Source organism: Schistocerca nitens, chromosome 1, assembly GCF_023898315.1.
Source record: "Schistocerca nitens isolate TAMUIC-IGC-003100 chromosome 1, iqSchNite1.1, whole genome shotgun sequence".
NCBI lineage: Eukaryota > Metazoa > Arthropoda > Insecta > Orthoptera > Acrididae > Schistocerca > Schistocerca nitens.
The window spans coordinates 1,182,497,585-1,182,641,763 of record NC_064614.1 but is presented as its reverse complement, the minus strand read 5'-3'; the positions used below and the strand labels follow the sequence as shown (position 1 = coordinate 1,182,641,763).

General features: G+C 40.6%; 1 protein-coding gene across 1 annotated transcript; it reads left to right on the top strand.

The window, feature by feature from the left end:
- Nucleotides 1-36,938: 36,938 nt before the first annotated feature.
- LOC126200689 (uncharacterized) lies at nucleotides 36,939-134,362 on the top strand. The gene is made up of 5 exons (XM_049936728.1): nucleotides 36,939-37,196; nucleotides 37,300-38,104; nucleotides 77,785-77,918; nucleotides 114,683-116,709; nucleotides 132,543-134,362. Exons 1-5 carry the CDS (start codon nucleotides 37,105-37,107, stop codon nucleotides 133,067-133,069), a joined length of 3,585 nt encoding a protein of 1,194 aa, XP_049792685.1. The 5' UTR covers nucleotides 36,939-37,104; the 3' UTR covers nucleotides 133,070-134,362.
- Nucleotides 134,363-144,179: the final 9,817 nt, after the last annotated feature.

Here is a 144,179-nt window from a genome sequence, read left to right as displayed (position 1 = left end):
CACAGCAGAAGGTAGGTCCCATTGTATCAGTTATTAGGGTTTCTTCCAGTTCCATTCACGTATTGAGTGCAGTAAGAATGATTGTTTGATTGCCTCTTGCAATCAATAATTATTCAGATCTTATCCTCATGATCTCTATGTGAGAGATGTGGAAGGGGTTGTAGTATGTCCATAGAGTAATCATTTAAAACTGGTTCTTGAAACTTTAGTAACAGACTTTCTTCAGATAGTTTATGTCTATCTTTCAGTTAAGTTCCTTCAGTATCTTTGTGACACTCTCCACAGATTAAATAAACCTGTGACTCTTACTGCTGCCCTTCTCTGTATACATTCAATATTCCCTGTTAGTCCTATCTGGTACAGGTCCCAAACACTTGTGCAATACTCACAAACTGGTTGCATGAGCTGATTAATAAGCAATCTCCTTTGTAGATTGATTGCACTTCCCCAGTATTCTACCAATAAACTGAAGTCTACCACCTGTTTTACCCACGACTAAACCTTTGTGATCATTCAATTTCATATCCCTACAAAGTTTTACACCCAGACATTTGTATGAGTTGGCCGACTCCAGCAGTGATTCATTGATACTAAATTTTGACAATAAGCATCAGGTACTGAGTTAAGTGCTTTTCAGCAACCAATAAATACAGCATCTAGCTGATTGCCTTGATCCAAAGCTTTCAATATGTCATGTGAGAAAAGTAGGGGTTAGGTTTCAAATTATCGATGTTTTCGAAATTCATGCTGACTGGAACTGAAGAGGTCATTCTGTTCAAGATACATTATTACGTTTGAACTCAGAATATGTTCTAAGATTCTACAACAAATCGATGTCAAGGATATTGGACGGTAGTTTTGAGGATCACTTCTGCTACCCTTCCTGTAGAAGGGGGTGACCTGTGCCTTTTTCCAAGAACTGGGCATGGTTTTTCGTTTGAGGGATCTACGATAGATTATAGTTATTAGAGGGGTGAACTCAGCCGAAAATTCAGTGTAGAATCTGACAGGGATTCCATCAGGCCCTGGAGGTTTGTTCAGTTTTACTGATTTTAGGTGTTTCTCAATGCCACTGATACTAATAATTATTTCGTTCATCTTCTCAGTGGTATAAGGATTAAATTAGGGCAATTCTCCTGGGTTTTCCTTTATAAAGTGAGCTTCACTGATTTTCATGAGCCCTTCAAACTTTTGCACTCTGTTACGAATGCTTCAGTAGTTTAACGTTACGTTTTTGAAACTGTCACTGGTGAGAGGCCTTTCTTTCTATCTTACACTGATACTTCTGGATTTCCCACAGCTATCTTTATCTGAATTGGATGGAAAGTCGCCTAATGTAAAAAAAACTCTTGTGTGCACAACACACAAATTCAGCTACCTGTTGAACAGGGTGTTCGTAAACTACCTCCTTATGTTGCAGAGGAGGCTGTGAAGGAGTTATGTCGTATGCTGACTGAAGCACATCCACCCAAGAGAAATATCACAGCGGCTGAGAGGGCTGCTTTATGTCCACTTAGAGTTGATCTGGATATTATTATTTTACCTGCGTACAAGGGCAATATTACCATTGGTTTGGAAAAGCAAGATTACGTTCAAAATATGCAGTGTTTACTGTCTGATTCAGCACAAGGAAGGGGTTGTGCATTGTCCAATTGTGAGTAACATTGGTGCTGTGACACATCGTGTAGCAAAACACTTCGCTACTCTGTTGAGCCCAATGGTAAGTCGATGTGAACACCACATTAAGAACTCGGCTGATATCTTATATCGATTAGAGTGAATGTGTTTGAATGACTCTCATATTCTAGTAAGTTGTGGTGTGGTCTCTCTCTTCACTCGTGCTCCTGTGTCTGAATTAACTGGTGCTGAATTAACGAACCTATTTTGACATGTGCTGGCCTTCACTTACTTTTTATGCAATGACCAGTACTAGGAGCAGACAGATGGAGTTACGTTGGGAACTCCGTTGTCACCTATTATTGTCAATTTGTTTTTCGGAACACTTCCAGGGATGTGCTTTGGAGTCGGCGGTTTTGAAACCTGCGTGTCTTTTCAGATATATGGACGATACTTTTGTTGTTTGGCGTCATGGCAGTGAGAATTAGAACACCTTTTTATCACTCCTGAATTCAATCCACCCGAATATTTGTTTCACGATGAAGATGGAAAAGTATGGCTGGCATCCCTTTCTTGATGTGTTGGTCAGGGGGAAATTTGATGATACGGTGGGACATGCCGTTAGTAGTAGGGCAAAGTTTGTTGTGGCGCATTTGGTTAGTGCGGGTTGCCTAAATCAGGGGCAGGTATGCACTCCAGTGGCAAACCTATTGTCCACCTTTGATTCACAGGTACTTAACCTACTGTTCTACTTCGATTGACAGGTACTTAACCTGTTGTTCTGCTAAAAGGATCCTTCCTTTTGATTGTCAGGCACTTAAAATATTGCTCCCCCACCCCTCCCACTCCCCTCCCCCCTCAGGAAACATCACCCTTCGCTGCTCTTGTTACACTTTTAGATCTGAGTTATTGCAATAATGCCTCTCACTCTTATCAGTTTGGTTGACTACTTAACTAAATCGATCAATTAATTAACCTCTCACCCACTGGTAAACCCCTCCTGCCACCCCTCCACCCTCCTCCACAGAAAATGGCGGGAAGTTCAAGTTCCATCAGGACAATGCAACACACCTAGGATACCTCCACTAACATAAGAAAATTAAATTATCATGTAAAAACAGTCGAGTCTGCTTGGTTCAGTGGTGTAAACTACAATGTAATGATGAAGAAATACATTTGATTATATGTATAATTGCAGCTTACTCCTCTGGAAACAAGATCGTGTAATGCATATTTCATGCATGAGAAGAATATATTTCTTTTGTTGTCTGTTCTTATTATGGCACACACTTTCCTCGACATGTAACAACTTTTTAGGGAGCCTAATGTTTCACATTAGTCTTACTCTTCACTCGACTTTCTAATAACTATAATTATATATGTAATTACTTTTATGTCAAAAGCAGAAGCAGATGCGGCAACAATTGTGGAATTGATTTCTTCTGTGTTGGGAAGCAGTTTTATTCCTTTTATTCTTTTATTATTTTGTCTGTGTGGATTTTTCTTCAGCAACAGTTGTGGTAGCTTGTCAGCAATGTTAAAAATAATGTAGGTATTGCATTCCATACACGTTACCTATATTCCACATCACTGATTTGACTGGATGCATAGCGAAGAAAACTTCACGTCTTTTAGGAGATATACGATGCCTTTTTCCAAAAGGTCAGGTCTTGTGCTGTTTACTAGCGATTTTTTGTTCGTAAAGAATATGACCTTGTCCAGTAAATATCTGTGTGTTACAAGAAAATCGTAAATAAACTATTTGGTAATGTAGCCGTTCATACCTAGGGTTGTTAGAAAACCTAAAAAAATAAAAGACAAACATGGTGTCTTCTTCTTTTTGTTTCTGCAATTTATTTCACTACGGACGCTCTCGTTTGCAAAAACCGTTCTACAGGCGAAGATAAGCAATTACGATTAGCTTTAGTTTTCACAAGATCTCGCCCTATTCAACAGTATAACTTCCTGACCGCTTGGCATGCTCAATCGCTGTGGGTAACAAACAGGAGATAGAGTGTCACAGCTGTTATGTTAGACTGTGGTGTTTACAGAGTGTGTGAATGCTATCTTTCCAGAGTTTCTCTGAGATCTGAGGTTTTGGATTCTGTTGCACAGCACTTACTTGCTGCAGTTTTGCCTTCAAAATGGCATGGTGTGCTTCTATCGAAACATCAGCAGTTTTTGACGACATAACCTGGCTGCATTCCCACAAGTTATTCGTATATTAAGCTTTATATTTCTACAGCAATCCTTCTAGAGCAACTCTGTGTTAAAGCTTTTTCACTTGAGTTCAATGTCATCTACGTGGTCCATAGAATGCAATATACAATATCACGTGAAGTGGGTACTCTAATATCAGCTTTGGAGTGCCTCCTTCCAGCAGCTACTGGTATAATAGTACCTGAGCAACCCTTGCTTCAGTGTTCAGTACACATTTTCATGCAAGCTAGATACAACAGTATCTAGATAATACTGATACAAGAACTTGCTTCAGCATTCAGTACACTGTCTTGCATCGCTTTAGGTACAATAGTAGCTAAATAATAATAATACAAGAACTTGCTTCCATGTACAATACGATAGTGAGATACCACTATTCCGCACATGACCTGGGTGCCCACAATTCATATGTTATGCATCTACACTGGTTTATAACATTTCAGTGTCACCTGGTATGAAGGTTGCATATAATTCAAAATTTAACTCTCGGAAACATTATTATCTTTAGGTTAGCACAATTCCATTTTCATAAGGTAATATAAGCCATTATACTAAACTATCACTTTTTCATGATTTTCAGGAAGTACTGTAACTCTATAGAAAACACGAGTTTACGTACTTTCCATCTTATGTATAACATTGCCTTACAAAAATTACACTTAGTATTATCTGCAAATTATTTTGCACTATCTCAGCAACCAAGTCTTTAAATTATTTTGTAACACAACCCTTTTATAACATGTATTAATGAAAACTAAATGGAAATAAGAGGAGTTTGCGAAACTGAAAGATATATGTGAATAGATAGGCTTAAAATCGGTGTTTGTTCAGAGGAGCAAGAAAAGGAGTAGAGAAGAAAAAACCAGATAGTAGGAAACAAAGAAATGAAAGGTGATAGTCCCAGGAAATAGATATACCATCGCCCTTCCTCCCCTGGATCTTCTCTGCGAATGGGGATTAGCACCATGGGCCAGAGGATAGAGATGTTTCTCGATCTCAGTACTGATAACATGTGTATTCGCTACTGCAGCTCAAAATGTGGTTTCAGTCGCTGTTGTATGTAATTAGGACATAATTAGTGTGTCTGCAACTAATTCAAAATGAGTGCTTGGTTACACATCCAGCACTAGATGTAAGCCTAAGTTTCGTAATAATTTTTATTTATCAAATCTGTTTTTCAAATAACGCTCAGTAAATCTCTAAATTACTGATAATTTTGTCAGAGAAAAATGTTACTATATACTACTAGCCTGTAAAGGAATTGAAAAACAAAAAAGATTTTCATGACTAATATTATACTTTGTACATTATCTTACTGTTTTACTATATATTCCTTTAATGACTGTCATAACATGCTTTACCAGTAACAAGACTTTTTAATGTGGTATCTCACTCTTTATTAGTAGTCTATTATACAGATGAAAAAACGTCCCAGTTTCTTTATTGAATTTTGAACTTCTGGAGTGAACTTTAACCATTGCTAACTCACCAACATAACACACAGGCTCACTAGCTTTATTGTTATTTTTAGATAACCTCTGGTTAGCACTGTGGACCGCACAATCATGCACTAACTTACTTTTAGTATGCATTTGATTAAATTCCAGTAGCAGGCCAAGCTATTAAAGGAAATTGTTGGTTCACCAACTTTTTTTGCCCAGTATTTCCAGAGAGGCTGATCCTGTACTCAAGTGTAGTATTTCATTGAAAATCTTCCTTCAGTCTTTCAACTGACTAATGCAGTAAGTTATAGTGCAGCTGCATTTAAATGTGGACTAATAACATGTGTATTCGCTACCTCTGCCCAAAAATTTGGTTCCTGTCGCTGTTGTTGTATGTAAGTAGTATGTAATTAGTTTCCCTGCAACTAATTCAAAATGTGTGCTTGGTTATACATCCAGCACTAGACGAAAGCCCAATTTTCATAATTTAGCAATGTACCTAAAATCAGCTCATCATTTTTTTCCCTTTAATGCACATTGTGAGAGGCGAAAGAAACAGTAAACTGCAACTAAAAATCCTAAGACTGGCTCGGGGATTGAACCCCAGAGTTTTTAATCTTTAACCTGGAACTTAATAGGAGGGTTACAGCGTTACCATTGACAGCTAAGTGCAGTAAATTATTGCTGACTTTTTCTAGTTAATTTCAGTGAAAAAACTGAAGAAAATACCAGAGGTATCTTCAGAATCTGTAGAATACGTATACATGCAATATAATGTTCAAAACCACAGACAGAAGTTCCAGTTGTAGTTTCAATATTTTTTTATTATAACTTAAAATGTTGTATTAAAAACACAGGACATAGACTATGTATACATTTCGACAACAAGATGGTAACTAATCTTGATTACAGATCAAATAATACACTTTATACTTTTCACAATTAAAGAATTATACAGTCAGCTGAAATTGAACTTCTTTCAGTCTTAAAATCACCAGGTATGTTCATCTAATGGCCAGCGACACATATCATGTTATCTGCATTAGATGAATTTAGTTCATCCTTGCATTTTGTGAACCATGAAACACAGAGAAACTGAAAACAATAAATTCATCCACATGGTTTAAAAATTAGTACCTGTACAAAATAAACATTCTTTGTACTCACTGCCATTTTGCGGAAGTGGTAGAAATAAGGATATTGCAGTTCACATTTGTGACACTATAGTGTTTTGTAATTTCTGCACCTATTTCTACCGTCATTTCACAATGCATGAACACTTTGCATCACTTTTTGATTTTCTTCAATGAGATTATCACAGTCAGTTATCAATAAAAATACCTCTAGTACTAACAATGTGGTCAATTTTTCTCTTATTTTATGAGTGGTTTGCTTTTTATTGCTCTTAACAAATCACTCTTTGGTATACCTTTGTCTTGTATTTGTCTTACTTAAACAGTACTTGCTTAGGTTTCTTCTCCTTACGTTATAAGGTTCAAGGCTGAACACTTGTTTGCAAAGCTTCTTCTGCACACCATTCGACCAGTATTTCGCTCCAGTGTATCATTATTATATGGGCTGCATGTTGGCTGCATTGTCACTTACAAGGTGGAACAGCCCTTCATCTAACTTTGCGTGAATTTTATCTTTGGTATGTGATTCCATCGACAGGGCAGAGTGCTGTGGATACTAGATGAATGTCTTGCTTGCTACATACAAAACTAAGGAGTTGTTTGCAGCCCAACAAATTTGTTTCTCATTTATATGAGGAAAACCTTATCTGAGTCTCCATAATACCTTACACAAGTATTTGCAAATATGAAGACATTTTCCCACTTCACCATGCCACTTGTCTCAGTGCAAAACTGGCTTAATCCTGCTTGTAAGTTATGCACCAAAGATATTCCCTTGTTTGCCATTTAGTTTTGTGTTCTTTCAGTTTCTTATGTATACTGTGGGGTGTATTTTTCATCCTTTTCCTACTGTTCTTTATTTTGTAAGATTTGTGGTGGGTCTTAAACTGGGACTAGCGGGAAGTTGCGTCCCTGACCGATATAACAGGGTAATACTTTGCTGACCTCAATACACCGCCAGATGAAAGGAGTATTACCCTTATCCCGTCTTCTCAGAGTAGTTTTTTTTCTTTTTTGGTGGTCTGGGTTTTTCTGTGTCACCTCTGTGTCTATTCAACTGCGGTAAAGATCCCTGGAATGCTTCCGCAAGTTCTCTCTATTGCGCTACTAAATAAGTAGCCACACATCTCACAAACAGGGAATATTTTGCCCAACATTTTCAATATTACTTTTCACAATGCAGCTAACAATTGTTACAATACTACCACTCCCTTGAGTACATTCAAATGTCCGCACATGCATACTGTAATACAATAGAGAGAAACCAGAAAAACAATTACCACTCTTGAATTGTTCATTATGCCCTTGTTGGTCCATTATTTATTCCATGGCCCTCAGATTCAGGCACTTGGTGCACTATGGCACAAATGACTCCCAGATGACCAGTGCTAGTAATACCATTTTTACTGGTTTCCTTCTCACCAGTTCCACCACTGTTCCACATTCACTGCATACAAGAAAGGAAAACATACAGTTTCCCTTTCCCAGTACATTTATCCTTATTCAATTTACCCATGGGCATCTCTTGTCGAAGGCTTTGCAATGGTGTGTTGGGATGTTTACAAATACTCCGAAACACTACAACTGTTTATTTTTTGCAAGACTTGAGTGTGAAACTCGTTGTGGTTTCCTGTGACGTGTTCCTGAATAACACCTGCCTCTTGTTTGGTTGTCGTGACTTCCAGCACTCTTTGGAGGGACAGATTATCAAACTTTTTGGTCACAAATTGATCTATATATGTGATCAACACCTCCAAATAATCTAAAAATAAATTGAGATATTCTTTCCTATCTTTTCCTTTTGTTCCCTGCCTGTCAAGTTAGTTTTGGATTCGTTGGTTATTTCAGACGCCAAGTTTCTTATGATTCAATTCAACAAATTGCCGATCCTTTTCCAGCCCCATTTTTCAAGTCAGGTGATAATAACTGGTTTTTGTGTTACATAATGTTCAATCACTATCGTATTGTACTTTTCAGACAAACTGACCATTTATTTTGGAACTGCCTCCAGCTTGCTTCACTTTTGGCACATATTTTGCTGATTGTTTCTCGTAATATTGACATATATATTTGTGGACAGATTTTTTGCAATCTATTTATACTCATCACAGCTTGGTTAACATGGGTGACACTCTACCAATCTGCACTAGTTATAAAGGAATTTCAGTATTTTGTTTTTATCCATACTGAATGAGAGGTCGTGGTTGTGAATGTCAATGTTAAAAAATATATTGGCTCAACCACTTGTTTATAGTGTAAAACACTAAGATTGACGCGTTTCAGAAGTTAAGCTTCCATCATCAGAATAATAAAAAGTAAAAGAATCTGTTAAAACTCGCTAAAATGGAACATGCACCAGGCACAATAAAATTGATAATAAAATTAAAACATCGTGGCTACTTCCCTTGTTGCAGTTATGTCTTCCAAGGTGCATCTCCACAGTCGTCAAAATATAAAAAACTTTAAAATGGTGTCGCCTATGGTGTTCAACATCTAACCACATGGCTCTCTCCTCTATCGTCGTAAACTGCCCGTGTGTCTTCATTGATACCACACACCACGTAGCCAAACATGACTGCATCTTTTATTACTGGTTTTGAAAGAGTAATGATAAACTTGCCCAAACCTTGTTAGTCAGAGAGAATTGCAATCGAAATGGGTGAAGGAGATTCAAATAAATGACAGAAATGATGCACCAAGTACGTAAACAGAATACATACATCACCTGATCTATTCCTGCATGTCCTCATACAATAACTTTAGTAAACATTGATTATAGAAATTTAGCAGTATAAATTAGTGGAATCAGTTACACCGCCATCTGTGCTCTTATGACATCACAACAATATTTAAAGGGATTTCTCCCCTTCTTTTTATTCAAGTCATCATTACTGTAATTAAGATGAAATTATATATTAATTAATATGTGGAATATGTATCGTCTAAGTAGCGACTATCATAAATATTTTTCTATGATCACTGTAAAGTAAAAGAAAGAGAAGAAAGCTCCTCAAGTGAACTCTGATATAAAAGGGACAAACAAAGATGCAAACGACCATTCCATTTAGATAGTTATGCAGAACAGTTTCAGTGAAAGAGTTTAATTTTAACATGACATTATCGTTCAGAATTTCATTTCCAGTTCAAAACTGTTATAAAATGTATGATAGCTAAATGTGGAAGCTTTTTGTTTTGGGTATAGTGTTTAATTCCAGTTATCAATTATTGCAGTATTAATTTTCATTCATTAAATATGATAGAACCTGGAATGACTTCTATTTGTTCTGAACTCTGATTGTCTTTTTTAACTTTAATAGTTATACAATTAATGTCAATATTAACATGGAGAATTAAATCAAATAAATTGTTTCCAAGCAGACTGTGGGCCATTGTCATTCTGAATCTAATAGTAAAGAAACCCTGGAGATTTTTCAAAAATTTAACAATTTTATTAACGGCAGAATTCCGGGAATAAGTCAAAGATAATTTTTGAGTCCCAGTTTGTAAGTTTATCGTTACCAGAAGTGAAGTAAATAGCATGCAATGGTATTTTAAGAGCCAATTAAGACCTGAATTAATTAAATCCCAATTGAAGACAGAAAGGACATTTGCATGTTCCCTTAATAGTGGTATTAATATTTGAAGTGAGCTCTCCAACTATGGAAAAAGATATTGATAAATAATGAGTCAATTAGTGAAGATTTATATCGATGACCTAAATGGGAAGATTTATGTAATTAGTGAGGGATACAATTTTTGTAAGTTAAAGCATTGCACAGACGCTTGCCTCTGGATGCTCTACAATAATATTTACCAAACTAAATTACACTAATTTTTGAAATACTGTATATATCATTGTCATAAAAGGTCCCAATCTTGGGTTACGTTCAGCAACAAATGAATTCAGGGATTTTCTTCATGTTGCACTTCTACATCAAACATATTCATGTTCTCTTCCTTTTCTGAACTTGATATGTTCGTTTCTGTACATTATTTTAGAATAGAAAGCTTACAACTTTTTGGATGTCTAACTTTACACATGTTTTGGGAAATCAGAGGGAAATGTAGTAATTGTGAGATAGGGTTTGTTGGTAAACATAAGTATCCGTAACAGCATAAATACTTCTTAAAATACTGTAAAGTACATTGCAGAGTGCTTTTCCTAAAATTATCAGTAACTCTTCTCCCTGTGTCTTTCATGTGTGGTGTAGATAATAATAGAAGTGCCATAACATACAATCAGAGATCAATACTCTTGTTCTTACAATCCTCATTTAAAGTTTTTAGTGGAAGCAGCAGATTTGTTTCATTGCCTTTTTGAATGTATTTCTCTAAATTCGAAAGAATAACATCTGTCGTTTAAGTGATGTGTGGTACAGTAGCCAGGTCATTTCTATATGGTCTAAAGTGACTGGATGTAATCTTAGGGTACATCCTCAAATTCTTTAGATTTTCTTCTTCAGGATGACTTGAGGAGAACTCCAATATTATAGCATCACTCTGCAATATAAGAACAAATTAAACAACTATCTGTCTAGTGCACTTTTTTCTGCCATGATGTGTTATGAGTATTTTTTAAGTGGACCAATGATTTACACATGTTTTTCTTTTCCTGAATGTAGCCAGTCCTCACCTTTCATTTTATTGAAAAACAGTTATTACATAGGTAATTATCATAAAATGGTGCTGTAATCGTTGATTATGAATGGTAACAAAGGTACTTGCAAGGTGTTCTAACCAAAAATTCAATGAAGGTTGCTAGAGAGGCATATTGGAACAACTCAGTATTGCACTTAACACAAAACAAAAACTATCCAGAGATTATACAGGCATAAAAACGTAATATCAAACCTGCCACTCATGGTCGCCAGGGTATCAGGTTTTATTATGGCGAACATTCTTCATGACATAAGAAAGGCAGCTTAATTATTTAGTACAAACTGACAGATGTCTCTGCAGTCTCTGCGATCTGCTCATGGTATTGTGGCCCTTACTGCTAATATTCAGAAGGGATTTTTTAGCGAATTGTTGGTAAGAGTTTGCAAATTTTTTAAATGCATCGTCGCATAAATTAAATAGATCCATGAAGATTCTCATTGAGAATAGAGCATCATTTGTCATGCATCAGTGTTTGCATTTGTTATGAAGAATCATGTTTTTTCGTTGCATGATAAACAGAATGCCTGTGAAATAACTGATGTACCCAGTTTGCAGATGCAAATTAACTCTGTTTTTTCAACTCCAGAATAGTGTCGGCAGCATAAGATTATTATGGAGACTGATATTTGGAAATCAAATCAAAGATCTAGTAAAAAAACTGCATTTCCTGAGGGTGTTACACTTATGGGATACTTCGAACCTTCAACTGGACCAAACTGTGATAGTAAGAGTCTGGTAGGTAAAAGTGTGTAGCATCTTGTAAGGATACAAATTGAACATTATGTATTTCTTGAGGCATACATGCAGCATTTGTTAGTTGTAACTGTATTACTTACAATTACCAGTCTATGTGAAGAAAACTGCTAAAGAATTGCAGAATATTTAATTACACAAATAAAGTCGACAAGGGAACCAATACTGTCTTTCACAGATAAGTGGATATTTTCAGATGTTTTGTATGTTAATGCACTTCCAAGTGAGCAGTAACAGTACAGTTAATTTTGATGTTATGGGAAAGTTGAATCATTATTAAGAGACATCACACACTTTTTTCTTCTTATACTAAAGTGCACGTCATTTATGTTGGCGGCCGAGTTTAGGTTCGTTCTGCGCATCTGACGTCACAAAAAACAGTCAGCCAATGAACAGAGAACGACGTTGCCAGATCTCCACTGCAGAGCAGAGCACGGACGAGTGTCTTCAGTTTTAGAAACGTTCAGTCATAAATAAAGTAATAGAACAAAAAGCAATGTCTTGATAGCAGACTTTCTTGTATAGAAAGTTTGGAAAAAGCATTCTTTATACCAATTGCTTCATATTCTATTAATGAATTAAACCAAACAAGCAATAAGACTCCTAATTCAGGCGATAGCAAGGAAAGGTGTTTGTATCGATCTCATGAGCCGCTTTCTCGCAATAAAGAACAGCAGTAATTGTTTATTTCCTTATTGTACTTCGACCAGGTGTGAGAATTCATAGTCATACCAACAGTGTTTGTCAGTATTTTGCGTGACCTGTTAGAGTCCTCATGTAGTAATATTGTACGACGAGCTACGTTAGCACAACGGTTAAGGCGTTGGGTTGATGAGTAGAAGGCGAACAGTTCAATCCTTGTGTGATGTTTAATATTTTCTTTATTTGAAAAGAATATCGAAGTGTCTTACTTCACGAATTTTATTCGTTTGAATACAATTTTGGGAAATTTCTAGTGCTTTGTCGCTTCATTAACCCTTTCGCTGCTGCAGACATGTGCTCCCCGCATTCCACGCTGTGCTCGATTTTGTCATCACTGCACTGCTCGCCTTTGCAGACACATGGTGTTCCCACTGCTTTGTCACAAAAACTATTTGGCCCAAAAATTTGATTTTTACGTATCTTCTTGACTGATACCTTCCCCCCATAAATGAATTAATTTTGTTTCGATGTTCAACCCAGTTATTGCGCATCATTAAATGTAGTAAACCATTGCACGAAATTTTGAAGAGTTTGCAGAGGTAAAAGTCCATAGCGTATACTTTCCGTATGGTCGATTTTAGTTGTGAAAATGTTGAGAATGAAATGTGGACAAGATACCTAAATTTCATATAAAATTTACTGTATAACAATATCTCATTTAATTTAAGTACCACATAGGTGTCGTATGTAATATTGAGAAATATTCCGTCTTTTGTGACTGTAATAAAAGTTTTATTTACACCAGGGGCGTTTGGCTTTATTTTAAAGCACTTCAATGAATGACAGGTATGGCACATACCCAATGGTACTCATGTTCTCTTTCTTGTTTTTGTTCCACAATCACAGTTTTACCAATGGTGTTGAAAGATATTCCTCTTCTGCAACTGTAATAAGCGACTTATTTAGACCAGGCGCGTTTCTCTCTTTCGAAACATCTTCAGTGGACAGTATTTTGTCTCCTCCATTGCCAAGTCACCTTTCGTAGTTTTGTGCTGCGGTAACGCTATATTCAACGTTTGTGTCGGGTGATCAGTGTTTTAGCAAATACATGCTGTTTGTGTGTGCCACACACAAAAATTATATTTGACATAGCTCAGAGCACTTCACTGATAGACGGTATATTCAAGTCCTAATGTTTTTGTAAGTCCACAGCTTTGTTTAATGTATTTTGTCTACTTCCTTTTGATTGATTGAAGTGCTTTAAAATAAAGCCAAACGTGCCTGGTGTAAATAAAACTTTTGTTACAGTCACGAAAGACGGAATATTTCTCAATACTACATACGACACCTGTGTGATACTTAAATTAAATGAAATATTGTTATACAGTAAATTTTGTATGAAATTTAGGTATATTGTCCACATTTCATTCTCAACATTGTGGCAACTAAAATCAACCATACGGAAAGTATACTCTATGGACTTTTACCTCTGCAAACTCTTCAAAATTTCGTGCAATGGTTTACTATATTTAATGCTGCATAATAACTGTGTTGAACATCGAAACAAAATTAATTCATTTATGGGGGGAAGGTATCAGTCAAGAAGATGTGTAAAAATCTAATTTTTGGGCCAAATAGTTTTTGTGGAATCGAATGATAAGAGTGTCAAAGCAGTCGGAACACCATGTCAGCACAGGCGAGCAGTGCAGTGACAAAATCGCGCACAGCGCGGAATGCGGGGAGCACGTCTCTGTAGCAGCGAAAAGGTTAATGCGGCTGTGGTGGCTTTACTTCATGAACTGCGCGCTCCCCCCTAAACGTAAGCTTGCGAACTATGCTATACTATGGCGCTGCTTCTCTTGGCGCGTGCGTCGTGTGCAACTGGCAACGCAGCAATCTCCCGCGTCTGGGCGGGCATGCGCGAGCCGCCAAGATAAAAGAATTGAACTATAACAACTACTGAAACTTCCTGGCAGATTAAAACTGTGTGCCCGACCGAGACTCGAACTCGGGACCTTTGCCTTTCGCGGGCAAGTGCTCTACCAACTGAGCTACCGAAGCACGACTCACGCCCGGTACCCACAGCTTTACTTCTGCCAGTACCTCGTCTCCTACTGTTTCAGTGCTACTGTAGATGTAGTTAGGTATATAGTTAAGAAATGAAAATATTGTTTCATGGACTCCAGTCTGACAGCTCACATAGCGAGGTAGGTATTCCTGTTGTTCAGAGACAATGGAAAGTACAAATTTCTTTATGTAGTATAAGTCTAGGCTTCATGGAGCTGTAGATATTGCTTGTGTCCATGGATAATGGAGAGTGTAAATTGCATAACAAGCTGTAGGTGAAAACTATATAGAGACTTTCAGTCATATCACTCACTTGAATATATCGCTTACTTTACATTCTTTTTTCGGCCATAGCTCTTATTTTTGACAGCACTGATAGACATCAGACTCAAAACGTTTCATTTTGTGATGCCATAAAATAGCTCAGATATTGGTGAAAAAACAACACATATTCACCTGTAGACTGAAGTATGCATTTTCCAATATTTGTATTGTCTATACACAAAATTGACATGTATACAGTGTATGTCATGAATCAGTGTTAATGTAGTCTAGTAAATACCGGAAAAGACTTGTGATGCTAAACACATTTAACTTTATACATTTGGAGCATTAAACAACAAAATGCTACATTTCACACTCCTACTAATGTAATAAGCTGCGTTCATTTAGGAGCAAACAATTACTGTAAACTTCTGATAGCATATAAAATAAATCAGACAACCAAGACTGGCTGCTGCTTGTTCATATGTAGAAAAGCTATCCTGTAGTTACATACTTAAATGAACTTATGTTTGTGACATCACTTAAAAGAAACTGTGTTATAATCAAAGGGGTCATAAATACATTCAAAGTCCATGTGTAAGTTTTCCACCAATTCAGTTTGCCCACTGTTCACAATAGAGCACTTATGAGATTGTAGGGCCTTGGCTCAGACAGTGCAGCTGTTAAAAAAATGGAAGTCTCTGAAATGAAACGAAAGTATTCAGGCTTTGTACACAAGCATGCTTCAAAAACTATTAACAACATTGTCTGATAATGGGACTGTACATAATTGCCAGAGATGAAACAGGCTACATCCTCACTGACTGACTTACTCATGGACCCATCACCACCTGTCTAAAACCACTAAGAATAAAAAGTTAAAATTTGCAGTTGGTGTTGCTCTTACACTGTAGGCATAGGCGTCGTTTAAGAAGGGATTTTCGATATTCACTTTCTAAGGGGCTGAAACACAGATGAAAGGCTGCTTGAAAAATGTCGCTGTTAAGACAATTTTGAAGCTAGATGTATGAAAAATGGTATTTGGCTGCTTGATGAGAAATAAAAGTATATGCGTTACAGCATTTTTGGAAATTTAAGCCCTATGAGAGTGAAACAGTGGATGAAAGTTTTTTTGAAAATATTTTATTATTAAAAAATACTAAGGTGTTTTAAAAGCTACATGTATGAAAATTGGTTTTTGACTTCTTGATTACAAATAAAAAATATGTCTTCCAGTGTTTGTGGAAATTCAACCAGTAGGGGGTGAAATAGGGGATGAGATACTTTTCGAAAATCTTTCACTAAAAAGGCATTGTGAAAGCTAATACTTTGAATGTTGGTGTTTTCCTTCACAGTTAGAAATGAAAAAATACATGATTCATTGTTTTTGGAAATTCGACACCCAAGAAGGTGAAATAGGCCAGAATGAGTCACTGAATCATCATTGCCCAGCCCACACTGGGCCAGAAACTTGAAATTTGGAGAGGGAGTGGGTCTTATACAATAGGCATCGTTTAAGAAGGGTTTGTTCGAAATTCCATTCATAAGGGGGTGAAAAAGGGGATGAAAGGCTTTTAGTAAGTGTCTCACTATTAAGGCAATTTTTAATTTAGGACTACAAAAACTGATATCACAAATAAATCAAAGTATGTGTGTAGCATTACTGGAAACTCAAAAACTAATGGGGAGCATCAGAGGGTGAAAGAATCTTTTTTTGGAAGTAAGTGATTATTAAAGAACTACTAAGGCGTATTAGAGCTACATCAATAAAAACTGGTCTTTGACATCTCAGTTTCAAATAAAAAAATACATGTGTTAGTATTTTTGGAATTTAATTCCTAAGGGCGTAAAATGAGAGTTTTTAAGAAAATATCCTTTTACATTAAAAAAATTAAAGCTACGTCAGTAAAAACTAGTATTCCAGTTCTCAGTTAGATATAAATACATGTTAAAGGATGAACGTTTCAATGGAAATATCATTGCAAGAACGCAAAAGGCATGATTAACAAAATCTTTGGACTCCAGCTACTGGAATTGCTGTTTGGTCAGAGGTACATTTGGGAAGGCCATACTTATATAACCTTAATTAGAGCGAAAATTTAGGAAGTGTTACAATTTATAAACAATATAAAAGTTTGTTTACAGAAAAACAAAGGAAATCTATACAGGGTATACAGGCTATGAGAACAAAGTAGTGGGAACTAATCTACTAATGTATATATAAGAATTAACAACCGAATACGAAAATTCGTTTGTAATCCGTTTCTGAATGAAAAAAGCAAATCTCGAATACTTATTTTCACCATTTGCAGAATTAAGTGACTACTGTGAAACTACACATCATCATTCACTAATTACTCAATAATACTTGCTTACTCACTAATATCACACTGCAGAAACGTCATATACTTTTCCCATATAAATTAACTATCATGTGCTCATACCTGAAGTGGCGACATTATGTAAGCTGTGGCTTCTGGATACAAACTTGTCAGTAATCGTTGTAAAAACAATAGTAAATGTGATGGGACAGCTATTTTTGTCAAAGATTATTTGAAATTTACAGCAGTAGAAAAGTATCACAACTTGGCAAGATGTAAATACTGTGAACTATGTGTTGCTGATTTAGGAGATCTTAATACCTTTGTTGAAACACTTTATACAGGGCTGAAAACTATTCAAAGCAGATTTTGATAGGCTGCTTAATAATACAAAATATGACAGGAACAAGAAGTTATTTGTGGAGATTTAAACGCAGATTTTTTAAAAGATTCAAGTCATAGAAATGAGATGTTAAATGTAGTCAATTGTTTCGAGTGTATACAAAGAGTCAACTCTCCAACTAGAATTATTACTGAAACTAAATCTGCATTTGAGCAGACTTTTATAAACTATGTTATCTTCATTAAACTGCAACATTATATATATGAACTACAGTGACCATGAAGCTCAGGTTTTGGCAATTAAACTGAATGTTAATACAAAATAGGGATGAAAAACTAACAAAACTGGACACAACGACATCAGTGAAGACAACATCAGAGTATTTAAGTTTATGTTGCTAAGGGATGTGTGGGAAAATATCTTCAGCAAAAGTGAAATAAATAGCATTTCCGACCGTTTACACAATGTATATTTGCATTGTCGTCATATACCATTTACAATGAAAAAAAGTATAACTGAAATAGTTAAAAAAATATTGAATATAATGGGATGTTGTAACTTCCAGTAACAAGAAAGTCACTACTCTTTCATAAAACAAAATAGTCGTACACCAGAATTTAGAAATTGTGTTAAAAAAAGGACCAAGTGTGCAACAAGATAATAAAAGAAACTAAAGGAAGTAATAACGATAACTATGTATTAAATGCAAAATATAAGAGAAAAGTTATCAACAAGATTATCATATCAGAAACTGGCACAGATTAGACACAATAAAAAAATTTCTCTTTCTAAACAGTAAATAGCTGATTAGCTTAATGTGTATCATAGTAATAAACGAAATCAGTTAATACAAAATAGCATGCAGATATACTTTGTCTACCAAATTATGTAAATGCTATTCTGAAGTAAGATGTCACACTGACAGAGGTGAAGCTAATATTGAGTTCGCTTAGAAACCAATATTTGTGTAGGTTGTATGGTGTACCACAGTATGTACAGTCTCTAAAAAATCGTCTGATTGTAGTAATAAAACCAATAATGTACATAGTAAACATATTCCTATGAGCTAGAACTTTCCTCAGTAGCTTCTAAACAGCTAAATTAACTACAGTATTAAAAAAGAGGTGTACTGAATCATATTATTTTTTCGTTCTTTCCTTTTCTTATATATATGCTATATGTAAACTGTATAAGTTATAGACACCACCAAAGGCAGTTTAACGAGTTCTTTTATAGCATGGATAATGTTTTATACGTTGTTAAATATCTGCAAGAAACAAAGTAAGAAACACACTCTTCAATTTGTTAATTAATGTATCTTCACACTTTTGTTTTGGGAAGTGGTAGTGTACAGAGGTGTCCTTGGATCTGTCATACCAGCATTGTTCAATATGTGTATTTTAACCGTTTATTAAAAGAATTATAAAAGTTATTAGAAAAGGAATATTTTGCTTGGTTTTAAGGTCAAATTCTATCTATTCATGTTTTCACTCTCTGTCGAGATCCTGCATAAAGAGGTTCAGTGCATGCAATACTAACTAAAGCGGTGTACGGAGGAGCATACCTACAGCGATATTGTAATACTCAAGACTAAACACAATGGAATTAATGTGGAGGTAAAGACTCAGACTTAATGTTGTTGTTGTGGTCTTCAGTCCTGAGACTGGTTTGATGCAGCTCTCCATGCTACTCTATCCTGTGCAAACATTTTCATCTCCCAGTACCTACTGCAGCCTACATCCTTCTGGATCTGCTTAGTGTATTCATCTCTTGGTCTCGCTCTACGATTTTTACCCTCCACGTTGCCCTCCAATACTAAATCGGTGATCTGTCGATGTCTCAGAACATGTCCTACCAACCAATCCCTTCTTCTAGCCAAGTTGTGCCACAAGCTCCTCTTCTCCCCAATTCTATTCAATACCTCCTCATTAGTTATGTGATCTACCCAGCTGATCTTCAGCATTCTTCTGTAGCACCACATGTCGAAAGCTTCTATTCTGTTCTTGTCTAAATTATCTACCGTCCACATTTCACATCTATACATGGCTACACTCCATACAAATACTTTCAGAAACGACTTCCTGACATTTAAATCTATACTCGATGTTAACAAATTTTTCTTCTTCAGAAACACTTTCCTTGCCATTGCCAGTCTACATTTTATATCCTCTCTACTTCGACCATCATCAGTTATTTTTCTCCCCAAATAGCAAAACTCCTTTACTACTTTAAGTGTCTCATTTCCTAATCTAATTCCCTATGCTTCGCCTGACTTAAAAATATTGTGCTTCCTGTGACAGATCGACAGTTTCAATGGTCGCGGTGATAATCTGGTAGCACACAATACTGGATGCAGCAGAACTTGATGGAAATTATGTTTATTGACTTTGAAGGTAATGATATTAAACGTGTGTTGGTATTTGTATCAGTTATCGTTTCACCCAAGATTGTGCACCGATTCAAAAATTACCTTCAAATTTTTATCAACTATTCCTTCCAATCAGTAATTTCAACTATTCAACATTTATTAATCACTTTCCATTACCATATACTTGTTCAGTGGCGACTGTGTAAAGGATAGCGCCAAGTGAAATATGAACAGACCTTTCAATTGCTGAGATAAAAGATTCATACACTCCTGGAAATTGAAATAAGAACACCGTGAATTCTTTGTCCCAGGAAGGGGAAACTTTATTGACACATTCCTGGGGTCAGATACATCACATGATCACACTGACAGAACCACAGGCACATAGACACAGGCAACAGAGCATGCACAATGTCGGCACTAGTACAGTGTATATCCACCTTTCGCAGCAATGCAGGCTGCTATTCTCCCATGGAGACGATCGTAGAGATGCTGGATGTAGTCCTGTGGAACGGCTTGCCATGCCATTTCCACCTGGCGCCTCAGTTGGACCAGCGTTCGTGCTGGACGTGCAGACCGCATGAGACGACGCTTCATCCAGTCCCAAACATGCTCAATGGGGGACAGATCCGGAGATCTTGCTGGCCAGGGTAGTTGACTTACACCTTCTAGAGCACGTTGGGTGGCACGGGATACATGCGGACGTGCATTGTCCTGTTGGAACAGCAAGTTCCCTTGCCGGTCTAGGAATGATAGAACGATGGGTTCGATGACGGTTTGGATGTACCGTGCACTATTCAGTGTCCCCTCGACGATCACCAGTGGTGTACGGCCAGTGTAGGAGATCGCTCCCCACACCATGATGCTGGGTGTTGGCCCTGTGTGCCTCGGTCGTATGCAGTCCTGATTGTGGCGCTCACCTGCACGGCGCCAAACACGCATACGACCATCATTGGCACCAAGGCAGAAGCGACTCTCATCGCTGAAGACGACACGTCTCCATTCGTCCCTCCATTCACGCCTGTCGCGACACCACTGGAGGCGGGCTGCACGATGTTGGGGCGTGAGCGGAAGACGGCCTAACGGTGTGTGGGACCGTAGCCCAGCTTCATGGAGACGGTTGCGAATGGTCCTCGCCGATACCCCAGGAGCAACAGTGTCCGTAATTTTCTGGGAAGTGGCGGTGCGGTCCCCTACGGCACTGCGTAGTATCCTACGGTCTTGGCGTGCATCCGTGCATCGCTGCGGTCCGGTCCCAGGTCGACGGGCACGTGCACCTTCCGCCGACCACTGGCGACAACATCGATGTACTGTGGAGACCTCACGCCCCACGTGTTGAGCAATTCGGCGGTACGTCCACCCGGCCTCCCGCATGCCCACTATACGCCCTCGCTCAAAGTCCGTCAACTGCACATACGGTTCACGTCCACGCTGTCGCGGCATGCTACCAGTGTTAAAGACTGCGATGGAGCTCCGTATGCCACGGCAAACTGGCTGACACTGACGGCGGCGGTGCACAAATGCTGCGCAGCTAGCGCCATTCGACGGCCAACACCGCGGTTCGTGGTGTGTCCGCTGTGCCGTGCGTGTGATCATTGCTTGTACAGCCCTCTTGCAGTGTCCGGAGCAAGTATGGTGGGTCTGACACACCGGTGTCAATGTGTTCTTTTTTCCATTTCCAGGAGTGTATTATCGTTACAAGGAACTGATGAAAATTGTATTTGTTACATGACCACGAGATTAGAGACTGGGAATCTAGAAACATTGAAAGAGCAAATTAAAATTAAATTTTGCCTATAAACGACACAAGCCAGGAATGCTGATTTCAGTGGAAAAGGTAGGAAGCTGCTACACTCTATGCTTATATGGCTGCACTATGCTCTCCAGTTTGTTAATCCATGTATCTTCACACTTTTGTTTTGTGAAGTGGTAGCATATGGAGGTTTGCTTAGATCCTTCATACCAGCATTGTTAAAAATGTGTATTTTAACTGTTCATTAAAACTATTATAAAAATCATTAGAAAAGGAATATTTACTCACATGGTTATAAGGTTAAATCCTATATGTTCATCATTTCACGCCCAAACCGAGATCCTGCATCAAGAGGTTTGGTGGAAGCAAGAATAATTCATGCCATGTATGGAGAAGTGTTCCTGCATCAACATTGTCATACTCAAGACTAAACACAATGGAATTAATGTGAAGGTAAGACTCAGACTTGACAGGCACCTGTTAAACTTGGTTTACTTATACTACAAATATCGTGCTTCGTATGATAGGCCAACAATTTCAATAGTTGCAGTGATTGTTTGCTACCGCACACTACTGGAAACAGCAGTACATAATGCACATTATGTTTACTGATCTTGGATGTAACGATATTAAAAGTCTGTTGATATTGGTATCAGTTAAAGTTTCACTCAAGATTGTGCACAGATTCATAAATTACCTTGAAAAATTTTTCAACTATTCTTTCCAATCAATTTTTCCAACTATTCAACCAATTACTAATCCATTTCCATTTTCATATTCCTTTTCCAGGGGTACTTTAATCTAAATAACGGTTGTGCAGTGTTGTAACTCAGTGTTTCCTCCAAAATACATGAAACAATGTACAAAGTTACATTACAAAAAATATAATATAATGTGCAAGTCATCTTGGATTTAGCAAATCTGAGTCTGCATTAACAGCTATTTATTAGTATTTAGAAGAACTGGATGGCGTAGAAGATGCCATCAGAGGGATTCGATATCAGTGGAAAAGATCTTGCATAGAAGAAAGGCAGCAAATGGTGATATTAAGGTATGATAACATTGAAGAAAATGACATTACAAAATACACATCTATCTAATAAATTACCAATGAAGTACCACAAGGCCCTGTGCTAGGATCTCTATAGTTCCTTTCAGTGTGTCTGATTACTAGCTAATGTCAAAAAATAACTTAAAAATAAATACAGAAAAAACTAACTTTATCAGTCTCCACTCCTCTTCATTTATACAAGAATTTGATACAATACCATGGATTGGCAATATGTAATTGATATCAGTTCTCAAACTAAAGTTCTATGAATATCGCTGAAAACCAATTTATAATGGTGCTGTCATATGAAAGCTGTTGGAATAAAGCTTTCAACAACTTGTTCTGCTCTTTCTGCGCTAAATCAAGGTGCAGCCAAGTCAGCTGTGATTAACACATATTATGAACACTTTCAATCATTAGTTCAGTAAGGGCTCATCCTCGGGGAAGACACAGCACTCTGTAAAACATCTAGACAACACTTCATTCAGCTGAAAATAAGGGGCCCACAAGACTTTTAGATATTAGTTAGTCGGTTAGTTTCATGAACCATAGATCATTTTGCATGATAAATCAAAATGGGATGGACTATGTCATTTTATATTCACAGAAAAAATTATTTTGAAACTATTGCTACATGCTGAACATTTATATGTTTTTTTAAGTACACAAAGGTGAATTATTAATTCCTGCAACTACCTTTAAGTCATTACAATAACAGAAATTGTTCTAAGGAATAAAAGAAATTGGCACAGAGAAAGTTTTTTGTTTTTAGATTTTATTTTTCTGTCTGACAGACTTTTTATATCACTGATTAGGTGATCAAAACTTTTAATTGCAGCTTTGTGTACCACTTTTTGTGCTGAAGACAACCTTAATGTACAGTAATAAGTATCATTTTTTCTTCTTGTATTGTAATTACATACATCATTGTTCATTTTGAACTGGAGTGAGTTACTTACAACAAACTTCATGAGGTAATAAATAGACTGTAATGCAGTAGTCAGAACATGCAACTATTTTGACAGATGTCTAAAAGAAGATCATATGGGAGCACTGTGTATTATTCTTACAGCTCGATTCTGAAAAATGAAGATTTTGTTGCTTAAATATGAGATAGCCAAGAACATTATTCCACAGGACATTATTGAATGGAATTATGCAGAATATCTCAGCTTACTGATTTGTCACTCCCCAACATTTCAAATGATTCCAAGTGCAAATGTGGCTGAACTAAGTCATTTTAGGAATCTTCAATTTAAATTCTCATAAATAACGACATTTAAGAATTTTGAATTTTCCACTCTATTTATTAATTTCTCACCATGTGTTACACTTTTCATAACTGTGGTACCCCTGGATATAGAGAACAGAATATGTTGCCTTTTAAAATTGAAGATGAGAGCATTCACAGATAACTAGTCAATGTTAATTTTAAGAAATTATTTACTATATCATCTGTTTCTGTATGTATGAGTGTATCTGTTTGTTGATGAATGTCTTTTAAACAGCGCTTGAGACCTATGATAAAATAAAAACATATTTTTCACAACACATTAAACACAATTAATATTCACATATCTCAGCCTGTAACAGTATTAGGTCATTCAAGTGTTTTGCAGATAACAGTTAAATTATGCAGCAGCCCACCTACTGATTTAAAATAGCAGTGACATAAAAATACTTTCAAACATAATTTCTGGGAACAGTATTCTTTCTCTCACTCTCTTTCTCTCTCTCTCTCTGTCTGTCTGTCTTTCTCTATTTTGAAACTTCCTGGCAGATTAAAACTGTGTGCCCGACCGAGACTCGAACTCGGGACCTTTGCCTTTCGCGGGCAAGTGCTCTACCATCTGAGCTACCGAAGCACGACTCACGTCCGGTACTCACAGCTTTACCTGTGCCAGTACCTCGTCTCCTACCTTCCAAACTTTACAGAAGCTCTCCTGCGAACCTTGCAGAACTAGCACTCCTGAAAGAAAGGATATTGCGGAGACATGGCTTAGCCACAGCCTGGGGGATGTTTCCAGAATGAGATTTTCACTCTGCAGCGGAGTGTGCGCTGATATGAAACTTCCTGGCAGATTAAAACTGTGTGCCCGACCGAGACTCGAACTCGGGACCTTTGCCTTTCGTGGGCAAGTGCTCTCTATTTTGCTTGTCCTACATCCAGTGTATAGTTTAAGTATGTACTGGATCAGAGTGCACCAACAAATAATGATGACCTTTAACTGCCAGCAACATTTAATTTATAAAATAAGTAATAGGTTCCTATTAAAATAAATACCATGTTGTCACAGTTCTGGTCATATACAATTTAGAATAAAAATACACACATCATTTTATTGGATAGTGTGGTACACACCTTGAATGATGAGATAACACTCCACCTCATTTTGTTGTCATGCGAGATGTGCACTAACTATACAGCATATCATAAGTAATATTTTGTATTGATGAAGTACAGCACTAACATTTTTGTACAACTTTCACAATCTTTAAAGAAATGCACGGTTTCTTCCTGAACACACATTACAATGCCTGATAAGTTTTAAAAGTGGTATTTATTTTATATACAACCATACATTTCCAGAAACCAATCTTTTGGTCCCTCTTTTGTTGTGTCTATTCATGTAGATACAGCAAATACTTCTTATTTTAGCTTATGTGATATGCAAATCACCCACTCATCATCCACACTTTCGAGCAATACTTGGTCATTAAACTTCTGTGTTGGCAGCACTCGTTTTTGTATTTCCACAAATATGCTCACAATTTAAGAGACTCAGCAATTATTGCTAATGATTTCTTTTTAGGTTTGTTTGGAACTGCAAATCACACACACCAGCAAATTGCAAACAAGAAAACCAAAATACAGAAATGGTGCTTTGAAATTGAAACAAGAACTGACAAATGGAATTTGCTGTTCATTAGTGCAGGAAGGGAAGTTGCATCAGAAAGTGCAAATGGGATGAACATTTTGTGCCATACTCAAATTGCCTTTTGAGTGATGTAATAGAAAACTGAGTTCTCACACACACTGGTTAGTTAGTTTCATGTTCCATGAATCATTTGCACAATAAATCATAAAGATGCGGAACAAGTCACTTTATATTCACATGGCAAATTAATTTGTAGTTTGAAAATATGGCTATATGCTGCACATTTATTACCATTAATATCATTAAATATACAGATGTGAGCTAATAATTATTGCCTATCGCATTTTACACAATTCAATAATAGAAATATTTCTGCGGAATGGAAAGAGTTGTCAAGGAGAAACATTTTCAGCTTGTTTTCAAATTTTACGTTGTGCGGTAAGTTGTAAAACTTTCAGTTGCAGCACTGTGCACTTTTATGTGCTAAAGACAACCTTAATGTTTAGTAAATAATGTCATTTATCTTTCTAATATAGTAATTATGTACAACATTGTTTCTTTTGAACTGCAATGGATTATTTGCAACAAAGTTCCTGAGGAAATAAATATATTGCAAAGCATAAATCGGAATTCTCTACTCCGTAAACATGTCTATAAGATTATCATGAATAGATGGATACAGAACATGTTTATGAGCAACATACATTTTCCTTCTTAAAGATGAGTGACCCGAGAACATTGTTCGATATGACGTTATTGAATGAAAATATGCAAAATAGATCAACTTACTGGTTTGTCTCCCCTGTAGATTTCCGAAGATCGTAAGTTGAAATAAAGCTAAATTAAGTTGTTTTAATTTCCAAAATGTGTTTTTTCTTGTTTAAATTCTTATCAATATGGACACCCACAAATTTTGAGTGTTCCATCCTATTTACAATTTTCTGATCATGTGTTGCACTTATCATTGATGTAGTACCTCTAGACAGGCAAAGCCGAATATGCTGCGTCTTTTTACAATTGAAGGTGATACTGTTCACAGAAAACCTGTCAATGAAACTTATAAGAATCTTGTTTACTTTTTTTGTCTTTCAGAGTGTGTGTTTCTATTTATCATAGTACTACTGTTACCTGCAAAGAGTACTAAATCTGCTTGTTGTATATTAGATGGAAGATCATTTACATACATGTGGAACAATAGCAGACGTAAGATTGAGCCTTGGGGGACCACATACATGATTTCTCCAACGTCAGATTAACGTCCCTAGACTACGTTTGTTGCATTACTAATTACTACTTTATGCTTTCACTTCATTAGATATGACATTATCCATCCCACAAAACTGTAGTTTATCTAGGATAGTACTGTTAATCACACATTCAGTTACCTTAGATAGGACAGAGAAAATATCAACTGGCTCTATTTTGTATTTAACGCACGTAAAATTTGTTGAGTGAACAACTTAATAGCATTCTCAGTAGCAGAACCCTTCTGGAATCCAAACTATGATTTGCTGAGGGTATTATTGTTCCTCAGTTACTATTCTAGAATATATCACCTTCTCAAAAATTTTCTAAAATTAAGTCACTAGCGAAATGGATCGGTAGGTATTGACACTTCTCCTGTCATCCTTCTCAAAGAGGCATTTTACAATGGCATATTCCAGTCTCTCTGGAAAAAGATCCTTGAGTTAGTGATTCATTAGGCTGCGAGCAGGCAGCACACTCGATGACATAACGCAGGCTGATTCTGTAGTGTCCTGGGCAGTGTTGTTGGTAGCACCTTGCCGAGATCAGGCGAACAATAGAATCTGATGCATTGTTATTCAATTTGATAGTGGAAGGAAGTACATTTCTGACAGTACATTTATCCAGTGTAAAGTAAGGTCCAAGCATTCTAGTGAAACAGAGAAATGTTTGGAGAGTTTAATACCATGCATGTGAATTTACGATCAAATCCTGATAAATTCCATAAATGCACTAGAATGTCCACATTTACATTTGATTACGTTTTGAAAGCGATCGATGCAAGCTTGAGAGTACTCTGCATCAATTTCCATTGAACTGTATCGCTCGCATCAGCGCAAGTTAAGTGATTTCAACACTTTTTTTGCTTTTTTGGATATTATTTTCAACGAAAATAGTGTAAACAGCTGCATCTAACATTAATAGTGGCAAAAACTGTGCCTCACTTGTTTGTGAATTACTTTGTCTGAACAGAATAATACAATAAAAATATTTACTTTATGTTAATTTTAAGCTTCATTACTATTTCACAACAAACCTTCCTTCCAATGGACTTTCTTTTATACTGAAAATGGCTAGGCTGTTAAATTTCTGGTCTTTTCTTGTTCCAGTGTGCTAATTTCTTCAAAGGACATTGCTTGCCACTCACTGCGCACTTAAGAAACACAAACTGGTTTCTGTCCCATGTGCACACCCTGCTGCTTGCTGTTACTGCCATCTGCACGTGCCTCCCGAAATACCTGCCTCCAGGACACTTCCATATCGTCAAATAGGTTTGTGTTCTGCACAGTATGGGAGACACCATTCAACACTACTCACTTGGGTCATAACCTTACATATTTCAGATCAGTCACGGCTTATTATATGGGAACAAATCTTTACTTTGCTACTTGAAACACTGTCAAATCCAGATGAACTTTTATTTTTGGGAGTATATGTTATTTTCTTAATTTCAGAAGAATTTGATGAAACATTCATGTGTCTGAAGTTTTTGAGAGTTGTTTCTTCAACATACTACTATGATTTTTCTCTTGAACTGTTAGTCCCTTTAATTTCTTTTGTGTTTATCGAATGATTTTTAAACATATTTGGTGCCTTTCACTTATCATTTATAGCTCTTCCCTTCAGCTCTATAGTGATGTTACCATTTTAGGTGGCTTTGTCTCTAGTTTCACTACATTCCATATATCCTCACATCTGTTGTCAGAGCTACTGGTTTCTGACATTATGTGCATGTTCCTTGATTTTTTAATAACTATTGTTAGTAATTTTGACAAGTATTTGTTGTGTGTAACTACTGCAGAATATCCACCTGTTCTTGCCAACAGATACATTCCTCTTTCCCTTTCACAAGCTACTTCAATCCCTCTAATGATTCATGTTTTTTATGTGGCTGTTTAATGTCTTTTCCGATTAGCTTTTACGAGAGTTGGAAGTACTTTCTTAAATAGTTTATAATTCTAAATAGCTTTTATGTAGACAATGAATAAGACAGATCCAACTATGGAGCCTTGAGGTACTCCTCTTTTTATTGGGAGTGCTAATGATTTATGCGTGTTTACAAATGGATTATGTAACTTATTTCTTTAAATTTAACATTTAATAAGGGTTGAATAAGTGGAGTGATTTATCTTTAATGTCACAGTATTTTTAACTTTGCAACAATTATGTTAAGTGAGACAGAATCAAATAATTTGCTTAAATCAGCAAATGTACCAAAGAAAGTCAGCATTCTATCATACTCTTCATAAATGGTATTAAAGTTTCAATGGCTTTCACAGCTCCTAGATGGCTGAGTTTGCTGAAGAGCAGTGGTAACGATTTGAGAGAAATTACAAGTGTGATAAGAGTGAAATGGTGACATTGTGATCTGTGTGTGTGTGTCTGCATAAAAGTGATGAGTTATTAATTATAATGTAAGTTTTCATTCTACTTGTGCATAGCTGAGATCAACATTCGTTTCCATGTGACACTACTTAAATTAAGTATGTCTTTTCGTAAGTAACTAGTGTTTAGCATGGCACAAAATGATCGAAAGATGCTAAAAGATTATTATTATTATTATTATTATTATTATTATGCTTTTATTAGTATTATATTACCTGTATTTCCAAACACATAACCTATATTGTAATGTGTGTGTTGTACCTTCATGTACGTATATGTTCCTCTGATCTAATAAGAAACCCTCGATGAGACTGCTCATTTCTAGTCATGGGCACTCAGATCAATTTATTTTGCAGGTGTCCAGGTTGTAAAATTTGTCAGTGTTAGTTTACATGCTGTGTGTCACCCTACTACAATTTTTTTTGCCAGTGGCTAAAGTAACTGTTAAATTGTATGGTCTTAATATAATAACAATTATCTTCAATATGTTGCTCAGTAGTCGCATATTTGGTCTCTTCAGTACATGTCCAGCACTTGCAGAATTACGGCGACGAGCAGAAGTCTTTTATTCACAGTACTAGTGGTTGTGTATACAGGGTGGTCCATTGATAGTGACCGAGCCCAAATATCTCACGAAATAAGCATCAAACGAAAAAACAACACAGCACGAAACTCGTCTAGCTTGAAGGGGGAACCAGACGGCGCTATGGTTGGCCTGCTAGATGGCGCTGCCATAGGTCAAACGGATATCAAATGCGTTTTTTTAAATAGGAACCCACATTTTTATTACATATTCGGGTAGTACATAAATAAATTAGTTGGACCACTTATTTCGCTTTTTGATAGATGGCCCTGTAATAGTCACAAACGTATAAGTACGTGGTATCACGTATCATTCCGCCAGTGCAGACGGTATTTGCTTCCTGATACATTACCAGTGTTAAAATGGACTGTTTACCAATTGCGGAAAAGGTCGATATCGTGTTGATGTATGGCTATTGTGATCAAAATGCCCAACGGTCATGTACTATGTTTGCTGCTCTGTATCCTGGACGACATTATCCAAGAGTCCGTACCGTTCGCTGGATAGTTAAGTTATTTAAGGAAACAGGAAGTGTTCATCCGCATGTGAAACGTCAACCACGACCTGCAACAAATGATGATGCCCAAGTAGCTGCTGACACGGCTAATCTGCACTCAGTAGCAGACAAATTGCGCGAGAATCGTGAATCTCTAAAACGTCGGTGTTGAGAATGCTACATCTACATCCGTTTGACCTGTAGCACATTTCTATGCACCAGGAATGGCAAGGCGACGACTTTGAACGTCGTGTACAGGTCTGCCACTGGGCACAAGAGAAATTACGGGACGATGACAGATTTTTTGCGCGCATTCTATTTAGTTACGAAGCGTCATTCACCAACAGCGGTAACGTAAACCGGCATAATATGCACTATTGGGCTACGGAAAATCCACGGTAGCTGCGACAAGTGAAACATCAGCGACCTTGGTGGATTAATGTATGGTGCGGCATTATGGGAGGAAGGATAATTGGTCCCCAATTTATCGACGGCAATCTAAATGGCGCAATGTATGCTGGTTTCCTACGTAATGTTCAAATGGCTCTGAGCAGTATGGGACTTAACATTGGAGTCATCAGTCCCCTAGAACTTAGAACTACTTTAACCTAACTAACCTAAGGACATCACATACATCCATGTCCGAGGCAAGATTCGAAGCTGCGCCCGTAGCATTCGCGCGGTTCCGGACTGACGCACCTAGAACCGCTCGGCCACCGCGGCCGGCCCTACGTAATGTTCTACCGATGTTACTACAAGATGTTTCACTGCATGACAGAATGGCGATGTACATCCAACATGGTGGGTGTCCGGGACATAGCTCGCGTGCTGTTGAAGTGGTATTGAATAGCATATTTCATGACAGGTGAATTGGTCGTCGAAGCACCATACCATGGCCCACACGTTCACCGGATCTGACGTCCCCGGACTTCTTTCTGTGGGGATAGTTGAAGGATGTTTGCTATCGTGATCCACTGACAACGCCTGACAACATGCGTCAGTGCATTGTCAATGCATCTGCGAACATTATGGAAGGCGAACTACTCGCTGTTGAGAGGAATGTCGTTACACGTATTGCCAAATGCACTGAGGTTGATGGACATCATTTTGAGCATTTATTGCAAAATTGGTATTTATAGGTAATCACGCCGTTTCAGCATGCGTTCTCAGAAATGATAAGTTCACAAAGGTACATGTATCAGATTGGAACAACCGAAATAAAATGTTCAAACGTACCTATGTTCTGTATTTTAATTTAAAAAAGCTACCTGTTACCAACTGTTCATCTGAAATTGTGAGCTATATGTTTGTGGCTATTATAGTGTCATTTATCGCAAAGCGAAAAAAGTGGTCCAACTAAAACATTCATATTTCTTTATGTACTACACGAATATGTAATAAAAATGGGGGTTCCTATTTAAAATCAAAACGCAATTGATATCCGTTTGACCTATGGCAGCGCCATCAAGCGGGCCAACCATTGCGCCATCTGGTTTCCCCGTTCAAGCTAGACAAGTTTCGTTATTTGTCGTTTTTTCGTTTGACGCTTATTTCGTGAGATATTTGGCCCGGTTACGGTCAATGGACCACCCTGTGTATGTTTGGTTCAATTTATGTCATTTCACAACGTTACATACAGATGTTTCAAACTTATGGCAAAGGTGAACAACTGATGATATGCTTGAATGATAATGTATTTTTATCCATATTTATAGCATTTTGCTAAACACTCCGCGAAAATTAAATTCATTTATTTCTACTTAGGACATCACACTTTCTTGGAAAAGGTTACCATTGCCCCAGTTTTCTGAAAAGTGCTCGCAACTGATCACTCCACGAGGGATACTTCCAGCCAGTATTTTCTGAAGCAAAAAGATATGGGCTATCGTCCTTATGACGCTGGGCGTTTGTGCAATACTGTCTCTTTTCGGTTATAAACAGGCGACCCTGTGATTCTGTTGATGCGTTTTCTTCTTGAGGTATCATTTGAAGGTATGAGTCACGGGAAAAGCAGTAACAATACTGTTCAGGAGGCCATTAATGAATACTTTTAGATAGTGAGGTCACAAATCATTCAAACAGCTCTCTAGCCAGTTTGGGAGCTTCTCACTCAAGTGCCTCCATCTAGTGGAAATTCTTAACAATAACTAAGATTGAAGAGGAGTTCTTTTTATGGTACTCAGACATTCAGTTAGAAATATTGCATTCTTTACGTGATGTAATTGTCTTCTCTGACACTGACTCACTATATATTATGAAAAATATTTAGTTGCCTGAGGAGATACAGCATACTGATTTGTCCTTCTTACACATGATTGAGGAGGTACATAGTTTCATTTTATACAAATATATCATTGTAATCCTTCCACAGTAGTATATCAAAACTAACATGTCATTTTGTGAACAGTATTTCTTTCTGTTTTTTGGGAAATCTTCTTATTCAATTCTTGTAGAAAAATTTGTGATAGTTCTTATTGCAGATGACAACTGTATTTCTGTTATAGTATTTTTATGTAGAGGTACTCTCGAAAAGAAAAAATGTAGAAGAAGAGAATTACAAGATTAGTAGATTTGGAGAACTATGGTGTGAATTCATGATCTACAGCTTGCTCGAAATATTGAATACCACTGCTACTTAATTTGGTTAAAATCAATGAGAATAATGAGTGCGGAGTTTTCAGAGCCAGTCTGGCTGCCACTGCAAGCAAAAATTCATAAGTATATTATTAACAGTTACAGTAATTGTGGGGGATAGAAAATCTAAGTCACTGATAATATGAACTGTGTAAGAAATGTAATAATATTGCGCCAGTGAAAATAAGCAAGGATGTATTCTATTATAGATATTGAATTTTTTTATTGTGGATCTCACTCTCCGATATTTTACATCATCAAAAGGCTAGAAAATAGTATATTACCTGATAAAAAGAATTATACCCTATCTAACCTCTAGCTGGAACAATACAAGCTCAGGATGGCAACATAGTGTACACAATGTTTCGTTGATGTTTCTTTGGACCATCTAGTATTCAGGGCAGCACTCAATCCATTTTTTTCAGTTGATGATTGATAAGTTTTAGGCAGCTGGAATATTCAGAAAGATAAGACATCTGTCTCATGGATAAGTATTTCTGATGGTAGTTAATTGAGTTAGAAAAGAATTACCTTGCATTGCTCAGCTTTTTTTTTTTTTTTTGCTTTGAACACAAATGGAAATTTGTGATGATATGGTCACTCTGCAGGTCCTCTGCCCGATGGGTTGCTGAAAAATGCATTTCATGTTGTATGACTTCAGTTAGCTGTGATAGCTTGCTAACACATACCTACATTGCTATTAGCCTACTACACTGTCTCTGCATGGAATAAACAGTCCCTACTTCATATTGATTCTGATGTAATAATGTGATAATACGATTTAACTAATTATTTAATCAGTTCATATCAAATGGGTTTTGGTCTGAAGACAACACTGCTGGTGCATGAGATATCTGGTGTAAGCCATTTGTTCACAGAGTATAATGTTACAACTGAATGTATTGTTACAAATTTAATTTGCACAAATGTCAATTTACACCTTATGTTGTACAGTATTTAGTTCACATTATATTATTATATCATTTACACTATTACGCATGAATTCATCCACTTTCTAGAAGGTCTGTATTTTAGCCATGATTCCATCGCCATTTTAATTTTGTTGCAGCAGTTACTTGATACCTTTTGGTATCTTTTTCAGAAACAGCACGCAAATCTGTGCAAAATTATTTTTAATCTAGTTCAGACGACATTTATCACGGTTCCGTTCCTTGTTTTACAAGAACAGACATATATATGCCTTCTCCTTTGGTATTGACAAGAACTTAGAGTATGTACAAGCTGAGACAATAAGATTTTGTATTTTGTGAAGTATTGTTTGCAAGAGATAGTGTTTTATAGACCAAAAATGCATCTTTTTATTTTCTTTTGCCAGAGAAAGACATTTGTAACTCTGACAAAGTACTCCTAGACTATTTTATTTTATTTTGTACGTCGTGTTCCACAGGACCAAATTGAGGAGCAGCTGTCGTTAGTCATGGAACAAGCCAGTAAACGAAATTATAACAAAAGAGTAATAATAGATAAAATGGGACATATATGAATCCTATGTAGATGACAAGCCATAATTTTAAATAAACATAATGAACAATGTAACACAGTAATTAGCTTAGTTTTTGATTTTTCCAGGAGTTCCCTGACAGATTAGAAAGAGTGAATCATGAGGAAATTTTTCAGTTTGGACTTGAAAGTGCGTGGATTACTGCTAAGATTTTTGAATTCATGTGGCAGCTTATTGAAAATGGATACAGCAGAATACTGCATGCCTTTCTGTACAATAGTCAAGGAGCTGCATTCCAATTGCAGATTGGATTTTTACCTTGTATTAAGTGAGTGAAACTTATGTTTTAAACTATATTGTATGATACTGTGTTAGCATCGCTCACAACTTGTTGCACTATCAAGCTGGTATCATCAGCAAGAAGAAATGTTTTAGAATCACCCATAATACTAGAAGGCTTATTATTTACATAAATAAGAAATGATAGCAGGACCAGCACTATTTTGTTTATTAAGATATTATGTGAAACAATTTTGAAGCTCTTACAGCGATCCACTAGAATGAGTGTGGAACATTTACTGGGAAACAGCTCTATCCAAGGCTATAAGTATTTTGTAATAGCCTTGAAGCTACATGATTATACCAACTTTATCTTAGCAACAAAGAAAAATATGTTGGTAACGATGTGAAATTCTAAAAAAGATCCATAAATATTATTATTTTACGCTAAAACGTTTCCGACTTGATTAAAAAAAGGAATAATTTGCTGTTAAGCACATTCTAGCCTCATTAGCACATCATCATTCATCTTTGTCTAAAGTCCATAAACCACTGTAAAGTCCATGGCATTGGACCCTTCTCATTGTACCAATTACTAGGACTTTCTCCCATTCCTTAAACGTACAAAGTGTGGGATAAATGATTGCTTAAACGCTTCTTCGTCTGTCTTCAAGACTCTTCCAATTGCGATGTTCCTCTTTGTATATGTTTAATATCCCTTAGTATTCCTGTTTGATGCGGGTTCCACACTCCACACACTTGTGCAATATTCTAGGATGCTTCGCACGTGTGCTCTGCATGCAGTTTTCTTTGTAGGATAATTATAACTCTTTGATTACGAAACGTGGGTGAGATGAATCGTGCATTATACTGTTATTTTGAATAATAAATATCGAATCCATATCTTGCTTTATACTTCCTGTGTTTTTACTAAACATTTTAGGTGAATGTTCGGTGAATTCCTTAAACGAGACTATTGTCAGTCTTAGCAGCATCGTTTGAAATTAGCTGTTTTCCGTTGATGTCCCTTTGTAGGCCCGATTCTCGACTTTTCAGTGTGATTATTGGCGTTCACTGATCTGCAAGGCATTATGGTATATATTGGAAATGCTCGTATTGATTAGCGTACGAAAAGAAAATACAACAATTTGGCATTGATACTTATTGTATTCTTCGAAGAGTGTCACAGAATAATGGAAAGTCTCATTATGGTGGCTGTCTTCTTATCGAAACTGTGAACTTACATTATGCACAATGCAATCATGTTTCTGTACTGCTCTAGAGACACATCAAGATATGGAAAAACAGTCGTATTAGTATATTGCTTCATTTGGTATTTGCTGGGTTCTAAATTTTGGATCTCTCCTTTCGATGCCGGTGACCTGTCATTGAGCATACTGAATATTGGGCTTTAGGTAACAGCTACTCTCGAAACGTTAATTTCAGTGGTTATTGCTGTAATGATTCGTTCAAATTGATACCAAAATGTCCAGTAAGCTTCAGAGGGCAGCCTCTACATAAGACGGACCACACTGTTCTAGAAGAATTCATGAAATTCGTATTCTCTCTCACGTTTCATTAGAAGACTATTTAAAAGGGAAGTATCTTCACGATATTAAACTGTACCGGTTAGCATTTCTTCTAAATTTTTATGATTTTGCGGAAAGTTATTCATAACTTTTTTGAGTGTGGCTCGTTGTTTGCAATATAGGCTGTTCGCCATTGCTCATATTCAGAGGTGTTCTACCCCGATAAAGTAGCTAAGCAATTTCTGCCTGAGTTTAGCGACATCAGCAATGCTAAGGTGAAGCAAAAGTTACAGAATAATTCATAATCATAAATCAATAATACGTATATATTATATACTGAGTACATGTAAGGAGATATTCTTGTATTACGGAGATGACACTCGAGACGTACTGAATACTCCCTTGGCTAGTGCTAGATAAGTTGGAGCAACTGCAAGTACCAAACAGTAATCATGTTGCACTGTGGACTCATACCTTTATCATTACGGTAGTCAACATATTTGCTATTAATGCACAGTTGTTTGGTAGATAATGTGCTGAAATTTTCGATTTTTTGTAATTAAATGTGTAATATAGAAGAAATGCAATAAACTAGAACTACTCATTGCGTGACTTAACAAATCATTTAGAAAACTGCGTAGGACATGAAATATAGACCTTTAAGAATAAGTGAATGTGTCCACAAATTTTCTTAACTTTTTCATCTGAATCTTATATTGGGATGGCTATGGTAAACATCGATTACTTCACGGAATTTCGCAGCATATTATTTAGCCACTTGATATTAAGCTTTTACGAAACAGCTCTTCCCGCCATGTTGTCTGGCCATTTGTATTAATTTAAGTCAACAATCTTTGGTGGACTTGTAGTTGGCGTGTGTTCGTTTGGCACGAAGTTTGTATATCAATGATTTTATACGACATAGCGCTCGAAATATGAAATAATGAGATTGTAAGATACATGACATAAAAGTTGTGTAATGGGAGGCGTATGTAGAGCTCGTAATTGCTTTCGCACTAAAGATAAGTGTCCTGATCTACCGTTCTTCACTTTTCCTAAAAACCCTATCAGGTATGTTGGTGTTGAAATGTATTTATAAACTTGTTGATGGTTTTCACATCCTAAATACTTGTTATATTATTTCTTTCTTCATGATTTCTTTTGTTTTTAATAGTGCCAAGAAATGGATTACAAACATTGGTGACCCAGAACTGTTGAAGCGGCCACCTAGCGCCTTGAAGAACAATGTTGTTTGTGCCCTTCATTTCGAAGAAAAGTGTTTTGTGAACAAAAAGAAACGCTCGCTTGTGAGGAACGCTGTCCCTACTATATTCAACATTCCTCCATTTAGAACTCAAGAAATCCATAAGAATGATATACATTCGAAATCGGAAAGAACAGACGTTCCTGAGTGTAATAGTGGAGCACTTTTTTCATGCAATGTTGAATCATTTGATAACTGGCATCGTCAGATTGATGCCGTAACAGAGCAGCTGCTGTGTCTACTACCCGAAAATAGCAGCCATACTTCGCAGTTAGAAACGCAAACAGAAAAAAGGTGTGTCGACGCATTTACTCAGTATGAGGATGAAAGTGAAACTCGCGAATTTGAAAACAGATTAAACGATCTGAATAAAGATACCAATGTTGAATCGAGTGATGCAGTTCCGAGAGTGCAGTTGCTGTGCCGTTTGTGTTCAAAGCTTACTCATCGTGAAAGAGTGATGCCAATTTTTAGTTATGAAGCGGAAAAAATACATCTAGATGTTATGATTAATAGCATTATGCCAACGAAAGTAGTGCAGGACGACGGTCTGCCACAGCAGGTTTGCAAGTTGTGTGTACGAAAATTGACATTTTGTCACGATGTAAGAAAAGAGTTTTTAGCCTCAGACAAAAGATTACGGGATCTTTTGGGCATTGCAGCTCCCAAGGATTCGGCTGAAGTAGGCCTACCTTCTACCAAAGAAAACGTCATGGTAAGTAGTAATACATACATTAATATAGGCTACTAATGGAGACAAGCATGCACTTACAAAAGAATAAGCTAAGGTCTCTACCAGTGTTTGCGTTCTAATTTGTTGCCAGTAGACAGACTATGCCGGTTGAGTAAATATAACAGGCCTCGTAAAAATATTTATGTAATCGAAGCTCTTGCTTACAATTCTGACAGTAGAAACACATGAAGCATAGTAGGAAGGTGTCTCAGAAGTCAGAATGGTGCAGTAAACATGCTGGCATTCTTGTCAACAACAGGGATGTAGACAAGATGTTTGAAAGTTAATATTTCATGAGTTCATGTCCAAGGTTATCTGTATGTGTTATTCAGTGTACGCTAATATAGGTTAGCACTTCACAGAAGCAGATTAATCTCAACTCAGTCGGCATCTATTTTTAAAGAAACAGAAAGAAAGAAAAAATGCTTGTGACATGTCAAATTTCAGCAAAAATCCATTGTGTTTATTAATTATTTAATAAAATTTTGTTCAGTCCATTACAATCTTAATGTTAAGAATAGATTAATACATCAGTAAATCATTAAAAATGTATTTTAGTAAAATATATTTCATAAATTGTAAAAAAAATTATGTTAATAAGAGATATAAATACATCTTATAGTGTTTTGTGTCCACACACTGCTGTATGTAGTGGTTGAAGAGTACCATAAGCTGTAGTGCTATAGTGGACATTAAATGTGGCTCCAGTGTGATGGTTTTCCCCTCCACTCCCCACTCTGGGGAAATCAGTCGTGGTCACAGTCATGTGTAAAATACCTTGAAGCCTTGGTTGGTGTAGAGTTGATTGTAAGTTGACATAGCCAGTGAATATGGGTAACAGATTACTCTGTAGTACGGAAATACGGAAGTGTCCGATCCTGCCTGTCTGCTTTGACCCATGACGTCACAAATATGGCGGAAACAAAAACAAACACACACGCTTTCCACAAGAAGCCTAATGACACTAACGGGACAAGCGTGGCAAATGGTGTGTTTTGGGTGGGGGGCAAACTAAATATAAACAAATTTATATGCCTTGCGTAGCCACAACGTGTAAGTGAAGACAGCCATGCATGAATACCCACCCACCTCCCCAGGGGTCGTAACCCCTGCAACGCATAGAAGATAAAGATGCTTCAGTAGCTGATTAGTGTTTTTTGTCTTTTTTAAAAAGAAATCTCACGGGATAGAACGAACAGATCAGAAAGATAAATATAATAAACTAAAACAAAAATTGGAGGAAACAGATAATTAAAATAAGTAATAAGTGATTTTAAATTTTAAAAAAAATCTCACAAGATAGAACAAACAGATCAGAAAAGTAAATAAAATAAGATAAAACAGAACTGGAGACAGCCACACTCAAACCAGACTCCGCACCGTCATGACGTCACACACGACAACACTCTTACGTCACGGGTCAAAGCCGACGCGTGGGATCGGACGCTTCTGTCGACCCTGTAGGTACAGTTGAGACCTAAGTTTGTTGTTGGAAATATTTGCTCCGTATTTAATATGTAATTATGAGACGTGTACTCAGCTTTGCGAATGCATAAGTCATTTCTAATTTTGGGTAGAATCCATCACTACCAACATTTGATCTAATTGTTTCTTTATATATACCTGAAAATGGAAGGCAAATTAAGAAATGTTATACCACTTTATATAGGGATATCCTAGTGTATTTTAGTGCATGTTGTGTCCATATGCAATACATTAATCGTGATAGAAGCAAGTGGGCCATAATGTAGCTTGGAAGTTACTAAGTAAAAGATATGCCTAAATATACTTGTCAGAGATTTCTCCATTATGTAATTATTCTTTCCTCAATTTACTGTTCAATTTCATTTTCCTAACAAAAATTAAAGTGAATATTTTACCTACTAGGTCTCGAGTCAATTCACATTTATTGACTTTGCCATCTGACAGCTTTACCCAAACCTGTGGCTCCACAGTATATCAGTCTGTAACCACAAACAACATTGGAAGGTTGGGGAGTCGGATAAGCCTCTAGGCGTCAACTTTTGCAGTGGAATGCTGTGTTTTCATTGTGCTGAGCTAGGGCTGTTTGTTCTAGAACAAATGACGAAATAATTAAGGTCCATCATGTAGGCCCTAGGACTGATCTGGGAAGAAATGTTATTGTCCACGTTGACTGCTGAAATTTGCTGCAGAGCATTTGTGAAATGGCAGAATTGTAGGGGGACGGTGAAATTTCCTCCTTCCATGCAGCTCCTCTTAGTGCAGCAGTCTGTGTATAGAGTGGAGTGATTTCATTTTACCTCCCACCCTGCTATTAAAGCCCAAGAAAAAGTTTGAAGACCACTACCACGAGTGAGTTAAGTTCTTCCATTGTGTTGTTTGATTTGCAACCAAAGTTAGAAATGAAATTTGGAATGAGGCACTACCTTTAATATACTTTGCATTTCATTTTCTGCGGTAATTTATTTCAAAGCTCGTCAGATGCTTGATAGAGGTATGTCCATATTTTTTTTCCGGGCCATGAGACTGTATCCAAGAAATAATCCCATAATGCAACATCAACTTACGGGGCATCTGATACCACCATCTATTGGCTTTAACCAATATCATACCAAGCCTTAGGATGCAATGTACAAGAATGTGATTTCAAGATGGTGATCAATAACCTTAGACGTTTACATGGTGTGAAAATGTAAACATCAAATACAAAATTGTACTAATTATTTATAATAAATATTGAAGCTAACAAAACTACCACGGGAAAGTGGATGTTTTTGGTGGGATCAAACTAAAATCTGATGCAGCAGGAGCAAAATCACATAAAGAGTAAAATATACAAAACACAATAGTGGCAAAAACACGATATGGCATAAAATCAATACAGAAATCCTAAAAGAAATTGTACTATACACTTAGTAAAACTCACAGAAACTAACAAAATGCAGTATCAACATCCAGAGTTGAGCTGTATAGCTCAACTTGAAAAGCTGAGACCACTACAAAAATCCTATAATTGATCATACTATGTAATGCATAAGAAAAGGATCGATACACATAGTGAAAAACTGTGAATACTAGTGAAAGACATTATTGATACCGTACAGCAAAACCAATACTCGCTCATATGGTGAATATTGAAATCATTGCTGCACCAATGTAAGTAAAACAAAGTGTGATTCCTGTCACCCACAACCTAATATAAGTACTAACAACACAACCAGCAAATTCAAATGAAGCTGGAATAAGACACACTTTGATATCCAAGAACCACACTGTTATGTGCAGGTGAGATATAGATCTAGCAACAGCTAGTGTTAGCTGAAAGAACGTCATCCACACGAGCTCTTGAATAGCAAGCTTAGAATTCCCAAACCTGGAATCCCTCTACATAGAATGCCATATGTTGTTCTGCTGACAATGTCACATATGCTGGTCACTTGGCCGAGATGCAGCAACTTTGGTTAGGCTCACATTTTCTCCTCAATCATAACACTTCACGTTATCTGCAATTAAATCACTCAATTGTAGGAATTTAACTGTGCTCAACATGTCATCCCCCTCATTGAGAAAGGCAGGGACCTACTTGTGAACTTGTCACATCCATAATTAATAAAAAATGAAACATACAATTAAATCTACAACCATAAACAATACCTACACTAATGCTTCTCAACCTAGAAATGACTATATTGCTCATAACTGTTAGACTCAAAATAACTAACAGACTGCCATGAATTATTCTAGTAGTACATCATTAACACCACTCACAAATGTAAACATCCTACATTAGTGTGTGCCACTACACACTCCAATACACCATTTGCAAACATTATAAATGTGCCACATGAACATGACATCCCCAACACAACGCAGTTATGCCGCAAGTCAAAGCAGATGAGTGGTATTGAATGCCCGAGTTCACCCAAAAAGTTTAATTAATGGAAGTTGCAATCACTGTGCACACACATTAGGCAAAATCATGAGAAATGGAGTAGAATATGTCTGGATTTCGAAGAAAAGCTTTCATGTAGTTTCTTACTTGATTGCTTCCATATGTTCCTTTATGCTGTGTTGAGATTTCTGCATAACTTGAGTTAATAGCTGTGTTCAGTAGTATCTTTTACTCTTTACTGCAGAAACATAAGAAGACTATATAGTTTTTTGCATACCGTACTTTTTTCTTTTTACACTTTTGTTAACTATTCATTTGGGCACCTTTTGTAAGCAACTTATATTATACTAAAAAAATAGGGGACTTTTGATTTTGTATTGCTTTACATTTAATCGCTTAGTATGTTGGTTTATTTTATACCCTAATATTTTACTTGCGCCTGGCTTTTCATCCAATAACTTATCTACATGATAGGTTTTAATACGCTAAGTATCAGATGGTTTACAGAAGCTTTCATGACAGCATGCTTACTACACTGATGGGAAAAAAATCACACCATCAAAAAATGATTACCATAGAGTAAAGAAACTTCATGAAAGAATTTATCAAGGCAACATATTTAAGTGATTAATGTTACAAGATCACAAGTTAATCAAAGCACAAGATAAGCCATTGTAAGTGTGAAATGTTGGTACATTGATAATCCGATGTAACCGCCAGAATGTTGAATGCAAACATGCATGTATTGTGTAGAAAAAGTGCCGGACATCAGTTTGTGGGATGGGGTTCCATGCCTGTTCACTACAGGGATGGTTAATGCCATTTGTGAATGATGCTGCAGTTGTCATCCGATGATGCCCACATGTGCTCAATTAGAGGCATATCTGGTGATTGAGCACGTCAAGCCGTCATGTCAACACTGTAGAGCTTATTAGGTGACGACAGCAGTATATGGATGGGCGTTTCCTGTTGGAAAACCCTCACTGGAATGCTTTTCACAGATGGAAGCACAACAGATCAAATCACCAGATTGAAGTACAGATTTGCAGTCAGGTTGCATGAGATAATCACGAGAGTGCTACTGCTATCATATGAAATTGTACTGCAGGCTGTAACTTCAGGTGTAGGCCCAGTGTGTCTAGACCATGAACAGATTTGTTGCAGGTGCTCACCTGTCCTCCTCCTTACCAACACATGGCCATCACTGCACTGTGGCAGAACCAGGTTTCATTAGAAAACACAGCAGACATCCACCCTGCCCTCCAATGAGCTACCGCTTGACACCACTGAAGTCGCAAATGGTGTTGGTTTGGGGTCACTGGAATTCATGCTACTGCGCCTCTGGCTCAGAGCTATCCTTGAAGTAACCATTTTGTAACAGTTTGTTGTGTCACTGTGGCGCCATCTGTTTCTCAGATTGCTGCTGCAGATGCAGTGCAATGCACCAGGGCCGAACATTGAACATGGTGGTCTTTCCTTTTGGTAGTGCCACACAGCTGTCTGAATGCCAGCCATCTAGTGACCGTACATTCTGGTGACCATCACTGCTAGCAGTTGTGGAAAGCAGCTATATTCCTACCAAGTCTTTCCACAATATCGCAGAAGGAACATCCAGCTTCTCGTAGCCCTATTACACGACATCTTTCAAACTGAATGAGGTGTTGATAATGGTGTCTTTGTCACCTTAAAGGCATTCTCAACCAACATCAACTCACCATGTCCAATCTCAAAGGTAACTAATGTTGATAACCGTTACAGCTTGTATTTAAACCAAACCAGATTTGCATTCTCATAGTCGCACTACTAGCACCACTCTTATGCAACTGGTGTGAAATTTGAATAGACATCATCTTTCATATGCATAAACACGCCTTCTAACTTTTGTTTATGTTGCATATCTCCTTTGTGTTGTGATTTTTTTCCCACCTATGGATATTTGTAGTTTTATCAAATGTAGTTATGAAAATAATTGCTTTATCGAAGGGGTAGGGTCGAGACCGAGGGCTGTGCTGTCACTTGAATGTTTAGTGCAGCAAAGTTAGTACTACACATTGTGAGGTATGAAGTTGGAAGTTAGTGCATGGCTAATGACAGAGCAATGAACAGAGTTCAGCTGAAGATGTGTGGAAGCCAATGCTTAAACCCCGATAGTATAAAAGCACAATTCCTAGTGACAAAAAAGTCAGTGAAATTGCAGTATTAAATAATGACAGTGCAACGTAGTATGATATGTATTTCATAAGTGTCATCGCTTCTGAGTAACTATTTGCTACTTTAATTGTTTGGTAAATGCAGCTAAGCTTTGTATCATAAAACAACATACATTGGCTTATCGAAGTCACGTCTAAACTACCACATCTCAACTTAATCTAGAACTCTGGGAAACACTGCTGCATCACATTCATTGACTTTTCCAACTTACCAGTCAAACAGTCACTTGATATTGCACTACAGACCTGTCTCTCATAACAAGCAGCATTCTAAATAAGAAGTGAAAGACTGTTAAAATAATGACACCAATATTTAAGTCAGCCACAAATAATGCCCAAAGGACATCACCGACATTGGAGTCCTCTGAACACTTTTGTAATTTCACATTGATTACCTAAAACCGTCCTTCAGTTGGAAGTCTAAAATTGACTTGTAGCAAACCCACGTGCTGTAAAAGAAAAGCTCCTTGGCTGGCACTGCACCTGTTCTAGACTTTAGATGATAAGAAGACATACTGCACGAAAGTTAAACATAAGCTAGCTATATTATCTCCAGTATACAAGTGACATATTTTCAGTAATTCCACTCTACATGGCTCCCCTTAAGAATGTATAATTTTTTCATCAGTTTAATAATTCATTAACAGATGAAGCACATTTTATTAGTGCATTGTTCTACAATGTGTATTTACTGTGTGTGATCAACAGACACACCAGTGTGACACGACGGTGACATATGCTTGAGGGATATTTTGCCACTCCACGCTTACTGCAATCTTAAGGTCCAGAACCCTTCAGGAACGTGCGGGAATAATTGCTTCTTGTAAGTGGATCCCAGAACTGTTCAATTAGATCCGTGATCAGCGATCATGTTGCTCACATAGAGTAAAAGTCTCTCTCTGTTGCATGTTGTCCACCAACTAAACTCTGCGAGGAAAAGCATTATCTGTAAAAAACAAATAATTTTCAATTGCTCCAGCATACATTTAAATATGGAATTCAGCAGGATGCATCCTCTACTTCAAAAGTTTATTTAGAACTGATTCAGATGACATGGAGAACATTTACCAACGCTGGTTCTGGGTGAGACTGTCAGCCAGTAAGATGCACAAAAATAGAGCTATAAAATGTTACCTGCTCATCCGAAATGTGTGTCAGTTTTTGGTATCAACTAAATCAGGACTTAAAAAATGCAGCTCCATTTGTTATGAACCATCCGTGGTGGTACCGACGCATTATCTTAATTGCTGTTTGAAGGGTTCTCGGGTGTCCAGCCAGATACGATCATTGAATGCCCATGATATTTTGGCGAATAACCGTTCCGCCATCATCAGGTGGTGTTGATGCATTCGACGACACCCGAGAACCCTTCAGACATCATATATGCTGAGAAAGTGTCCGATCACATATCCTTATTGTTATTTGAATGTATTTAAGTGTGTGATATAAAAAAAGGAAACTTTCAGAAATCAGAATGCACAGAATTTGAATTGCTCCTTTCTTTGGGCTATATGTTGGTGCAAAAGGACAAGGAGGCAAATTGTACAGAAAATACGTCAACAGGGTATGGGAAAGACCTCTTACAGTCTGAGAGATCTGCTCCCAATCCTAACCAGCCCCCCCCCCCCTCCTCTTTTCCTTATTGAAGAAGGAATGTGAAGTGCTGATAGTGAACAGTATTGCTTTCTGTTTCACGTTTTTCTATCGCCAGTACTAGGTAGTAATTGGTCAGCCTTGCTATCTCTTTGTAATTTCAAAACCAAATGGTCAATTTTGTACAGTAAACCACAAAAATACTGTGACAGTTGTGAGCAACACAATAATACAAATAAGTTTCAATCTATGTTCAATTAGAAAAATGTTGAGGATATGGCAACAGGCGACAGGTTAAAGATATGTAAGTGGAAGATTTGGAGGAGGAGGAAAAGGAGATCAATGTTAAACATCCTGTCGACAACAAGGTCATTAGAGGCTGAGCGCAAGCTTGGGTTAGGAAAGGATGGGGAAGGAAATCATCTGCGCTCTTTCAAGGGAACCATCCCGGAATTTGCCTAAAGTGATTTAAGGAAATCACGGAAAACCTAAATATGGATGACCGGTTGGGGTTTGAACCGTTGTCCTCCCCCTCCCCCCGAACGTGAGTCCAGTGTGCTAATGACTGCTCCACCTCACTTGGTTAATTTGGAAGGGAGTGGTGTGGAATCATTACTACTCTGTGTGTGTGTGTGGGGGGGGGGGGGGGGGGGGCACATGAGCATTGATTAGTTGTCATCCTAACATAGAATGGAGAATGGTGTTCATCAATTGCACCACAGCTAGTGTATAACATAGTTGCTGTCACACAACACTATCCTGGATAAAAGGGTATACCTGTGACTGGAATGTGGGAGGAAGTGGTGAAAAAATTTGTAGGTGGAGCCTTGCACCTATGGTATCTGCAGGGAATTACCTCTGTGGTGCAGGATTGGCTGTAGGGTATAATAATCCTGATTTAATAAACATCGAGAGGTAGTAAAGGCTCTGATAAAGAATGTGTTTTGAAACTTTTTAGACCTGTGGGTATTAAGTAATTACAGGGTTAATGTTCAGTGACTAGTTCACATTAGGTAGAGTGTTTGATGGTGTCACAAGAAGACATGACATAGACTGGGTATTGCTGCAAGCTGTGCTGCTTGTGTAAAGTCGTTTAGAGGATAGTTTCGCTGGCTGGTGTGCTGCAGTTTACCAGTTCAAAAACGACTAAGAGCAATTACTTGTTATTTAGTATTAATAATTTTTGCAACGTTCTTTTAATTCCTTATTTTTGTTATATTTGCTTATTCTGGAAAATGTCAGCAGTTCATTTCTGTTCTCTCTGGTACTCACATTTGGGAAGATGACAGTCAAATCTGTATCCCACCATCCTGAGTTAGGTTTGCTGTTATTTACTCCAGGCAATTGTTGAAAAGGGCAGTACTAGTTTTCTTTCCTTGTAATACCCTTCTGTCATCACCGTGCACTTAATTTTTTGTATTAGAGAGGTCAGTTACAAACTTTCCCTTACCCCACATTCAACAAGAGTTACTGATTTGCTGGCCTGTAATTATTTTATTTTTGCTGACATAATTTTTCACTCTGGGAATGTCTCGTACTTAAGAGTAACTGTATCAACAGTCGCAAGAATTATCATTCCTTTTCTTTTTTGATGAAATTCTTAAGCAATTTACATCTGAACAACATCTATCAAAAGTTTTTCTTATTTTTTTATCAGTTTATATTGATGCGGAAAATCTTGACAAATTTTAGTGCTGTTCGTTTCTTTGTTACATACACACGACTGAAAGCAAACATATGCACCAAGATGTGACCTGTAACAACTCTTTTCAGGAGAGCTAGTTTGTTCCCAAAAGATATAGTTTTAGCTGATGCATTCTTTTGTGTATATATAACATATATAGTACCTTAAATCAAACATTGGAAAATTCAGTCCAATGGAATGTTAACAATATTATGAGAAGGATAGTTGCTACTCACCATATAGCAGAAGTGCTGAGTCGCAGATAGGCACAACTAAAAGACTGTCACAGATTAAGCTTTCGGCCAACAAGGCCTTTGTAACCGAGCGAGGTGGCGCAGTGGTTAGCACACTGGACTCGCATTCGGGAGGTTGACGGTTCAATCCCGCATCCGGCCATCCTGATTTAGGTTTTCCGTGATTTCCCTAAATCGCTCCAGGCAAATGCTGGGATGGTTCCTTTGAAAGGGCATGGCCGACTTCCTTCCCTAATCGAATGAGACACACACAAACACGACATGACTGCCATCTCTGGCAGCTGAAGGCACACTTACTTTGCAACAGTCTTTTTGTTGTGCTTGTCTGTGACTTGGCATCTCCACTATAATGGTGAATAGTAACTATGCTTTTCATAATATTGATATATAGTTCCTTACTTCTTTCCTCCTTTCAGCATATGCATGTACCAGGAAGCACAAAAAATTGTTTCTTCAAACTTAAAACTGTGAAAACTCATGAACAGACTTCAGTGCCTATTGGGTGATAACTAACCAATGGGGATTTCTCTCTCTCTCTCTCTCTCTCTCTCTCTCTCTCTCTCTCTCTCTCTCTCTCTCTCCAGTTATTGGCTCTGGATAGTCTAACTTCTCCCACTGCCATTTAGATACAAATATTTTGGAATTTCAGTTTGGATAGCAAAGGAATAAAATTGCTACACCCACGTGTTCAATGATTCTATATCTTCCAGATGTTCAATGATTCTGTATCTTCAAGAAGTTAGATACGTTGAACATCAAATTTCTGTGGAAAGAATTTCTGTCATCCTCTCAAATATTTACTCCTCCAGACTTACCTTGAATTTCCCCATATAAGGACTGTGTTAATTGGCAACTAAAAGTCTCCAATAGACCAGAATTTTTATCGTGGTCTTGTCTGACCAAAAGAACTCCTTGACAGTGACTCACTCTTTGTGTATCAGAATTCTCTTCCAGATCAGACTCACTATCAGAAATTTAAATATGTTTGCGTTTAGTGTCAATAATACACATCTATACCACATCCAACATTCCAGAAATAATTACAGAACCATTTATAAACAACCTCAGAAGTATTTCCATCCTTTCTCTTCAGTGTTTAGGTTCTTGACAAACCCTACAAGTTTATAATTCCTTCTTCACCAATCAGTTTATTCCTTTGAAATGGTAAAATTTTTGAAAGTATGCAATATATTTCTTTGTTATACATTGTGAATATAATGAATGCATTTTGTTGCATCCATCTTGGTAATCCTTTCTTAACCACATTGAATAAAATCTTGTTATGAATATTTCATACTGTCTGCCAGTCGTCATCGTCATCATCATCACCATTATTATTATTATTATTATTATTATTATTATTATTTCCCTTTAGTTGCAACATCACTTTGTTGAAATAGTGATCCCTTTTCTGCTCCTCGACTATATGCTGCTTCATAAATTTGGGATCTTTCTCTTCTTCTAACATATTTGCCTTAAAAATCTTAAGCTCCTTTCCTACCTCAACACAATTGACACCCAATTCCATGCTTGATGGTATTGTGGATAACACATCTGGGACTTTATTTTCTTCGCTGTTAATATGTGGAATCTTTGAGTCGTACTTTTGCAAAAATAAAGCCCATTGAATGAGTCTTCCACGCAGTAACTTAATCACCATTAAAAATATTTCAGTATATACGATAATTTTATGTTCATAAACCAAATATGTAAATTTCTTTACTGTCCATAATATGGCCAAAGTCTTTTTTTCTATTGTAGAAAAATTTTTCTCACACATAGTTAACATTCTGCTCCCAAAAAGTGGTAGTATTATGACTTTTCTCCCTTGTGCCATTCTTGGAACACTACACACCCTACTCTGGACCCTGAAGAATCTGCTGATAGGAAGATATCTGGATCAAAATTCAGTTAGGCCTACACCAATATTTCATTGTTACTAATTACTTCCGTTAGCTGATTGAATTCCCTTTAACATTCTTCACTCTGCTGCCATGAAGCTTTCAACTTTTGTAAAGCTTTGATATTTTGGGTTGTTCATGGTGACACTTGGTATAGAACACCTGTAAAATCCTATTGTTTCCAAAAATGACATTTATTTCTCGGTGTTGGAAAATTTGTAATAGCTATTATTTTTCCTGAGTATAGCAAAAAGCTCTTAAGCGTATGACGCAAGAATTTAATTTCAGTACATCGGAAATTGACTTTGACAAATTTTACAGTAATTCCCTTTTGTATCAACCTTATTAATAGTTGCCTAATGGATAGATGGTCGTTCCAATTCGTAGATGTAACCACTGCGTCTCTGACTTACAAAAGTACTTCATCCAAAATTACTTCTCCTAAGACATGGTCTGAGACACGAATACCTTCAGCCACAGACTCATTCAGTTAGAAAGGTGGTTGTTGTTGTGGTCTTCAGTCCTGAGACTGGTTTGATGCAGCTCTCCGTGTTACTCTATCCTGTGCAAGCTTCTTCATCTCCCAGTACCTACTGCAGTCTACATCCTTCTGAATCTGCTTAGTGTATTCACCTCTTGGTCTCCCTCTACGATTTTTACCCTCCACGCTGCCCTCCAGTACTAAATTGGTGATCCCTTGATGCCTCAGAACATGTCCTACCAACCAATCCCTTCTTCTAGTCAAGTTGTGCCACAAACTCCTCCCCAATTCTATTCAATACCTCCTCATTAGTTATGTGATCTACCCATCTAATCTTCAGCATTCTTCTATAGCACCACATTTCGAAAGCTTCTATTCTCTTCTTGTCCAAACTATTTACCGTCCATGTTTCACTTCCATACATGGCTACACTCCATACAAATACTTTCAGAAACGACTTCCTGACACTTAAATCAACACTCGGACAAATACTTTCAGAAACGACCTGACACTTAAATCAACACTTGATGTTAACAAATTTCTCTTCTTCAGAAACGCTTTCCTTGCCATTGCCAGTCTACATTTTATACCCTCTCTACTTCGACCATCATCAGTTATTTTGCTCCCCAAATAGCAAAACCGCTTTACTACTTTAAGTGTCTCATTTCCTAATCTAATTCCCTCAGCATCACCCGACTTAATTCGACTACATTCCGTTATCCTCATTTTGCTTTTGATGATGTTCATCTTATACCCTCTTTTCAAGACACTGTCCATTCCGTTCAGCTGCTCTTCCAAGTCCTTTGCTGTCTCTTGACAGAATTACAATGTCATCGGCGAACCTCAAAGTTTTTATTTCTTCTCCATGGATTTTAATACCTACTCCGAACTTTTCTTTTGTTTCCTTTACTGCTTGCTCAATATACAGATTGAATAACATCGGGGAGAGGCTACAACCCTGTCTCACTCCCTTCCCAACCACTGCTTCCCTTTCATGTCCCTCGACTCTTATAACTGCCATCTGCTTTCTGTACAAATTGTAAATAGCCTTTCGCTCCCTGTATTTTACCCCTGCCACCTTCAGAATTTGAAAGAGAGTATTCCAGTCAACATTGTCAAAAGCTTTCTCTAAGTCGACAAATGCTAGAAACGTAGGTTTGCCTTTCCTTAATCTTTCTTCTAAGATAAGTCGTAGGGTCAGTACTGCCTCATGTGTTCCAACATTTCTACGGAATCCAAACTGATCTTCTCCGAGGTCAGCTTCTACCAGTTTTTCCATTTGTCTGTAAAGAATTCGCGTTAGTATTTTGCAGCTGTGACTTATTAAACTGATAGTTTGGTAATTTTCACATCTGTCAATACCTGCTTTCTTTGGGATTGGAATTATTATATTCTTCTTGAAGTCTGAGGGTATTTCGCCTGTCTCAAACATCTTGCTCACCAGATGGTAGAGTTTTGTCAGGACTGGCTCACGGAAGGCTGTCAGTTGTTCTAATGGAATGTTGTCTACTCCTGGTGCCTTGTTTCGATTTAGGTCTTTCAGTGCTCTGTCAAACTCTTCACGCAGCATCGTATCTCCCATTTCATCTTCATCTATCTGCTCTTCCATTTCCATAATATTGTCCTCAAGTACATCGCCCTTGTATAGGCCCTCTATATACTCCTTCCACCTTTCTGCTTTCCCTTCGTTGCTTAGAACTGGGTTTCCATCTGACTTCTTGATATTCATACAAGTGGTTCTCTTTTCTCCAAAGGTCTCTTTAATTTTCCTGTTGGCAGTATCTATCTTACCCCTCGTGCGATAAGCCTCTACATCCTTACATTTGTCCTCTAGCCATCCCTGCTTAGCCATTTTGCACTTCCTGTCGATCTCATTTTTGAGACGTTTGTATTCCTTTTGCCTGCTTCACTGACTGCATTTTTGTATTTTCTCCTTTCATCAATTAAATTCAGTATCTCTCCTGTTACCCAAGGATTTCTACCAGCCCTCGTCTTTTTACCTACTTGATGCTTTGCTGCCTTCACTATTTCATTCCTCAAAGCTAGAAAGGTGAAAACTTAAAAATGATAACATTGTCCTTATAATAAGAAAGCTGTGTACTTTCTAGATTCTGTGGTTGTGCAGAAACTGAGACTATCGGAAAAGTTAGTAAAACTTTACTTTGTACCGTATCATGTCTTTTGTCACTTGTTTGATATTACATATGAAGTCAAGGAATGTCATAGGTTACCAAGAAGAATAAAAATATAGAGACGTTGTTAACGTCCACAGTATAAAGTAAACTGAAGACCCATTCGACAATCACTAAGCTTCAATGGGAGTGGTTCCTTTAGTGCTTCATCATAATGAAGAAGAATTTACAATGTGAACAGAACGTGAGGATGTATCAACACTGCCATGAAGAGGACCAGTGATAAGGTCTAGATCCAGAGTGCTGGAATTGGCTCCTATGAGATCTTCTGAAACAGCCACTCGCTGTTCCTCCAGGGGAAGCATAAGTGCCACAAGCTGTGCTGCGTGTAGTGTTGCACAGTGGTTGACGTGCTGCAGATCAACTGTTGAAACCCCGCCACCAGTAGTTAATTAATATTTATCATTTCTAAAAGACTCTCGAAATTTCTTTTCTGTTGTAATGTTTGTATATTTTGGAATATTCTATGCTCATATAAGTAACAGCCCATCCAACCCGGAATTCAGTTTTGCTTTGCCTGTACATAGGTGTTCGTAATATATATGCTTCCGCAGCTCATGGTCTTGCGGTAGTGTTCTCACTTCCTGCACACGAGGTCCAGGCTTCGATTATTTGACTGGGTGTTGTTGTGTCGTCTTCATCATCATTCATCCCCATTATGGTCGGAGGAAGGCAATACAAACCACCTCTGCTAGGACCTTGCCTAATACAGCGGTGTGGGTTTCCCATATCATCCCATACGCTCCTTGGAGTATGGGACCTCATCATCATCAGTGGAAAATGTTGTATGTCATCCTACTGTAGGATTTTGACTTGATTGCAGTTACAGTATGACAGTATTGCCCATCTGTAAAGGCTCCTGCAAGATTATTGATATATTTGACAAACTCCTGCGACTCACAGACAAGTAGATGTCCCCAGCAGAGCTATTGACTTTTTGAAACCACCTATTTTGTGGTGTAGGTTGGGGTCTCAACAATGCACCCACAATCTTCACCCTGTTGAGTCTTCGTTTCTGAGTAATCGATAAAAAAGGACTTAAAATTTTCTTGTGATCCACTAGAGTTTTTAATATAGCGCTGATTTCAAAATGGCAGAATCTCCTAGCTCCTACTTGTTATTTGACTGATATGCTGAAAATTGTGGCTTTGGTCCTGCCGGCTGCAGTCTACTTTCTAACCTATGAACTTCTTATTGCTAACATTTTTATTTACTTTTATTATTTTTTCAGTGCGAGTCTCTGAACTTATGACACTAAAAATTTTCATGTATTTAATTTGTTTCTTTTCTCCTTTTTATATTTTCAACCTTGTTTTATTTTTACTTTTATATTTTTACTTATTTTGCTTGTATTTAATTTTATTTATAAAACCTTTTATTAAATTTACCCTTGGTGCAGGAAGAATTCAAGTTTTAAATGTTTATATAACAATTACCATAAAAAATTACATCTCCTAACAAAAATAAATTTTGGACACCATTGCACAACCAATATTAAATATTTGTCTTTTGTTTTTTATTCAGCTGATTGGTAGGCCTATTTTGAAACATTTAAATAGTTCACTGGATAAAGTTTCAAATGGACATGTGCAGGGATGATGAGGCTTCACACTGAAGACCACAGCAACAAAAATAAGATGCAAGGCTAACAGTCATGTAATGCAGCATTGTAAATGTGAATTCTTATTAATAATTTCCTTTAGTGTCTTCAAAGATGTTCTCACTGGTGGTGACTTTGCAAAGCTTTGTCATGAATTGAAGATTTCTAGGTGGTCTGTATTTAATGAGTGTAAGCATGGGACACGGTATCTGTCTTTAGATCATTTGATCATATTGCACCATGGGATACTAATATCTTGTCGGACCTTCTTTTGTCCGGTGTAGTGCAGCAACTTGACATGGCATGGACGCCACAAGTTATTGGACGTCTCGAAGTCCACTGGAGAAATATTGAGCCATGCTACCTCTACAGCCGTCCATAATTGCGAAGCCGTCCATAATTGCAAAAATGTTACTGGTGCATGATTTTGTGCGTGAACTGATGTTTTGATTATGTCTCATAAATGTTTAATGGGATTCATGTTGGGCAATCTGGGTGATCAAATTGTTCGTTTGAATTGTCTGCAATGTTCTTCAAACCAATTTTAAACAATTGTGGCCTGGTGACATGGCGTACTGTCATCCATAAAAATTTCATTATTGTTTGGTAACATGATCTTGTGTATGGCTGCAAATGGTCTCCAAGTAGCCGATCATAACGATTTACAGTCAATGATTGGTTTAGTTGAACCAAAGGGCCCAGTCCATTCTGTGTAAGCACAGCCCACACCATTGTGGAGCTGCCACCAGCTTGCACAGTGCCTTGTTAACAACTTCGTGAGGCCTGTGTCACACTCGAACCCTACCATCTGCTCTTACCTACTAAAATTGGGGCTCTTGTGACCAGGCCACAGTTTTCCAGTCATCTAGGGTCCAATTAATATGGTCACTAGCCCAGGAGAGGTGCTGCAGGTGATGATATATTTTGTTAGCAAAGCGTCTTGCAATAGTCATCTGCTGTAATAGCCCAGTAATGCCAAATTTTGCCACACTGTCCTGGCAGATATGTTTGTCGCATGTCCCACATTGATTTCTGTAGTTATTTCATGCTTTGTTGCTTGTCTGTTAACACTAACAGTTCTAAGCAATCATTATGTGAAGGCCGTTGGCTGTTGTGAGAGATAATGCCTGAAATCTGGTACTGTTGGCACACTATTGGCACTGTGGATCTCAGAATATTGAATTCCGTAATAATTTTTGGAATGGAATGTCCCATGTGTCTAGCTCCAAATACCATTCCGTATTCTAAGTCTGTTAATTTGTGTTGTGCAGCCATAATCATGTCGGACATCTTTTCACATGAATCACCTGAGTACAAATGACAGCTTCGTTGATGCACTGCCCTTTTTCACCGCTGTCTGCATATTGCTATCCCATGGCTTTTGTCACCTCGGTACAGTGGAACCTCATGTAATCAGCATAATTCATTTCAGAACCTTACTTGTAGTGTGAAACACTTGTTAAGCAAAACAATTTATCCCATATAAATTAATGTAAAATCGATAATGTGTTCCACGCAGAAAAAAATATTAAAAGTTTTCTCGTATTCATGCCATTTATTCAAAGAAAATTGCACACATCGTATTATGTACTTTATTTTTCATGATACATAACAATTCTTTTTTACTGGGAAACTATCTATAGTCATTTGTTTCTGCCGATACTTCAACGCTTGGTGAAAATGCAACACAGCATTATCGTCAAATATATTTGTAGCGTGCGTAGCCACTGCTTTATTGGGGTGACAATTTTCAATGTACAAGCAGCCAATTCGCTTGCTTTCAGTATTTATTTTATTGTACCAGAAGATTGCTGTTTTGCTGTTACTGCCTCCTCCTCCTCTGAACTCCTCTCCACAATTTCCTGCTGTGAAACACACTACAACTCCATAAGCTCTTCGGTGTTCAGTTCTTGGCTGTGATCTTCCACAAACTTGTTAATATCATTGTTATCCACTTCTAATCCAATGCCCTTGGCCAAAGACACAACCTCATTGACGACAGGCTCCACAGGCACCGACTCCAATGCCTCAGAGTCACATTCAACCACGCACTCCGGTCAAAGCTGCTTCCAAGCAGAAGTCAGAGTTCTCTTGGTAACCCCCTTCCCACAACTTTTTGATCTTTTGATGAAGGCAACGATGTTGAAATGATATTTCCAAAACTGTGTGAGAGTGAGATTGGTCACTTCAGTCAACTCAAGTCTACGCTCAAAGAGTGCTTTAATATAGAGCTTCTTAAAGTTGGAAATAATCTGCTGGTCCATAGGCCGGAGTAACAGAGTGGTGTTAGGAGGCAGAAATAGGATCTTGATGAATTGATATTCTTCATGGAGGTGGTTTTGTAGGCCTGGAGAATGGGCAGGAGCATTGTCCATAACAAGCAAGACATGGAGTGGCAGATTGATCTTAAGCAAATATTTTCTCACCTGGGGACCAAACTCTTCCTGATCCAATCTCAAAAAGGATCACTTGTCACCCAAGCCGTGTTGTTGGACCTCCACGTGACATTTAACCTGCTATTCTGGACTTCAAGCTTCTTGAAGGCTTGTGGAGTTTCTGAATGGTAAATTTTCAAATCACCACATGCATTGGCACAGAGTGGCAGTGTGAGACCGTCTTTAATTGGCTTGTGACCGGGCAATGCATTCTCCTCTGCTGTTATGAAGGTATGCTTCGGCATTTTTTTCCAGAATAAACCCTCTTGTCACTATTAAAAACCTGTTGCAGCAAATAACCTCAGAATCTGCTAGCATCTTGAAGTTGTTGATGAAGTTCTCTGCTGCCTTTGTGTCTGAGCTGGCTGCTTTGCCTTGCAACACAACGCTGTGGATGCCAGTTCTGTCAAACTTCTCAAACCTCCCACGACTTCCCTTAAACCCTTCTTTCACCACCGATGATCCTGGCATCATCTTAACGAGGTCAGTGAAAATCGTTCTCGCCTTCTCACAAATAATGTTCTTGTTAATAGTGTTGGCTTGCAGTTGCTTTTCATTTATCCATATAACGGCAACCTTCTGACATCATCCATAATATGAAAACCGTTGTTTAGATACTCTTCTCACTCCCTTTGAAGCACCTATCTCTTTAATTTTGTCCTTGTTCTTGAGGAGAGTGCAAATAGCTGATGTAGACCAATTTTATTTGCGTGCAAAATCAGCAATGCTCACACCACATTCATATTTTTTCAATGATTTTACGTTTCATTTATAAGATCATTTCTTTCTCTTATGGTTGTCTTCTTGCGGTCTTATTTTCAGGGCCATTTCTATGATGGTTATTAAAATTTTCACACAAAAGAACACTGTGTGAACATAAGTTTAGAAAAACATGTGTGATCACAAGCTGCTCTAAGATGGTAGCAGAGAGGAGTGCTAAACACAGACTGCGGTATGTCCTAAAGACATTGTTCATATGCCGCTGCTGATGATTAAAGGTGTTCATATTGTTGAACGTTTCCCCCTCTGCGTGTGAGTGGCTGGTGATGTCACTCTAAATCGTCGTTACTCACTAGGAGAAACATCGCCCGTTAGGCAAATCATTTCTTTTACAATTTGTTTTGCTCGTTACCTGAATTGTGTGTTATGGGAGGTACTCGTTAAGCAATGTTCCACTATATGTAGTTTTTTAGTTTGTGAAACTGAATTTCATGTGAATGGCCTTCTAAAGTGACACTGTTTCCATTACTGTGTGATAGACAATCTGAGTGGTCCCCTAGTGACGACTGCATTCCAAGGGATAATGCTCTTGAGGTCTGTAGCACATAAGTTACATGTGTCTCCTCCAACATGTCATGGGTGAGCACCTCAGCTTTCAGCAATTGAATTTGGCAAGCATGGGTCTACTATGCAAGGGGTCGATCAGTGTTGCTTTGCTTCTACTACCATAACCTATCTACACACTTCAGTGACTCCATTTGATCTGATGGAAGAATTTTGTGTGTCATAAGTGATAGAAATCTTAGCTCCATGTACCATGAGAATGATTCAGACTTCTATTACAGTCCTACAACTTTAAAGTGTGTGTGCTCCATTTGAGTGGATGGCAAAGGTTGTTAGTGGGTAACTAAGAGCACACACACACCACATCCAAGTTGTATAAATTTACTCAGCCAAGCTGAATGGACATATACTTTTCTAGCCTCCTATAGAAATTATGTGCTTTCTACTAATTCTAAAACCGACACATTGGTTTAAATGTGGCATCAGGTAGTGCCAGTGTCCAACCTGCAAAGATAGTTTGGCTGGCTACCTCTGAAGTAATTTTAGGAAGTGAAGGTATTAAGGTAACAACCAAAGTCATAATTGCCATTGTTCTAAAAACAAACAGTTGTTTGACTTCTGATGAAATGTTGCTATTCTGTGGATGCAAGTGACTGTAGATGATGGGCATTTGAAATCTTGTCATGTTTGGTGATGCAAATACTTTACAAAGAACGATAAACCGGGGGATTACTAAATAACTAATGTTTTTACATCATGAACTTAGGTATTGATGTTGTCTTGTGCAAGGACCTCATGAATGTAGGGAGAGTAGAATTGCAGGAAGAGTCGGAAATGGAAGGGCTATGCAGTATTCAAAATTCTGTGAAGAGGGGTGATGTTGCTGGAAAAGAGGGTAACATAAACATTAACATTTACACTGACATTTTATCAGTTTACAATATTAGAGAAGGAAAGTTACTACTCACTATACAGCAGAGATGCTGAGTCACAGATAGGTGCAACAAAAAGATTCACATAATTATAGCTTTCAGCCAGTAAGGCCTTTGTCAACAATAGACACACATACACAAACGCGCGCACACACACAGTCTGGCAATTGCAACTTGCACACACGACTGCAGTCTCAGGCAACTGAAGCCACACTGCAAGCAGCAGCACTAGTGTATGATGGGAGTGGCAACTGGGTAGGAGTAAGGAGAGGCCAGGGCAGGGAGGGGGAGGGATAGTATGGTGTGGGTGGCGGACAGTGAAGTGCTGCAGGTTAGATGGATGGCAGGAGAGAGGTGGGGAGGGGGGGGGGGGAGTAGCAGAAAGTAGAGAAATAAAAAGACTGGGTGTGGTGGTGAAATGACGGCTGTGTAGTGCTGGAGTAGGAACAGGGAGGGGGCTGGATGGGTGAGGACAGTGACTAACGAAGGTTGAGGCCAGCAGGGTTACAGGAATGTAGGATGTACTGCAGAGAAAGTTCCCACCTACGCAATTCAGAAAAGCTGGTGTTGGTGGGAAGGATCCATATTGCACAGGCTGTGAAGCAGTCATTTAAATGAGGGCTATCATGTTTGGCAGCGTATTCAGCAACACGCTGGTCCACTTGTTTCTTGGCCACAGTTTGTTGGAGGCCATTCATGTGGACAGACAGCTTGTTGGTTGTCATGCCTACATAGAATGTGGCACGGTGATTGCAGCTTAGCTTGGTTTCACAGGTATCCCTGTCTTTGATGGGATAGGTGATGTTAGTGACCGGACTGGAGTAGGTGGTGGTATGAGGATGTATGGGACAGGTCTTCCATCTAGGTCCATTACATGGGTATGAACCATGAGGTAAGGGATTGGGAGCGGGCTTTGTGTAAGGATGGAGGAGTATATGGTGTAGGTTCGTTGGATGGTGGAATACCACTGTCGGAGGGGTGGGAAGGATAGTGGTCAGGACATTTCTCATTTCAGGACACGACGAGAGGTATCAAAATCCTGGTGGAGAATATAATTCAATTGCTCCAGTCCTGGGTGGTACTGAGCTACAAGGGGAATGATTCTCTGTGGCCGCTCTGTGGGGCTTTGGGTGGTGGTGGGAGGCTGGGAAGAAAGGGGGAGATTTGTTTTTCTAGGAGGATAATTATGGTCAGTGAAGGCTTCAGTGAAACCCACCATATATTCTGAGAGGGACTGCTCGTCACTGCAGATGCGACGACCACGGGTGGCTAGGCTGTATGGATGGGACTTCTTGGTATGGAATGGGTGGCAGCTGTCGAAGTGGAGGTATTGCTGGTGGTAAGTTGGTTTGATATGGATGGAGGTACTGATGTAGCCATCAACCAGGTGAGGGGTTTAGGATTCTAGGTTTTTAGGAAGGATTGCTCTAAATGGCCCATGAATAGGTTGGCATAGGATCGTCCCCTGTGGGTACCCATAGCTGTACCCTGGATTTGTTTGTAGGTAAAGCCTTCAAAGGAGAAGTAATTGTGGGTGAGGATATAGTTGGTCATGGCAGCTAGGAAGGAGGTCATTGATGTGGAAACCATAGGGCGTTGTTGCTGATGATCAAACACCAACAGTCTCTAAGCGTTCCAAGTCTCAGTACAACACAAGTAAGTACGACCCTAAATCATTCCCCTCCCTAGCCACACCATGGGAGGAACGCCAGGCTAAGGGTGGCAGTGAACCTTATTCACCCTGGTACCTCGTATGTATGAGAACTGATGGGGACTCGATTGTTTCTATGAAGCCACAGTTGTTTGTAGAGCATTTAGAGGACAAGTTCGGGGAGGTGGAGGGCTTGTCCAAAATGTGATCGGGTCAGTCTTGATAAAAACAGAATCCTCTGCCCAGTCACAGACCTTACTAACTTGTAACAATTAGAGGGATGTTTCTGTTACCATCATTCCATATAAGAGCTTAAGTATGGTCCAGGGTATTATCTTCCACAGGGACCTTCTTTTGCAGACTGATGACGAGCTGTGTGCCAATTTAGAGCAGCAAGGTGTTCATTTCATCCAGCGCGTCCATCAGGGTCCGAGGGATAATCAGGTTGCCACCGATGCCTTCCTCTTCACCTTTGAGGGTGACACCTTACCCGAGAAGGTCAAGGTGATGGTCTACCGCTGTGATGTGAAGCCGATGCGGTGCTTTGAAGTGCTGGGAATTTGGCCATATATCTTCCCATTGTATTTCCAGTGTCACATGTCAAGATTGTAGATGTCCATCACATCCCAATAATCCATGTGCCCTGCCTCCTATCTGTGTTAACTGTGGAGAGCATTATTCACCTTGCTCGCCAGACTGCAGGATTTTACAGAAAGAGGGGAAATTCATGGAATACAAGACCTTGGACCAACTGACCTACACTGAGGACAAGAGGAAATTTGAGCGCCTATATCCTGTCTCTATGATCTCCTCTTATGCCGCCGTATGAGAACAGTTGTCGCCCCATCAGTTCCTTGCATTCCTGTTGCCTCTCAGAACCAGAATACTACACCTGCCCCTTGACGGTGGGGGGGACTTCCATCCATGTTGCTCCCACACCACCTACTTCAGGAGCAACACCCCCCCCCCCTGTTCCCCCCCCCCCCACCCACCCACTTCTGAGCCGGAAAAGCGTAAGTCTTTTTCATCATAGGAAGGCGTCTCTTCCCAGGTTTCTGCTAGGGGAAAAGATGACACCCGCCAATGGCTGAAGAGCCCAAAAGCAGCTGGTCGTAGGGCTTCAAACTCATCCTCAGTTCCGGAGACTGAATCAGTGCAGTCCTCCCAGCCAGGGAAACCTAAGGAGCAGCACAAGAAATCCAAAACAAAGGTCCCCGAGACCAAGGGAATTACGGTGGCACCCACACCACCACTACCTACAAGCTTTGCATCTGTGGATGAGGTGGAGATTCTGGTGTCTGCCGAGGACCTAGATCTCGCTGGACCCTCATACACAATGGATATAGACTGCTCAGGCAAAACATTAGTGGCAGCAGGTGACCCTGAGGCATAAACTTCCTCCTTGAATGTTTCATGCCTTCCCCGTCTCACGATGACGTCATCCTCCAGTGGAATTGCGGCAGTTTTTTCCACCGCCTGGCTGAGCTACGGCAACTGTTCAGCTTTATACTGGCTTTCTGCATTGCTCTCCAGGAAACGTGGTTCCTGGCAATGTGGACCCGTGCCCTCCGCAGCTATAAGCGATATCACAGGAACCGTAATGACTATAATTGAGTTTCAGGTGAAGTTTGTATATATGTCCGAAACTCAGTCTGTAGTGAAACTGAGCCCCTTCAAACCCGTCTTGAAGCTGTGGCTGTCAAAATAAGGATGACGCAGGAAATAACTGTCTGCAATGTATATCTTCCTCTAGATGGTGCAGTATCCCTGAACGTATTAACTGCACTGATTGATCAATTCCCTAAACCTTTCCTACTTTTGGGAGATTTTAACACACACAACCCCCTTGTGTGGTGGCACCGTGCTTACTGGCAGAGGCAGAGATATCAAAACTTTACTGTCTCAGTTCGACCTCTGCCTCTTAAATACTGGGGCCACCACACATTCAGTGATTTATCAATTTGCAGCCCAGGACTTCTCCCATCTATCCACTGGAGAGCACATGACGATTTGTGTGGTAATGACCACTTTCCCATCCTCCTGTCAGTGCCCCGACATCAGGCCCACGGGCACCTGCCTAGATGGGCTTGAAACAAGGTGGACTGGGAAACTTTCACCTCTGCTGTCACCATTGAATCTCTCCCACATGGGAACATCGATGTGATGGTTGAGCTGGTGACTACAACAATCGTTTCTGTGGCAGAAAACACGATTCCTCCTTCTTTATGGTGCCCCCTGCGAAAGGCAGTCCCTTGGTGGTCACCGGAAGTTGCTGAAGCAATTAAGGAGCATCAGCAAGCTCTACAGTGGCATAAGCATCACCCTTCCCTGGAGCACCTCAAAGCCTTTAAACGGCTCTGTGCCCGTGTTCGCCAACTTATCAAAGAATGCAAGCTGGAGTGTTGGGAGAGGTAAGCCTCAACCATTGGGTGCCATACGTCACTCCCAAGTCTGGGCAAAAATCAAACGTGTTTTCGGGTACCAAACCCCAACTGGTGTACCCGGTGTTAACATAAATGGTGTGTTATCTACCAATGCAAATGCGATTGCTGAGCACTGTGCTCAAGCCTCCGCGTCTCAGAATTACCCCCTAGCCTTTCACACTCTCAAAAGGCAGCTGGAAGGGAAAGTCCTCTCGTTCACTATATGCCACAGTGAATTCTATAATGCATTTACAGAGTGGAAGCTCCTCAGCACCCTTGCTCATTGCCCCAACACAACTCCTGGGCCAGATCGGATCTACAGTCAGATGATTAAACGTCTCTCATCTGTCTTCAAGTGACATCTCCTCTTCAGTCTCTCATCTGTCTTCAAGTGACATCTCCTCTTCATCTTCAACCGGATCTGGTGCAATGGCGTCTTTCCATCACAATGGTGGGAGAGCACCAGAATTCCGGTGCTCGAACCTGGTAAAAACCCGCTTGATGTGGAGAGCTATCAGCTTCACCAATGTTCTTTGTAAGCTGCTAGAACGTATGGTGTGTCGGCGGTTGGGTTGGGTCCTGGAATCACGTGGCCTACTGGCTCCATGTCAGGGCGGCTTCCGCCAGGGTTGCTCTACCACTGATAATCTTGTGTCCCTCAAGACTGCCATCCGAACAGCCTTTTCCAGGTGCCAACACCTGGTTGCCGTCTCTTTTGATTTACGAAAAGCGTATGACACCAACTGGCAACAACATATCCTTGCAACATTACTTTTTTGTCCAAGTTTGTGCCTCCCATAGTTCCCCCCCCCCCCCCCCCCCCCCTCCCATTTCCAGTAGAATGGGGTCCAGCAGGGCTCTGTATTGAGCATCTCTCTATTTTTAGTGGCTGTTAATGGTCTAGCAGCAGCTGTAGGGCCATCAGTCTCACCTTTTCTGTATGCAGACGACTTCTGCATTTCGTACTGCTCCACCAGTAGTGGTGTTGCTGAGCGGTGTCTACAGGGAGCCATCCACAAGGCGCAGTCATGGGCTCTAGCCCATGGTTTACAGTTTTCAACCGCAAAGTCGTGTGTTATGCACTTCTGCGGGCGTCGTACCATTCATGCGGAACCAGAACTTCACCTTAATGAAGATCCACTCACTGTAGTGGAGACAGATCGATTCTTAGGACTGGTTTTCGATGGCTGATTGACTTGGCTTCCTCACCTTCGTCAGCTTAAGCGGAAGTGCTGGCAGGACCTTAGTGCCGTCCGCTGTCTGAGCAACACTAACTGGGGTGCAGATCGCTCTACACTGCTGCAGCTCTACAGAGCCCTTGTTCAATCCCACCTTGACTATGGGAGTCTGATTTATGGTTCGGCGACGCCCTCAGCATTGCGTTTACTCGACCCAGTGCTCGACTGTGGCGTTTTCTAGCGACAGGAGCTTTTAGGACAAGTCCGGTAACCAGCGTCCTTGTGGAGGCCAGAGTCCCTCCATTACAGGTTAGGCTTGCGCATCTGCTTGCTAGTTACATTGCACATGTTCGTAGTTCTCCTGCGCATCCGAATCACTGTCTCCTTTTCCCACCTGCAGCGGTTCATCTCCTGCATCAGTGGCCCAGGTCAGGGCTTACGATTTCGGTTCGTGTTCGATCCCTTCTTTCCCAACTGGAGTCCTTGCCTTTACCACCTATACTTGAGGTCCGTTCACATACACCTCCATGATGTACACCTAGGCCGTGGTTTCGCCTGGATCTTTCACATGGCCCTAAGGACTCAGTTAACTCCGTAGCTCTCCGCTGCCACTTCCTCTCGTTTCTCGACTTGTACCAAGGCCACGAAGTGGTTTACACCGACGGCTTGATGGTTGATGGTTACGTTGGCTTCACGTATGTCCGTGGAGGACATATTGAACAGCATTCCTTGCTTGATGGTTGTAGTGTTTTCACTGCCAAGCTGGTGGCTATATCTCGTGCTCTTGAGCACATCTGCTCATGCCCAGGCGAGTCATTTCTCCTGTGTACTGACTCCTTGAGCAGCCTACAAGCTATCAACCAGTGCTGCCGTCATCATCCTTCGGTAGCGACAATCCAGGAGTCCATCTATGCCCTGGATCGGTCCGGTCGTTCATTGGTGTTTGTCTGGACCCCAGGTCACTTTGGAATCCCAGGCAACGAACTTCACGACAGGCTGTCCAAACATGATATGCGGAAACCGCTTATGGAGATCGGTTACCCTCCAACTGACCTGCATTCAGTACTAAGCCACATGGTTTTTTGCCTTTGGGAGATGAAATGACATAACCTGAGCACACACAACAAGCTGTATGCCATTAAGGAGACTACGAATGTGTGACAGTCCTCCATGTGGGCCTCTCGCAGGGACTCTGTGGTTTTCTGTCGGCTCCGCATTGGCTACGCTTGGGTGACACACGGCTACCTCCTGCACCATGATGACCCACCTCAGTGTCGGTGCAGCGCCTGGCTGACAGTGGCCCATATCTTGGTGAGCTGGTGAGCTGTCCTTTGGCTGCCCTGCAATGGACTCTTCAGTCACCGGACTCATTGCCATTAATTTTAACTGGAAACACCTCATCGGCTAATTTAGTTCTACGTTTTATACGTGAAGGTGGGTTTTATCATTGTATATAAGTTTTAGCACATGTCTTTTGTCCCTTTGTGTTCTCCACTCAAATGCTTTTAGGGTGGATGTTTTAATGTGTCGCAGTGTGGCTGGCTTTTCCTTTTTATTCTCGTGGTCGGCCATCTGTGTTCGTCTGCTCTCTTGTTTTTACCCTTTCTACCTGTTTCTTGCTTCTCTCTGTGGTTTTCTTTCCTGTTTCGTCCATAGCAGTGTTTGTTGTCCTCCTGTCATTCTTCTAGTTCTTCCTTTCTCCTTATATTGTGCTGTATGCCTCCTTTCTTTTCTTCTTTCCCTCGTGTAATTATTTTACTGGGAACAAGGGACCGAGGACCTCGTGGTTTGGTCCCTTCTCCCCTCCTCCCCCCCCTCCCACCACCCTTTTTTTAAACCAAACAACCAACCAACCTCCCCGTGTTCTGGAAGCATGCGCTAGTGCATTTAGCAGTCCAGGCAGGTTATGAGTTTGTAACACTTGATGAGAGTCCAGGAATAGCTGGTAGTATACTGATCTTTGATGATTAAAGTTTTGTATCACTTGGTGCACTAGAACCAACCTTTCTTACTGAATTTCTGTCACAATTAAATAAATTAAAATCTGTAGGAATCAAAATTTTTGTTTAGATGTTTGAGATTTCCTATTTTACCATACCACACACACCAATTGGAAATTATGATGTATGATGCGTCAAAATCATTTCCAAAGATGATGGACTGCATACATGATAAAATATGTAACCTTAACATTATATAATAAGTAATGATTAGATAAATGGCAGCGAATTGTGTAAAATTAATTTTTGTGAGTCTTTGCGTGTGAGTAAAGAAATGGCAAAACCCAATAGCTACACTTGTACTCCTGTTGACATCTGTTTTCTTCACTCCATAAGTCATCAGACAAATCTGAAGATGTGGGACAAACATCTCATGCACACAAATGTAACAGCTTGCTGGTAGCTATATGTCACTACCAGGTAATGATACCCAGTGGTAAAGTCTGGTAGTTATTTGTCAGTGATGTGGCATGGCATGATTCTTGAATCATACTTAAAATTGGAGTATTTACACTTAAATTACCAGTTTTCCCTAATTGAATATGGATTGTTCTCTCTCTCTCTCTCTCTCTCTCTCTCTCTCTCTCTCTCTCTCTCTCTCTCTCTCACACACACACACACACACACACACACACACACACATTATCATTGTTTTTGGAGGTAATGCAGGTAAAGTTAATAAGCTGTTTATTGTGCTAATGTTGGCAATAGCAGTATTGTGCAAAGCTCTTGGTAACCATCTGCTACATTTACATCGCCTAATGGTATTCAGGGTTAAGAAAAATCAATTTCAGATGGCTTTGCTGCTTCTTTGGAATTCAGAAAGGGAATATGTGTTCTAGTGCAAGCTTTCTGCTGTCTCAAGTGGGCTGTCAGGGCATTTATCATTAACATGTAGTGACAGAAGCAGTACATTGTTTTTACACTATACCTGTATTGGCATAGGTGTTAGTTTCAAACCTCTGTCTGTCCAACTTACTTTTCTTTGTTTGCTGTAAATGACAAGTGAAAGCTCGGATGGTTCCTAACAAGACAGTAGAATATTCAGTTTCCCCTCCTCCCCCCTTTAAAAGAAAACCTTCTGTTTGCTTGAGATCCTTTGGGTGGGATGTTAAACTTCAGCCTTCCTTCCTTTCACAGAATGCCACAAAAGCTTCACTCTGCCACTGCCATTCAGTAATCAGAGTTAGGCAGTTTTTAAGATATATACACATTCTTCATAGTCAATGGCTTTCATCATGAGTAGGAGTTTTTTGTCTCTTTAAAGCCGACAACAGCTGTGTGTGAGCAGAGCAGTTTTTGTACTCCGTTTATGTGAACCTGCTGGCTGCTGTGACTTTTTAGAGTCAGATCGACTAGCTGCTTGGATACTTATTCCATTTTATACATGGATAACTTGACATTTGGCATAAATTTTTCAGTCATGGTTATTGACCTGAATTTTAAGAACGAAAGCTTAAAAGGAACTAAATCGGGTGTTTGACTTTTGACTTGCTTCCATCAGCAGTAGTTCTTCAGATAAAGCTGGTAGTGTAGCAGTCCAGTTCACATAGTTTTGGCGAACTACTGAAGGGGTGCGCAATGACTGTCTCATAAACAAAATTCTTTTAATTTGTCACCTTCCTGTTACATGAGTGGTATTGTCACCAATTTTGACTTATTAAAAATTCGTTATCAGATGACAGCTGAACACATTACATATTTATTCATGCCACCAGGGGGCTTGCTGTTCTTTGACAGGTTCATGCTTGGCTACCAAGGGACCCCAGCCTTTGCAGTGTCTTGTACCTTCCATGCTGCATGTCTATCCTCTTGCTATCCTTTTTCTCCTCCGGTGGGGAACATGTCTTGGGTGCTTTTGGGAATGGTCTGAATTTTCCGTAGCTGTCATAAGAACAATCTCACCACTGTTTTTCATTTCTTCATTCACCTTCTCCTATTCTTCCTCTGCTTTGGCGTTTCGATGCCCCTCATTTTCTTCTTCCATCCTGTGCACTCCTGAAGGTTGGCCCACATGTCTGACACGTAACAGGTGACTGGAAAATGCGTAATTCCCAGTCCTGGGTCAACAAGTAGGATTTGCATGTATCCCCAGGTACAGGCCAGGCCCAGGGAGGGGTGATTGCCTGAGCTGCTACTTTCCCAAATTGCCGATTGGCTCCTCTGTCAGGTGTTCGGCAGTTGTTACCAGAGGTGTGAACAATCGCCTACGGCGGCTGAGCCCCCCTCTGAGGGGGGGGGGGGGGCAGTTGGAAGGGGTTTGCCATTGGAGATGTTGGTAATCGTTGGAGATTTTCTCGCAATGAGCCAGTCATTATCTTTGCAGTCACATCTACCAAATGTAAATGGAATGAAGTTCCCAATTCAAGGACCCTCCCAGCTGCACCACAGTTCCCTGTGATTTCACATACTGAAGACTGTCATTCCTTTGCGCTGGTAAATTTTTTTGTAATTTAGAAAGGTGTTAATGCATTTGCTGGCCCTGTGAAATCCTGCTCTTGTTTACGCAGTGGCACTTTATGTTTGGAGACTACTTCTGATTCTCAAGCACAACTGCTTACCGCACCGCTTCCCCCCGACTACCCTGTTCCTGCTGAGGCCCATACAACTGTGAATTCTTTGGACGATAAATAGTTTGTACAAGAAGAGAATAGAAGCTTTCAAAATGTGGTGCTACAGAAGAATGCTGAAGATTAGATGGGTAGATTACATAACTAATGAGGAGGTACTGAATAGGATTGGGGAGAAGAGGAGTTTGTGGCACAATTTGACCAGAAGAAGGGATCAGTTGGTAGGACATGTTCTGAGGCATCAAGGAATCACAAATTTAGCATTGGAGGGCAGTGTGGAGGGTAAAAATCATAGAGGGAGACCAAGAGATGAATACACTAAGCAGATTCAGAAGGATGTAGGTTGCAGTAAGTGCTGGGAGATGAAGAAGCTTGCACAGGATAGAGTAGCATGGAAAGCTGCATCAAACCAGTCTCAGGACTGAAGACCACAACAACAACAACAACAACAACAGGCTGCCTGACGGTCTAACCAAGGCAGAAATCCGAATGTACCTCTATGATTAGGCTGTCATTGCCCTCCATTTGATGATGAAAAACATAGATGCATCCTTAGTGCCCACACGCACTCTTTTTTGTCACGTTTGATAGAGTGGTGCTTCCGTCAAATATTAAAGTGGATTATGAAGTTATCACAGTCCATCCGTACTTTCCCAACCTGATGCGCTGCTACCAACGTCATTGTTTCAACAGCACTCGAATGTCTTGTCTCCATTGAGCCAAATGTGTAACTTGTTGTTGAGATACACACGAAGGCAATTGTCCACCTCCTCCTCCCCACGGTATCAACTGCAGTGGTGAGCATGCTGCCTTCTCTTGAGATTGTCCCAAGTATCTTGATGAGCTGGCTGTCCAGGAGATCTAGATAAAGGAAAAAGTGCATTACCTGGTCGCTCACAAGTTATTGGCTAGTCGTGAACACTTTGTTCTACCATCTGGTACTTACAGTACTGTTCTTGCTACATCTTGCACCATGAAGGACATGACCACGCAGACATGTGACCTCACATTCAGCACTAAAGTTGTGAAATCGCTCAGTGTCATGGTAACATCACCGCCTCCTTGTCCAGCACTGCAACAAGCCACCAGACATTCGCCTCTGGAGCGAAGTCACCTGGTACCCAACCAGTAGGGCAGAAAGAATAGATGAAATACTCCCACAAAGTCTTCCTACATCCTTCCAGCCAACAAACATCTGAGACTTCCTTCGCCAGCTGGAAAGGCTCCAAAAAGGCAAACAGCTTTCTCCTTTCCTAAGGAGATCCTCTTCAATGATGTCGCCACACGAAACCCTTGCCTGGCCGACCTCTGTGTCGCCAGTTTGCACTGCCAACTGTTTTTCTGTCCTGGACTCCGCAGATCAACAGAGGGTGAGTGCCACCGCCTCTGTAGATCTCGTGGAGCAGGATCGTCCAGTCTCTACACCCTGTAGCAGTGAGTCTTTGAAGGCTGGCACTCGGCAGCTGCCAAGATGACATACTTTTACTTTTGTCTTCCTCTTCTTTCCTTGTTACGGCTCTCCTTCAGTGGAACGTTCGTGGCCTCCCATCAACCAAAGAGGACATGTGGCTGCTCTTAGAATCACAGTGTCTGCTTGTTATATGCTTCCAGGAAACAAAATTGCATCTTCTCAACTGCTTTGAGCTTTTGCCCTTCTTCACAGTCCATTTTGACCTTCCTCCCAAGAATGGCGTTCCATCTCGTGGGGTAGTCATGTTGCTCACCTGAGATGATGTTCATAGTGAACCAATCTTCCTGACTTCTCATCTTCAAGCTCTTGCAGTTTGCCTTTTTCTTCTTCACTTGAACTTTTCCCTTTGTACCGTTTACATCCCTCTGCCATTCAGTCACCAGGGTAGACTTCCTCCAGCTTATTGGGCAGCTACCTCACCCCTGTCTGCAGCTCGATGACTTAAATGCGCACCATCCCCTTTGGGGTTCTCCAGATCCTGCCAGAGAGATGCCCTCTTGGCTGAATTTCTCAGTCAACTTAACCTCATCTGCCTTCACATGGAGCACCAGCGTTTCTAACAGACTCCTTGCACACCTATTCCCATTTGGACCTATCCTTCTGCACTGTCCAGCTTACCCACCATCTCGAGTGGTCCATTCTCACTGATGCATACTCAAGCGACCATTTCCTGTATGATATCCTTCTGCTGACTCCTAACCCACCTACATGTAAACCCAAATGGCAGCTTACTAAGGCCGACTTGGGGCTTTACTCCTCCCTGGTGACTTTCGACGAACAACATTTTCCCAGTTCGATGAGCAGGTGGAATATCTTACAAATGTTATCCTTACTGCCACAGAATGTTCCATTCCTCGCACTTCCTCTTGACATCGCAGTGTCCCGGTCCCTTGGTGGATTGAGACGTTTCGTGACGCAATTCGCATGCGGAGATGTGCTCTCTTCATTTTTAACCATCATCCTATGATGGCTAACTCCATTCATTATAAACTGTTGTGTGCAGAGTGTCGCCGTGTGCTTTGGGGTAGCAAAAAAGCAAGCTGGATTTGACTCACTAGTTCTTTTAACAGTTCCACCCCCTCTTCTGTCACGTGGGCCAGCCTCTGGCGGCTCTGAACTGACAGTAACAGACAATGTCACAGTGGACCCTGTTGCTGTCTCCAACACCTTGGGCTGCCATTTTGCGGAGTGTTTGAGCTCCTCCTGCTATCACCCTGCCTTCATCCATCGGAAACAAGTGGAGAAGGCTCGAGCGATACCATTCTCCTCTCAGGAATATGAGTGCTACAGTGCCACCTTTACTGTGAGGGAGCTAGATCATGCTTTCACTTCATCCCGATCCTTCGCCCCAGGGCCATGAGATGTTCACATTCAGATGTTGCAGCACCTCTCTTTTGCGGTCAGGCAGTTTTTGCTTCGTACATACAACTGCATCTGGGCAGAGGGCACGTTTCCCAGCTGCTGGTGTGAAGCCACTGTCATACCCATAACTAAGCCAGGTTGTCGTACACATAACTAAGCCTGGTAAGGACAAACACCTTCCTTGTAGCTAGTACCCCATTTCTCTCACCAGCTGTGTTTGCAAGGTTATGGAACATATGATTCATGCCTGGCTGGTACGGTGACTTGAATCTCGCAATTTACTTACCACTGCACAGTGTGGATTTTGAGCACGCTGTTCAGCAGTTGACCCTCTCATCACATTATCCATCCATGACATGAATGGTTTTCTATGGAAATCCCAGACTGTGAATGTTTATTTTTCAATTTGGAGAAAACCTACAACATCTGCTGGAGGACTGGTATCCTCTGTAAGTGCTGCACGTGGGGCTTCCATGGCCACCTGTCCCATTTCTTTCAGGAATTTTTAAAAGACCGAGTTTTTAAGGTATGTGAGGACTCTGCCTTGTCAGGCACCTTTAGCCAGGAAAACAGTGTGCCTCAGGGTTACATCTGGAGCATTGTTCTCTCTGCTATTGCCATTAACCCTATAATGGCCTGTCTCCCACCATTTGTTGACAATTTTACCATCTATTGTCATTGTCCGTGGAGCTGTCTGATTGAGCGGCGTCTTCAGCGATGTCTCGATTGTCTCTCTCCTGGAGCATTGACAATGGCTTTCACTTTTCCACTGACAAAACCACTTGTATGAATTTCTGGCTTTGCAGTTGTTTTCTTCCACTGCCTTTATGTCTTGGGCCTGTTGCTCTTCTGTTCGTTGAAACTAAGGAATTCCTGAGCTCATGCTTGATAGCAAACTTGGTTGGTCCTTCCACGTCCTAACCTGGCAGCCTGCTGTATGCAGTCCCTCAGTGTCCTGCATGTCCTCAGTGGTGCTTTTTGGGGAGCAGATCGTACCACCTTCCTCCATTTGTACCGGTCTCTTGTCTATTCAAAACTAGACCATAGGTGTTTCGTTTACGCATCTTCACGTCCAGCCCTCTTAATGCAGTCTTAATACCATCCACCATTGTGGCATCCGTTGGCCACTGGCTCCTTTTACACTAGCGCGATCGGGAGTGTGTATGCCAAAGCTGTTGAACTACCACTGTCCTACCACTTTGACTTTCTCCTCAGCATATGTTCATGCCATTTGTCTACCATGCGTGGCCACCGATCTTACACCTCCTCCTTCGATGACTCCTCTGATCGCCAGTATGAGGCGTGTCCCTTTATGTTACCTCCTGGAGTTCACTTTCGGCTCTTGCTCCGGCATCTTAACTTCATGCTACCTGCCACTTTCCCGGTGTGTGTGAAGCCTTCACCACCTTGTCTTCGTGTGGCAGCCTGTGTTCACCATGGCCTTCATTCAATTCCAAAGGACACTACTCCAGCCATGCTCTATCGCCTTCAGTTTCACAACCTTCACACGGGACTTCACGATAGTACCTTTATGTACACTATTGCTCTTGGACTGAAAGTGGTGTCAGGTGTGCCTACGTCATTGGTACCAACGTTCTTCGGTATCAGGTTCCGGAACTCCACTTAGAATTTACAGCTGAGGTTTTTGCCCTGTATCAGGCCATGCAGTACATATGGCAATGTAGGCTTATCAATTGCGCCATCTGCTCTGACTCTCTCAGTGCCCTTCAGAGCCTCAGTAGGCTGTTCATCATCCTTCCCTTAGTGCAATGGGTCCAGGAAATCTGTCACTTCCTCACTCTTGATGGAACCAGTGTGATTTTCTTGGGTTCCTGGTCACATCAGCCTGACAGGAGACGAGGCTGCTGACGCTGCTGCCAAGGCTGCAGTCCTCAAGCCCACTATTCCTTCCATTCCCTCTACCGAGCGAGGTGGCGCAGTGGTTAGACACTGGACTCGCATTCGGGAGGACGACTGTTCAATCCCGCGTCCGGCCATCCTGATTTAGGTTTTCCGTGATTTCCCTAAATCATTCCAGGCAAATGCCGGGATGGTTCCTCTGAAAGGGCACGGCCGACTTCCTTCCCTAATCCGATGAGACCGATGACCACATTGTCTGGTCTCCTTCCCCAAACAACCAACCAACCAACCATTCCCTCTGATGATCTCTGTGCTGCCATCTGTCAGCAAGAGATGTCCCTGTGGCAGCACCATGGGTTCTCCTTCACAGGAACAATTATTAAGCCTCTCCCAGTGGCTGGGATGATCTCCTCTCGGCCCTCTTGTCACGAGGAGATCATATTAGCTAGGTAGCGTGTCGGGCTTTGTCTTTTCTCTCGGCCCTCTTGCCATGAGGAGATCGATTGGTTTGTCCTGTGTGTAGGTAACACTCATAACTATACAAAATGTTGTCCATATGGCTGATATTCACTGTATTATTGTGGTTTCCTTGGTCTGCATTGCTATTGCTAGTGGCTCAGTTTCCTTCCGTTGTACTTTTATTATATCCTTACATCTATCTTAATATCTATTAATTTATATCTAAAATTAGATATTCCAATTGGAGGTTGCACGTCAGGCTTTGTCTTTTTAGCCATTTCCGTGTGTTAAGTGGTCCCCCATTCGGATCTCCGGGCGGGGACTACTCAAGAGGATGTCGTTATCAGGAGAAAGAAAACTGGCGTTCTACGGATCGGAGCGTGGAATGTCAGATCCCTTAATCGGGCAGGTAGGTTAGAAAATTTAGAAAGGGAAATGGATAGGTTGAAGTTAGATATAGTGGGAATTGGTGAAGTTCGGTGGCAGGAGGAACAAGACTTCTGGTCAGGTGACTACAGGGTTATAAACACAAAGTCAAATAGGGGTAATGCAGGAGTAGGTTTAATAATGAATAGGAAAATAGGAACGCGGGTAAGCTACTACAAACAGCTTAGTGAACGCATTATTGTGGCCAAGATAGATACGAAGCCCATGCCTACTACAGTAGTACAAGTTTATATGCCAACTAGATCTGCAGATGATGAAGAAATTGAAGAAATGTATGATGAAATAAAAGAAATTATTCAGATAGTGAAGGGAGACGAAAATTTAATAGTCATGGGTGACTGGAATTCGAGTGTAGGAAAAGGGAGAGAAGGAAACGTAGTAGGTGAATATGGATTGGGGCTAAGAAATGAATGAGGAAGCCGCCTGGTAGAATTTTGCACAGAGCACAACTTAATCATAGCTAACACTTGGTTTAAGAATCATGATAGAAGGTTGTATACATGGAAGAACCCTGGAGATACTAAAAGGTATCAGATAGATTATATAATGGTAAGACAAGAGATTTAGGAACCAGGTTTTAAATTGTAAGACATTTCCAGGGGCAGATGTGGACTCTGACCACAATCTATTGGTTATGACCTGTAGATTAAAACTGAAGAAACTGCAAAAAGGTGGGAATTTAAGGAGATGGGACCTGGATAAACTGAAAGAACCAGAGGTTGTACAGAGTTTCAGGGAGAGCATAAGGGAACAATTGACAGGAATGGGGGAAAGAAATACAGTAGAAGAAGAATGGGTAGCTTTGAGGGATGAAGTAGTGAAGGCAGCAGAGGATCAAGTAGGTAAAAAGACGAGGGCTAGTAGAAATCCTTGGGTAACAGAAGAAATATTGAATTTAATTGATGAAAGGAGAAAATATAAAAATGCAGTAAATGAAGCAGGCAAAAAGGAATACAAACGTCTCAAAAATGAGATCAACAGGAAGTGCAAAATGGCTAAGCAGGGATGGCTAGAGGACAAATGTAAGGCTGTAGAGGCTTTTCTTACTAGGGGTAAGATAGATACTGCCTACAGGAAAATTAGAGAGACCTTTGGAGATAAGAGAACCACTTGTATGAACATCAAGAGCTCAGATGGAAACCCAGTTCTAAGCAAAGAAGGGAAAGCAGAAAGGTGGAAGGAGTATATAGAGGGTCTATACAAGGGCGATGTACTTGAGGGCAATATTATGGAAATGGAAGAGGATGTAGATGAAGATGAAATGGGAGATACGATACTGCGTGAAGAGTTTGACAGAGCACTGAAAGACCTGAGTTGAAGCAAGGCCCCCGGAGCAGACAACATTCCATTGGAACTACTGGCGGCCTTGGGAGAGCCAGTCCTGACAAAACTCTACCATTTGGTGAGCAAGATGTATGAAACAGGCGAAATACCCTCAGACTTCAAGAAGAATATAATAATTCCAATCCCAAAGGAAGCAGGTGTTGACAGGTGTGAGAATTACCGAACAATCAGTTTAATAAGCCACAGCTGCAAAATACTGACACGAATTCTTTACAGACGAATGGAAAAACTAGTAGAAGCCGACCTCGGGGAATATCAGTTTGGATTCCGTAGAAATACTGGAACACGTGAGGCAATACTGACCTTACGACTTATCTTAGAAGAAAGATTAAGGAAAGGCAAACCTACGTTTCTAGCATTTGTAGACTTAGAGAAAGCTTTTGACAATGTTGACTGGAAGGGAGTGAGACAGGGTTGTAGTCTCTCCCCGATGTTATTCAATCTGTATATTGAGCAAGCAGTAAAGGAAACAAAAGAAAAATTCCGAGTAGGTATTAAAATCCGTGGAGAAGAAATAAAAACTTTGAGGTTCGCCGATGACATTGTAATTCTGTCAGAGACAGCAAAGGACTTGGAAGAGCAGTTGAACGGAATGGATGGTGTCTTGAAGGGAGGATATAAGATGAACATCAACAAAAGCAAAACGAGGATAATGGAATGTAGTCGAGTTAAGTCGGGTGATGTTGAGGGTATTAGATTAGGAAATGAGACACTTAAAGTAGTAAAGGAGTTTTGCTATTTGGGGAGCAAAATAACTGATGATGGTCGAAGTAGAGAGGATATAAAATGTAGACTGGCAATGGCAAGGAAAGCATTTCTGAAGAAGAGAAATTTGTTAACATCGAGTATAGATTTAAGTGTCAGGAAGTCATTTCTGAAAGTATTTGTATGGAGTGTAGCCATGTATGGAAGTGAAACATGGACGGTAAATAGTTTGGACAAGAAGAGAATAGAAGCTTTCGAAATGTGGTGCTACAGAAGAATGCTGAAGATTAGATGGGTAGATCACATAACTAATGAGGAGGTACTGAATAGGATTGGGGAGAAGAAGAGTTTGTGGCACAACTTGACCAGAAGAAGGGATCGGTTGGTAGGACATGTTCTGAGGCATCAAGGGATCACCAATTTAGTACTGGAGGGCAGCGTGGAGGGTAAAAATCGTAGGGGGAGACCAAGAAATGAATACACTAAGCAGATTCAGAAGGATGTAGGTTGCAGTAGGTACTGGGAGATGAAGCAGCTTGCACAGGATAGAGTAGCATGGAGAGCTGCATCAAACCAGTCTCAGGACTGAAGACCACAACAACAACAACATCAAGTGGTGCTCCTCACCACTTTGTACTCACTGTGCTCAACCTTTGATGGTGCGCCGTTTCCTGATGTAATGCCCTCTTTTTAACCACGTACGTTCTCGTTTGTGTTTGCTGTCTGGGTTGTTGGCTGATGCGTGGGTTATTTACGGCGTTTCACTTTTTATCTGTCATAGCAATATGGCGAAGGCCATTTAATCTTTAGTTCAGGATGTCTGTTTCTCTATGGCGTATTTTATAGACCTTTCTACAAGTCCCTGTTTTTAGATATCTTCTCTTCAATCATTTGAGATAAATGGGTAGTTGTTGTTAACTCCTCTCTTTGTGTTCTACTGTTCTGACATGGGAGCATATGACCCTAGTTGTTTTACGCCCTAAAACAAAACAAAACAAACAAACAGTATTTATTCGTCAATACTGTGAGCACCTCAGCTGACCTGTTCAGTTGTACAGTGATGAATTATTATGCATTGTGTTGAAGTATCATCATCTGATGATGATGATGATGATGATGGCTTTGTAAGGAGTCATAACAGATTATGATGCCAGCTGTGTGATCCAGGGCTGAAGAATAAAATAACTTTTATTCTATTTTTTATCATAAGCTGATTTAATATTCAGTTCCAGATAACAGTTTGAATACTTTCTTTGTCTGACTGAACCTTGTTTAAATGAACAAGGTTTTTGCGGATTCAGATTTTGTCTCCAAAATAGGTTTTCATTAAAGACAAGTTATAGGTACATCACTGAACCCCAGGTTGGAATGACACACAATCATTTCCTGTTGTTCAAGAGAAAAGCCTCCAACATCTAAATTACCAAAGTAAAGTTGGGCAGGCCTTCTTCACTATATGAATCCACCAGTTTTCCAAAGGAACAATACGAAAAGTCGTATGAGGGAAAAAATGGTTAAATTTTATATCAGTTGATTATTTTTTATGATGTTTCCCTAGATTGATTAGTAGACCTTCACACAAAATTAGAACAAAATCTGACTTTACTCAGTGGGGCACATCTCTAAAACTAGACCATTCGACATGGAGTCGCCCATTGACAATTGGAAACATGTTGTAGAAGATATAAGATTGATTGACTTGAGAATATAGTGAAACGTTAACTTATGAGATGTTTTAATTTTCTTTCGAAGGAACGATCAACTGTTCTGGAAAGCACATCTGCCAAAGTCATCACACCTCCAGCTGAAGATATAATAAAAGTACAACGGAAGGAAAATGAGCCACCATCAATAGCACTGCAGACCGAGGAAACCACAATAATACAGTGAGTATCAGCCATATGGACAACATTATGTATAGTTATGATTGTTACGTACAGGCAGGTGAAAATATGACTTTTCCTGAAGAAGACACAGTTTCTGTGACACATCGGCATCACTCCTGAAAATACTGAGTTACAAAGAAAAAGCTTACAAATGAACTTTATAACAAATGTCTCTTTACAGCATTCACACACATTTAGTTCTTAATAAGACACTAGCTCTATTGGAGCTGTATGGATGTTTTTTGACATTCTAAACATTTTTGGTAACATAGTTATTTTGGTTTTTGTGCTGATAAGTGCTGTTGTTTCTTTTGTGAAGAAGGCTTTGGCTGAAAGCTAAGTGGGTACCACTCTTTTCATTGTACCCGTGTGTGTCTCAACATGTCATCATTATGGAGAGTAACAATCTATCCTTCTCCTGATGTTTTGGACTTGTGCCATAAATGGATAAGGGGTTGCCCATCATCAGCGACTTTTAATTTAAAGATGATCTGCAGTATATTTGTTTAATACGAACAGTTCACTGCTTCAAACGACTGAATGCTTTAAATTAATTGAAATAATAGTAATATCTCTTTGGATTATATTGACATGTTGCTTCGCCTAAATGCATCCTTCTTCTTGAGGTGTTTCTTTTTCTTTTTATAGATTGTTATTGCAACTCAAATTTTGAACTTGGTGTAGCAGAGAAATACTGTATATTCACTCAAGAAAGAAATTTTATGGTCCATTGTATGAGAAATGGGAACAGAGTGAAGTTTAAAACTTTCCTAGCACATAGACTGTTCTGTAAAAACTTCTGCCACAGTATTTCAGCACAGTGTTCTCAGGTGCATACACCTGAAGATGGTCAGAGAAGTCTCCACCAAAAATTGTAGCAGCAAGCAACTGCCATCCATCAGTCTGCCTGAAATTTTAAGGAACAATGGAAACAATGTCAAGCCTACAGTGGACAACTTCTTCCATGCTAACTCTTTGTTGTATTTCAGTTTAGCTTCTCACCAATTGTGTGACCAACACAGTGGAGGATTGCTGTCTTATGTATCAAGCCCATCAATCACCTTCACATCTATGCCTGCCATCCCACACACTGCACTGGATTTGCTGCAACATTCTGTGTCACCTCTCACCACTGGTGGAAGAGTAGCAGCAGCTGGAATAGGGAATTACCGCTTCATGTAAAGGCTGCTGTTAACGTCATAATACAAATGGCTGATGTCATAGCATTGAAGGATCTTTTCGGTAGCACTTCGTAGTCCAAGACACTCTGCAATTGAATGTCTTTTAGTTGAGATTTTCTACTCAGTCCATATGTTACATAATGTACTACACCCATAAATAAATTTCTACTCATTGTTTATTAATAATTCTGAAGTTATGTGTGTATACTGCTGAGTCAGAATTACCTTTTATGTCTTCATTAATATAGACTTCGCCTCCTTCTACTACTTTTTCTGAGAGGGAAGCTGAAAAGGTCTCTCAGTCTCCCAAGAAATGATGTTGAGGCCTTCTTCTTTAACAGCTGTGTATTGACCGATTCACTACGGTACTCAAACACCTTGTACACTACCTTCTGACAAATTAACTGTATCAGTTACAATTTCATTTGGTATTAGTTGACATTCGTTCTCTTTCGAATGACAGCAGAAACTACTTATGCTGTTCTTGTGATGCATTGCGATTGTCGTGGTAGTTCTTCTTTGGTGCGCAACATATCTCCAAGGCAGGATCTGATGACACGAAATAAACCGCCCAAACAGCAGGTACCGTAAAACATAGTAAGAGTGCTATTGTCTCCTAGCTTGCAAATTTTCTGCTCCACCCACTTCAGAATACATGCAGATAAAGGAAAGGAACTTCCGAACAGCATACTTTTTTTAAGAAATATGAATTTGGCCAGCTGTGGAAGCGCATACAAGTTGAGACTTACGGTGTTTCTGTTTCTTCATTTCTTCCCAGTTCTTCATTTTCTCTCCAACTGCCCGTCTCTGATCATCTGTCCACTATCTGTGGTCAAGGTTTGGCTTATCTTCTTCATACGTTGCCCTTTCTATCACTAGCCTGAAGTGATTCTTGTCACATATGATTTCTTCTGATAACAACTGTTTTGGGACAGCAACCAGCCACAAATTTACTTTCAGTTCCTTTATTCAAAGGGTACCGTTACTGGTTTTGAATTTTATGATTATGTCATCAGACAGTTTACATGCTTTCCTTATAATATGGGGTGCATTTTTTACAGATTAATTGTTGTGAGATGTCAGTTTCGAGTGTTGGTTTTCATAACATTCGTCCAACAAATGTGAATACATTCCTACTGCATTCTTAGTGTTACACACACAAATTTTTCTCACTGAACACTTTAGATTTGTCACTGAAAAGATTTCTACCACACACTACATGTTTAGATACATAAAGAACTCACAAACATATGAGTATCAAAGATGCTGTGATATATTGTAACATAATGTACTGTTTTACCTATACAGTACAAAAAAAGAAGGAACAACTTTATAATTAATATAACAGTATCCACTCATAAATAAATGTCTCTGTATTAGTGTAAAAGGTGTTTATATAGGACCTCTTCAAATGTTTTGATATATCATAGCATCTTTGATACTCATATGTTTGTAAGCTCTTTGTATGTATCACAACATGTGGTGCATGGTAGAAATCTTTTCAGTGACAAATCTAAAGTGTTCAGTGAGAAAAATTTGTGTGTGCAACAGTAAGAATGCAGTAGGAATGTATTCATATCTGTTGGACGAATGTTATGAAAACAAACGCTCCAAACTGACATTTCACGACAATCTGTAAAAGATGCACCACATGATATAAGGAAAGCATGTAAATCGTCTGAAGATGAATCATAAAATTCAAAACCAGTAACGATACCCTTTGGGTAAAGGAACTGAAAGTAAATTTGTGGGTGGTTGCTGTCCCAACACCATCAACATTTGTCTTCAAATAACAGTCACGGTCTCCAGCCGTGTCATCATATGACAAAATTGCAACAACTGTTTTGATTGCATTTTACTTTTCTGCTTCTATCCATCCTACAGTTCTCTTTAGTTTATTGACATAATGAAAAATGTCAAAACTTTTCTTTGAAATCCGTGTTTCTTCTATTCTTTTTAAATGTCCGTACAATTTTAGCTATCTGATCCTCATGGTGTGTGTGATGTTTTTTTTCTGTATTTTTATACAAATCTTTAATTTCTCCTTTGAATCCCTATGTTTTCATTGTTTTTTCTCAAGACTTTTAGAATTTTTCTTAGTATTTTTCCCTCTCTTTTTTTTTCTAGTTCTCTTAATTTGCCTTTCTTATTCAGTGTTAGTCACTCTTCTGAACGCATACTATACATACACTAACTCATTACTTAAAAAAACTTTTAGGATGGCAATCATGATTCATCTGTTCAGTAGAATCTATGCAACACATCACTTCACCTAAGTGATATATTACATTATGCTGTTTTCTCGTTGGCAGAAAAATTGGTAGGAGACTGCTTCCTTAATGACTCAGAAGTAGAGTTCCAATATCAGTCATTTCACTAATGCAATTACCACACTTCTACAACACATTCAGTTAAGACCTTCCATGCTTAAAAGATCTCTTAGCTCTACTGTATAACAAGAATTACATATTGACCTATGAGAAGATAATGTAGTTAAGTAGAAATGCATATTGGAGGGTGCCTGAGAAATATTTCAGTTTGAGATAAATAGATAAATGAAGAATTAGGAAATTTTTGGAAAAAAGAAGAAATTCAGAGGTAGTTGATTGTTCACTACAAATCTTAACAAATTTTCATGAAAAGTCTTGCAAATGTTGAACAATGTGCATGTATTACCACTAAAATTTTGGACAAAATGATGGGAAAGGTAAGGTATTCAAACAGTACCTATCTGAAGGTGACAAAAAATGAAAGGTTAGAGGTCCCGTCTAGTTTTCTTTTTACATTTCAGTACTGAAGATGAGAAGTTTGACCTTTTCCAAAGCTGTATTAGTACAGGCAGAAGCTCTCACATCTCACTGGTTGTTTATCATTCACTGCTAGAAACTGCTGTTTCATACAAGCTCATCTTTATTACAGTTTCTGATGCCCCCACTTTCAGATATAAATCTTTTTCAATTATGTATCCTGTTCAACCCCCTCCCCCTTTCCAGTAATTCAGGTCTTGGATACATGTCTCCAGTGATGATGATGATGATGATGATGATGATGATGATGATGATGGTATAACATTTACTAAATGTTAATCTATCTTAAATTGTGCAGCAATTTATTTGGACTCTCTATGGCCCCTCTTTTTGTGATTTTCTTTGTGTGCATGTACGTGTGTGTGTGTGTGTGTGTGTGTGTGTGTGTGTGTGTGTGTGTGTGTGTGTGTGTGAGAGAGAGAGAGAGAGAGAGAGAGAGAGAGAGAAATTAAGGCATTTCCATAAATGTAATAACTAGGTGAGAACCTGGTGTTGCCCAGGTATATATTTATTCCAATTCTAGTGGACCATCTCCTACTCCCTCCTCTCTGTTTATCTCCTCTGCCCCCATCTCTGTCCATCTCCTTCACTCCCCCACACTCTGTCCTCCTCTTCCACCCCTTACTCTCTGTCCATCTCCTCCTGCTCTGCCCTCCCCCACCTCTCGTTAGTTTGGTGATATTGATTGATCAGTAATGATTTTTAAGGTTTGTCCGAAGTTTTCAACTTTCATTTGTAATTGTCCTGAATTTCTGTTTCCTGAAAACTTTTCCAGGACCATAGCAGAAAAGAATTACACGTATCCATCATTTGAAATGTGACTTGTGGTCTTGAGTTCCTACAAAAATACCATAGAAAAAAAAGCGCTTTCAGGTTTTCCCAAATTGTACAATTTTCCAGATAACTTTTCCAATTCTACCAGCCTTAAAAATCTTATTCAGACTATTATTAACAAAAAAAAAAAAAAAAACCAAATCAGTTCAGTCATTCTCAGTTAACATGCAAAGCAGCAGATGGGCATTTAATTTTTATTTACATAGATAATTGTGGATGGAATAGTGAGATTTTAATGCTAAATTTTAAAATAAAGGTGTTACAAAAGTGGCCATTTTCAGTACATGAGACTTCAGGAAATGTAAACATTACTAAAGCAGGAATAGTTCATGATGTTGAATAAACTGCAACTATTAAAATATTTGGTACCTTTGATTGATACTGGACAGAAAGAAAGATTGCAGCTTTGTAGGAATCCAGAGAATGACAATATCACAGTAAAAACAAAACCTCAATAAAATACACAATTCTGAAACATCCTGCTAAAACAAATCACCGAAAGTGAAAAATAAAATAATGAAGGAGCATACAGATACATAAAAGCTTAACATGACTGAAAGAATGTCAAAGTACATCGATGTGCAAAACTTAAGGACAGAAGTAATTTTCGCCTTATTTCATTGGCAAGGAACATAGTTGGATGTATCTTAGATTATACATGGAAAGAACTTCTACAGTATAGAACAGAAGACAACAGAAATGACACTTTCCTTCAAAGACAATAATTACAATGAAGTCACCTGGACTTTACAAAAGGTGGGACATGGGTGTTTATTATTATTATTATTATTATATACAGTTTGTGATCACCATGGATGACAGTGCATGGTCTGCAACTTGCTTCCAAGCTGACTACCAAGTTGGCAAGGAGTCCTGGTGATAGGGTGTCTATTCCTCTAACAGCATGGTTGACAGCTGCTGGATATTCATTGGTGCCTGTGTACATGCTGCAGTACATCTTCCCAAAGCATCCCACATACGCTTGATGCGATTTAAGTCAGGAGGATGGGCAGGCAAGTTTATCTGCTGAATTTCCTCTCATACCGAGACCTGCTTCATGTGTGGTGTTCGATGAAATCATGCATTGTCATCCATAAAAATTAAGTTGTGGCTTATTGCACCCCTGGAAAAAGGCCCTTGCTGTAGGAGTACTGTGTCACTATGACATTGACCGATGAGTGTACCACATTCAGAGATTTGGAGGTCTGTATGCGAATGCAGCATTATGCTTCCCTACACCATAACAACTGGACAGCCAAAATGATCATGTGTGACCATATTCCTAGATGGATTTTATGTTACCACCTCTTGTCATTTAGGCTGCATCCAGAATAACTACTCAGACAGAATGTGCTCTCATCTGAGAAGACTGGACCATGTTGTAATGAAGTCCACAACCACAATCCACTATGACTGCACCCTGACTGACACACAGTCTTTTTCACTTACTGTCAACTGCTTTTGTTGCCGGTCCAGCAACACTTAGCACTATTGTCGCACTGACCTGATGCCGTATTACATCGAGCTTTCTGTGCATAACTGGGAGACCTCTGACAACATATTCCCGAACATCCATTCATTTCCATAGAGTTGTTAATGTTATAAAATGAGGCATCTCGAACACAATGACCTCCTCCATGCCAACCAGCATGGATTCTGAGAACATCGATCATGTAAACCTGAACTTGCACTTTTCAGCTAACATACTGGAAGCATTGGATCAAGGCAGTCAGATAGATGCAGTATTTCTTGATTTCCAAAAAACATGTGACTCAATAACACACCTAGACCTTTTTTATCCCCAGGGGGCTTGCCGCTGTTTGACAAGTTCGTGCTTGGCTACCACAGGGTCCCAGCCTTAGCAACATCTTTTCCTCTTGCTGTCCTTTTTCCTCTCTCTTGGGGAACATGTCTGGGATGTCTTTGGAAATGTGTTCTGTATTTTCAGTAGCCCGACACTGGAACAGTCTCTCTACTGCTTTTCGTTCCTCTTTTCTTTCTTCGTTCCCCTTCTCCTATATTCCGTCTGTTTCAACATTTGAAGTTCCTGTTTTCCTTCTTCCTCCCAGTGCGCTCTTGAAGGCCGGCCACAACTTCTGATGTGTAACAGGCAACTGGGTAACGCGTAATTCTCAGCACTGGGTCGACAGGTATGGTTTGCACATGTCACTGGTACAGGCCAGGCCCAGGGAGCTGTTACCTTCCCAAATTGCCAATTGGTCCCTCTGTCAGGTGTTCTGGAGATTTGATCTGAGGTGTGAACATTCACCTAAGGCGAGTGTGCACCCTTCTGAGAGGGGCCCCAAGTCGGAAGGAGCACATCGGAGACGCTCACAATCATGTGGGATTTTCTCGCAGTGAGCCAATCGTCTTCTTCACAGTCAACATCTACCAAATGTAAATGGAAAGAGACTAACGATTCAAAGACCTTCCCAGGTGCACCACAGTTCCTCCTGCTTTCACGTACTGAAGACGGTCAGTCCTTTGCTATGGTAAATCTGTTTATTATTCAGAAAGATGTTGATGCAATTACTGGCCCTGCGAAATCCTGCTCTCGTTTATGAAATAGGACTTTGGCTTTGGAGACTAAGGTGTCATTGCAGTCCATCAGATGATGAAAAAGGTAGATGTAGCCTTTGTGCTCACATGCACTCTTTTTCTCACCTTTGATAGAGTGGTGCCTCCAACAAAGATCAAAGCAAGCTATGAAGTTATCACTGTCCAACCGTACATTTCGAACTCGATGCTCTGCTACCAGTGTTATCATTACAACCACACTCGAATGTTCTGTTGACACACGGCCATATGTGTAACCGGTAGTAGGGATGCTCACAAGGGCAATTGTTCGCCTCCATCTTCCCACTGTATCAACTGCAACTGCAGTGTTGACCATGCCACCACCTCCGGAGTGGTCCCATGTATCTCAATGAGCGGGCTGTCCCTGAGATCTGGATAAAGGCAAAAGTGCCTTACCTGGTCACTTACAAGTTATTGGCTAGTCGCAAACTCTGTGTCCTACCATCTGGCACTTACAGTACTGATTTACAGTACTGCTCTTGCTACATCTTGCTCCACGAAGGACACGGCCACGCAGACATGCAACCTCAAGTTCAGCACCGTGGTTGTAAAATCTCCCAGTGTCATGTTAGCAAGCTCATCTCTTTCTCTAACTGTGCAACAAGCCACGAAACTTTCCCTCACGGGGAGAAGACACCTGTTACCCAACTGGTGGGCCAGAAAGGACAGAAGGAATACTCCTGCGAAGACTTCCTATGTCCCTCCAGCCAACAAACATCTGAGTCTTCCTGTGCCAACTGGAACGGCTCCAAAAAGGCAAACGGTCTTCTCCTTCGCTGACAAGGAGATCCTCTTTGGCGATGGCGCCACGCGAATCCCTTGCCCGGCCGACCTCCGTGTCACCGGTTAGCACTGCCAACCATTTTTCTGTCCTGGAATCCGCAGATCGACTGAGGGAAAGTGCCTACACTTCTGTAGACCTCATGGAACAGGATCCTCCAGTTTTTGTGCCCTGTACCTGTGAGTTTTCGAAGGCTGGCACTCATCAGCTGCCGAGATGACGCACCTCATTTTTCCCTCCTCCCCTTTACTCATTATGACTCTCCTCTGATGGAACATTCCCGCCTTCAATCTGACAGAGGACTTACGGCTGCTCTTTAAATTGCAGCATCTGCTTATTATCTGCCTCCAGGAAACAAAATTGCATCTCCACGCTGGTCTGTTGTGACGTTTTCCCTGAGTACAGCATTCCATCTCATGAGGTAGTGATGATGTTGCTCATCCAAGATGATGTTAATAGTCAACAAGTCTCCCTGGCTACTCAGCTTCAAGCTGTTGCAGTGCACATTTTCCTTCCTCACTTGACCTTTTCCCTTTGTACCGTTTGCGTCCTTCTATCATTCAGTGTCACCAGAGCAGACTTCCTTCAGCTTATGGGCAACTCTCTCGCCCCTTTCTGCAGCTTGGTGACTTTAATGCACACCACCCCTTTGGAGCTCGCCCGGAACCTGTCCGAGAGGTGCCATCTTGGCTGACCTCAATCATTTTGACCTCACCTACCTTAACACAGGAGCACCAGCGTTCCTTTCAGACTCCACTCACACCTATTCCCTTTTGGACCTATCCTTCTGCACTGATCAGCTTGCCCATCATCTCAAGTGGTCTGTTTACTCTGTCACATACTCGAGCGACAATTTCCTGTGTGCTATTCGATTGCTGACTCCTACGCCACCTACGTTCACACCCAAATGGCAGCTTTCTAAGGCTGACTGGAGCTTTTACTCCTCCCTGGTGACCTTCGACGAACATTATTTCCCAGTGGCGAAGACCAGATTGAATATCTTACAAACATTATCCTTACTGCTGCGGAAAGTTCTAGTCTTAGCACTTCCTCTTTACTGCGCCATGTCCTGGTCCCTTGATGGAGTGAGGCGTGCCGCAACACAATTCGCGTGTGGAGACATGCTATCTGCATTTTTAACCATCATCATACGGTGGCTAAATCTTACAAACAGTTGCATGCACATCGTTGTTGCGTTCTTCAGGATAGCAAAAAAGCTAGCTGGATTTCATTCACTAGTTCTTTTGACAGTTCCACTCCCTCTTCTGCCCTGTGGGCCAACATCTGACAGCTCTCTGGGACTGAGATCCATTTTCCAATTTCCGACCTGACAGTAGCAGACAATGTCGTAGTGGACCCAGTTCATATCTCCAATGCCTTGGGCCGCTGTTTTGCAGAGATTATGAGCTGCACCCACTATCACCCTGCCTTTCTCCATCGGAAACGACTGTGGAAGGCTTGTAAGGTACCTTTCTCTTCTCAGAATTGTGAGTACGACAATGTTGCCTTTACTACAACTTTCTCTTTTCAGAATCGTGTGTGCGGCAATGTTGCCTTTACTATGAGGTAGCTAGATCATGCTACACTTCATTCCTATCCTCAGCCTCAGAGCCGGACAGTGTTCACATTGAGATGTTGCAGCACCTTTCTATTGCAGGGGGAGGGGGAGAGGGGGGGAGCAGTTTTGCTCCTTACGTAAAACCGTGTCTGGGTAGAGGGCACGTTTCCCAGATGCTGGCGTGAAGCCAGTGTCATACCCATACCTAACCCCGGTAAGGACAAGCACCTTCCTTCTAGCTACCACCCCATATCTCTCATCAGCTGTGTTTGCAAGGTGATGGAATGTGTGATTCATGCCCAGCTGGTATAGTGGCTCGAGTCTCGCAGCTTACTAACCACTGCACAGGTGTGGGTTTCAAGTGCCCCATTCTGCGGTTGACCATCTCGTCACTTTGTCAACTCATGTCATGCAAGGTTTTCTGTGGAAATATCATACTGTGGTCATTTTTCGATTTGGAGAAAGCCTAAGTCATCTGCTGGGGGACTGGTATTCTCCACACTCTCTGCACATGAGGCTTCCATGGCCGCATGCACTGTTTCCTTCAGCAATCCTTAAAAGACTGAGTTTTCAAGGTATGTGTGGGTTCTGCCTTGTCAGGCACCTTTATCCAGGAAAACAGTATGCTTTAGAGTTCCATCCTGAGCGTCATTCTTCTTACTATTGCCATTAGTCCTGTGATGACTCCCCCTGCGGGTTCGGGGGTAAGAATAGGCTCGTGGTAATCCTGCCTGTTGTAAGAGGTGACTGAGAGGAGTCTTACACCTTTTAGCCTTTACGTGATGGTCCCCTGTAGGGTTTGACCTCCATACTTCCAAATTTTTCCGAAGAGCAAGCCAGTTGGGGAAGGGCGCCTTACATGGTGCATCGTGTCCATCGTGCATTGAGATCTTTAGCCCACTTTCTCGTCATCGCATTGCAGTCCCGCTCACTCTCCATCTCTTGGGTGGGGATACATTCCTGTATGCAGTTTCCGCCATCCATTATGTCGTGTCACTTTATACGCTGATGACGACCGTGGACTTCTTTGCGCCTGATATCCACATGGTAGCCAATCCATTGTGTTGGGGCCACCATGTACGATGTTGGTTGTAGCCCCCTGACAACACAGGGATCGCTTTGCTGATGCCTACGCCATTAACTCCCCACGTATCACGTATGCCAAGGAGTAGATGCCTCTGGGGCATTGGGACTCCCAGCAATGGCCATCCTGCGGCTGGGTGGCACCCATGGGGAGGGCCCTTGGTCAGTGTGGGTGGCATCAGAGCGGATGACACACAATGAAAAGTGGTACATCTTCTCTTGCTGGTGGCCAGCCGCTAGCAGTCTCTAAGCATTTGAGGGCTCACTTAAATGTGCAGAAGTATGACCCCAAATCGTTCCCCACCCTCGCCACATCTTGGGAGGAACGTAGGGCTTCAGAGTGACTGGGTCCTTACTCGCCACGTTACTTAGTTTGCAGCGGAACTGATGGGTACTCCTTTCTCAACACGAAGCCTCTATTTTTTGTTGAGCACCTGGAAGATATGTTTGAAGAAGTGACAGTGCTATACAAAATGCGCAGTGGGTTGATTTTGATTCAGATGGTATCCCCAACCCAGTCCTGGAGGTTACTCGCCTGTGACAAGCTGGGTGATATCCCTGTTTGGGTCAATCCCCACACAAGCCTCAGTATGGTCAAGGGAATATTTTTCGTCGTGACCTTCTATTACAGTCGGATGAGGAGCTACATGCCAATTTAGAACGGCGGGGTGTTCATTTCGTCCGGCATGTTTACAGGGGACCCAAAGACAATAGGGTTGCCACTGGTGCTTTCACCTTGGCCTTTAAAGGCGATTCATTACCTGAAAGGTTCAAGGTTATGGTTTACCAATGTGACGTCAAACTCTATGTTCCTCCCCCTATGCGGTGCTTTAAATGTTGGAAACTCAGGCACATGTCCTCCCAGTACCCTTCCAGTGCCACATGTAGAGACTTTGGCCGTTCGCTGCATCTGAATACTCCATGTGCGTCTCCTCCCACCTGAGTGAACTGTGGACAGCATCACTCCCCCTGCTCGCCGGACTGTCCGGTACTCCAAAAGGTGCGCAAAACTATGGAGTAAAAGACCCTGGACAGGCTATCTTATCGCGAAGCTAAATTAAAATATGAATGACTAAACCCTGTTCCCATGCTATCTTCATATGCTGCTGCCGCGACTGTGTCGCCATCGATGCCGTTACGCCCCTCCTCTAAGGTTGCTCCAGTGGGCACTCCGGGCCACTCATCTTTCTCCTCTGTGCAGTTGGCTGGGGGTGCATCTTCTTTGCTGTTCCCAGAGCTTCTACTTTGGGAGCATCGCCCCCCCCCCCCCCAAAAATGCCCAGGACATTGGTCCCCTCCCCTCAGTCGGAGAAGCAACGGCCTCCTACGGCTCCTCTTATGCGGTAGGGGTCGCTTGGGATGCTACCTTTCATGGTCCCTCCTGTGGACACCAGCCAGTGGTTGAAAGAGCCACTGGCTGCTGGCTTAATGGTCTTCCTCTGTCCCTGAAGCTACTTCTGAGAACTCGTCCCAGCAAGACCGTAAGGAACAGCGAGAGGGCAAATCTTCAAAGAAAAAGTCCCCCAAGAAACGGGAGCCTCCAGTTCCTCCTACACCAGCACTCCCCCACGGCTCTGTGTCCGAAGATGAGGTGGAGATTCTGCCATCCCATGAGGATCTATCTCTCGCTGATGCCTCAGATGCCATGGTACTGGATGTGGACACACTACCGGTGGCGACAGATGCTGCTTAGGCGTAATTTGCCTCCTTGGTCACTCCATACCACCCAAGACGACAGACACCGTCATTCTCCAGTGGAACTACGGCGGTTTTTTCTCCCACCTGGCTAGTTACATCAACGTTTAAGCAGTACACCTGCTTTTAGCATTGTCCTTCAAGAAACATGGTTTCCTGCAACGCGGACCCCTGCCCTTCATGGCTACTGGGGGTACTACAAAAACCGTCCTGCCTGTGACAGTCAGGTGGAGTATGTATTTTTGTCCTTACTGCTGTCTGTAGTGAACCTGTGCCCCTTCAAACACATTCAGAAGCTGTAGCTGTCAGAGTGAGGACAACACAGGAAATTACCATCTGTAATGTCTACCTCCCTCCAGATGGTGAAACACCACCCTACGTTTTGGCAGCTCTCATTTCGCATCTCCCCCCACCTTTCCTCCTCCTGGGTGATTTTAACCCCATAACCCTTTGTTGGGTGGAGCCAAGGTTAATGGCTGTGGGGAAAGATGTTCAGGACCTTCTAACAAACGTCGACCTTCGCCTCTTACATACAGGAGCACCCACACATTTCAGTGTGGCACATGGAAGATATTAGACCATTGATCCCTCAGTTTGCAGTCCTGGCCTTCTCCCATCCATCCACTGGAGAGCACATGATGACTTGTGTGGTAGTGACCACTTTCCACTTTCCCTGTCCCTGCCGCAGCGTCCCTCATCACGATGGATGCCCAGGTGGGTTCTTCCTGAGACTGACTGGAACACTTTCACATCCGCTACCAACATAGAATATCCGTTGCACGCCACCATCAATGAAGTGATCCATGTTGCCACAAATACCATTGTTGACGCTGCTGAATCAGCAGTCCCTCATTCTTCCGGGTGTCCCCGGCGGAATTCAGTGCCTTGGTGGTCGCCTGAAATCGCTGCAGCCATTAGAGACGTTAGGCGGGCACTCCAACGCCATAAGCCACACCTTTACCTGGAGAACCTTATTGCCTTCAAACGGCTTCGAGCGCAGGCTCGCTTACTCATCAAACAAAGGAAGCAGGAGTGTTGGGATCGCTGTGTGTCCACCGTTGGAACAGGAACCTCCCCCTTCCAGGTTTGGACCAAGCTCCGCCAACTTTATGGCTACCAGAACCCAGCAGGTGTACCTGGAATTTCCAAAAATGGAGTGTATCCGCCGATCCCGACGTAATTGCAGAGCATCTTGCTGAACATTATGCTCGCATCTCTGCGTCGGAGAATTACCACCCCACCTTTTGTCACCTCAAACAGAGGGTGGAACGACAACACCTCTCTTTTGATCCACGGCACCCTGAGCCTTATAACGCTCCATTCAGTGGGTAGGAAATCCTCGGTGTCCTTGCCAACTGTCCTGACACGTCCCCTGGCTCAGATCGCATCCATTTGCAAGTGCTGAAACATCTGTCAGTGGAATCCCAATGCCGCCTCCTTGCTGTCTTCAACCACATTTGGAGCGATGGTGAATTCCCATCGCAGTGGCGGGAAAGTGTCATCATTCCAGTGCTAAAGCGTGGGAAGAACCAACTAGATGTTGACAGTTTTGTCCCATTAGCCTCACCAGTGTTCTGTGCAAGCTGCTTGAATGTATGGTGAACCAGCGGTTGTGTTGGCTAGTAGAGTCTCGGGACCTTCTGGCTCCGTCCAAGGCAGTTATCGCCAAGGATGCTCCACCATCGACAACTCAGTGTACCTGGAGTATGCCATTCAATCAGCTTTTTTCTGGCGACAACACCTCATTGCCATAGATTTCGATATCATGAATGCCTATGATACGACTTGGCAACACCACATCCTCGCTACTCTGCATGGGTGGGGCCTCCGCACTTGCTGAGTTCGCAACAGTGCTTCCCATAGTATACCCCATATGCAAGAGAATGGAGGGTTCTGTCCTGAGTGTCTCACTCTTTATAATTGCCGTCAATGGGCTTGCATTAGCAGTAGGATCATCAGTATCTCCTCTCCTATACACTGCCGATTTTTGTATTTCGTTCTGCTCTGCTTCTACTGTTGCAGCTGAACACCATCTGCAGGGAGCTATACTGAAGGCGCAATCGTGGGCCTTCACTCACGGCTTTCAATTTTCGGCCACCAAAACTTGTGTGATGCACTTTATTTGTGACAGTCTTTTTGTTGTACCTATCTGTGACTCAGCATCTCCACTATGGTGAATTGCAACTTTCCTTTTCATAATATTGTTGCATTCCACCCTGGATTTTCCATTGAATGATCACATAGGTTCAGTCGTGGGTATAGCAGGTGGTAGACTTTGGTTTATTGGTAGAATACTGGGGAAGTGCAATCAGTCTACAAAGGAGAATCCGTACAAATCTGTTGTGCAGCTGGTTCTAGAATATTGCTTAAGTATGTGGGACACATGCCAGATTTGACTAACAGGAGATATTGAACGTATACGGAAAAGGTCACCACAAATAGTCACAGGTTTGTTTGATTCATGGGAAAGAGTCATAGAGATGCCGGAGAAAGTGAACTGGCAGACTCGTGATAGACTTCAACTTTCCCGAGAAAGTCTGCTAACAAAGTTTCAAGAATTGATATTAAATGATGACTATAGGAATATCTACAACCCCCTACAAATTGGTCACATATGAATCATGAGGATAGGATTAGAATAAATCAGCAAGCACAAAGCCATTCAAAGAATCATTCTTCCCGTGCTCTGTATGTGAATGGAATGGGAAGAAACCCTAATAACTGATAGAAAGAGATGTATCCTTTGCCATGCACTTCACAATGGTTTGCAGAGTATAGATGAAGATGTAGATGTACCTTTATCAGCCGTTGTTGGTGAAGCACCAGGAAACTAGCAAGTAGCGTATTTAGCTTCTGTGTTTGTGCTCACAGTTTAATTCTTAAATTATATCTATGTTTTTGTGTACTTGCAAAGTTTAATTCTTTAACTCATTGCAAATCTTGTATTTGAATGGTATAGTAAAGCTTCCTAGTGATGATAATGTGTGCATTCGGCAGTCTGTAGCACAGTTTTGATTTCATTCTTGGTTTGTGGGCAGCCAGTAACTGCTGGCTGAAGCTTAATCAGCGGTCTGCCTTCATTGGTGGAGCACCAAGAGACTAGGGAGTCATGTATTTAGCTTTTTCTGTTTGTCTTCATATTTAATTGTCAAGTTAGTAATAGTGACTGTAAGGACAGGATGTGTGCGTGCCATGTGCGGACGCAGGAGGAGTTGGCTGTGATTTGCAAACAGCAGGAGATGCTTATGACAACGGTCAGCTGTCTTCAGGCTGTCGCCTTGGGGTGTGGCAGCAGTGGAGAAATGGCACGTCGCATGGTGGGACACCTCATGTGTCTCGTGTTTCGCCCACAGGCTCTGCTGTCAAGGTACCTTCCAGCATATCTGACAGAGGATCTGCACTCTCTGTAGGTTGAATGGTGGGTTGTTATGTGGTCACATCATTTGAGGCAGTATGTTGTAGAGACTGACTGTCTGTCCTCGCCCATTCACTCTGTGAGTACTTAGGTGGCTGCTCCTTCAGCAGGTCCGAGCAAGCACAAGGGAGGAAGGGTTTACTAGTTATCGGGAGCACCAGTGTTAAGCACCTTATGGAACTCCTTAAGAAAATAATGTTCACGGCAGGAAAGATTCCAATGTGCACTTGGTGTGTGGAGAAGGCCCCACCTGTTGTGAACTGGGTTGCAGGGTGCTCTAGTCTGCACCAGGCTATGCACTTACGATGCCTTGAGTTCTGAGGACATCCTCTGTTCCTACTGGGGCTGGTGGAAATGGTGAAGACTGCTGGTCTCCCTTGCAGGGTGCAAGCAGAGCTCACAATTTGCAGCATTATGCCCAAATTAGATAGACGTCCTGGTTTGTAGAAAAGTAGCGGCTCTTTGCCAGAGGCTATGTTGACTCCGTGATGGTCATGGCTGCAGATTTCTGGACCTGTGTTATAGGGTGCAGAGTTATAGCACTCCCCTTGATACGTCAGCGGTGCACTATCAGGTAGTGTAGTTCTTGTGGAGTGCATAAGGGTTCTTTATAGGCTAGGTGGTAACGTAGAGAGTGAAATCAGATTGTCTAGAAAATGGAGATGGTTTGACTGTCTACATTTTCACAGTAAAGTATCTAAGTATCCATAACACAGTTCCAAAATTTACTGCCTTCCAGGAAATTTCTTGCACTCAAATTATTCTTGGGACTGAGAGCTGTCTGAAACCTTAACTCCGAAATGTTTAGTGAGTCGTGGAGTGTATATCGCAAAGACAGATTAGTCACCATAGGAGGGGAAATATTCATTGCAGTTGCCAAAAGTGCTGTAGCTGTTGATGTTGAATTTGAATCAAACAATGAAAATTCTAGGATGGAACGTAACTATATTAGAGAACTATTGATGCCACCTCCCTGTACACTAACATTCCTAGTGCCCAAGGCCTTACAGTTATTGAACACTACCTTCCCCAACACCCGACGGATTCCAAACCAACCACCTCCTAGTCTCCATGACCAACTACATCCTCACGCAAAATTATTTCTTCTATGAAGGCAATACCTGCAAACAAATCCCAGGTACGGCTGTGGGCAACCTATTTATGAGCCATCTACAGGAACCCTTCCTAAAAACCCAGAATCCTAAATTACCTCACCTCATTCAGATTCATTGATGACATAATTTGCTATCTGGATCAAAGGTGAGGACACCCTATTAACATTCCTCCAGAACCTCAACAACTTCTCCCCCAATTGCTTCACTTGGTCCTACTCAACCGAACAAGCCACCTCCCTAGATGTTGACCTCCACCTCGAGATGGGTACATCAGTACCTCCGTCCATATCAAACCTACTAACTACCAGCAATACCTCCACTTCAACAGCTGCCACCCCTTCTGTACAGCCAAGCCATCTGTAGTTGTCGCATATGCAGTTACAAGCAGTCCCTCTCAATATATACCGAGTGTCTCTCCGAGGCCTTCGCTGAGCGTAATTATCCTCCCAACCTCATACAAAAACAATTCTTCCGTGCCTTATCTTTCCAGTCTCCCATCACCTCTCAAAGTTCCAATGTCCGGCCACAGAGGAGCATTCTCCTTGTAATACAGTACCACCCAGGACTGGAGCAACTGAATTATTTTCTCCGCCAGAATTTCAATTACATCTCTTCGTGCCCTTCAATGAGAAATCTCCTGCTCACTATTCTTCCCACCCCTCCCACAGTGGTATTCAGCCATCCACCGAACCTACACAATATACTCGTCCATCCTTACACAAACCCTGCTCCCAATCCCTTACCTTATGGCTCATACCCCCTGTAATAGACCTAGATGGAAGACCAGTCCCATACATCCTTCCACCACTACCTATTCCAGTCTGTTCATTAACATCACCTATCCCATCAAAGGCAGGGCTACCTGTGAAACCAGTCGTGTGGTCTACAAGCTAAGCTGCAATCACTGTGCCGCATTCTATGTAGGCATGACAACCAACAAGCTGTCTGTCCGCGTGAATGGCCACTGACAAACTGTGGCCAAGAAACAAGTGGACCACTGTGTTGCTGACATGCTGCCAAACATGATATCCTTCATTTCAATGACTGCTTCACAGCCTGTTCCATATGGATCCTTCCCACCAACACCAGTTTTTCTGAATTGGACTGCTTCACAGCCTGTGCCATATGGATCCTTCCCACCAACACCAGTTTTTCTGAATTGCACAGCTGGGAACTTCCCTGCAATACATCCTACGTTCCCGTAATCCTCCTGGCCGCAACCTTCGTTAGTCGCTGTCCTCACTCATCCAGCCCCTTCCCTGCTCCCATTCCAGCACTTCACAGATGCCATTCCACTACCACACCTAGTCTTTTTATTTTTATTTATTTATTTATTTTTTTAATTTATTTCTCTCCTTTTCCGCTACTTCCACCCCCCCCCCCTCCCACCTCACTCCCCTCATCTCTCCCCTGCCACCGCCTAACCTGCAGCACTTCACTGTCCGCTGTCCCCACCGTACACCGCATGCGAGTGCGCGCCGTTGTGTGTGTGTGTGTGTGTGTGTGTGTGTGTATTGTTGACGAATGCTATTGGCCGAAAGCTTTAAGTGTGAAAGTCTTTTTATTGTGCCTATCTGCATCTCAGCATCTCCGCCGTATGATGTTGACTTTGAGTGTGACAGTGAAATTACCTGGACGTATATAACAGATCTGCGTGAAATATGCGTAATTGTTGGATGTTTTTACCTGTTACCCAATTCTGCTGTGACAGTTGCAGAGTCATGCATGGAAAGTTTATGGTCAGTAGCGCGGATATGTGCAGGTCAAGCAGTATTACTTGGAGGCGACTTTAACCTACCCAGTATAGACTGGGACGTCCTTTTATTCACTGCAGGAGGTATGGACAGACAGTCTTGTGGAGTACATCTGGACTTGTTTTCTGAAATACACCATGAATAACTAGTTAGACGGCCCACATGCAATGGAAATATTTTCGACCTTTTAGGTACAAAAATGCACGGCCTTATCAACAGTGTCAGTATAGAGGCAGGGATTAGTGATCATGACGTCGTCATAGCGACAGTGGTTACTTAAGCTAGTAAATCCATCGAAAAAGTCAAGAGAATTTTTATGCTAGAAAAAGCAGATATACAGTTGTTAGCATTCCAATTAGACAGTAAATGGACATTGTTTTTAACTCCACTATGATGAATGTATAGGGATTAAGGGCAAAGTTTAAGCCGATACTAAGTCGCACTCTTGAGTGTGCCGAGTGGCTTAAAGACTGAAAGGGCCCTCTGTGGCTTCATACTAAAATTTGGAAGAATTCTGAGGAAACAGATTCAAATAAGAATTAGCTATATTGTTTCCCCAGTGTTTGCTCAGTATAATATTTGAGTAGTGTTCCACATTTTTAAAAATCAAATTGGTCAAAACATAACTTTCGATTGTTATACTCTTCAGGATCCAAGCATTGCATGGCATTAATTTTGCATTGTGGTGGCATAATATAATCTTTCCTCACTAGATGGCGTTCATAGGATGTCAGCAAACCCGTAAATGTGGTTAGAGGTAAGAAAGGGGCATTTCGTTATGCACGAGATATCAGAGAGTGAAGTGTGCTCAGTGTAAGCATCGATAATGGGATGAAGAAAGGAGCTGTAGACAGAAAAATGTTCTGCAGTTGTGTCCTTATGTGCAGCCAGTCTTACTATTTGACAAATAGCATAGCAAGAACATATTTCCTTGGGATGTGTCCATTGCACATAGCAGGCACATTTGGAGATACTGGCCAGGATATGGATCAACCTTGAAAGGGTAGGCAAAAAATCACATCAAAAAGTGATGACAAATATATAGTAGTCACAAGTAAACATAATTATGTCAAATTTAGCTACAGAACTCAACCGTAATAGGGAAAAGCTGATGAGTGTAAGTACTGTGAAAAGATGTCTTCGGGCAATGAACCCAGTGGGCGTGTGGCAGCTAAGAAGCCAGTACTGATGGCTGTTAATAGGCAGAAGAGGCTTCATTGGGCAATACAACATGAAAATTGGCCGATAAATAAGTGGAAAAGTATACTTCGCAAATCAGTGGAAAAAAATACTTTTCTCTGACAAATCCAAATTTGAAGCAGAGGATAAAATCAGAGAGATTAGAGCCCACACAGAAGCATACTGACAATCCTCCTTTCCACGAACAATACGAGACTGGAACAGAAGGGAGAACCGGTAGAGGTACTCAAGGTACCCTCCGCCATACACCGTCGGGTGGCTTGCGGAGTATGGATGTAGATGTAGATGTGAAGTCTGTGGCACAAAGTGATGCAAGTTTGTTTGCCGGTTGCCAGGTGAACGACTGTTATACCAGTTTGTGTGTCCAACATTAAAGCATGGAAGGGATTCCTACATGATCTGGGGTTGTTTTGGAGGTGATAAGATTTGAGACCTTGTACAAATAAACGGAACAGTGAAGAAAGAGGATTACCATTGCATTCTGCAGTATCATGCAAAGCCATGTGGAAGACGTTTGATTGGCAAGGGATTTGTCCTACAGCTAGATAATGACCCTAAACTTACTTCAGAACTGTGTAAAGCATATTTGGCAAATTAAGAAAAAAGAAGGAGCTGAAAATTATGATCTGGCTGCTCCAATCGCCCCCGACTGTAATCCTATTGAACTGCTTTGGGATCACTTGGATAGAGCAGCTACATCAAGGCCTATTACTAATGTTCATCACCTCTGAACCAGACTGCAAGAGGAATGATGGCATATCACCAAGGAAACCCTGATGAAGCTGACAGCAAGAATGTTTTGCGTATGCAGAGCAGTGATTAAAGCCAAAGGAGGCTTCTTTGAGGAGAGTAAAATTTGAGTGCATGTATTTAGTATTAATAAAAGATTATTCTGAATCTGACTTATGAGTATTTCTAACATTTCTGGTTTCAATTTGCATTTTTTCCTCCAAATCACTAATGTTCAAAAACTGTTGAATGATAGTGTGTATCTACAATGCGTTTTGAAGGTGAGGGTAACCCCAAAATTGAAACACAACACACACATATACCATACTAACATGTGTAAATCCACCTGATGAAGGAGGTTTGAATTTTCAAAATGTTTGGTGGATATAAGTTAACAGTGACTGGTAACAGAAAACTTGTTGTTTCATTCGAAATAAATAACAGTCATGATAAGGCCTAACCTAAAATGTTTGCATTTTAAATTTCTTGTTTAAGAAATCATTCACGCAGGGGGGGATTGCACAAACATACTGTCATTTGACTATCATACAGACTCCCGCATGGAGAATGTAGAAATTGGAACCCATGGCATAGTGCAGCAACTGAAAAAAGAATTGAAAACAAAGTAGTCTCCAGATCCAGATGAAATTCCAATTCAGTTTTACAGAGAGTGGTCTGTGACATTGAACCTTTAAATAGGGTGCATTTATTGCAAATCTCTTGTGCAGCAAAAAGTCTCAAATGACTAGAAAAAAGTACAAGCAAATGCTGTATATGAAAGATAAAAGAACTGTCCCGCATAATTACAGACCAATATCCTGAACATCGACGTGCCACAGAATTCTTAAACACATTATGAGTTCGAATATAAAAAATTTCCTTGAGAGGCAAAAGCTTCTGTCTATTAACCAGCACAGCATCAGAAAGTGCCACTAGTGCGAAACTCAGCTTGCCTGTTGCTCGCATTATATCTTGCAAACTTATGATAAAAGGCAACAGGCAGATTCCATATTCCTAGATTTCCAGAGAGCATTTGACATGGTGTCCCACTGCAGACTGTTGATGTCTGAGCATACGGTTTAGGTTCCCAGGTACATGTGGGTTGAAGATTTTTGGAGTAAAAGAACCCAGTACTTCACCCTTGACAGCAAATGTTCATCGGAGACAAGGGCATCATCAGCAGTGCCCCAGAGAAGTGTGATAAGATCACTTGTATTCTCTATATACATAAATGTCTTGATGGACAGAGTGAGCAGCAATTCACTGATGATTGCTAATGATGCTGTGGTGTACAGGAAGGTGTCGTTTAGCGACTGTAGGAGTATACAAGATGACTTAGGCAAAATTTCTAGTTGGTGTAAGGAGTGACAGCTTGCTCTAAATGTGGAAAGGTGTAAGTTAATGTGGTTGAGCAGGAGAAAAGTCCTGCGACATTCGGATTCAGTATTAAGAGAGTGCAGCTTACACATCAATTAAATATCTGGGCATAATGTTGCAAAGTAACATGAAATGGAATGAGCATGTCAGTTTGATAGAAGGGATAGCAAATGCTTGACTTCGTTTAATTTGGGAGAATTTTGGAAAAGGGCAGCTAATGCAGAAAGGAGACATTATGTAGAAAGCTAGTGCCGCACATTGTTGAGTACTGTTAAGAGTGTTTGGGATCCCCACGAGGTCGGATTAAAGGAAGAAAGCATTTCAGAGGCAGGCTGCTAGATTTGTTACCATTAGGTTTGATCAGCAAGACAAGTATTAGAGCGGTGCTTTGTAAACTCAAATGGAAATCCGTGGAGGGAAGACTATGCTCTTTTCACAAGAATTCCACTATTGTGAAAATTTACAGAACCTCCATTTGGGGCCAACTGCAGAACAATTCTGCTGCTGCCAAAGTACATTTCATGTAAGGATCATGAGGATAACACACTGAAGTGCCAAAGAAACTGGCATAGGCATGCATATTCAAATACAGAGAGATGTGAACAGGAAGAATATGGTGCTGCGGGTGGCAACGTCTATATAAGACAACATGTGTCTGGCACAGTTGTTAGATCATTTACTACTGCTATATGGCAGGTTATTAAGACTTAAGTGAGTTTGAACGTGGTGACAGTGCATAAGTGATGAGACACTGCAACTCTGAGGTAGTGATGAAGTTTGGATTTTCCTATACGACCAGTTCACGAGTGTACTGTGAATATGAGGAATCCGGTAAATTATCAAATCTCTGACACCGGTGCGGTTAGAAAAAGATCTGCAACAGCGGGACCAACGATGATTGAAGAGAATCGTTCAATATGACAGAAAAGCAACCCTTCTGCAAATTGCTGCAGATGTCAGTGCTGGGCCATTAACAAGTGTCAGCATGCAGACCATTCAACAAAACATAATTTCTATGGGCTTTCAGAGCCAAAGGCCCATTCATGTACCCTTGATGACTGCATGACACAAAGCTTTACACCTCACCTGGGCCCGTCAACACCGATATTGGACTGTTGGTGACTGGGATCATGTTGCCTGATTGGACGAGTCTCGTTTCAAATTGTATCGAGCGAATGGACGTGTACGGGTATGGAGACAACCTCATGGACCAGTGGACCTTGCATTTCAGCAGGGAATTCAAGCTCGTGGAGGCTCTGTAATGGTGTGTGCCGTGTGTAGTTGGAGTGATTAGGGATCTCTGATACATCGAGATATGACACTGACAAGTGACACATATGTAACCATCTTATCTGATCATGTGCACCCATTCATGACCATAGTGGATTCTGACAGACTTGGGCTATTCCAGCAGGACAATGCGACACCCCACATGTCCAGAATTGCTACAGAATGGCTCCAGGAACACACTTTTGAGTTTAAACACCTCTGCTGGCCACCAAACTCCCCATACATTAACATTATTGCGCATATCTGGAATGCCTTGAAACGTACTATTCAGAAGAGATCTGCACCTCCACCTATTCTTCCGGATTTATGCGCACCCTGCATGATTCATCATGTCAATTCCTTACAGCACCACTTCAGACATTAGTCAAGTCCATGCCACGTCCTGTTGCAGCACTTTTGCGTGCTCGCGTGGGTCCAACATGATATTAGTCAGGTGTACCAGTTTCTTTGGCTCTTCAGTGTATATGGGAGATTAGGTCTCGTATGGAGACTTCGTGCAGTTGTTTCCCCCTCACTGTATTTGCTAATGTAACAGGAAAGGAAGTGACTAGTAGTGGTAGAAGGTACCTTCCATCATGCACAGAACAGTGATTTGCAAAGTGTAGATGTAGATATCTATATCCATATCTATGTCTATATCTATCTCTACCTCTGTCTCTATCTCAGCCTTAAGTTTAGCAGACTATATATCAGACTCTGTGTATCTAATGACAGAACTGATAAATAGCCATAATCAGAGAACTGAGAACCAAGTGAGTAATCAAGAGTATGCAGCTGTACATTGTATAAATTGTGTAAAGAAAAGAATGATAAAATGGGTTTCTGAACAAAATCCCAATAGAGTGGAAAACTTGAAAGGTAATAAACATACACTCCTGGAAATTGAAATAAGAACACCGTGAATTCATTGTCCCAGGAAGGGGAAACTTTATTGACACATTCCTGGGGTCAGATACATCACATGATCACACTGACAGAACCACAGGCACATAGACACAGGCAACAGAGCATGCACAATGTCGGCACTAGTACAGTGTATATCCACCTTTCGCAGCAATGCAGGCTGCTATTCTCCCATGGAGACGATCATAGAGATGCTGGATGTAGTCCTGTGGAACGGCTTGCCATGCCATTTCCACCTGGCGCCTCAGTTGGACCAGCGTTCGTGCTGGACGTGCAGACCCCGTGAGACGACGCTTCATCCAGTCCCAAACATGCTCAATGGGGGACAGATCCGGAGATCTTGCTGGCCAGGGTAGTTGACTTACATCTTCTAGAGCACGTTGGGTGGCACGGGATACATGCGAACGTGCATTGTCCTGTTGGAACAGCAAGTTCCCTTGCCGATCTACGAATGGTAGAACGATGGGTTCGATGACGGTTTGGATGTACCGTGCACTATTCAGTGTCCCCTCAACGATCACCAGTGGTGTACGGCCAGTGTAGGAGATCGCTCCCCACACCATGATGCTGGGTGTTGGCCCTGTGTGCCTCGGTCGTATGCAGTCCTGATTGTGGCGCTCACCTGCACGGCGCCAAACACGCATACGACCATCATTGGCACCAAGGCAGAAGCGACTCTCACCGCTGAAGACGACACGTCTCCATTCGTCCCTCCATTCACGCCTGTCGCGACACCACTGGAGGCGGGCTGCACGATGTTGGGGCGTGAGCGGAAGACGGCCTAACGGTGTGCGGGACCGTAGCCCAGCTTCATGGAGACGGTTGCGAATGGTCCTCGCCGCTACCCCAGGAGCAACAGTGTCCCTAATTTGCTGGGAAGTGGCGGTGCGGTCCCCTACGGCACCGCGTAGGATCCTACGGTCTTGGCGTGCGTCCGTGCGTCGCTACGGTCCGGTCCCAGGTCGACGGGCACGTGCACCTTCCGCCGACCACTGGCGACAACATCGATGTACTGTGGAGACCTCACGCCCCACGTGTTGAGCAATTCGGCGGTACGTCCACCCGGCCTCCCGCATGCCCACTATACGCCCTCGCTCAAAGTCCGTCAACTGCACATACGGTTCACGTCCACGCTGTCGCGGCATGCTACCAGTGTTAAAGACTGCGATGGAGCTCCGTATGCCACGGCAAACTGGCTGACACTGACGGCGGCGGTGCACAAATGCTGCGCAGCTAGCGCCATTCGACGGCCAACACCGCGGTTCCTGGTGTGTCCGCTGTGCCGTGCGTGTGATCATTGCTTGTACAGCCCTCTCGCAGTGTCCGGAGCAAGTATGGTGGGTCTGACACACTGGTGTCAATGTGTTCTTTTTTCCATTTCCAGGAGTGTATTTGATGAGTGTCATAAATGTGAGAAGACAATTAATTGATTTTGGTTAACATTACAATGTGTCTTAAGATGAGAATTCTGTGATTACTTTTGGGACAGTTTAATGAGACTGCTACATTCATCATCTGGATACCACTGCAACATAATTATCTAATTCATGACATAAAAGGTGACAGGCACATGGAATTAAATCAGTCCAACAATCTTGATACAGCTTCTGCAAGTCACTTCAGGTTAATACCAGGATACTCATAAAAGAAGACTGGCAATAACTACTTCTCCATCCTTGTTCAGCCTGTGTGACCTGTCATCTGTTCATTGACTGCCTGAGTCAATCTCTAATCTCTCACCTGCTCTGGCCCAGGGAACCCATGATGGTCCTTGTTCAGTGGTCTGGCCTGGCCTCTACCTTCCCACCTTTTTATTCTCCCGATTATTTTATATTTGCTGTTTTTAATGTTTCATCTTTCCTGAAATTTTATCATCTTGTCTGTGCTGCTTGTTTTCTTGGGGTAATGGTCTGTGAAGTGATGCTGGTGGGATGCAGAGGTGCATCTCCCACTGAATCTCTGGATAAAGTGATGTTGTAAAAATACAATTAATTTGGTGTGTGTGTGTGTGAGAGAGAGAGAGAGAGAGAGAGAGAGAGAGGTGGGGAGGGAGGGAGGGAGGTAGGTAGGTAGGTAGGTAGGTATGATGATAACACAATAATCAACAGCTCCTGTTGAAAGTTTCTTCTTTTACACAAGCACTGTGTGGGACATGCTGATATGAATAATTAACTTCAGGAGTTTTCTACTATTAATGATAATTACCTCTTCTCTCTCATAGTACAACAATGCCGATGACGATGAGATGGTCATCATCTTGAAGATTAATCCTGTGCATCTGAAGATTTGACAAATGGTTCATGATGTGCATAGAGAACAGATGTACTTGAAGCTTGTAGAAATAAAATACCTTTTTCCCACTATCTAGCCACTTGTTATTTGTTAGTCACATACAAGATACATCCGTACATCATGGTGGACAAGAACAGAAGAGCTATGTCACAAGCATTAAAACAAGAGAGATGGTGAAACTTCCTGGCAGATTAAAACTTTGTGCCAGACCGAGACTCGAACTTGGGATCTTTGCCTTTCGCAGGCAAGTGTTCTACCATCTGAGCTACCCAAGCATGACTCACAACCAGTCGTCACAGCTTCAATTCTGTCAGTATCTCGTCTCCCACCTTCCAGACTTCACAGAAGCTCTTCTGCGAAGAGGATGAATATTACTTATAATTCTGCACTGAAGACAGTAAAAGTCTTGAGCCAGCCGGATATTGAGAACACAATCAGGGAAAATATCAGAGGAACCAACCGAGTCCCCCTGTTTAGGCACATTGGTAAAAACAGCTACAAACTTGTCATGCTCACTTAAAATGCCATAAAACTAGCATCACCAGGTCACCTGCATGCTTAAATCTACCAACTCCCAAGGCTCCTTGGTTCACAGTTCACACTTGGGTGCCTCCTGCATCTGACCTAATGCTAGGCCGCCACCTGCCCAGCATGGATGCACACTGGTGACTGACACTGCACTCTTCACTGAGGTCCTGGGTTTTGAGCACTGTGCACTTCGCATTAAGTTGCTACCTGGTGCTACGGGCCACACTCACCAGTGCCTGTCATGTCCAGTGCTGACCCAGCTGTGTTGCATCAGCTCCTGAGGCCGTGCCACTGAAACATACACAAGGCCACTGCACCACAATGCTATGTTTTAATGAGAAGAGCTATTACCCCTGCCACTGCACACTGCTGAGTCCTTTGCTGGGACCAGCTCTGCAGCCCATTGTCAACAGTGCTGCCACTAAACTAGCCACTGCAGCTGTATGAATTCTGCTGTATAAAATATGTTGTTGACACCACTGCTCTCAAGATTACACAACAGCCGAGGAACTGGTTCTTTGCACTTACCTCCCAGCCAACAATCCTGAGACGTTGTCGATAATTCACAGAATATTCTGGCATCACAGTAACTGGTGTTACGGCTGAGTTACTAGTTGGTCAGATGAACACTTGTTACAAATGACCAAATTACGTTTAATAGGAGATGCAAAATCACGTGTAATGTACCACGAGGACCTGAGTATTTGCAAACATGTTAAGTCTTCAGGAAATTCTTAGTACAATGCTAGATAAGATGACTAGTTGTAGGTACTACCGTGAGCAGTTTAATGGGGTATCACAGAGACAAGGAAAAACAGTCAAAAGTTTTGTGGATAGAATAAGAAAACGCAATGTTAATGCTTATGAATTAATGGACAGCGATGACACGAATAGGGTCCTTCTGCAAGAAGCAGAGCAGAGAGTTTGACACTTTTTTATGGTGATGATCACGAAGTGTGTCAAGGAAAGAACATGCAGAATTTCTTAAGGATTTATTTGGAGCCATAGACACAACAACAGCTTTGGAAAAAATAGATGTGGTAACTCCATGATAGAAGAGTATTTTTTCCACTTGTGTGGATTGTGGATCTTAGGGTCGCATACGGTGAGACTGGACAGATATAATGTAGGAAATGTGGGAAGACTGGTCATCAAGAAAGGGACTTCACGCGAAATAAAGGAAATGGGAATTACCACCTGTTAAACGGCAACTGGAGCCCCCACAGCAACCAAATGGCACTTCCAGTGAATTTTACCACAAATGAAACAGTGCACAAGTGGAATTCTGCTTGACTGGCACGGTAGATGGAAGGGAACACAAGCTTTTACTAGACATAGGTGTTTACCTATCTGCAGCAGCTTTTGGACTGAATAGGAAAGACGCAGTTAAACCATCCACAATATATGTTATGCGGAGTATGTGGTAATGACGTGCGTTCATTGGGTTCAGTGATATTAAGTTTCCAGGTGGAGCAAACCATTCCCAGCAGTATATGGAAGATTTGCCTTGTATATATTTCAGTTATGGTGCAGTCCTAGGGTTAGATTTGCTATATATGCATCATTCTAAAATTGACCTTGGACAACATACAGTAGAACTCGGAGTATCGTTCCATTTGGTGAAAACTGTAGTCAATGACATATTGCCACGTGGTTCGTCTTTCCGGAAAGATGAACCACAGGATCTATGTAAGATGAAGTCAAACCTTAGCCAAAAGCTAGCTGCCACCAGTGTAACTGCATTATGTGAGAAGAAAGTAAAGCATGTAAAAGGACTGGTAGAAGTAGCAATGGTAGAATTATTAGTATCTGAGGACCTGCTTAATCCTTGTGGGTCCTTACCAGTGACCCCAGTGACACAACACAGAGTCCAAAGTAGGTCTTAATCAGCAGTGTATCTTAAGACATATCAGGTACTCCCTCACCTACAGCTAAGGATGGAAGAGTTTATTAACCAGCAATTACGGGAAGGGTATTATTGAGGGAAGGTCCAACTTGGGGGATGCACCTGTGATGATTGTGCCAAAGAAGAGCTTGGAAGGTACACAGAAATATTGGTTTTGCAGCGATTACAGGTACATCAATTGTCATACCATCGCAGATGCTTATCTAACATTGTGGCATTTGTGGATTTGTATAGACAGCTACTATTTCCACCCATAGCCATTTGCACTTCGCAGTTGAAAGCTGGCAACAGCACTGCCAGCTGTCAGGAATCATTTTATGCGAACTCAACTATAGACTGTTTGAATGCCGAACAATGTTTTCTAACTCCTCAAACAGGAAAGGAGTTGCAGTCATTTTTAGGGTTAGCGAATTACCGTAGGAAACTTGTCCCAAATTTTCAGAAATAATGTCTCTTCTCATGCACGTATTAAAAAAAGATGTAAGGTTACACTGGACATTGGAATACGAAGGTGTGTGTGAAAAGCTGAAAGAGTTATTGACAGCACAGCTAGTCCAGTCCTTGTCTGTTCAGACACTGTGAGTGTCCTTCACTCTCTCCAACACTTGTACCCAGCACGAGTATCCAGGATGCCCTCCTTCATCTACAAAGGCTGGGTAGGAAGTGTGCCTCTGCTGGGTGCCAGGGCATGTAGGTATTAAGGAAAACAAAATGACGGATGTAGCAGCCAAGTTGGTATGCAGTTATCCTCGGGTACTTCAGTGTGTCACCCTTGTACATGCTATCGCCTTGCAGTTGGGGTACAGAGTAATGTGTCGATGGGAAGAAGAATGGCTGGAAGTGACGGACAATAAGCTGCATCTGGTAAACTCCACAATGTGCCAGTGGCATACCTTCTTACAACTGCAGATGGGATGACATCTTTCTTAATCTGTCTTTGCAGAGAACACAGACCTATGACGCATGGCTACTTGCATGGTGAGAGGACCTTTCCAGGTGTGGTGCATATGGCACACAGGATCTGCGTGCCACAGTTTAGTGGGCTGTATTTTGTATTCAGACAGGTGGGCAGCAGTCATTTGTGAACTGATCGCCCTTTATTTTAAATGACAATGACACAAGTGTGGTTTGTCTTTTTAAGTTTTGCACAATGTCCGACTTGTTCCCTAATATATTAAGGCGACAGTTAATGTTATGTCAGTCTGGATGGTTTATCAGTCTTTTTTGTAAATGATAAATCAGCCATGTATTCCTGTGAATCCATTTTAGTTTTCTTCTTCTTTTACTTGTATTTTTGGAACAAATGACCAATTTCAACACTCCTTTACATGATGTGAGCTAGTGTGACTGTGTGGCTGATCAAGGGTGAGACTGGAAGAGAGTGAGTGCAGTATTATCTCAAATTGCTTTTTGTATCTCATTTGTTTCTACTAATCTTCATACAGGCACTGATAACGTCATCATTGATTCCCCCTCCCCCTGCCACCCCCCCCCCCCCACACACACACACGAGCGCATGCAACAGTTCAAGCTCTGATGGCATCGGTTCTAGGCTCAGCTCATGGACCAGCAGCTAGATGAGATTGGATGACTCACATCGGGTTGACAGCTGGTGTGGAATAGTTCTTGGTGTTGGCAGCAGTCAATGACATATAGTATTATGCCTGTATGGCAAGTATTTATACTTGATTGGCATGGTGGTGTTATGAAAAGACACAGATTCTTATCTCATAGAGGGGCCCAGGCAGTGCGGATGAGGTAACAGCGCTCCACTGTGCTGGGATGGTGGCTTGCATCATGTCGCATCAGCAGTATTGTGACTCTGCCAGTGGAATTTCGAAGTCAGCATGCTGGTACACATGGCTATAGTTTGTGGGATCTGCTGGAGAAGGAGCTGGTGTAACAACCTTAACAGTTAAGGATTTCTGCTTGTCAACAAAATGCTGCAGCTGTTGCGCATGAAAACTGTTCACTGGAATCCAACGTAAACGTAGAACTTAACCATTCAAGGACAGTGCTTAAAGCAGATACACTATCCAGGTTTTACCATATATTTTGCTGTGTACACACTGAGTTTGCAAAGTGTTTTTAATTATGCTTGCAACAATGTTTCTGCTTACTAACGGGTCACTGATGTGCAAAGATGTTTGAAAAAACTGAAATGGTTAGCAATAGCAGTGTCAGTCCAAGTCAAAGGAAACAGTGCTTCTGACTGGCCATCACATATCACTGCTGCATGGCAGTAACTTATGTTTACTTTTTGACTTGTGGCTTTGTCTTTAGGTATAGTGTTTGCTTTGTAAATAATTGTAGAGATGATATTGCTGTATCAACCAGAGGGGTGTATACGGAACATAATAAGCAAATACCCAATAAAAACAACTTTCTGCAGGGAAAAAGGAATGAAAAAACCACTAGCAGCCGTGTAGAGCAAAAAAAAATTTTGCCAGTTGTTGTACGATACCAACAGAAGAGAATGGTGGAGCACCGCCTGAGATTGGACAGTGGTGTAGACATTCTGTTCAAGAAAAGATGGTTTGGAGATAAGTGCTTGTGATTTTGTGACAGCACTTAGGAACCCAAAGAAACCATAGATTCCTTGTACAAAGAGGTGCACAGGTTTATACTTGATTTCCCATATTTATATTCATCCATAGTTATTTTGCCACGGTACACTTACTTGCGGGCTAAAATAGAGATTTACAAACCTGTTACAAATATGAGTTTGAAGCTTTTCACTGTATAAACTAGGTCACTGTAATAATAGCCGCTCTGTTACCTCATCTTTATGTGCATGGGTCCCCTCATCCACCTCTAAATCATAAGATTCTGAGTATCCTTGTAGAGTGTATTTATTCCTTGCTTCAGCATTTTATGCCAAGAAATTATGGCAACACACTGCTGAAGACTCAAAATTTTTTAGTCACTGGCATATGAAACACATTTGATTTTGTATTTGGAAGACTTGACAGTAAGAAGTGGCAACGCAAAAAAGTTACTGGAACTTCGATGGATGAGAAGCGAGGGAAATGAAACAGCATAAGGTGGTCCTTTTCTGCTCCTGGAAAGGAAGTACAGAAGTGGGACAATAGAGTATTAGATGAGATCACATCATCTGTAACATACATCTCATGTAGTTTGTGATAACTGGCACCATAGCAGAAATTTAAACACAAATTAAATGAGGTGCTATGTTTGGCAAAGAGAGGCTTTTACAAAAAATTGGGACCTTCAGTGTGTGTGTGTGTGTGTGTGTGTGTGTGTGTGTGTGTGTGTGTGTGTGTGGATGGGACCTCAACAAACACTGATTCCCCTTTAACATTCACAGCATGCAGTAGTGAGTGACAACACTATTGAAGCAGTCATATTGTGTGCTGGTCTGCGCAAGTATTGTGTGACTAATAAAAATTAGATTAAGTATACACTATGTTTATTTCATTTAGTTATCTTTACCCTTACATAATCAAACAGGACTTCCACAAGTTTTGGGTACTATTTCAGATATTGCTTGCTTTGAAAGGTGAAATGAATATGCAATCCTCTGGAATGAAGATCGTGTAAAAATGTTGTAGTTTTGGCAGCATTTCTAATCTGAGGATGACATCCCAATGAAGGTACATAAAACAGCACAGTCGCCTGTATTCAGCTCTTGCAGCAAGTTTTTTGAAGACCACGTCTTTCTCTCATTTGTATATATGTTCAAGTGTTAATACGGCAGCACCACATATCAATATGTTGTCACCAACACTAGACACAAAGTAGTGTATGATACAAATACCCTGCTAGAAATAATGGTGCAGGCAATGAAAATACATTATGAGACAGAAGGATGTACCCAATAATGAATGATTGTCAGGAGAGAGCAGCTGCCCCCCTCCCCTCCACGCACCCTCCCCCAGAAAAAAATTTGTCACACACGAAACTATCATCCTGCTCCACCAAACAGACAAAAATGTTAACTCAGTGGTTGTTAGAAGCAAGACAGAACATGTAATGGTTTTTAACTAATAGCAAGTATATGAAGAGCCATATGTCTTGAAATAAAAAAGTATTCCATCATTCACTGTGAAAGTAACATGAAATCCCCCTACTCAGCTCAGATTCTCAGTACGCTCTTGAGAAAGTTTGTCACCAGTGTGTTGAGATTTTAACAACAAATGAAGTTTTCAACATAAACATTTTTACAGCGGCATTGTGTATACTTAATTAGAATTGTAGCATAAAGCTACTGCTAAAGTGAAGCAATGAGTAGGCCCCATGAAGCACATTCTTAAAGCTATTTGATATAAGAATGTCCCTTGAAAGGCAAAGCTCTTGAGTGCAGTGCTGATGGTCTCTCTGTTGACCCCGCTACGCATGTCGCGCTCCAATCTCTTTTCCTCAGAAGAAACATTTAAATTGATGAGTATTCCTTAATATTTTATTTCTAGATTTTAGCATCTGTCCTGTTGTAGATGTTTTCAAAATTTCAGGTATCTGTTGAGTCACACTCAAATATTTTGGGTGTCGAGTATGTGGTAATTTCTTGTGGAAGATTACATTCAGTACTCTGTTTGCCATTCTGTTGGTTAAGTGGAATGAGCGGACTTCTGTTTTATTAGAGTTCGGGCAAAATCTCCACTATAAGTAATACTGGTTGAGTTTTCTAATGCAAATACCTTAAGGACTACAGCACAAGTACTTGTGTATCCTGTCGCTGAAGGCTGTTCTCCTGTTTGGAATAGAGGTATCCGTGTCAGCAAAATGGATACCCATCAGAATGACGTGAAGAGGATCGTGACAGGAAGCCCTAAATCCACACCAATACCATGGTTGACAGTACTTGCCAATATTGCAGCTCCAAATCTCTGACAACAAGCAGTAAAACATGAATGGATGAGAAACTTACCAATTCATGAAACATTGAACAACTTACCATGCACCCATTTAAAAATCTAGGGAACCAATCTTGGTAAACAGTGGTCACTTTGCCCCAGAAAGCTACAGTCTTAAACAGATGAATGGAGAGTCAGCGGACATCCTTCCATGGTCACAAGAAGTTAGGTAGAATAGATCTGATCATCCAACGCTATGAAAAAAACTAACCAAGAAAAATATGGAGCTCCCTCAATCATGTCAGAACTGGCCCTGCCATGACCAAAGCATTGCTACACAAGTGGGGACTGACCAGTGTAATTGCAGAACATTGGAACAAACATTAGAGCACATTTTGAACAACTGTCCAAAAAGAAAATTTATAGATACCTGGAAAGACATTGTAGATGTAACATTGGCAGCAGTTACCTTGCTGGAGTCTTTGCGTACAAAATTATGGTGGAAAATGGATTTCACAACTTCCTTTAGCAAGTGCCAGTTCTCCAGCTTTCATTATTACCTATACATGCATATATACAGGGTGAACATTAATAAAAACGACAAATTGCAGGGTTGGATCCCCGATTGGAAATGGAGGAAAAAAGGTCATATGAACTTGTGTGGAAATGGACGGTGTCCATGCAATGACAGAAAATCATTCCAGAACACTACAGAGCTGTATCGCATCCCCATCACAACAGATGTTCAAAGTGGCCTCCATCGGATTGCAGGTGATAGGGATAGTAGCAGTTGTCATGCAGGATACACATAATCGTTCAAATGTGTGTGAATTCCTAAGGGACCAAACTGCTGAGGTTATTGGTCCCTAGACTTACATACTACTTATACTAACAACAACACACCACACCCATGCCCGAGGTAGGACTCGAACCTCCGGCCGGAGGGGCCGTACAATCCGTGACATGTCGCCTCAGACCACGAGGCCGTATAATCGTACTTTGGCTTACACTATGTTGGTGGGCCACTTGCCTGGAGCTTGTACTAGGGTTTGTCTCAGTATCCTGCAGAAACCGTTCCTCCAGATTTGGTGTACGCACAGTCTGCCGCCTCACTGCATGTTCATCTGTCTGAAAGAAGCATGATCAATCAGATGCCCAAAAAGGGCTTGAAATGTTGGGTGATGTGGTTGATAGCTGTGGGGGTACTTGTTTTGGTACAGTTCTGCTGTCTCTTGACCCCTTCTGTCTGCTTGGCCACCTTGACTTCTTCCCGACATAAATACTGGACCATTTTGCTGGTTACAGTGTGCTGCATCAATCACACAGCCTCCAACACAAACTAACACTTGGCAAGTGGTCAGATAAATTGTAGTCTGTAAGTGCCATCTACTGTGGCAGTGATGCACTTCCGGACACATGTTCACATTTTCACACGTTCGTAGGACCTCCTATTATCCAGTTCCAGTCAGAAATCTGTCCACACAGTTTGTCACTTTTGTTTATGTTCACACTGCGTATATAGATGTATCTGCTTGTGCTGATTCATATCATTTTATCTTTCATCAACTTAACTGTAAAATATAAATCTGTAAGCCATTTGCTAAATAAATAAATCTAAACTTGTCGCTGCTAGAGAGGAATAACCAGATTCCACCAGGTGGCGCTACACACACCACCAGATGATCGCGAATTTGCATTACCTTGCTGCTTGTAGTTGTTACTGGTCCACACGTCTCTTTAAGCCACCATACTCAGAGCTTCGCCTCAGATTATCATCACTCTCTGAACACACAAAGCATACAGACGACCATGCAGTGAGAGCTTCTGAATGTACTATGAAGCGAACTTCATTAACCTAGCAGTGCTTCTGCAACTGCTAGTGAGTATTGTAAGCCCAGTGGTAATGGAACAGAGAGAGAGAGGGAGAGAGAGAGAGAGAGAGACTCAAGGAAACAAAAGTTATTTGTGGTTTATATTGAATATATTGTAAATAAATAAATTTGTGTTGTAACCCTTCTGTAGTGTTAGATGTGTTTTAGGGTGTTCAGCCACCTTGTTGCACTGAAGGACACAATTCTGGGTTGAATTCCAGATGTGGCAAAGTGTTTTAATTTGTCAGGAAGTTACTTATCACGACATTCCAAGCAATACTGCATATCCTTCCCCCCCCCCCCTCCCCCTCTTCTGTCTATTTTCCCTCCAATTGTTAATGAACCTATAACATCAAGACTAGCATGACTATAGAATATAGTGAAGAGTCCATCTTCTAGGTCTTCTCAGTGATATTTTGTTTTTCCTGTTTGTTTCAAAGTTTCTAGGCAATTTTGAGTTCAGAATTTCAGTAACAGATACACCTATCCTTGAGGTGCACCAATCGGTGGTCTACAAGCTGCCTCACCTCCATTCATTCTCAGAGATATTGATGGTGCCTTGTTTCTGTATACGTGTCGGCTCCTGGCACCAGCTTCATTCGTCGATGTACATTTCTTTTCCCTTGCCCCAAATGTCAATCTGAGAAACAGCCTTATCCTATCCAAGATAGAACCTTTTTCCCTTATTATAAGGTTTTGTAACATTTTTATTTCTATAGACTCCTTAATGACAGTGTCCCATAGTTGTAGTTGTTGAAAATACTCTGCAAGTGTTCCAGAGTGTCAGTATTATGTAATCCAATTCTACTATTTTCATCTTTGAACAAATACATAGTACTTGGTACCTTTAATTTAAGGTTGAAGGTCTGATATAAATATCTGGACTCGCTTTATATGAAATTTTCATGCATTTCAACAAGTTATTTTTCAAACTAACTTTTGATTTTCTTTATTAACCTTGCTATTTCTACTCTTTGTTGTTTAACTTGTGTGTTGTGGTACATACAGAGCAGTTCCGTATAAATCATTTATTCATACTCCTCTTTGTCTGCAGGTCTGAAACTGTGAAAAGGGGTCCCAGGAAAAGAAAGAGAGTTATGACTGCAGTTAAAACTAAGAATACTAGGAAAAAGGATGATAAAATCCCAAAATTAACAAAATCCCGTTCTCAGGGGAAAAAAACCACAGCTGAAGATACACCAAAATTAATAAAGTCAACTCCTCAGCGAAAAAAGACCATAGCTGAAGATGTATCAAAATTAGTAAAGTCAGTACATGGAAAAAAAGTTGCAGCTGAAGAAAGTCCAAATTTAATAAAGCCAGCTCCTCTTGGAACAAAAGCCACAGTTGAGGAAAGTTCAAAATTAATCAAGTCAGCTCCTCATGGGAAAAAAGCTGCAATTGAAGAAAGCCCAAAATTAATAAAGTCAGGTTCTCACACAAAAAAATCTGCAGTTGAAGAAAGCCCAAAATTAATAAAGCCAGCTCCTCATGGAAAAAAAGCTGCAGTTGAAGAAAGCCCAAAATTAATAAAGTCAGCACCTTATGGAAGAAAAGCTGCAGTTGAAGAAAGCCCAAAATTAATAAAGTCAGCTCCTCATGGAAAAGAAGCCACATCTGAAGAAAACCCTAAATCAATAAAGGCTGGACCTCGTGGGAAAAAGCCCACAGGTGAAGAAATCTCAAAATTAGTAGAGACCGGTCCTCATATAACAAAGGCTACAGCTGAAGAAATCTCAAAATTGGTGAAGACTGACCCCCATGAAAGAACGACCACAGTTGAAGAAATCCAAAAATTAGTACAATCTGATCCTCATGGGATAATGGCTACAGTTGGAGAAATACCAAATTTAGTAAAGATTGGTCCTCACGAAAAAAAGACCACAGCTGAAGAGAGTGATTTTGAAAACGATAGCAACTATGAAATCCATTGGTATGATGAAGCGTATGACGATAGTATCTCAGAAGATATGGGCCCTAATGATAGTATTCTGAATAACAAAAAAATGTTAGTGAAAAACGCAAAGAAGCAGCTTACATGTGAGGCTACAAAGTTGGTGACAGAGCCTGTTGCAGACGAAGAAATGAAAAATATTAAAGAGAATAATATAACAACATTAAACCACAAAAAGTTGAATGAAAGTAAATTGGATGATACCATGGTGAAAGATATTCACATGAGTGACACTAAAGCGAATGACACTAAAGGGAATGAGAGTAAAGGGAATGAGAGTAAAGGGAATGACAGTAAAGGGAATGACAGTAAAGTGAATGAGAGCAAAGTTGATGAGAGTAATGTAAATAAGAGCAAAGTGGACACTGGTATGACTGTTCCAATAACAAACAGCTGTTCCTCTTCTAAAGAAAGCGTTCCTAGCAGTGGCTCTGTTAGACAAAAAATTGGATCTGGTAGTGTTAAAGTGCGACTGATGACAGAGAGACAAAAACTGTTAAAGCTGAAAATGAAAACTCAGAATAAACTCTTAAAACAAGGTAGCAAAAAGAAAGTGTTACCTGCAAAAAATTCATGTTCAGAATGTAATAAAAGCTTCTCATCTAAACTAAAGCTAGAGCGCCACATACTTATGCATAGTAAATATGAGTGTGCTGTGTGCAGCACCATATTTAACACTGGTGAAGAATTGTCAAATCACAGTAGAGAGAATTGTCTTTCAAAGTTGAAGGCTGTCACGGATGCGGCAGCCACAGGTCATGAATGTGAAATTTGCAGACGCACATTTAAGACTCGCCAGCGCTTATTGCTTCATTCAAAAACACATTCAACAATCATAACGCATTCAACAACCATACCTTATACGTGCAAGGTCTGCCCAAAAGCATTCCCAACAAGAATTCGACTGAAACAACATCTCAAGATTCATAAACCAGAAAAGTCTAAAAATAATAAAGCTTTATTTAGACAGCGTGTTCAACATACTGAAAGTGCTCTAACTCTAAAGTGTGAGATATGTAGTACATTTTTCACCAGTGTGAAAGAATATGAGAAACATAGAGAAGAGCATGCTTCCAGTAGTTCGACCATTCATATGAACAGTACATCAAAAGCTGCAATAACTTCAGGTAAATTATATTTTTTGTTTCTTATGTATTCTTATGCATCTTTTCCCTAGTAATTACTAGTTGTGTATTAGAAGAAGACACGGGTTTAAAAGTAAGTAAGTTTATTGACTCTGCACTGTCCAGTTCCACTTTTAGTATAAGGATAAACGTAAAGGCTTAAAGAGGCACTAAAGCATTAATGTCACAACAGTCAATAAACGTGAATAGTAGTGTTGAAATTTCAGTGATAATGTTCTGTATTAATGTAGAGGACAAACAAGAGTTTTTAGAAAAATAGTACAGCAGTATTGTCTGCAGACACCATCTGCTTATTTCTTTACTACCTGTTTTGTTACTAGTTTACAGCTGTTTTGTATCACTTTTTGGAATTGTTCACATAAAATGTCATCATATGAATCAGTTGCTGTTATTTTCTATAGGGGTGCATTGTTGGGGTATTGTTGTTGGTAAAATGGCATTCGCTCCTTTGATTTGAACTCCTATTATCCATTTCATAACGACTGACCCCTGACTTGGAGCTCATATTCTGGTCACACTGCATTACGAACATTGATGTGTTATACATTGTCAGAATTGTGAAAAACATCTATTTTTGTTTAGTGTACAAATATTATATTTTAGTTGAAATGGGGGCAACATACGTGGTAATATTTAAGAGAAACCATGCTTTTTCTAGCTTTTTTCAGATAGTGTCAACTTCAAGGATGCATAAAAATCAGACTGTAATGTAGGAGAAAAATTTCCTTACCACAGTTTAAAGATCAGTCTGTTCTATTTACATATGGATTTCCATTATTTTCTGATCGCTATAATGTCAAACGCGGGGTGCTACACTTCAGCTTACCATTGTAGCTATTGTCATGGAAAAGCCACTGTTAGGCTTGAAATTCTATTGGTTACATCATATGTCTTTACTAATGAATACTCCTTATGTGTATAGTTAAGAGTTTGTAAACCAATTGTGTTAGTGGCTGCAATATATATGAGGCTATAGTAGAGGATAGTTGTCGCACCAGTTTGCCGCCGCTGTTGGAATGCACCATAAGCACCTGTTCGTCAGCAAAGAATGGCAATTTCATGGTCACATTCTAGTAAAACATTGTCAAGTTCAGTTTTTGTTGCGAGTAGAAGGAAATAATGTGGGAAATTGCAAATAAATGCTCGATATGCAAGCGGCTGACAATAAATGAGCATTTGTATAGCACATTTCAACAGTAAATGGAAAAATTGATTAGCTCAAATTCATTTTTCAGTAAAGAATGAGGACTGAAATTAAACATACCTTAATCGCTTTTACTTCTGGCTGAGGTCTCGCTGCTGCCATTGCAGTCTTCTACTTGGATCAGCAATGGTTCTGTTGCTATGTCAAGACAGTGGGCTCTTTGTGCATAACTGTTTGTGTATGTGACTCACTGAATTCCTCCAGACACTTTGGGGACACAGCTGTAAAGTATCATTTATTTTCAAATTCTTGTTCTTCTTTGCTACTTTATTCTTCACAAATGCCTAAATAACCTCAGTGGTGTTCAGTTCGCAGTACACTACAGGCAACCACAGAAGTTAAATTTCCTTCTCCATTGATCACAATTTTTTTCCCAAGAGGTTCCTGTGTCCTGAAGTGCGGTCGTGGGTGTTCCAGTAGGCCAGCTTTGGTAAATTCCTCATATGATTGGCATTAGATGGAAGCTCTACATTATTGCTTTCCATCCATTCAGTAATAGAATCCTTTCCCCATTTTGTAGATATATTTTGTGATACTGGATTCATCATTGTGCGATATGGAGTCTGATCTAAAACAATTGCAGTTCTGTTTGGTAATTTTCAAGAACGCTCGTCAACCACTCTTCATAGTGTCTGGCATTCATTTCAGAATGATAATCTGCTCCTCCTTTCTGCCCAAGAAAATGTAAGCCAGCATTTAGCATGAACCCATCTTTGTTCCCAACATATCACATCATAATCCTTTCTCCAGAACCGGACGTTGTTTGAATTCCTTCTCTTCAGCCTTTCCACACTTTAACACTTCCTCTGCGATAATCATATACATTTTCTGATGCATAAGGCATCTTTTACTCCTGCCAACCAAACTTTCTAGAAAGACTTGCACCACATCAACTCTCATCAGTGTTCTGTAAGTGTTTTGTTTCCCACTAGAACTGATCTCTTTTTCCTGCTACTTAGTTATTTTCCATAGCAAGTTTTTTGTTTTGAACGTATTTTATCTGAAGCCCAATTTTCGAATGGTATGCCAAATGGTTGTTTCACTCACCAGGAAACTTCAACTTCAGTCTTCAACTTCTCCAGAATGGCTGCCACTGTTGGAAACTACTTTTCCACATAGAAGTCGTGGACTTTTCTTCTTATGACTCCCCTGTAAATTCATCCAGTACAAACTTGTGCCGTCTGCCAGAACTGCAGTTGCCTTAGACTGCAGTCGTGTGTGTGTGTGTGTGTGTGTGTGTGTGTGTGTGTGTGTGTGTGTGGTTTATTTTTGATGAAGGCCTTATGGGCCAAAAGCTTTATTTGTAACAGTCTTTTTATTGGGGCTATCTGCGACTCAGCATCTCCGCTATATAGTGAGTAGCAACTTTCCTTCTCGTAATATTGTTACAGAACTCTCATTTGGTGATACAAGACGTGAAGTTCCTCTACATTCTATTGAAATTAACTTGACTGTACTTTCACTAATACTGAGACATTCAGAAGTTCTCTTTACTGGCTGTGACACGTAACTGATCATGCCCTATTCTTTTTCAGCCTCAAATTAAGCACAATTACCATAGATTTCTCACAATTGTGTAAATGATGCGTAGTTTCACACAAGTGCAAGGCAACTGATTATGTTATGAGCAATGTCTCACACATATACACAACAACAAATGGGAGCACAATTGTTTCCTATCTGACGGGAAGCACAATGTAAACACGGCAACAGTGAACAGTGAAGTGGAAATACTGTTCTGAGGTCCGGCAACACAGCAATCGTGAGCACGCAGCCCATAGAAATGCAAAATCAAATAAATTAAAGATGTTATATTAGTGCTTTATGTAGATTTACATGCGTAAAAAGCTGTGAAAAGCAACAACATAGCTTGCATTTACTCTTTTTGTCTTGTTAATATGTATCACCATTAGTTGTATTGCAACAATCTACACTCACCATTATTAGGAAAAAATGACTAATTGGAAAGCAACGATGATTTGATTGGAAATTGAGTATGGTTGCATCTTTAAACTACGCAAAGGAAATTTTTCTCCTTATTACGTTTCTCTTAAATATTGCTGCAAATGTTGCCCCCTTTTCAACTAAGATGTAATATTCATACAAAAAAATAAAAGTAGACATTTCCACAATTTCGGCAAGGTATAACATACCGATGGTTGTAATGCAATATGACCAGAATATGAGCTCAAAATCAGTGGTCAATCGTTATGGCATGGCTAGTAGTAGCTGGATACTGAAGAAAATGAGATGTTGCAACCATCAGGAGCATGTAGAAGAACAGTTTCTTTCACTAGTTTAGCTATGTTTCCTCAGTAATGGGTAGTAAGAAATCATCTAGTCATTCCTGTTGTCTCCTGTATTATATACTTATGCTCAAAAATTGCAAGAGACCTGGATTTTGCTATAGCACCATTCTTTGTTCTAACAGGAACTCTATAGCTTGTCATTTTGTGTACAGAGTACAGGTATTACACATGTCAAGTCTCTTCCCACAGTAGGATTATTCCTTCTCTTTGACACAGACTCTTGTGTTCCTAATTTCTTTGAATAATTCTTTCTAATTTTACTTACGCATGTTTATGTGTAATTACCTCTGGGGCTTCAGAAGACAACTGTGCAAAAACTGAAAGATGTACTGAATATACACACATATCAGTAAAGAAAACATTTCCCCAATTTTGTAACTCAAGTTACAGGCCACCAGTTGTGACATGCAAACATCAATATGATAACCAGTACATGTTCCAACACGTCATGGTCATTATTGGTGACCACATTAATTCTCCTTCCATGCAATTCTTCCCAATTAAGTGACATTGGAGGCAGTAACACACGATCAGTGACATAACACCATCATGGATTTAAGTCTGGTGACAATGGGGTCCCTGAAGATGAGGAGAGCCATAAAGGGAAGCACATCCAATCCAACTGTAAGGCAGTTCACTAATGTTGTAAACAAAATGTGGTGGAGTACCATCTTGTTGCAAAATAAAGCCTCCGTTGCCTTGCTGTAATTGTGGCATAAGCCATTGCTGCAGCATGTCCATGAGATGATAACTCAGTTGTCTCCTAAAAGAAAGGTGAACGATAAACATTTGAACAGGACAGGGCAGGGGAAAACAAAGAAAAGAAAAAACCATTAACTTCAGGTGAATCATGAATGTGAATGGGAACCACACTACGCGCGCGCACACACACACACACACACACACACACACACACACACACACACACACACACACACGTGCGTGCACCCACCCACCCATTACGACACTTCACCATTCCATACAAGTGAAACATGGGTTTGTCACTGAAAACCAACTTTTGGGGAAAAAAAAATAATAATAATAATCTTCCTGCAGTAGCCACTGTGAGTCATTGCAAAAGTCAGAACAGAGCTTATTGTCCCAAGTAGTCAGAGCGTGTAAATTGCAACTGGTATGGTTTGACACTTAGACATTTGTGTAAAATGCTCCAAGCAGTTGACTGTGGTGTCTGTTGTTCTTTCCTTGCAAGACTCATTGATTTCTTTGGACTCCTGACAAATGACCCCCACACAGGCACCACCTGCTATGATGATTGCCCCCACCAGCAGCTTTTCTACACACCACAAAAGCAGCTAGTGTCACATATCATGTTGTGCCACACATGGATTGTTCTGACTGTTGTAGCTTTTACTTGGTATTTGGTATGAAATCACCACTGAACCATCACAATTAACTCACATTTAACAAATTCAAGGACACATAACATGCATCGCTCTGTTATATGCCCCATTCTAACGTGCCTACCCCTGCTGGTGTTCCTACCAGGGGGCTCACCACTCATTGGTGGGTTCGTGCTTGCAGTACTGCTTCCTTGTCTGTGCTGCATGTCTATCCTCCTGTTATTCTTTTTCCCCTCCTTTGGGGAACATGCTTGGGATATTCTCAGGAATGCTTGTTGCAGTTTTGATAGCCACCATCAGAACAGTCCCTTATATGTTTTTCTTTCTTTCTTCCTTCATCCTCCATCTCCGCTTCGGCATTTGTTCTTTTTCTTTGTTTCTTCTTCCTTCTTGTGGGCTCCTGAAGGCTAGCCCACACATTTGATGCATAAGAGGTGACTGGGTAACATATAATTCTCAGCCACGGGTCGACAGGGTTTGCATGTACCCCCTGGTACAGGCCAGACCCAGGGAGAGGTGATTGCTCGAGCTGTCACCTTCCCAACTGCCAATTGGCCCCTATGTCAGGAGTTCAGGAGGTTCAGCCTGAGGTATGAACAGTCACGTAAGGAGGGTGAGCCCCCCTCTGAAGGGGCGCACCATGGGAGATGATGTCAATCATAGGAATTTTTTCGCAGTGAACCAATCACCATCGCACTCTATATCTACTAAATGTAAATGGAATGAAACAAAGATTCAAAGACTTTCCCAGCCGCACGTGGATTCCTCATGGTATCACGTACCGAAGGCAGTCAGTCCTTTGTGACAGTTAATTCGTTTATTATTCAGAAAGGTGTTGATGCAGTTGCAGGCCTTATGAAAACATACTCTCACTTACGTAATGGGACTTCACTTCTGGACATAAGCTGTGATTTTCAAGCACAACAACTGCTTACTGCTTCACTCCTCCACAACTATCCTGTTCGTTTTGAGGCCTGTCAAATGCTGAAATCTTTGCATGGTGTTATTTACACCCATCTGCTTGATGGTCTGACCAAAGGAGAAATCCAAACTTACTTCTCTGATCAGGGCATCACTGCGGTCCATAGGGTAATGAAAACTCTCTTTCTCATGTTTGATCAAGTAGTGCTTTCATAGAAGATCAAGGCAGTCTATGAAGTCATCACGGTCCGACGGTACATTCCGAACCTGGTGCATTGCTACCTGTGTCAACGTAGCAACCACACTCACATGCCCTGTCAAAACAAGGTCATATGTGTCAATTGAATTGTGGTAAGGATGCTCATGAGGATGATTGGCCACCCCCTTCTCCCCGCTGAATGAATTGCGATGGTGACAATACCGCTTCTTCCCATGAATGTACCATGTATCTAGATGAGCAGGCTGTCCAGGAGATCTGGATGATGGAAAAAGTACCTTGCCTCGTTGCTTGCAAGTTTTTGGCGTGCATGTTACCATCCAGCAGCCACAGTACCGTTCTTGCTACTCCTCTCTCTCCACGAAGAACATGGCTACTCAAACTTGTGAGCTTCAGTTCAGCATTGCAGTTGTAAAATCACCCAGTATCATGGTAGCATCTTCCTGTCCTTCTCCTACAGCTGTGCAACAAGGCACCAAATCTTCACCTCAGTGGCGAAATCACCTGCTACACAACCAGCAGGCCGGAAAGAGCAAAAGGAATACTCCCACGAAGACTTTATGTCCCTCCAGTAACAGCTGTCTGAGTATTCGTCTGCCAGTCGTAAAGCCTCTAAGAAACCAAATAAAGGCAAATGGTCTTCTCCTTCTCTGGCTCAGAGATCGTCTTCAAAGGTTTCGCCATGTGATACCCTTATCCGAAAGAATTCAGTTTTACTGGTGTGAACTGCCTGCCATTCTTCTGCCCTGGGATCTGCAGACTGATCCAGGGAGTATGCCAACACCTCTGTAAATTTTGTCTTTGAAAGCTGACACTCAGCATCCGCTGATGTGACTGCCCTTCATTTGTTCCCACCTCCCTATTCTGTATTGTGATTCTTTTCCAACATAATGTTCATGGCATAAAGTCCAGAAAGGAGGAATTGGCTGCTCTTGGAATTGCAGCATCCTATTATTTTCTGGCTCGAACAAACAAAATTGTAACTGCTTTGACCTCTCAAATTCCTTTCAGACTCAACCTACACCTAGTCCCATTTGAACTTCTCATTCTGCACTGCTCATCTTGCTCATCATCTCAAGTGCTCCATTTTCTTTGACACATATCAGAGCGACTATTTTCTGTGTGCTATCCATTTGCTGACTCCTACCCCACCTACATCTAAACTGAATTGCCAGCTGTCACAGCCTGATTGGGAGCCTTGCTCTTCCCTGACGACTTTAGATGAACAACATTTCCCCAGTTTTGATCAGGTAGAGTACCTTACGAATGTTATCCTTACTGCCAGAGAATGTTCCACACTTCATTTTTTCCACACTGTTTTCAAGTCCCCTGGTGAATTGAGGTGTGCTGCAACGCGATTCGTGTGCAGTGACATGCTCTCCATATTTTATCATCATCCTACGATGGTGTACCGTATTCATTATAAACAGTTGCATGTGCAGTGTCATCGCAGTCTTCGGGATAACAAAAAAAGGTAGTTGGACTTCATTTACTATTTCTTGTAACAGTTTCACTTCCTTGTCCATCTTGTGGGGCAACCTCTGCGTGCTCTCTGGGATGAAGGTCCATTCCCCAGTTTTCACCCTGACCATAGCAGATGGTGTTATTGTGGACCATGTTGCTATCTCCAGCACCTTAGGCCACTGTTTTGCAGAAATTTTGAGCTCCACCTACTATCACTCTGCCTTCCTGCCTCGGAAATAACTGGAGGAGGCTTGGGTCATACCCCTCTACTCTTAGGCTCATGAATGCTACAATGTAGCCTTTACTATGAGGGAACCAGACCTTGCTTTCTCTTCATCCCGATCTTCCGCCCCAGGATCAGGATGGGACATTGTTAACATTCAGATGGTGCAGCATCTCTATCTTGTGGGCAATCACTTTCTCCTTCCTACATACTATCGCATCAGCAGTGTTCACAAGGTGATGGAACATATGATTCATGGCTGGCTGGTATGGTGGCTTGAGTCTCACAGTCTACTAATCCCTGCACAATGTGGACTTTGAGTTTGCCGTTCTGTAGTTGACTGGCACGTCACTTTGTTAGCCCATGTCATGAATAGTTTCCTGTGGAAATACCAGACACTGGCTGTGTTTTTTAATTTGGAGAAAGCCTACAATACCTGCTGGAGGACTGGTTACCTTCCGTTCTCTATACATGCAGGGCTTCCAAGGCCACCTTCCCAGTTTTCAACAGGGATTTTTAAAAGACCAAGTTTTCAAGGTACATGTGGGTTCTGTCTTGTCGGACACCTGCATCTAGGAGAATATCCGGAGCATCGTCCTCTTTGGTACAGCCATTAATCCTATTATGGCCTGTCTCCCACCAGGCATTTCCAGCTCTGTTTTCGGCGACAGCTTTGTGATCTATTAAAGTTCTTTACAGATTTGTCTCCTTGAGGAGCGTCTTCAGCAGTGCTTCGGTCATCTTTACTCATGGACCATTGACAATGGCATTCGCTTTTTCACTGATTAAACTGTTTGTATGCATTTCTGGTGGCACAATGGGTTTTTCCCACCATCTTTACATCTTGGGCCTGTGATTTCTGTTCACAGAAACTATGAAATTCCTTGGGCTTTTGCTTGACAGGAATCTTTCGTGGTCCTCCCCTGTCTTACGTGGGCACATGTTGTTCCCAGTCCCTCAGTGTCCTACGTGGTACTTCCTGGGGAGCATATCGAACCACCCTCTTCCATTTGGGCCAATCCCTTGTCCAATCAAAAAGACTAAAGGTTTTTTGTTTATTCATCTGCATGTTCATCCATTGTATGCCGTTTTAACACAATCCACTATTGTGGAATACATTTGGCCACAGGTGCATTTTACACTAGCTCGGTTGAGAGTCTCTATGCAGAAGACGCTGAACTACCACTGTCATACTGGCGTGGTGGATACACGTGCCGTTTGTCTGCCATGCCCAGCCACACATCCTGTGCCCTCTGTTTCGGTGACTCCCTTGGCCGCCAGTATGGGGCGCACCCTCCCAGTGTTTGCTTTTGGCTGCTTAACTTCATGCTACCTGCCATGTTCCAGATTGGTGTGAACCCTTCACCATCTTGGCTTCATACGGCAGCCAATGTTCATCTTCGACATCATTTGTTTCGCAGGGACTCTACTCCGGATTTGGTCTATTGCTGTAAGTTTCTCGACCTTTGCACACAACCTAGCGATAACACCTTCTTGTGTGCTGATGGCACTAGGACTGACCATGGTGTCGGGTGTAGCTTCGCCATTTGCACATAACATATTCGGTATCTGCTTCCAGAACGCTGTTCAATTTTTATAGTAGAGCTCTTCTCCCTCTTATCAGGCTGCCCAGTACATCTGGCGACACAGGCTGTTTAATTGAGTCATGTGCCCTGATTCTCTGTGCCCCGCTGTGGCTCTACACAGTCTTTCCTTTAGTGCTGCGGCTCCAAGAAAGCTTCCACTAGCTCTCCGTTGAGAGAGCCACTGTGATGTTCTTGTGATTCCTGGTCACCTCAGTCTGATGGGAAATGATTCTGCTGAAAAGGCCTCCTACCTTGGCCTATTAGCTCTTCCATCCCTTTGGATGCTCTCTATGTTGCTATCTGTAGGCAGATGGTATCACTTTGCCATCACCACTGGTCTTTTCTTCATGGGAACAAGCCCTGGGGAATTAAACCTCTGCCAGCCGCATGACTGACCACCTCTCGGCCCTCTCACCACTAGATAATTTTAGCTAGGTTGTGTATTGAACATTGTCTTTTTAGCCATTGCCATTTGTTAAGTGGTGATCCCTCACCACTTGGTACTCATTGTCATCAGCCTTTGACGGTTCTACATTTCCTGACCGAACGCCCTTTCTTTAAACACTTACGTTCCAGTGTATGTTTGCCATCTATGTTATCGACCACTTTAGTGAATGACGTGAGGGCTGTCAACCACGTTCTACTTTTCATCCAACGTTCAATATGGCGGAAGATGTTTAATCTTTAGGTCGAGACCTTTGCTGTCTTTACGGCATACTTTGTGGACCTTTCTCCAAGATGACGTCCTTGTTATTAGTTCTCTTTCCTTCCATCAGTTGGGCTTAACATGTAGTCGTTTTTAACTTCTTTTTCTTATCAGTGTTCTAAGGTTGTGACCTCAGTTGTTTGTCAGCACACAGTCTGCAGCACAGTGAAAATTTCATTTGGGTTCTGAATAGCTGTGTATGTTCTCACAGTTTTCGTGTTATTTCACTGTAGGTAATAGCTTTAACTATGGCTGTAGTAGACAGATGAAAGGAAACTGATATCATGGTATACACAGAACAATTAAATGGAATTTGAAAGAGAAAACATGATATTAACTCAACTTAATTTTTGTAAAATAATATCTCTGCCGGTAACTTCGTATGGAAGTGAAACGTGGATCTAGTTTCAGTGACAAAATAAAATATGAAAGAAGTGTATAAATACAATGAAAAGAAGCACACTGATGGAAATTGCTCATGACTGCAAGCTAGTGAGTTGAAGGATCATTAGAAGGCATAGAAAGAAGTGGGAATGATTGGAATCAGAATGTGTCGTATGGGATAAAATTCCTTGAAAGGAAGAAGAACCAGCAGCAAACCTAGTTACAAAATAAAATTTTTTCTAAGCTAAAAGCATGGAATTGTGCTGCAATCCTTCTCCAGTGTTATACGTAAAAATACTGGAATTATTACAAGGTGTACAACTTTGCATCTGCCGTTTTTTTTTCCCCCACATTTGAGGCTTTAATGAAACAAATTGGTTACACGTGTATCATTCAAAGTATTTTCCATCACTGGCCACTACTTTCTCCCATCTTTCGGGCAGTGTATGAATCCCGTGTCGAAAAAATTGATCATCTTTTGAAGTGATCCATGAATCAATACAATTTGTGACTTCTTAATGAGATCGGAAGTGTAGTCAGCCAGGCCATTGATCTAAACAGGTGATAGAGGGAGCAATGTCTGGAGAATACGGCAGGTGGGGCAGGACTTCCATTTTAACATTTCTGAGTATGTTTTGACCTCTTTTGCAATGTGGGGTCGAGCGCTGTCATGCTGCAAAATCGCTTTATCGTGCCTCTTGCTGTATTGTGGCCATTTGTCTTTTAATGCTCTGCTCAAATGCATTAATTGTGTTCGATAACGAGCACCTGTGATTGTTTCACTTGATTTTAACACCTCGTAGTACACGACGCCGAGCTGGTCCAACCAAATACAGAGCATGATCTTGGACCCGGGACCCCAGTGCCTTCTTTCTAAATCATGCCCCCCAGCCTTGAGACGTTTTGAAATAGCTTGCTGTGTCACTCCCACGAATCATGCCAATTCTTCTCGAGGTTGGCACGAGTCTTCACTCAGCAATGTCTCCAGTTCTGCATCTTTGAAAACTTTCTCTCTTCCACCACTATGCCGGTCTATGACACTAAAATCACCATTCTTGAAGAGTTGAAACCACTCGTGACACATTCTTTCACAAATAGCGTCCTTACCATATGTGCTTGAGAGCATTTGATGAGACTCGGCTGCTGTTTTCTTCCTATTGAAACAAAACAGTAACACCTCCTGCAAATGATGAGAATTATTCTTGTAAACTGACATTTTCAATCAAGAACAACCTTATGATGCAGACACAAATCGACTACCGTATTTACTTGAATCTAAGCCTCACTTGAATCTAAGCCGTACCTGAAAAATGAGACTCGAAATCAAGGAAAAAATTTTTTCCCGAATCTAAGCCTCACCTGAAATTTGAGACTCGAAATTCAAGGGGAGAGAAAAGTTTTAGGTCGCACCTCCAAATCGAAACAAAGTTCGTCTAGTTGTAATATGAGACACAATTTAGGTCGAATGAATGACGATACAGCTGCAGTAGTTTGGTTCGAGTCGTAAGCTTAGCAGTAGCGGTTTACCAGGTAGCCATTGCTACGCGTCACGCGCTCCGTCCGTATTTATATGGATACCCTTCCTTTTTCACGTGCTTCGCCTGGTTTGAATTGATTGCTTATTTTTCTTTGATCTGATAAGTGCTGTTCTCTTCGTTATAGGTGTTTACGTCACTCCAAGCTGAAAATGCATTACTGCACTGTGTCATGCATTGTTTGACGCTTTCTGATAGTGCGTGTTTACAGCCTGTCGCCGCTCGCGGCGTGGCTTGCTTTTGTGCGCGCTACCGCCGCTTACAAATAAAAAATAGAAAGGAGTCGTCTCATTAGCGAAACATTTGTTGTTACTTACACTACTGCTTTCTTTGATAATGATCAACAAGAACCAAATAACAGACTGCGTATGATAGATGATGATCTGATCGAAATTTTAGCGAAAATTTTTCTCCGTTCCAAAATCTTTGCAGGCGCCTCTTAAGTTCATTACATTCTGCACAGAAATAAGAGTCATCTTAGATTTAAAAATCTAGTCAGTTGCCGTGCTTCATTTCTGACTGTATCACTATCAGGCATAAGAATAATACGAATATAAACATGACATGATATGTATATTCTTCCGCGTTTGCTGTTGTCTCACTCTAGTTTCATAGTTTATTAGGCAGACAGGATTTAAATGAGATAGTAGCAAACACGAAACAATATAATGCGCATACATAGGGGCAGAAATCCATTCCAGTATGATTATGCCATAGGTGGTAAATCATTGGAAGCGGTAACGACCGTAAAATACTTAGGAGTTACTATCCGGAGCGATCTGAAGTGGAATGATCACATAAAACAAATAGTGGGAAAAGCAGGCGCCAGGTTGAGATTCATAGGAAGAATTCTAAGAAAATGTGACTCATCGACGAAAGAAGTAGCTTACAAAACGCTTGTTCGTCCGATTCTTGAGTATTGCTCATCAGTATGGGACCCTTACCAGGTTGGATTAATAGAAGAGATAGACATGATCCAGCGAAAAGCAGCGCGATTCATCATGGGGACATTTAGTCAGCGCGAGAGCGTTACGGAGATGCTGAACAAGCTCCAGTGGCGGACACTTCAAGAAAGGCGTTACGCAATACGGAGAGGTTTATTATCGAAATTACGAGAGAGCACATTCCGGGAAGAGATGGGCAACATATTACTACCGCCCACATATATCTCGCGTAATGATCACAACGAAAAGATCCGAGAAATTAGAGCAAATACGGAGACTTACAAGCAGTCGTTCTTCCCACGCACAATTCGTGAATGGAACAGGGAAGGGGGGATCAGATAGTGGTACAATAAGTACCCTCCGCCACACACCGTAAGGTGGCTCGCGGAGTATAGATGTAGATGTAGATGTAGATACATGGCAAAATGTTTATATTCGTATTAATCTTATGGCGAAGAGAATACTACATGTGATTCACAATTCATAAAAGCTCCTATTAGCAACCATCTCTTCTCACAGGTAGGAAAAAATTCAGAACGTAGAGTTGGCCATATTGACAAACATCCCAAATAGTCTTGCCAGTCGGATTTTCGTAGTACATTGAAATGCTGCTACATTCGAAGAACAACAATACAGAATTTGTATTTACTTCGTTGGATAATGTACCAAAATGCAGTGGTCAAAACTCTGGGCGGAGGAAAAAGGCTCGTCTTCCACTTTTTTTTTTAAATTTATTTACTGACGCAGAGATTTTGGTGCCAGTATTTATCTTTGTGCCTACAAAGCATGCCTGTGTGGCGCTACATATATTCGACGGCAGAAGTTAGTTGTGGCGGCACCCACCAACATTTTCAGAACTCCCGCTTGCTTTGCACTCGATTCTAAGCCGCAGGCAGTTTTTTGGATTACAAAAACCGGAAAAAAAGTGCGGCTTCGATTCGAGTAAATACGGTAATGTTTGAATGAGGTTATGTTGACCGAGGTCCAAGATAACTGCCTGACATCTGCGATCTGTTTCTTTCGACCACTACTTACCGTTGTCGCCACCTATCGGCAAACGGCAGAAGCAAAGTTGTACACCTTGTATATTTGACCCAGAAATGCATGTTTTGTACTCTCAGTAATCTTGTGTATAATCGTTCAGCTGTTTTTGTGAAAGGTCGCTTCATTTGGGTAATTTGATGCTTTTAATTCAGTATGAAACTATAATAACTCATAGCAATTCATCCTGTTCTATAGAGTGCACAAAACACATTATTCTATGAAAAGTGTATGAGGGGTGCAATTTCATTACTAAACATGGTGAATTTAAAGGTTAAGTCAGGTGCTAAGTAAATGATGAATTTAAAGGTTATGTCAGATACTAAATAAATAAGGTCATAGTTGAGCTTCTGATTGTTAAAGACTGTCAGTACCACCTCTTAGCTTGTTGACTAAGAATTGTACATTTTAATTGTGTTCACTCAACTTCTGAAAATTTAATGTAGCACTACACACAGATTTTCTTCAATTTATTCATTTCAAGCAGTATTGTGCTCATATTTTTTAAAATCTTGTGGCGTCAGTGAATGTCAAGAACTGTAATTTGGGATGCTCTAACCATACACCATTGACTTCATTTCTCTCAAGTCTTAATTATTTTGGTATCAACCTGATTGTTGATTTCAACATTGCAGATCTTTAGCAGTCATTTTGTACTGGAGATCATCCATCATTCCATTTCCTCGTGCATGAACATACCCCAAGGAGATATATTGGAATAATTGCTATTCATTTTTTGTATTCGTGACCTGCAAGCAATATGAATCATAACCTAAGAGTTTTTGCAGATGATGCAATTATCTGCAATGAAGTAGTGTATGAAAAAAGCTCGCTACTATGCAGATGGATCGTGATAAAATTGAAAGTGTTGCAAAGGTAGATAACATGATTGAAATGCACAGCAATGTAAAACTTGTGCACTTTGTAAAACATAGAGAAATGGTATCCTAGGACTACAATATCAGTGAATCACAATTGGAGTAGTCACCTCTCACAAATGCTTGGGTTGTAACAATTTGTAGGGATATGAATTGCCGTAATGATATAACCTCAAACCCAGATAAAGTAGATGGCAGACTTGAGTTCATTAGTAGGATGCTGAAAAAATGCAGTCAGTTTACAAAGAAAATTGATTACAAAACACTTTCGTGACCCATCCTAGAATATTGATTGGTTGTGTGGAACTTAAGCAAATGTGCTGCTTACAAGACACTCATGGCTCCTCTAAGAATGTTAATGAATTCTGACAGATTCACAGCAAATAAGGCTAACAGTCAATGTCGAATGTATATAAATGAGAGTGGCATGAATGGTCATACGTGTGTTTGAAGTATGGGAGAGTGTTACGGAAATACTGAAAACTGTAGACTAAAGAAAGTGTGTAATTAGGAAGTTTCAAAAAGCAGTAGTAAGAAGGGAATCGGAATTTACTACAATCCCCTACAGTTTGCTCCTGTAGAGGACAAGATCACAGTGTGCACGGAGGCATTGAAGAAGCCATTCTTCTTCTGCTCCATATGTGAATAGAATGAGAAGCCCTAGCATGTGGTACATGATAAGTACCCTGTGCTGTGCATTTAACAGATGTTTGCAGAGTATTGATGTAGATTTAGGTGCTCTTGTCTTCCACGTAATCTCCTTTTTGCATTTGTGTTCTAAGAACTTTACTGGATTTTAAAATGAGAGTAAAAATACCATTTATTTTAAAACAGTTTTTAATGCCACTTAGTTGATATAATAAACGTCATTACAAACCAGACAGCATGTTCAGTGGAATGGGAATGCACTTACTAATGAGCCCCGTATTTTCAGTATTAAAACTCAAGTATATTTAAACCAATATTTATTAAATAAAATTTGGTACTACTGCCCCTAGAAGAATTCTGTTGTTTAATATTTTTAATTTCCTGTTTGTTACAGATGCAAGCAATGCAGATAAGCTTGGAAGTGGTTCAGTTGGCTCTATTGATACAAGTTCCGTAGTGGCTGATGTACACGGTGTTGAATTGACCAAAACTGTTAAAGAAGATGGTATTATGAAAGTTAAAGTACCTCATTTGGAAAAGAATCTAATAATCACTTCTGCTGATCAATTTGTGTGTGACATATGTGACTGTAAGTTTTCCTCAAAACACTTCCAAGAGGAACATAAAAAAGTACACCATTCGTTGCCTAAACAGAGCAGTGTTCCTGTGGCTACGTCTCCAGTGGAGTCTACTGTAGAACTACTTCAGACTCCAGAACGAGGCAAATTGTACTTCTGTGACCAGTGTGGTGAAGGATATGAACGTAAGAGGTCATTGGCATTACACAGGTTTTCACACACATCCAGTCATCGTTGTCCCCATTGCCATCAGTCATTTTCTTCAGAGGATTCTCTGACACGTCATCTTGAAAACTGTGTAGAAGTGAAAGAAGAAACAACTGTGGGAAATAATCAACTGTAATACATCTCAAATTGTGGTTGTTCAAAAAACGATTGAGGTAAGAACAATCAGTAATGTGGGAATTATCACATGCACATCCCTTCAACATTGCTGTAATGCCTTGTATCCTGTTTCTGTATGATTTATTTCCATAATCTTTAAAGTTGTGCTGAAATAAATGAACCAAACAAGACCAGTGTATGGAATTTTTTGTGAGGAAAAGTTTCATGAATGTTTGTATTTAATTTCATTTGTTGATTTTGATGACATAGCATATATGGATAGGTTATATAATTTTAAATAAAACAAAATTTTAACAAATAATAATATTTTAATTATTATAGAGCTTCTGTAACAATCAATGTTGTAAAGCAAAAATGATCTGCAATGACATTGGTTTTCTTAAGCTTGGTTCAAACTAGTACATGTAGTTAAAAACTACACATAGAGGCTGGAATGTCTGTTTTATTGAAATGTGATGTACATTTTACAAATATATGTTCACAGTCCATTTACTGAAAGTTTACTGCTCTCATAATGCTGCCTGTTCACAAAAAAGAATGCAAATTAAAGTTGTGTTTATTACCAACTAACTAGCAAAGTATATGATGGGAGAATAATTATATAGTGTATATATGATCTGTTGTAAATCACAGAAATAGATTATAGATGTGTACATATTTTATTTAGTGGATTCAGTATTTAATGTGTACCACACTATAGTATTGTATATCTTATTATACAAATTACCTTTACCCCCTCTCCCCTAAAAGTAGAGATTCAAAAGTATTTGTGTGCATCATTCATAGACATCACAGACTGGCTACAATAATAAGCAAATTTTGTCAAAAATTGCAGAACATGTCAAACAAAATTTGGATAAAGAGGTGCTGACAGAAATTAACAAACACAACTGATGATAGTAATTATGTGGAACAAGGAGAGCAAAATTATGGAGAAGCAATTTATATTTTCAATTTTCTGGTTGAATATCAGTAGTGTTATTTATTGATAAATGCATTTTTTGATAAAAAAGGTCACAGTTGTTAGAAGTGAAACATTACCAGAGGTTATAGTTAGATTATTGAAGAAGAAACTGATCACAACCTCCATCATATGGAACAGTTGTAGCAGAAGCAAGTAGTGATTCAGTGAAAACACTGGACCTTCAGAACAAGATTGGGACTTGGCATATTTCACACAAATGCACTGCCTTACTATAATGTCCTCTCTCTCAGCATCAGCACCTAAGATGTAAATACAATCCAAAGAAGTATACCATGTGGTGTGGATAGAAAATAAAATTAAATGGTAGAGCTCTGAATAGTGTGTCAGCTCTTATTCAGCTACAGGTACAATTTTATACCACAAAAGAAATTGATTCCAAAAGCTTGAGATAAGTTCTTAAAATATTTTATGTAATATTGACACTCACTCCAATTTTACCCTTTTTACATTCTTGCCTAAATAAAACTTTCATTTTGACAATGAAGGGTTGGAACTTGAAACTTTTTTGGTGCTGTTAATATTATCTGCTTTAACTGGTTGCAGAGGTTATGTAATCAACAGAATGAAGAATGTATTATTGGGAATGTGTGGAATACATATTTCTACAGATTTCCTTACTAGAAACTGCCTAACATGTTCAATATGATAAAAAGGAAAAATCTCTAATATAGCTAATTATTGGCAGTACACTCTGGTTATATATATTTCTTTTCTTCGGCAACTGGAAATTTATGTTTGAATTCTACGGCAAGTTTCCAAATGAACTTCAAACTAACTTTATTCATTTATTTCTTTCATTATACATGATAATTTTAATCAAACATTTGCTACTTGAGCCAGTGTAAATGGAAAACTATTTGCCATATCGGTACCCAACATCACAGGAATGATGTTCAGACTGTGTGCAACAGAATTCGCATTGTTAGTAGTGTTAGTGTCATGAACTACTGTTGTGCCAGTGCCGGAACGGTGATGTACGGTTGAAACATATGCATCAGTGACAATTATAGTTGCAGACAGTTAATATGGGTTTGGACAAGGTGAGCAGAGCCTTATTTTTATCAAAACAACGTTAATAGTGTTGCTGATCTTCATGAGTGTTGACTCATTAAAGGAATGACGGAGAGGTCATCTCTCTTCACCACTGTTGAGGAGTGATCCGGAAGATAAAATTAACTGGCGATTTGGGAATTGCTCTTGGGAGAGGCTGACAGACAGTTGCACCACAAATTGGTAAAGAAGTTACTGTTTCCATGGCAGAGAATGCTGGAAGCAATGTGCGATCGTCAAGCAGTCCATGAGCTGTGTCGCAACAGCTCAGCATTCCATGGTTCGTCTGAGATGTTTCAGGCAGCAGTAGAGCAGTCTGTAATGTAATTGCAGTCTTTTGTGGATGCAAATGGTCATCACATTGATCAACATTCTAACCTGGAACGTAAACATGGTATGCAATTAATAAATATTACACTCTCATGTGTAAATTAAGATGTATTTCATTCACTGGTTTATTTGCTATTTCTCTTCTGCATGTCCTTAGATGTGTTTCCACAATATTTCATTGCTGTACAATCGCTTGTTTTCATTGGCCCTCTCAATTAGTGAAAGTTTAATTATAACCACCTAGTATATCTATTTGTTACAAATATTTTCAGTTACCCTAAGAACACACAGTCAACAATTGATACGTGTCATTATAATGCCAATCTTCATTTCCATTTTTTTGTCTTACTATGATTAATCTTTAATTCTGGTCTTGTGCATATTGTGTTACGTTCTTCCAGTCTTCATTTCTGTCAGTGCAAATAAAATAATAAGCTTACATATCAAAGTTCATATTGGGAATATATATTGAGGTAAATTTTTCTTCATTCCAATTCACTAATTTCAGCCCCTTTCCAAGGCTGCAAAAAAGAGTATTTTTTGTTTCCTCACAGCCCTAAATTTTTCTCTCCTCTTAAAGCTAGGTCTAGAGTAAGACTTTACTTAATAAACTGATGCCTCTGTGTTAGAGTCTTTCTTTCCAAGTGGTGCTCACACAGCTTTGGTTGCAATTAAGGTGAAAGCTGAAAACTTAAGAGTTGCCGTACTCATTAGAGCTCTTTACAAGTAGCCCTCTTCCCTATTTGCAGTAGTGTCTTTATTATAATAACGGTTTGCATCATAATACTGCAAGTCCAATAGGCCACACAATGGAATACAATGCTTGCACATTATGGGTTACTATATATTTGACATTTGCTTGGTAATGTTTCAAAATATTTTGAATAATGGAAAAATCTGGGATGGAAAACAATATGAATGAGGATAGATTAATACTCTCGACATAGAATAGGTACTGGGCAGTGGACATGCACTTGCACACACACATGCCTGTGCATGCGCCTTCACATATGCGCAACTCTCACATATGGGTGGTGAGGCTTAACTGCAGTTTGTAGTGGTCTCTGTTGGAGGGGATAGTGTAGGGACAGAAGATATGGGGAAGGGGAAAGATAGCAGGATAGGGGTAAGGGAAGCTGCTGTTTGACAAGGAAACCTTGAGTGCAAGGTCGCAAGTTCAATCTTTTGTGAAGCTCATTTGATAGTGTTGTGTTCACAATTATGACAGAAAAATAGTAGTTGCTAATGACTCACCATGTGTGTCAGGAGGGCGACAGAAAACTATTGTTCGGGAGGTGCAGAGATCGACCTTCTATGGGATGTATGTATTACACTTCACAAAATAGACATTGGTGACATTCAAGAAAAGTGCAGAACAAGCCATTAACTTGCACTATGAACACCGAATGAAAAATAGTGCACCACAGCAAACAGCAATCACAAAGCTTTGCACCATCAAGATTGAAGGCGAACTCCATGGGAGTTACAAACCATGTAGGAGAGTTACAAACCATGTAGGATGTTCACCTAGGTATCTGCTCTTAGAATTCATATAGAGGGTGATTATAATTAAGTTTAAACTTTCAAAACACAGGTAGAAATAACACCACTGGTGAGAATAATGTCAAATTGCAACGGTATATTATCAGAAAAGGGCAGAAGAAGAACAAATAGTGTGAAAGTTTGATCAATATATGGCACTGTATGTGTCAGAATATGTAAATGAAAACACCTGTCATGCGCACGATCCATTGAAGTTGGTGCAAACATGCCGGGTATATGGCTTTTCTTCCTTTTGCGTCTGCGACGTTCACCATAACTGTCTCAATGCAGGATATGCACTCTGCCTGTAAAGCTGTATTATATGAATGATGACTGTGCACACATCACTCTGCAGAAGTTCTGGACACTGAAGGGTTTGAAAAAAGGCATTGGTCTGATGACTGCTGGGGTCTGGAAAAAATGATTCGGAAATTCAAAAAGACAGGTTCTTTTGGTGTGCATACTGGTAGAGAGAGGAAACACATTGGTTCGACACCAATGGGAGCAGTGGCCACAGCAATGCAGGAGGACACGAGCGTGGTTCTGTACAAACATGTAGTGCACGGAGAATTACCCGAACATTGGACATACCCGTGAGCACGGTGTAAAACATCCTTATTTGCTATCCACTCAAAATTACCTGTGTGCGCGAGTTGCTTCCTGTTGACCTGCCAGCAAGAGAGACCTTTGCTCGCACGGCCCCTCCTGCCGGAAGTTAGAGTCCTCTCTCGGACATGGGTGGGTGTGTTGTTCTTAGCATAAGTTAGTTTAAGTTGTTTGTAAGTCTAGGGACCGATGACCTCAGCAGTTTGGTTCCTTAGGATTTCACACACGTATGAACATTTTGAACAGAGCTTTGCTTTAGGATTGCTTGCTCGCATGGAAATGGACAATGATTGGCTGGGGAAGATTTTGTGGACAGACGAAGCCCACTTCCATCGAACAGGATATGTCAATACACAGAATTGTCGAATATGGGCAACGGAAAATCCACATACAGATCAACTAGTAACACTTCATCCTGAAAAGGTTACTGTGTGGTGCAGGTTTACGGCATCATTTATCTAGGGCCATATTTTTTCGAAAAGACAGGTGCTTCCCGTTCTGTTACCTGTACTGTCACTAGTAAGTGCTATTAGATCTCAAACAGCATGGATGTATGGATGGGATGATTTTTATGCAAGGTAGCACACCTTGCACATTGCGAATCCACTTAAGCAGCTGCCGAAGCACCATTTCGGAAATGCTAGAATTATCAGCTGTCATTCCCTACAGCCTGGCCATCTCAGATCACCTGATCTTAATCCGTGTGACTTCTGGCTGTGGGGCTATCTCAAAGATGTGTTTAGTGTTCCAATTGCAAACTTAGCAGCGTTGAAGGCACACATTGCGTAACACATTCTGAACATGACCCCGCAAACATTTCGATCAGTTGTGGAACATGCTGTTTCTCGATTTCAACTTGTAGAAAATGGTGGACACCATACTGAACATGTTTTACGCCACTCATATGGATACTAATTATCCGGTTTGAGTTTGATTGATGCTTTTTATGCGGTTTTTGGCCTCAGGACAATTAAAAACCGATGCGAGTGATACTTTTTATGTGGTTTTTGGATTCAGAACAATTAAATCCTATTTTTACCTTCCATTGTGGTACGACTGTGCTGTGGCGGATGGGCTTATGTAACTAAAAGTATCATACCTGTACACCCCTGCACACTTAGTAGTACAGTTTGTTTAATATCAAACGTACACCTTAGGCATTGTACGATTCATTTGTCATTTGTAGTCGACCACTATTAAATTACGATGCTTACAGCACCATCTATTGCTATGTTTTGTAACTATTTATTTTTCTTCTTCCATGCATTTTCCTCCTTCCCCAATAATATTCTGTTGCAATTTGACATAATTCTGACCAGTGGTGTTATTTTTACAGCGCTTTGAAAATTTAACTTCAATTATAATCACCCTGTACAATCATATTTGTGTAATGGGGTGATGAGAACTGATGCGGGGTTGCCATAGGTTCTGGGAATCGGGGAGTTCTCAACATGTCAGTGAAATATCAGGGATAATTGGAAAAAAAAGAAACACCACCAGAAAAATCTCGTAACCTAGTAGCTGCCTACAAGAAGCAGGGAGGTATGAGGGGTGGTTTGTTTGGATCTGATTCTCAGAGACTGTAGATGCAGTAGCTGGAGAACAGTGGTCTTGAGTGCCTGAGTTGTGTCTGAGTGATTGTGTGTATGACTTTGTGCTCTCATATTCTGACAAAAGCTATGGCTGAAAATTTAGTTGTTAGAGTGTGATTGTCTTTTCTGTTTGCCTTTATGCAGCTCAGCAATCATCTTTGTGGTGAGTTGCTATGTGCCCTCATTGTTATTGATGCTCAGAGTATTTGAACAAGTTATTTGTTGCACGGATTGATCATCGTGGTCTCATTTCATCAACATTCCCTCTGTGGCTCGTGAATAGCTGACCACACTAATGGATTTCCGTGAAGGTCAAATCCAGAGGCGGTTTCTGTGGGTATCTGTAATGGATCTGGCCTGCCGATCTAAAGCCATTCGGTTCCCACTAATGTGCAGGACCTGCCCATTGGATCTAGTCTCACTGATCTGCCCCATGCTGGGTCTGTTTGTGTGTTGTGTGATGCTGTGGATTTTCATGGTTTATCCATGGACACAGGACTGCGGTGCTCCTCAGCTGGCCAGAGGCCGTGGGTGATGAATTTTAGGAATTGAGACTGTCTCATGGCAAGTGTACAGTGTGACATTTTATAGAAATTTTATTTGTTCCAGTACATTGTGGAACTTCAAAAGTAGTTTATATGTTAGAAAGTATGGACAATAAGAAGAAGAAAATTTGTTAGTCGCGGGTGGTTTGTACGCTATGTACTCACATATATCTCAAAAGAAAAATCACACAATACCTGTGAAATGATAGATATAACACAGTGGGTAATAACTGACAATAACGAATATAGTAGAACCAACATTTCATTGAAGGTCACCTGCAGTGTTGGTTTATACAATTCTTCCAGGCCTTTCACTTCTTTCAAGAGGCGTACTTTTTTCTGAGGTTATTTCTGAAATCAGTGAAGGTATTTTAAATCTGTCTCGCGACTCCAAGGAAATGCATATTTTTTGTCACCAAATGTGCTTCATTTTATTGAAATAAAATAATGCCAGTGGTCTTACTGAAACGCGTATACCATTTGGCTTGCTTACTCCATCTAGGAACAGTTCATTACAATAGAGGTTGACGTTAGTACTAAAGTTTTTCGCTCACATCAGGAAGTGCCATCTGTTTGCAACTATTTTTTTTAGATATTTCCTTGTCTGCACTATTGTTTTTTTTGTGTTGTTGCTGCAAAAACAGATTGTCAACTTACATCTTAAATTAACCTTGAGATCTAGAAATTTGTCAGGGAAAAATACGAAAACCCGTATGGAAATCGGGGAATTTCACTTGGGGAAACTTATGGCAACCCAGTCAGGGAGTGCGATGGCACGCGACCGAATGCGAAACAGTCTCCCGTGGAGCTTATCGTGACCCTGGCTATCCCTTGAGGCACACTGCAGGTAGTGCAATAACATGTTTTATAGGTACAGAAAAAACAAGCACCTGAGGTAGAATTTGTCTAGTGGTTCCAGGTGGTGTGAAGTGCCATCTCTCAATCATTTCAGAATGGATAGTTTACAGGTGTATGATTTTTATTGACAGACTGTGCCTCAAGCAAAAACAAATTATTTTGACCAGCTACCTAACAGTTGGCATAATTGTATGTGAATGCATTGAGGCATTGATGTTAGTTTATGTTAATACAACACCCTTGGTACCTCCAATTTCCAGGGTTTCTATCATAAGCAATTTCTCTTCAAATCCTGATAGGTCGGAGTTGAAAACAAATTCCTTACTGAACAATGGGGTAAGTTTGTTTGCCTCGTCTACAAATTTTCAGGCCTGTTCCGCAGTTTGCTGTGCATCGTCAACTTGAGGCTTTGTTTGAAATTTTGTCTTAGCGCTGTTTGAACTTGCGCAACCATCCACTGCTTTCATTCAAATCACTGTAATGTATGTCATGTGCAGTTTGCTGTACATAACATAGACGCTCACTATCATGCGTAACCTCTAAAATGTATCGAGCGTCCTGGAAATGTGCAAACAACAGTTTTAAGTGTGCATTGTCCTGCCTTCCGTAGTTTTACTTATGCAGTATATGGTCATATTGCTGCAGTGTTATCCAAAACCTGTTCATAATTTCCTTTTTCTTTCCCCTATGCTGCAGATTTTCTATGTATGTAATTATATTTAGTACTTGCTCCTTGAATTATGATTGTCCTTTACTGCATTTCATGGGAAACATGATTTATGGCTGCCTGTCTGACAGGGATGGTGAACTACATTGCTTGACATCTGTTTCAATATCACTTTTACTTGTGAAGCACATATCGTCATTCTTGTACCCCTCATACACATTGTGCACACAGTTGAGTGTATACGACACAACACATTCTGCTGACTTGTCATCCAGATACACTAATATTACATCTGCCACTTCTTTCTCATTCCGTAAAATTCCGTGGGTTCCTTAGGAATGAATCACATTGTGTCCTGAAATGAGAAGTGTCCTCCCACTGCTCCCACAGTGGTATTCCACTGGGCACCCAACCAATACAGTATCCTTGACCATCCCTATACCACCCCTTCTCCCAACCCCCATCACTTACATACCTGCAAAAAACCCAGATTGCGAGACCTGTTTTATACATCATGCTTCTACCACTTAATCCTGTCATGTTGCAGGTGTTTCCTATCCCATCAAAGGTAGGGACACCTGTTAAACCAGTCACGTGGTCTACCAACTTAGCTGCAACCACTATGCAGCATTCTACATAGGCATGACCACTGACAAGTTGCCTGTCCACATGAATGACCACTTCTGGACTATGACAAAGAAATAGTTGGGCCACCAAGTTGCAGAGCATGCTGAGCAACACGTGTGCTTGGCTTCAGTCGCTGTTTCACAGACTGTGTCATCTGGATGCTTCCCACCGACACTATGGTTTCTTCACTGCATGTGTGGGAGGTCTCTTTGCAACATATCCTTCAGTCCCCTAACTTGCCTGACCTCCACCATCGCAACTACCTATCCTGCATGTGTCTCTGTACCCTGCGCTGTTCCCACACTGGCCACTAGCATAGCATGCCTTCTGTCCTCCTCCTCCTCCTCCTCCTCCTCCTCCTCCTCCACCTCCCCCCTCCTGCGCCCCTCAGCTTACCTGCATAGTCCTTTCCCTCCCTCTGCTTCTCTCTCTGAGCCTCCCCCCCCCCTTCTCCCCCTCACCCCAGCACAGCTCTCCCAATGCGCAGCCAGTATCCCACCATCCTGTCCCACAATGCCCCTGCGCATTCCTAGGCAACTCTACGGCATCTTCTCCCACTCCTGTCCTGCTATCCCGTCCCCACCCCCCAACTTTTGTGTACGTCCATGTCCACCTTAATTGAGATTACTGTTCTCCAAAGTGCCCGAAGACAGCAGTGGTGTGTGTGTGTGTGTGTGTGTGTGTGTGTGTGTGTGTGTGTGTGTGTGTGAGTGAGTGATATCCTATGATGCACTTTGTGCAGAAGCTGGTATTTTCCAACAATCCACTTTTGAATGAGCCTATATGTCACTCTACACCTCCATTATGTGGTGAGTAGCAATCTATTCAGTACGTTTTCCATTGTGTAGTTCTTATTTTGTTAATAATAAAATTTATTCGTCAATGTCCTTGTCCTGTACATCTGCAGACATTTTCTGGCGACAGTTCAGTTTCCTGTTCCTGCGTACTTTGATAGCAGAGTTATGTCATGCTTATATGATTTAACATTTGTTCTTAGTAACCCATGTTTTGTCTTTCAGGCCATACTGTTTATAATACATATATACAGTACTACAATTTGTCTTATAAAGCATTACTTGTGGTAACTATGTGAATCAAGTGCACAATTAGTGACTACTGAGCATAACAGTATTACTACTTACTACAATTACTATTTATTGCAAAATTTAAAACTGTGAAGTATTCTGTCAGAAGAAGTACAGTTACAGTTATGCTAGTCACTAACAAATGTACCAACGAACACAGTTATTTTTGCCGTTGGCAACATTGCCGTGAAATGTACCCACAATTACCTGATTTCTTTGGTAGCAATCATCTGCAAAGTCATTGTTCAGAAATAATGACTTGTCAGACAAGTTACTCGTTTGGAGCAATTGCATCCTTATAACTTGTAATATTTTACTTTGTTCAAATTGTATCTGGATAAACTTAACCTGTGCTGACTGGAACCACTATTTCCCCTGCACTATTTGCCCCTCACTGAGGTGAGTACTTGGAGCGACTGTCAGAGTATGGGGCTGAGAGCTCATCAAATTGCAATCAGTTTTCTAACTGAACAATAATGTAGTTCAAGAGTAGACCTGTCATACCTACTTTTAACCCTCAAGCGGCCATCTGTTTTTCATAACACGAGCAGGAGGGTGATGTACTTTCTACACATGTGAAGAACAGCTTTCTTTGTTACCAAGTAAACGTGCATGACTGAAGTCAGAGTTTAATCATAAAATAATCTTACAGTATACGAGCCTAAAAACTGTTTAATTTTATAATTGTAAAATAAACTTTCATTATATCAGTTTGATGCCACATACAAGTGTAGCCCCACTGTAATGATCCGCTCAAAGCATTAAACAGTGCAGTTGCATCATATCCCAGCCAACCACTTATTCGTTTACTAATTATTCCGTCGACAACTGCCTCATTGTGGGGTTGTGCTGCTGACTCATAATGTGGGTCATTTGCTTGCATGGAATGTAAATTTTTTGTCTCACTGTTGGTGTTATATTACTGATGCTCACTTGGACACATGACAACAAAACTTATCACTGTGTTAGCTGAAGCAATAATGAAGGAATAAATATGGGCTCAAAAGGCTAAAACAACAATGGAATGGAACAAGACAATGTTATTATACATAGGTGCACCCATATTAAGGTTTAATGCTGCTTGGGATGAGAAGTAACAGTTGTTTCTGGTGTGTTGAATGTTCAGTGTGTCACTGAATGCTTGATCATGTGAAAAAATTTTAATTCGCAAAATCATTTTGTTGACTAATAATGAGGTCATTAATTGAAATTGCAAAGCAG

Bases quoted from the DNA above. Each gene is read 5' to 3' on its own strand.
- LOC126200689 (XM_049936728.1), top strand. From the start codon at position 37,105: ATGGGAGGCGTATGTAGAGCTCGTAATTGCTTTCGCACTAAAGATAAG. The intron at 38,105-77,784 runs GTAAGTAGTAAT...TTTCTTTCGAAG, and splicing joins CTACCAAAGAAAACGTCATG to GAACGATCAACTGTTCTGGA. The intron at 116,710-132,542 runs GTAAATTATATT...TGTTTGTTACAG, and splicing joins AAAAGCTGCAATAACTTCAG to ATGCAAGCAATGCAGATAAG.